Genomic DNA, 110,031 nt, shown 5'->3' on the forward strand with positions numbered 1-110,031 from the left:
GCTCTTTCCACAGTTTGGCTATTGTGGACATTGCTGCTATAAACATTGGGGTGCACGTGCCCCTTTGGATCACGATATTTGTATCTTTGGGGTAAATACCCAGTAGTATAATTGCTGGGTCGTAGGGTAGCTCTATTTGCAACTTTTTGAGGAACCTCCATACTGTTTTCCAGAGTGGCTGCACCAGCTTGCATTCACACCTTCCCATATGATTGAGAACAGGTAACCTTCCTGTCTGGTCTATAAACTGTGAAAAAAGGGGCGCCTGGGTGGCTCAGTCAGTTAAGCGTCTGCTTTGGGCTCAGGTCGTGATCCCAGGGTCCTGGGATCGAGTCCTGCATCAGGCTCCTTGCTCAGCAGAGCCTGCTTCTCCCTCTGCCTGCCGCTCCCCCTGCTTGTGCTCTCTCTCTCTCTGACAAATAAATAAAATCTTAAAAAAACAACTGTGAAAAGGGATATGCGGTATGAGCTAGTAAGCTACAGGTAGTGTTTTCTGTATATTTGTTTGCATATCAAATATGTACCAGAACTAGGTAATAACTTACTTGGCAACTTTCAAGATAAAGCTTTATTATTATTTTATCTGAACACGGTCACTTATTATTCCTTCTATCGTTTCTCACCTACTTTATATCAAAGGCCTACAAAACAGGAGGAACAATAAAGTAGGAAATCTTAGATAACTGGGGGGTGGAGAGAACATAAAGTTATCAGAAATCTTTGCTAGGCCACCAACAACTGGTTATAGAATTATAAAGATGAAGGAGAAAATTTTTTCATTCATTGCACAAGCAGTAGTGTAATGATCAAAAAAAAAAAAAATCCAAAGGACATCACGTGTCCCATTTGAATACATTACCTTTCCATTCTCCCAAGTTCTCTTCTAGGCATGGCTATCTAAACCACAGCAGAGACAGGTACATAGCCTTGCACCATTCCCCACGTATGTCACGAACGACTTTCCACACCGCAACTGGTTTATTACAGTGATCGTTTTAATAGTTCGAATTGTATTCCACTGATCTGTACTCTGTGGAGCTAATCACACTTCAATGGTTAGATGTTTAGCTCATGTTCAGCTTCTTCTTCTTAGAAGCAACCATGTTGTGGACGTCTTCCTGTAGATCACTTTTCCACTTTTGAACTATATTCTTGGTTCAGAGGCAGAGTGTTAGGACAGCAATGAACTTGTGCTTTCATTTCCTCGCTTGTAACACGGAGATAGTAATTGTGTCTCCCTCCCTTGCTGTGAGGCTTGCGGGAGGTTAAAATATGTAGTGTTTAGAATAGTACGTACCCATAGGGCTGACTTGGAACAAGACCTACTTGCAGCCGTAGTAAATTCAACTTTCAGGGCTTCTCCTGTTCAAGACTGTTCCTGTCCCCTGGTTCAGGTCGCACTAGAAAGGCAGGCTCCCGCTGCAGGCTTTGCTTCACCATCACCTCAAAATGGCTTGCAACCCACCCCGCCACGGAGTCACCCACATGTGCGTTTCCTTCTTCTCCCTTGGTTCTAGTTAGGCTGGCTAAGACTCGCTAGGAAATGGCCATGGAAGCTAAAAGTGATTCTTTTGTCTCTGGGCACCTTGGTTTCCTCATGAGAACTGTGAGGGTCCTGGAGGTGAACCTGGAATTCCTTCCTGGTCAGGTGTTTTATATTCCTACTTGCATTCTCTTGAGGGCTGCTACTGACCTACTGTGGAAAACAGCCCATTTTTCTCCCCCATATCTACCTACTGCGATAGTGAGGACAGAAAGCTGAAAAGTGGGGCGCCTGGGTGGCTCAGTTGTTGGGCGTCTGCCTTCAGCTCAGGTCATGATCCCAGGGTCCTGGGTTGGAGCCCCGCATCGGGCTCCCTGCTTGGCGGGAAGCCTGCTTCTCCCTCTCCCACTCCCCCTGCTTGTGTTCCTGCTCTCGCTGTCTCTCTGTCAAATAAATAAATAAAATCTTAAAAAAAAAAAAAAAGCTGAAAAGTGTACTATTAAAATGGCCTGAATCGTTGGATAATCTGAATAAACCACCAAGTCTCCCTGGCCTACCCCTCCTCCCCAGAGACCTTCATACAGACTTGGTTCCCCCCTTTCCCTCCCTTCCTAGTTGGCTTCTGTCAATTCACGCAGAGCGGCACTGTAGAAAGAAAACAGTAATCTCCAGCAACACTTCAGCCAAGAAGCAATGCGAGAAAAGAGAGCATGGGACAAAGATGGAATGAGCGGTCTCTAATTAAAGCTGCGGGATTCACGTCGGAGGGCACGGGTCAGCTGACCCAGATAACAGCTAGTTAAAGCCTAAGAAAACCCAGCGTAGGACTAAAACTATAAATAGCAAGGAAAACTGAGGAGGAAGTGTTTGTACTTTTGCTGTTGGTAAAGCTGTACATGCAGCCGTTTTTTGTCGCTAAGACAGAACAGGGTGGAAGGGGTTTACAAGCTGGCTCTGAGGCAGCCACAACGGGTCTGAGGGTGTGAGGGGTAAAAGAGGAAAGCCCCCAAAGAGCATGTTGCACCTGCTAAGTCTGTTAAAGTTGGCTACAATTTACAAAGAGCCAGGTGAAAGACTCACTTCTGGATACCAGTGTCCCGTGAGCAGTTGCAAGCAAGTCCGTTCAGCTGTGAGACGCAGATCTCAGCTTTGTGCTGGGAAAAGGAAGCTCACAGAATCACGGCGCTGAAAGATATTCCCAGCTGTATCAGAATGGAAGGATCAGAAGGCTGCGAAGTAGGGGTCTGGCGGCAGCTCTGCCACATTCTAGCTGTATGAGGGCGCTTGTTTTTAACGGCTATTGAACTTCAGTCTTTCCCCTCTGTAAAAACAAAGTCTCCTTGGATGGGAAGTGCAACCTTTGTTAAAACCATACGTAGGAAAAAAAAAAAAAAAAACCATACGTAGGATCCTAGAGATCTTAGTGGAGAAAAACAGGAAAAGGAGAGTCCGAAGGCAGGGAGGACTGGCCAAACTAGGGAGTCTCCAGGATACTGCCGCTCACCCTGATGCTGGACTAAGACTGCAAAAGAAGGTTCTCACCTGCGAAGTAGAGAGGGAGGCGTTGGCAGTTCTATTTGCCAGCAGATGATTTTTTTTAAATCTTTTTTTTTTTTTTAAGATTTTGTTTATTTATTTGACAGAGAGAGACACAGCGACAGAGGGAACACAAGCAGGGGGAGTGGGAGAGGGAGAAGCAGGCTTCCCGTGGAGCAGGGAGCCCAATGCAGGGCTCGATCCCAGGACCCTGGGATCACGACCCGAGCTTAAGGCAGCCGCTTAACCGACTGAGCCACCCAGGCGTCCCAATTATTGTCTTTCGAAGGATCTGCCAAAAGAAGAAAAATTGTATTTTCAAATAAAGAATCAAATCAGGAAAAGTGGGTTCCTAAAAAGGCCACACCAAAAGCTTTGATGGGAACAACTCACAAGAAAACGAGTAGCCTGGGGTTGAAGTGATGTCCTAGTGTGTGGACGAGAACAGCAGCTTTGGAAAGAAGATCATGAGCTCAATTCCATCTGTACCAGTCGGAGTTCTCCAGGGAAACAGAACCGGTGTGATATGTATAGATACATACAAAGAGATTTTTTGTGGGAATTGGCCCACACAATCATAGAGGCTGAGGAGCCCCATAATCTGTCCCATGCAAGCTGGAGGCCAAGGGAAGCTGGTGGTGCCATTCCAATCCAAGCCCGAAGGCCCAAGAACCAGGAGCTCCGAGGTCCAAGAATAGGAGAAGACAGATGTCATAGCTCAAGCAAAGAACACATTCACCCTTCCCTGTCTTTTGTTTTATTCAGGCCCTCAATGGATTGGATGATCCCCACTCGCACTGGTGAGGGTGATCTACTTTATTTCTTCACCGATTTGAAAGCTCATCTCTTCCTGAAACATCCTCATGGATACGTCCAGAAATAACATTTTACCGGCTATCTGGGCATCCCTCAGCCCACTGAAGCTGACATATAAACTTGAGCATCACCCTGTCTGAGAACACCCACTACTGTTTGAAAGTATACTCAGTCCAGCCTAGTAGTGTATTCACCAGAAACTCGGACAGGTAGCCTCAAGCCTCGGGTACATAGTTACATAGGCTGATGATAAGGTGGATGGCTTTACTTTTATGCAGCTCTCTAGATTGTAAGCATTTGAAACAATGACCCTCGACTTCAGGGTCCTCCTAAAGGATTCTCCTCTCCTGACCTCTAGAACATCATTTGTAGACAGATACTGAACTCAAAATGTTAAAAATACAACTATCGTGTTCCCTCCTCTCCTGGGTTCTTGATCTGGCATGGCTGGCCACAGACCTCGAGGTCGCCCTTGATTCCTTCCCCTTCCTCACGCCCAGACTGTTCACGCCGAAGTTGTCAATGACTTTTCTGTCAAGTCATCCATTGTCCCTGCCATCACACCTCCCTTAGAGCCTTCCTGTCTCCCCTAATGTGCTATCCACACACACCACAATGATCTTCCTGAGTACAAATGTCATTTCCCTGCTATTTCCCTGCTCAAAAACTCTTCAAGTTTCCCTTTTCCCGCAGAATCAAGACCACACTCCTCAGCAGAACAGAGACTCCAATCTGGCCCGACTTCTGTTCTCTTACCCTCTCTATTCTACTCCTCAGTGCACAGGCCACAGCAGAATACCTGCTCTTTCAGGAACATAGGAAATTCTGCTCATTTGCTCACAACATTCCTTCAGCCTCAAATGTCCTTATTTCATTGTCTACTGTGTGCCAGGCAATTTCAAGTGCTGTCTAAACAAGATAGACAATGTGGTGCCTGGCTGGCTCAGTAAGTAGAACATGTTACTCTTGACTTAGGGGTCATGAATTCGAGCCCCAAGTTGGGGGTAGAGTTTACTTAAAAAAAAAAGAAAAGATGGACAAGGTCCCAGTTCTCACAGAGCCTACATGTCCTACTCATCTCCAAGTCCAGCTCAAATCTATACCTTTCTGGAAGTTCTCTCCAATTCCATACATGAGAATTTGCTTTTTTTTTTTTTCCCCCAAACAAATTTTTTTAAATAAGCTTTACACCCTATATGGGACTTGCACTCACAACCCTGAGATCAAGAGTCACACGCTTGGGGCACCTGGGTGGCTTGGTTGGTTGAGCGTCTGACTTTGTTTCAGCTCAGGTCATGATCTCAGGGTTGTGAGATCCAGCCCCACATCGGGCTCCCCCGCTCAGCAGGGAGTGTGCTTGAGATTTTCTCTCTGCCCCTCCCACTCGTGCTATCTCTCTCTCTCTCAAATAAATAAATCTTAAAAAAAAAAAGCAAAAACAGCGTCACACACTCTACCAACTGAGCCAGCAAGGTGCCCCTCAATTCTTCTTTTATGCTTCTCCCAGAGTATTGAGCATTCTTGTGCAACATTTGTGTATAGATATGTCTTCCAGCCTGGATGATAAACTTCTGGAGGGCAGAAACAGGCAGTGATTATGTTTGCATTATACAAGGGCTTACACAGTGCCTCCCACATGGAAGAGACTGTTCCTTGAATTACACCGAGTCTATTGCAATCTGCTTCCATTTATACTTTAAACACAAACACACAAACACACGCACACAAAACAAGCTTGTGGAGCTTTGCCTATTTTAAAAGAAATGTGAATACTTTCCTTGGAGGGAAGTATACATTAAAAATTGCAGTAGACTTTAAAAAACTTACCCACATTATTATAACCTGGAATTAGGTTGTAGTCCTTTTGAGCACCTTGTGTTAATGGTTCTACACCATTCCTAAAGTGGTGACCTAGAGGATATGAGCTTCTAGACGGCGGACTCCAAACTCACTTAGTCACCAGTGAGCAAAAAGCTTCCACCCTGGGCCCAAAGTCTCATTTCTGTGAATGTCAGAGAGCTGCCCACCAGTCAACCTCTAAGGGGACCATGGAGACTGACAATGAACACTCATGCCAAAGGGAAAAGAGCACCCCTACAAAAATAACCTGGGAACAGCTCTACTGGCCTCATCCGATAGAGGATTGATTTAGGAGTGATATCAACATGATTTACCCTTTTAAAAATAAGGACTGAAAAATGACAAATTTAAAAATCTGACATGCATTAAAAAAAAAGGGACTGTCCTTCAGACTAAAGGGATTTATGCAACATATGATCTTGAATTGGACCTGGTTTGGATAAATCAAATGTAGAGAACATCTTGGAATACTTAGGAATTTTGTCTGTGGACCGGGTACTAGATGATGTTAAGGGATCATTCATTTTTGTTGGGTGAAGAATACAGAAAAAATGTATTTTGTTAAGAGATGGAAACTGAAGTTTGGCATGGGTAGAATATTATGATGTCTATTATTTTCTTTAAAATATTTCAGTATAGGGGGCGCCTGGGTGGCTCAGTTGGTTAAGCGACTGCCTTCGGCTCAGGTCATGATCCTGGAGTCCCGGGATCGAGTCCCGCATCGGGCTCCCTGCTCGGCGGGGAGCCTGCTTCTCCCTCTAACCCTCCCCCCTCTCATGTACTCTCTCTCTCTCTCTCATTCTCGCTCTCTCAAATAAATAAATAAATCTTAAAAAAAAAAAAATTATAAAATATTTCAGTATAAAAGAAGTGAATCAGAAACCCAACCAAACACAGTTACTAAAAGAAAATGACATTTCAGACAGTACTTTCTAGCCTTTCTGGCTCTATTATCTGTGGGCAGTCTTATTTAGATGGGACGGGTCAGGGTCCATCTTCTCTACCACAGACACTGATGCTCCCCACCAGCAGTCAAGGGGCCTTGGGGAGCCCCACTCAGGGGAGCCGTGTACAGAAGGCACATGGAGAGGGGTCTCTCCTCAAGGACCTTCCTCCCTTATTAGAGCCTCTCATTCTGTTACTGCCGAAGTGAACATTATCAGCCTGCCATTCATTACAACACACTGGGAGATCTCCTGGTGACATAACGAACACCCTCTCGTTCACAAATACCTCTTTGGGGGACGCCTGGGTGGCTCAGTCAGTTAAGCATCTGACTCTTGATTTCGGCTCAGGTCACGATCTTAGGGTCGTGAGATCGAGCCCCGCGTAGGACTCCGTGGTCAGCGTGTTGTCTGCTTGAGATTCTCTCTCCCCTTCCCCCACCTCCAAAAAAAGAAAAAAAAGAAATACCGCTTCGACTAGAATCACAAGTAAAAAATGTCAGGCTTTGCAGCCAATCTGCAAACTGAAATTTAGATTTTGTTTAGTGCTCTGCTCAAGTTTTCTCAGTGTCTGCCTTGTTTGTATCAGCCCAGGAGGCAAGAAGGAACACAGTTCTCCAGCAGTAAGAAATTTAACAAGTATTTTATTAATACACGCTATCATACTCCCGGGATGTAAGAGTCCTCAAAACACTGCCCCATACTGAAAGAGAGTAAAAGTGCTCAAGTCCTCGGTCTTCCATCTGTTTGAGTAACGCCACACTCCTTTAACAGAAGCAGGCTTGCTGTACTTCACCTGCCCACACCCCGCCTGGAGACAGGCTCCCCCTCAGTCCGACGCAGACAGTGACATTCATTGCCTTTTGGAAGGACAGGGGCTCCCTGTGATTAAACCAGAACGGAGAAAAACTTAGCATCCGCTGACCAAAAAGGAATTCAGACTTTATTTCTCAAAGTCCTTCATTCCGCTTCTCTCCAGGAAGGGCTGGAAAATCTTCAGGAGGAGCATAAAGATTCCCACTGCCGGAATATTCGGAATACCTTCCTTGATTTCTCAGACAGACTCTATAGGTAGAAAAGCTCATTATTAGAGATTCAATTCTTTTATAAAGACGAAGGGTGGGGTAACAGCTTTAAGGCTTGGTCTGTGGATTTCTCCCACAGTGATCTAGATAGGTCTAGGACTGAGAAAAACAAGCTAACTTTATATTATTACTTTCTATTGTATACATCATATACACCTAAAACCGGACTAAAAATCAAGACGCCCGCGTTCTACAGTTACACGCCCGCTAACGCACTCTGAGCCTGTTACCCGTGGCTCGTGTCCTCCCCCAAGTATCTGCGTCTGTCCTAATCTTTGTGTGTGAGGTGGACACTTGGGCCCCACCATTAGTGCAGCACACGTGTTGCACTGGTTTCCACTGGTGATGCTGAATTGGCCCCAGTGCATTATTTCTTGTGAACAAGGATTCACATTCACGTGATGCCTCGCCGGGGTTAACAGTATAACCCACGACCAAGGGGTGAAACAAAGTTAAATGATGACCCTGGCCTTCTCAGCTTCATTTATAGCCTGCAGAGCTAATAATAGGAAGACTCTCACTGCCACTTGGTCGTGCCTATGAAGTGATCTGAGATTCTGAGAAATGGTGTGACAGGGAGACAAAGCAATTCACTAAAAGATAAAAGTTCTCAGGGAATCAGAACACTTAGTTCTCTCTGTGAGAGTCACAGTGAAGAGCACAGGGTCTCAGTGAGAATATAAATAATCACCGAGCAAGATAATCCATAAAGTTACCTCCACTTTCAGACATCAGAAGACATTTTCACTGTCTTCTTACCCTCTTTGTGGATGAGTGTCTCAATAAAATAAAAGTCTGGGGGCGGGGGTGGGGAGACTCTGAGCTCTTACTAATGATGGAGGGGAATTCAGTGAATAGAGTGACAAAGTTAAAAGAAACTCTGGTTGAAAAAAATAACATAAACTTTTTTCTAACATCAAGATCCTTTATCCAGCCTCATTAAGCTCTGAACTTCCCAGTCATAGCAGCTGTGGGAAGGTTAAGACAAACCACCAAAAAGGACCTCAAAAGTCCTGGAACCCAGGGCCAATTAGGAGGCCAACTTCTCCCACTACAAAAACAAAAACAAAACAAAACAAAACAAAACAAAAAAACCACCAAAACAAAAAACCCCACAAGAACCCTGGTGGGATTTCTTGTTAGTAAGACAGTGACAGAGGGCAGTCAGTAAGACTCTATTTCAGGAAGATCTGGGCAGAGAATATAGGTGGAGACATTTGTCCTCAGATAGCTTTACATATTTTCAAAAGTTTTTAAATTGGAAAAATGAGGATTTTTTTTTTCCTGTGGAAAAACTTGAGAAGCCTTCCTTCATTTGCATTGCTTACTAAGGGTACAAATGTACATTCCTGGGCTTTTAGCAACGCTACGGTTCTCTCCAGCAGAATCCCACAAACCTGGGAGCGCTTCTTGTAAACATCAACTGGAGAGTATTATTTTACTTTGTCCTTGGAGGGCACGGGGGTCAGACATTACTCTATTCATGAAATGCTGTAAGGCAGATTTGGGAAGAACCCAGCAAAGGAAAGAGAACCCAGTTTCCATGATTCCTTATTGCCCACCCTCCTATCACTTCCCCCCTTTACACAGAGTAAACACTTGTTTTCTCAGCTGTCACGGTGGATTTGCATTTACCCACACTTTGCAAGCAGCGGAGATCATGACTGCAACGGCTAGCCGAGGCTCAGTGCCCAAGCCTGGGGCTGTAGAACAGAGCAAAGTAACGTGCCCACCGTGCGGAATGAAACTGTCATCCGGGGGTCAGAGTACAGGGCTCCAGACAGCTAAGTTAACTGGCCAGGCTCCAAATGCAAGTGACAGCAACTGACAGAAAAAGCAGCCGTTCTGCAACATGGGGCCGGAGCAGCTGCCTCCCCTCTATTTCTGTTTTGGTACTCCTTCTCTACTTTGAGTCATTTTAGTTAAGATGACAAAGAATTTACCAGAATTTGAGGGAAGGCCAAATGCTAAGCAACTGCAGGAAGACTGAATTAGTTCCATGCCGATTCTCTGGGACGAAACCTGACTCTGTCTAACTTGACTTCCGAGCGCTGAGGGCAGGCTGGGTGCTAATTATAGGACCCGCCCCTGCTCCTCATCCCATGAACAGCAAGGGCTGCACCCCGCAGGCAGCAGCTTATCTCACCGTGTGGTCTGTTTCGGCCGGCTGGCTGGACTGCTTGTGGGCCAAGAGGATGTTCAGCACGGCCTTCCAGCCTGGCTCTGCGGGGCCCCTGGTGTCTACCTCCGTTCCACCATGCTCCCCGGTTTCCTTGCCAAGTGGGACATTGACCCAAGGGCACCAGTCTCTATGCTGAGAGGCAGGGTCAAAGAAGCTTCGGGAAGATGTGTCCTGAGAGGGGGAAGAGAAATAGTGCTGATGAAGGGCGGGTGCCACGTCAATTCAGGGAGGCACCGCTAGGAGCTGTCCCAACCAGAATCTCACAAGTGCCCACATTTCCAGTCTGACGTTCTCCTTTAAACACTGTCTACGTCATGCCCACTCTCTTTATAAATACTTTCATTCCCTTCGTGTTAAACCAACAGTACCTGATCAGGTCGGTCCCCCTGATCTCACTGCCATCCCCATGGGCCTGAAATACTTACTAGCTCTCCAGAATCCATTGCAAAGATATGGCACCCAAGTGTCCCATCCTGAAACTTACTGACATTACCTACTTAGAGTCACAGGACCCGGGAAGGGCTCATGCCTGCTTCCCCGGGCTACACGGTGAGGGCCTGGCATGCTGTGCTGCCCGTGGCGCTCAGGGGCTTCTACACATAGGTGGACTCACCGAGCTGCTGGAAGAGCAGAGGCGAGCTCGTTTGGCTCTCCGGAGAGGGCTAGACGGCACCTCCAGGCCAGTGCCGTCTCCTGTCCCCATACTGCGGGTCACGGGCCGAGTTCTGGTCGTGGGGCTAGCAGCCTCTGGCTCAGAACGGTCAATGGGACTGGAAGAGTCCCAGCTCCGAGTTCGGGAGACAATGGGACCTGGGCTCCTTTCAGCCTGAAGGAAAGAAGAGGTAACAGAAGTACACCAATGACATAAAGGACAATGGTCAGAAGAAAGTTTTCTAGAAGCAGGTGAAAGCTAATGCTTTACAGTTTAAACTCGAAGAATTTACTTTCTGAACCATCGACAAAACTAAACTCTCGAAAAAAATAATAGATTTTTATACAAAATCACGAATATAGCTTCTGCATTGCAACTGGCGAATAAAAACAAGGCGGTATTCTGGTCAATGTGGTCAGAAGTGAAGCTTACCCACCTAAGGTCATCTCCAACTTTCCACCACAACACTTTTGGCAAGAATGCTGCTTTTTAAAAAGGCCACCCCAAGCAAGCCAATTAAGTCCATACCTGCTCTGAGCCAGGGGAACATGTAGCATCCTGGCTCCGGGTCATCATCCTCCGAGGAGACTCAGGCACAAGAGGGAAGCGCTCTGGCTTCCCCTCAGCGCCTGGGATGGGGGAGCTGGTCAGGCCAAAGGATGCATCCAGGTCCGTCAGGGATGACTCAATCTGCTGGAAGCCCCAGAGCCCCACTTTCCTCATACACTGTGAACAGGTTATCAGGGAGAGCTGCATGGGTTCCAAAGAAGAACTAGGCAGGAACAGAAAAGAAAGTTTCCTCAAAGGGTAACATTTCCAAGGGACTAAGTGTAATCATTCATGAGAACGCTTTATCTCATCAAACAAATCTTTGGAACAGTCCAGTGGACTGGGAATGTCATCTCAGGCCCCCAACTCCATCATCTCTCACAAAGTTCCTATAGAAAGATCTAAGGGTCTTGGTGTAACCTCTAAGGCAAGACTATCTTAAGGGTTATGTTTTATAAATTTCTCCTATTCCTTTTGAAACTTTTTCCTTTTCAATGAAAAATATTCCTTAATCTATCAAAGAAAGTATATTTAAAGTAAATCTAAATTGGTTCCAACAGTTTTCTTTCTTTTTTTTTAAGATTTTATTTTTAGGGGTGCCTGGGTGGCTCAGTCGTTGGGCGTCTGCCTTCGGCTCGGGTCATGGTCCCAGGGTCCTAGGATCGAGCCCCGCATCGGGCTCCCTGCTTGGTGGGAGGCCTGCTTCTCCCTCTTCCACTCCCCGTGCTTGTGTTCCCTCTCTTGCTGTGTCTGTCTCTGTCAAATAAATAAATAAACTCTAAAAAAAAAAAAAAAAAAGATTTTATTTTTAAGTATCTCTATATCCAGCGGGGGGCTTGAACTCACAACCCTGAGATAAGAGTCAGTGCTCCACCGACTGAACCAGCCAGATGCCCCCGTTCCAACAGTTTTTTATCTCAGAGGGAGTCTATGCCAAATTGAGCAGCTAGAATGGAAACACCAACATGGGGGCCTGAGGACTCCAGCTGGCGTTTCCTTTGGTAGTTTTTATGAATTCAACTGATTTTTCTTCCTTTCTATAAACAGAAAGGAGCTTCACTGTTTCCAAGAGCACAGATTCTCAGCTGGGAAGTGATAGTAAAAAAACAAAAAACAAAAAACAAAGTTCAGGTGTGTCCAAGAATTCCTGAGTTCGAATTCTGGTTTTGTTAGTGATTCTTACCATCCGCTTGCCACTCCCTCAGGTTTTGTCTGTTTTTCTGACAGGAAACACCATGGGATCTCCAATCCTATTAGTGACTGATGTATACCAGTGTATGATGTTGTCAGAGTTCACGTCCCCCTGCAAATTCACTGACTAACCTGCACGCCCAGCCGCACAGAGAGAGAACACAGGCAGTGACGTGGACTTGGATGTCTGAGCCTAATTTGCTTGCAGTTTTTCTCTCATCAGTTCGGTGATCAAGTTCATCTTCAAGTAGGTGCAGAAGAAGACTGATCTTGTCTTCTGTCAAGCACTACAAAGGAACCAAGGTCACAGACTGAAATTTCCAACCACAAAAATCACATATGAGGATGTATCTAGAGGGTACAAGGCAAAATCATGAAAGAAAATCCCAAACATGAAGACAATTCTCTTCATTATGGAAGGTTCACTTCTAGGACAGGGCTAAGGTTTTAGACAGAAGCTTTCTGAAATGCCCTGCATCTGCTGATTGAGAAAGGTAGCAGTTTCCCTAGAACTACCAAATCTTTTCTTAGTTCTACTTTGTTTTCAATTTACCAATGCAGATTTTCTCTGAAACCTGCAAACTTCAAAACCCAAGTGATGAAAACAGATTACTATTTATATCTTAACCTGACACTGAATTTACTTCTTGACAGAACAAGAGAGCTTGCCAAGGTCTTTATTTTTGTTCTAAGAATAATAAAGAGCTGACAAGGTGAACAAAAAAGCTGCCTTGGCTAGGGACAAGGGACATTTAAAATAGGCACAGAGTTGGGGTGCCTGGGTAGCACAGTTGGTTGAGTGTCTGACTCTTGGTTTTGGCTTGGGGCATGATCTTGGGGTCGTGAAATCAAGCCCTATGTTGGACTCTGTGCTTAGCATGGAGTCTGCTTGGGAATCTCTCTCTCCTTCTCCCTCTGCCCCTCCCCTCATGCTCTCTTTCTAAAATAAATAAATAATCTTAAATAAATAAATAAAAAATAATATAGGCACAGAAGTTAAACTTTGGTTAAAATCCAAACAGCCTCTCAACTTGAAGAAACAAAATAATAGCTCCTATTTCCTACAGTAAAGCTTGTCTTTGGAGTGTCTACAGGGTGATGAAATGGGACACTAGATATTCAGTTTCCAAGTACAGATATTCAGTTTCAAAGTACAAAGTACTAGATATTCAGTTTCAGAGCATTTCTAATATCTATTCACAGGGGAGAAGGGAGTTTCTAACTTCTCCTGTAGTATTTTCTTTGGGAAATGATATGCAATAAACCATATAAAGGCACATTTCAGTATCTTCTGTTAAATAGTTTAAGTAACAAATCAAGATAAAATTGAATGTGTGCCATTTAAAGATTTATTTATTTGAGAGAATGAGAGAGAGAGAGCACATGAGAGGGGGGAAGGTCAGAGGGAGAAGCAGACTCCCTGCTGAGCAGGGAGCCCGATGCGGGACTCGATCCCAGGACTCCAGGATCATGACCTGAGCCGAAGGCAGTCGCTCAGCCAACTGAGCCACCCAGGCACCCTGAATGTGTGCCATTTAAAGAATCCTATCTAGAAGTTTCAATGGAACCCATTTACTTAAACTCTCAATAGCTGCCCTTCTGGTGGAGATTAGAAAAGGTCAGTTGAGGGACAAACAACTAGTTCTCTTCATAGCAATCTGAATCCTCTGTCACTTAAAGAGATGCTTCACGTACAAATGGTAGTGACAACTGAAGGCCACTGTAGGCTAGCCAAGAAAAACTCACCATAGTTTTCAAGTCCTCTGGCCTCAGGGAAGGAAGCTGGAGGTCCAAGTGACAAAGGCTTTGAAAACGATCTAGGAATTCACTAACAAGAACAGCAGGTTCATCCAATGGCAACATTCCAAATCGATCTGTGGACAAAGTACACTGGAAGATCATGTGGTGCAAATTGTAAAAAATAAAAGATGTGTGTAAAACAATGGGGGATAGGTACTGATAAAATTGATAAAATATTTGAAGGTATTAAGAATTACTGACTTTTTTTGATGGGGCTGTAATGATATTTTTGTGATAATATTCAAAAAAAGAAGATTCTCAAGAAGGGTTTCTCAGAAGCAGTCAGTCTAAGCTGAATTAGAAGACCAACAACAGTGTGTAAAAGCAAAGGCCCAAAGGAATGGCACAGATGGGGAATTCTAAATAGCTTCACAGGACTGGAACAAAGTTTACCTATGGGGAAAGGAGTAGGAGGTGGGGTTAAAGTGTAGAGAGTAACTAGACCACGACTTTACTAATGTATGTGATGAGAAATTACTTAAAGATTTTTTTTTAATTTCATATAATTTTTTTTTTTTTAAGATTTTATTTATTTGTCAGACAGAGAGCACGCACAAGCAGGGGGGAGTGGCAGGCTGAGGGAGAAGTAGGCTCCCCACTGAGCAAGGAGACCGATGCGGGACTTGATCCCAGGATGCTGGGATCATGACCACTGAAAGAGTGATATTATAGATAACATGCATAGTTTAGAGTAGAGATTGTAAGGGGTCAGTTGGGATGCAAAAAAATAAGCTTAGCAGACATTAAAGTGATTTAAGGTAATAATCCCTGTAAGATACCAGTGACAGAAGAATGGAGAGAAGGAACATCAATGTTATAAAACTCTTAATGACTGGGGGTGGGGGGATGGGGTAATGAGTGACGGGCAGTAAGGAGGGCACATGATGTCATGAGCACTGGGTGTTACATGCAACTGATGATCACTGAACTCTACCTCTGAAACTAGTAATACGCTATACGTTAACTGAATTTACGATAGACATTATTATCATATAAATTTTACAGATGAGGAATCTGAGGAATATAAAAGTAACATACCCAGGTCTCATGATCAGTGAGTGACAAAAGCTCCTGCTTTTACAGAGTTTCTATTACAGCACTCGGAAGTTCTTCCTATTCTTCAATTCCTAGTTTCTTATAGATCCTTTACTTTTGTTTTGTTGTTACCCTTTTGTTACTAAATACCTCATGTATGTAGACTTTTCTTTCCCGACAATACCTAAGCTCCTAAGACAGGGATCAAGCTGTCTGGCCCTTTGTGTCCAGCAAAAACCTAACATCGTATTTTAGGCAATAGTTTTAAAACTACAGCTATGACCCCTTCTTAGGTTCTGAAATCAGTTTATCATTTACCTAATTTACAACCCAGTTATTTTAATGAAATAGAATGCAATAATATCAAACTGTGGCAATGAAAAAAATGAACTCTAGAAGACACTGAGGAACCTTAAATGTAGAGTGCTATGTGAGAGAAGCCAGTCTGAAAAGCTGCATGCTGTGGGATTCTAACTATATGACATTCCGGAAACAGTAAAACTATGGAGACAGTAAAATGATCAGTGGTTGCCAGGGATTCTGGGGGAGGGAAGGAGTGAGTGATGAATAGGGAGAGCACAGGGGATTTTCAGGGCAGTGAGGCACTTCTATATGATAATGTCATGGTGGATACGGGTCATTATATATTTGTCAAAATCCACAGAATGTACAACACAGAGTAAACCCTAATGTATACTATGGACTTTAGTTAATAAAGACGTTGTTTTTTTTTTTTTTAAGTTATTTATTTATTTATTTATTTAACAGAGAGAGACACAGCGAGAGAGGGAACACAAGCAGGGGGAGTGGGAGAGGGAGAAGCAGGCTTCCCGCGGAGCAGGGTGCCCGATGTGGGGCTGGATCCCAGGACCCTGGGATCGTGACCTGAGTCGAAGGCAGACGCTTAATGACTGAGCCACCCAGGCGCCCCTGGGCACACTTTTCTTAATGGTAGTCTTGGAGAGCGGAGGAGCAAGGGTTTACTTAGCATATCTAGGCAGCCCGAGGTGGGGCTTGATCCTGGGACTCCAGGATCATGACCTGAGCTGAAGGTAGACGCTTAACTGACTGAGCTACCCAGGCGCCCCTAAATAAAATCTTTTTTTAAATGTGCTTTTGGGGGCGCCTGGGTGGCTCAGTTGTTAAGTGTCTGCCTACCAAACTGTACACCTAAATACGTGCGGTTTATTTTATGTCAATTATCCCTCAATCATAAGGATGCTTAAAAAAAAAAAAAGAAAAGAAAAAATCTCTTTTCTAGTTTTGTTATTAAGAGGTACAAAAGTAAAAACAGCACTTTGTTCACCATTTATTGTATCATCAGCAACCAGATTTTGGTCTCTAATATTATTCAATATTCTCAAACTATTAAAAGTTGTTGCAAGTAACCAAATATGTCAAGACATATGCCATCAATTTAAAAAGATGTATCATTTTACTAGAAAAGTCCAATTATAAAAAAACTACAATCAACAAAAAAGGCATGGATTTTAAAAAATCAAGTGAAGGGGCGCCAGGGTGGCTTAGTGGGTTGAGTGTCCAAATCTTGGTTTCGGCTCAGGTCATGATCTCAGGGTCGTGAGATCAAGCCCCAGTTGGGCTCAGCGGGGAGTCCGCTTGAGATTCTTTCCCCCTTCTTCTCCCTCTCCCTCTGCTCCTCCCCCTGCTCTCTGCCCTCTCTCTAAAAATAAATAAATAAATAAAATCCTTTAAGAAATAAAAAATTAAAAATAAAACAAAAAATCAAGTGAGGTTTAACAATAAGAAGGAAACATGTTCTGATGACCAGTGGCTCAGGTTTGACAAAACTTAGGAGAAAAAACCAGGTCCCAACACCTTTCTGGTCACTTTCCAATTTCGGGTTTGGTCTGATTCCTACAATCCTAAGAAAATACTAGTAAAAATTGATGAAGGCAAAAGAGCAAACAGAAGAAATTAAACCCACCATGAAAATGTTTTAACATAAGTTAAAATTTGTTTTATAATTAACATATGTATTTTGTCTACTTCAGTGTTTGATATGTTCAAAATAATCAGTCTAGTAAATTAGTAATTATAAATTATAATTATAAATTAAAATGTTTAAGGGGATTTAATTTAGTTGGTAAATGTTAGAAAAAAATTACCTTCAAAATTGTATTTATTAGATATGCTTAATAAATGTAAGCATTAAAGCATAAATAGTTGTAGGTCTTCCTCTCTTCACACTAAAGTCTCTGGAATGTGAAAAAACCAAACCAAGGGTGGTATAATTGAAAGGTCACATTTGAGATCTATTTAGGAAGTAGAATGGACAGGACCAGGTGGTGATGATAGATAGGGAAGGGCATCTAAAGTGACATCCAGGTTTCTGGCTAGGACAACTAGGGGGGAGGTCAGTACCATTTAAGATGGAGAAAATATAAGAGAAGTAAAGTTTAGGTACAAAATGAAGACTTCAGTTTTGCACATATTGAATTCCAGATACCTACAATAAGACATTACATGAAAATGTTTAGAAGGTAGTTGAAAATAAGTCAAGCTCAAAAGAAAAGTCGGGATAGGAGTTAAGAGGTCTGCAAGTAGGTGGATCAAGAAAGCGGAGTGTATAATAAGAGTTGGGAACCACCAACAGGGTCCTGGGCAGATCCTAAAAACCTGGACTGGGTACACTGGGAGAAGGATTCACATCCTCGTGGGACTGAGTTCAGTTGTACTACACAGTGAAATAGCCAGGCCAAGAGCAGCAACTCCTTGTTACACATCATCTTCACTTTAAAAATGTTATTCCTCAATAGTCCCTTTCTATCTCCCCTTATCAGTAAATGCCACTCTATGGACATTTTCAGTCTCTCTCTCTCTTTTTTAAAGATTTTATTTATTTATTTGAGAGTGAGCAAGAGAGAGACCATGAGCAGGGGCAGAGGGAGAGGGAGAAGCAGACTCCCTGCTCAGGTGGTGTTCGATCCCAGGACCCTGAGATCATGACCTGAGCCAAAGGCAGATGCCCAACTGACTGAGCCACCCAGGCGCCCCCACTTTCAATCTCTTTTTTCCTCTTAGTGGTCATTCATGGAATATTTCCAGGCATCCGTGACCCTGGAGTTGGCCTGAGCTGTCCTACTGAAATAAAAGTTAGACCTACGTGGCATGAATGTCTGGTCAGGCATGAAGTTTTGCACCTGGTCTTGGTGAGCCTTCTGGAAGGCTCTGCTGTGGAGGCTGGTTACCCAGCAAGAATATGCCTATGTGACCAGTAAAATATCTCTTTATTTATTTATAAAAAGATTTATTTATTTAGAGAGAGGGAGAGAGAGAGCGGGGTGGGGATGGGCAGAGGGAGAGAGAATCTCAAGCATACTCTGTGCTGAGCGCTAAGCCTGATGCAGGGCTCAATCTCACAACCCTGAGATCACAACCTGAGCCAAAACCAAGAGTCCAACGCCCAACTGACTATGCCACCCAGGTGCCCCAACCAGTAAAATATTTAAAAATCCCACTTGCTGGGGTGCTGGGTGACTCAGTCAGTTAAGTGTCTGACTCTTGATTTCAGCTCAGGTCATGATCTTAGGGTCATGGGATCGAGCCCTGTATCACGCTCTGTACTCAGCGGGAGTCTGCTTGAAGATTCTCTCCCTCTGTCCCCCTCCCCACTCATGGACACGCGCTCTCTCTCTCTCTCTCTAAAATGGGTAAATAAATCTTTTTTTAAAAAAATCCCACTTGTTCCTACATTTTGGGCTTTTTGTGCATACAAACACTTAAAGGCCAAGAGCCTTTAAGGGTACAGATACGATTAAAAATAACTAAAATAACTTTAAAAGATAGGAGAATATTAGCAACTGCATCATCTTAATATTTTTCACAGAACAAGCTCTAAATCAAGATCCTAAGATCAATAACAAAGGCACTATCATGTATCTTATAAGGCAGTGCATTCTACAGTGTGAGGCTTCATAAAACTCCTGTGTCTCTTAGCCTAAGTATCTATTTTGGAACCATAAAGAAAACATACCCTGATGTTAGTTTCCTAGAATACACAGTCAGGTTCACTGTAAAGTAGCTTAGTTCTAAAAAAAAAAAGTAACGACTGAAGTTAATAATTAGAGTGAAGACAATCACAAAGTCACCTGATGCAAGAGAGGGCGCCCTGCCAAGGCCGTTATACAGGCAGTCTTTAGCTTCAGGGCTCTATTATATTGTGTCATTTCACTGTGATAAACTATATGTTTGTAATCACTCTCATCTGGCTTCCTGTGAGTCTGCTTTAGCAACCGAACCCCATTTAACTGCCACCATTAGTGCACCAAAGGAAACCTGGGGAGAACATGGGACTGTTTGCTATGGTGGGAAAAGCAGAGAGTTTGAAATCAGATAAAACCATAGTTTTGCCTCCTCACCAGTTGGTTTTAAGATCTCTGACTCTGTTTCCTCACCCCCAAAAATGGGTTGAGAATCTAGCTCCCAGGGCCCCTGTGAGAATTAAGTGGGATAATGTATACATGGCTAAGCTGTTGGCATGTTGAATGCCTGTAATAAAGTTAAGTAATAACCTAACAAGTGGATGAATGTAAGTTCTTCTTGAAAAGCACAAATAGAAAGGAAGAAAAGAAACCTCCAAGGCTATGGGCGCCTGGGTGGCTCAGTTGGTTAAGCGACTGCCTTCGGCTCAGGTCATGATCCTGGAGTCCCTGGATCGAGTCCCGCATCGGGCTCCCTGCTCGGCAGGGAGTCTGCTTCTCCCTCTGACCCTCCCCCCCTCTCATGTGCTTTCTCTCATTCTTTCTCTCAAATAAATAAATAAAATCTTTAAAAAAATAAAAAATAAAAAAAAAAAAAAAAGAAACCTCCAAGGCTAGATTTTCACAAAGAAATAGACAATACTAAAAGAAGAGATGGTAAATGGGATATCTTGGAAATGAGTACCTGGGGAGGGGCTGTCTGGCCAGAAACAGAACTTCTCGTGGGCGGTGCACAAGGCTTTCTTCAGCTCAGCACATCGGTCCTTATCTGAAACCCACATAGGGAGTAATGCCTTAGAGAACACTAGATAGATTAAAATGGAATGGCCAAGAACCTTTAAGAGTATAGACAGAATTAAAAATAAAAATGACTAAGATAATTTTAAAGGCCATAAAAATATTAGCAACTATATCATCTTAATATTTTTCAGAAAACAAGTTCTAAATCAAGATCCTAAGATCAATAACAAAGGAGATAATATGTCTTACAAGGCAGGGCATTCCGAAGCACCAGGCTTCATCAAAGTGCCTTGTCTCTTTGTCTAAGTATACATTTTGGAACCATAAAGTAAACATACCCTGCTGTTAGTTTCCCAGAATGCATAAAGTCAGGTTCACTCTAAAATAGCTTAGTTTTTTAAAAAAGTAGTAACTGAAGCTAATAATTAAGATGAAGACGATCACAAATTCACCTTGCTCCATGTAACAGTACACATTCTTTGATCAAACACAGGTGACTGGTCTTTTTAGAAAAACTGGTCTAATATATCTGTGAACGTGGAGGAAAATGTAATTTGTACTTTATACTTACATCGGTCAAAATCAAAAGCTGGTTGTAAACTGGCACAGAGAAAAGCCTGGCAGCTGGAGCACTTGAGCATATCACATTCAACTGTGACCCAGCCGTATTTTGCACAGACAAGTGGAGACAGCTCGGAGGGCTTACCTGCCCATTTCAGAGAGTATTCACATTAAGAAAAACAATGCTGCAATTATATTAAAATGAGTAAGTCCGAAATTAAAACTTTAACTCATTCTTTTATATATACAGGAATAAACAGATTAAGAGGAAAAGAAATAAGAAAAGTTTGAAAAAACTATTTTTAAAGCACACATACTTCACAGAATAATGAAAGTCATTTGAATAATAACCAGAGGGGCAAAAATTATTAACTTTTTCTCTACAAAGCCCTGTGTATTTTATGTTTAAAATATGGGAATTTGAAAATATTCCAAATCAGCAAAAGAGGGCCTAAAGGCTAGAAAACAGAATTTATTTATTTTTTTAAAAGCCGTTCTTTTTTTATTTATTTGAGAGAGAGAGAGCACAAGAGGGGGTAGGGTCAGAGGGAGAAGCAGACTCTCCGCCAAGCAGGGAGCCCAATGCGGGACTCGATCCCGGAACTCCGGGATCATGACCTGAGCCGAAGGCAGTCGCTTAACCAACTGAGCCACCCAGGCGCCCCAGAAAACAGAATTTAGATATAAATGTTAAAGGGCTCCAAGGTGGGCATGGAGTCTACTTAAAAAAATAGTAAGTAAATAAGTAAATAAAATAAAAATAAAAGTAATAGAATTACTTAACTAGCTGTGTTAAATAAACGATTGTCATATCCAAAGTGGTGATCAGTTCATATCCATGAAAACAAAAAGACCCAAAGAAAACGGTTCTAAATACTGCAGCAAAATCAGGAATTAGTCCAAGGAGCAGCAGAAGGATTAAAATACCTTCCTCTTCCTGAGCAATTTATTCCTAAAGCTATCAGATGGTGAGCAAGGAGGACAGCCAGGAGGGTGAGGGGAGCCAGCTCAGTGCCAGGTGTCAGAACCCAAAGTGGGTAAAAAGGGGCTGCTCACCTTGAGGTGTTGAAGCCAAGTAGGGTGTAAAGAAATCTCCATGGGGTCCCCACTCACCAAATCAGGGATAACCGGAGTATCAAAATATATCATGATAGTAATGGATTATAACCCACTGAATAAAAAAAGCAGCCCAGGCTGCTATGAATAAATTACTACTTAATAAAGTTTGATGAGGAATGGGATATTTGCATAGTTTCAAAGCACCTCTGCACAAAACACTTCAATTACAAAGAAAGAAGAGAGTTACTTTACAATGGAAGAGATGGACAGACACTCCCTGAATCAAGTGATCAAAGGAATCGCCAGGAAAGGGATAAATCAAAATCATTGTGCCACCTGACAAGATGCAGTGAGGACACAGCACCATTCTGGGAGGCTCCTACACTACCTGAATCTAACTATAAGGAAACATCAGACAGATGTGAATTGAGGTACACTCTGAAAAACAACTGGCCTGTCATCTTCGAAAGTATCACGATCATGAAATTCAAGGAAAAACACGAATCTCAACTGGCTCCTTTTGTTATAAAGAATATTATTAGGACAACTGTTGAAATGATTAGGGTCTGAGCGTTAGATGGTAGTAATTTATTAGGTGAAATTTCCTGATTTTGATGGCCACATTGCAGTTATGCAGGAAAAAATCTTTGTTTGTAGGAAATATTTGGGGGTAGTGAGTATCATCACTTTGGCAACTTATAAGTAGCTCAGAAAGGAAGTTCTTTATAACCTGTGTAACAAAGTCTGCAAGTCTATAATTGTTTTATATATATATATATATGTATTTTTTTTAAAGATTTTATTTATTTATTTGACAGAGACACAGCGAGCGAGGGAACACAAGCAGGGGGAGTGGGAGAGGGAGAGGCAGGCTTCCCACGGAGCAGGGAGCCCGAAGTGGGGCTCGATCCCAGGGCCCTGGGATCATGACCTGAGCTGAAGGCAGACGCTTAACGACTGAGCCACCCAGGCGCCCCTGTTTTATATTTTTAAAAAAATCACTCTAGTGAATAGAAAAGGGCAAAAGTGATAGGATGTCACCTCTGAGATTAGGTCACAAAAAGAGTCTAGCTTCTTTCTTGCTCTCTTTCACTTGCTCACTCTGACGGAAGCCAGCTGCCATGCTGTGAACTGTCCGTGTGGAGAGGCCCATGTTGCAAGGAACGTAGGGAGGGCTCAAGCCAATAGCCAGTACAGACTTGAAGCCCTCAATCCAATAGCCATGTGAGTGAGCTTGGAAGTGCATCTTTTCCTAGGGGAGCCTGGAGATGACTTGGAGGTCAGCTGCCACCTTGACTGTAGCCTATGAGAGACCCTAAGCTAGAGGACCCAACCAAGCTGGGCCCACATTCCTGACCCACAGAAATTGTGACCTAAGTGGTTGGTTGTTTTAATCCACTAAGTCGTAGTGTAGTTCGTTATGTAATAATAGGTAATATACAGAGGAAAGTCTAGAAAGAGACAGGAAGGGTAGTAGGCAGTCTCAAAAAACATTAGGTTTGGGTACCAATAGCCTTACGCTGTAATCCTGACTCTGCCATTTGCTAGCAGGTTGACCAGAGGCAAGTCACATAACCTACCTGAAACTGTTTCCTCTTCTGTAAATGAGTATAATAATAATACCTATTTTCATAGGTTTAAGGTGAAGATCAAATGTGATAATATATGTGAAAATACGCTACATACAAGTGTTAGTTATTATTTCTTCTCCTCTCAAGCTCTTAGTGTTTTCTTCTGTGAAAAGGAAAGGTCAGGAAAAAAAAAAAAGGTCAGGTCATCTCACCACTTGATCTTAGCCAAAAGGTCAAGAAGTGATGTCAGGTCATCTCAAACATCCCTTTGAGGAACAACATTCTTTTTTTTTTTTTTTTAAAGATTTTATTTATTTGACAGAGAGAAAGACAGCCAGAGAGGGAACACAAGCAGGGGGAGTGGGAGAGGGAGAAGCAGGCTTCCCGCAGAGCAGGGAGCCCGATGCGGGGCTCGATCCCAGGACCCTGGGACCATGACCTGAGCCGAAGGCAGACGCTTAACGACTGAGCCACCCAGGCGCCCCTGAGGAACAACATTCTTTGATGCTAATTTTCCTATAAAATTTCTTACCAAATCTACTTATTAAAAAAATTTTAACTAGGCTCCATGCCCAACATGGGACTTGAACTCACGACCCTAAGATTAAGAGTCACGTGCTCTACCAACTGGGCCAGCCAGTCGCCCCTTACCAAGTTTAATTCTTAAATTTAAAACATCAGAGTAAGTGGAGGAGTAACAGTTGCAGAAGCAGGGAGAAAGTGCAGCTCACATGACCTAATAAAAAAGGATATAGAAAATGTTTCCACTCTGCTAAAGAAGGCTTCTTTGCTTGTAGATTCCAATGGCGGCTGTTCTGCTTGGGGCGACCCATTAACTGACTGGAATGTGGCAGATGTGTCCTTCCTAAAAGAAAGTGGCAGAACTCTTGATAATCCTTCCACAGCATCACTTTGCCCAAACATTTTGCATCTCACTTCTCAGCACATCATAGCATCAATCACGCCACGCTGGATTTTAACCTTTCTAAAAATAATTTGTTATGTCATTCCTCTGCTTAAAATTATCAATGGTTTCACAATACTTACTAAATAGAATCCAAATTCTTCAGTCTGGCATTCAAATCTCTTTACAGTTTGGCCATACCTACTAATCCTATACTGGCACACTGTTCTAGCTCACGCACTGTTCTCCAATAGTATTCCACACAACTTAAGTAAACACAAAATTAGACTCAAGGCTTCTATGCACTAGACAATTTGAACCACCTTAGAAATTTAACTCTTTTTAACACAGGGAAAATAATTTTGATATTTCTACCTGGGTCGACTCTTGATATCCACTCTCCCAAAAAAGAACTAATTTGAAAATTCAAATCAAAGTAAAGATCTCCAGGGGTGCCTGGGTGGCTCAGTTGGTTAAGAGTCATGGGATCCCCCCGGATTGGGCTCTCTGCTCTGAGGGGAGCCTGCTTCTCCCTCTCCCTGCCACGCCCCCTGCTTGTGCTCTCTCTGTCACATAACTAAATAAAATCTTAAAAAAAAAAAAAAATTAAAGATCTTCAGGCAATTTCATGAAAAAAATTCAGGGAGAAAAAACCCAACAAAACAATTATCTTATTTTCAGCAAAAGGCATTTCAGCAGCGTGTGGGAGGGGTAGAGGGAGGAACTGCTGAGGAAAAAAGTCATTTTAATAAAAATAGGGTCACACCAACTATTATAACTCGAAAGAAATAAACTCAAAGACTCTTTCTCAGAGAATCAGAGAGCCTCAGGGGAAGTGTGGTTCTTGAAAGAAATTGAGGATCCATAAACTTGGATGAGAAAAAAGTAACATTTTACTAACCTCTAACTGAAATTTAGCATTTCCTTCAATTATGAATGAAGGTAATAAAAAAAAAAAACCCCACAAAATATAGTAGCATCAGCAGTACCTGTGAATTTGTCACCAATGGAAATCAGCTATTTTGTCACCACATTATTTTGACACGTTTTGAAATATCACTTATGTTTATGATTACTTCAGAATTATGGTAGATAGCAGACATTACCAGATGTTAATTAACTCTTTAATAATGAACCATGTTACTGCATCACTTTTTTTAAAAAAGATTTTATTTGAGAGAGAGGGAGAGAGCGCACAACCAGGGGGAGGGGCAGAGGAAGAGGGAGAAGCAGGCTCCCCTCCGAACAAGGAGCCCCATACGGGGCTTGATCCCAAGACCCTGGGACCACCACCCCAGCGGAAGGCAGACGCTTAACCGACTAAGCCACCCAGGCACCCCACTGCATCACTTTTTAAATTTTACTCTCTTGATAACTGCATTCCAACGTAATTTTTTTTTTTATAATCCTATGTAATTTACTTCATGCACTTAAAAATATTCTGAGAAGGGGTTCATAAGCTTTACCCGGCTGCCAAAGGTGTCTAAGGCTCAAAAAAAGGTTAAGAAACCCAACTAAGATGTCAGGTGCATATTCAGTTAGCGGTCCTTTTTTTTTTCCTTCCCTCTAAAACCTGTCTCGTGGCAAAAATCCGCCCGTGGTACGGAATGCAGTACATCCCGATAAGATTAAAGCCGAGTAAACGTAGTAAACCCATTCTCTTTCACAACCCCTGACGTAGCCAACCCCACCAACCGAGTTGCCAACCCAGGGGATCCCCCTCCCCCCCCAGGCCTGCGTTCCCCAAATCCTCTCCAATCCGCCGGCGCCGGACCCAGGGTGGACTCGCGAACTCACGCTTCCGCGCCTCCCTCCTCCGGGGCAATCCCCTCATCTATCAGCTGCCGGACTTTTTGGGGAGTCCCCTCTGGGGAGCGAACAACCGCACCCCAATTCTTTTCAACGCCCGCGGCAAACGCTTGCCCCTCACTGGGCGCCGCCATCTTGGTCCATTGCCGAGTTGCTTCCCCGCGGGTTTGAAGGCTCCGGAACTTCCGTTCTGCGCGGTTAAGATCCTCCTCTGAGTCGCGGTCCCGCGCGTTTGCCCACGCGACTCAGAGAAGCTGACCGCGGGGCCCACCCTTCGTGGCCATCTTAGAACGAGGTAAAACCTCATTTTAGAACGAGGCGAACCACCACGGGAGGCCCTGGTGTTTAAACCTAGGTTAATCGTTTTCTTTATGTACTATCGTATTTGGGCTGATAAGGGATTTTTAGAGCGCAGTTTCTCCAAATTCGACAGGGATGAGGGGCCAAATTTAGTCTTAATTAACTGATCTGGCCCTCCTAAGTTATATCCTTTTACAAGTGAAGAAATGGCGACCGTCACTTAAGAATAAATAATTTAGAAGCTTTCTTAGAGACCGTGTTACAGGTGGGTTTAGAAGTCTGGCATTTGGCATTATTGAACACCCTCCCTCCTTTGTCCCAACAAGAATTTATGGAATGTGCCCTACTGACGCTGTGCTAGGCGTTGGCAGTGACCGCAGTGAACAAAGGAGACAGGTCTTAATGGAGTTAGACCTCAAACAAATACGTGTTCCTATAGTTTTGAGATTATGATTAGAAGTGCTCCGAAGAAGTACCAAGTGTATACAAGGAGGACCTAATTTAGTCTGCAGAGTCTCCCGAGATTATCAGGTGCTGGCGATAAAATAGATGAGATTGTGGGAAAGAGATCAGATTGGAAGGAGTTTGTCTCATCTAATCAACTGGAAAAGAAGACTGTTGTGATTGAGCCATAGACCCAAATGAAAGTGGGACTACCCCCAATTCCTCCAGTTCACTCCCTGTGGGCTTCTAACTCCAATAATGTGCCCACCCGCCAGGACCTTCAATCTATTGATCTAGCCACATTTTCATGGTCCCTAACTCCAGAGCCTCTCTTATTCTTTCTCTCCCTAGCCAGCTTAAGTTCATTGGCAATCATTATCATCATTTCTTTGCAAAATTTGAATATAGACTGAGAATTAGTTAAGATTGAAGCATTATTGTTAGTCATATGTGAGAAAGGCATTGTGATTATGGTTTTTAAAAGTCCTTTAAAAAAAAGGACTTAGAGATACATCGCAAAGTATTTATGGGTGAACTGGTATGATGTCTGGGATTTGCTTTAAAATTCTTAAAGAGAAGGGTGCCTGGCTGGCTCAGTCCGTGGAGCATATGACTCTGGATCTCAAGGTTGTGAGTTTGAGCCCCATGTTGGGTGTAGAAATTACTTAAAAATAAAATCTTTAAAAAAAATTCTTGAAGAGAAAGTGTGTGGAGGAATAGATGAAAGAAGATTGTAAAATGTTTTTTATTGTTGGATTTGGGTGATGGACTCATGGGGGTTCATTATATTATTCTTTCTACTATTGAATATAGTTGACAGCAAAGTAAATAAGCTAAAAATAATACATTTTCATGAATATTCTCTCAATTTCCTTGAACCTCTCTTGCCTTATAGTACTCATCTGGCAAAACTTCAATCCCAGTTGAGTTCAACTCTCCACCACTCTGCTCCTGCACCCAGTCAGCTGAAGATGGTTAAAGAAAAATGAAGGACATGCTGATTTCTTTATTTTTTATTCTAAAAGTAATAAAATCATATTCTAGAACATTCTGAAAATACAGAGAAGAAAAAATCCGTAATTTCACACAAAAACAATAGCATTTTTCATCATTTCTCTCTTTTAGTACAGATTCCATTAAACCAGGAGTCTGTGAACTTAGATAGTATATTGGGTTGAATACTGTCTCCCCCCACCAAAATTCATGTCTACCTAGAACCTATGAATTTGGAAATGAGGTCTTTGCAGATGTTATTCAGTTGAGGTCATACTGGATTTGAGTGCGCCCTAAATCCAATATGACTGGTGTCCTTATATATAGAGGGAAATTTGGGCACAGAGATGCACAGGGAAAGCATCATGTGATAAGATTGGGCTGATGCAGCTGGAAGCCAAGGATTGGGAGCAACCACCAGAAACTAGGAAAGGGACATGGAACAGATTCTCACCCAGAATCTCCAGAAGGAACCAGTCCTGCTGACATCTTGATCTCTGACTTCTAGCCTCCAGAACTGTAAGAAAATAAATTTCTTTTCTTTTTTTTTAAAGATTTTATTTATTTGACAGAGAGAGAGCACAAGCAGAGGGAGCAACAGAGGGAGAGGGAGAAACAGGCTTCCCGCTCAGCATGGAGCCCAACGCAGGACTTGATCCCAGGACCCTGGGATCATGACCCGAGCTGAAGATAGACGCTTCACCGACTGAGCCACCCAGGCGCCCCAGAAAATAAATTTCTATCGTTTAAGCTACCCAGTATGTGGTATTTTGGCAACCCTAGAAAACTAATACACCAAGGAAACTAATATAGATAGGGAAAAAATACCATTATTTTCACAATCCCCTAACTGAAATTTAGCATTTCCATCAATATTTTTGTTTGTTTTTTGGCTATTTATAAACTTACATCCTAAAAGATAAGGTACTGCTTTGGGACTAAGAGATCTTCACTCTTACTGTTGCCACCAAAGGACAGAGGCATGGCTGCAGGTTAAAAAAAAAATAACAAAATCCTGTTAAAAAAATAGTAACAGTGGGGTGCCTGGGTGGCTCAGTTGGTTAAGCATCTGCCATCGGCTCAGGTCATCTGCCATCGGCTCAGGTCATGATCCCAGGGCCCTGGGATAGAGCCCTGCATCTAAATACATAAAAAAAGATCTGGAAGAATAGACATCAAACCATTAACAGTCTTTTGGGTTGGGGAGTAGGATTGGGAGGCGAGTGAAGGGGAGAGTTTCGCTTTTTCTATATATTCTTCTATTTACAGAAGATTATACAATAAGGATGTATTCATCATTTTAAAAATTAGAATTTGATTTAAAGACTCAAAATCATTACTTATATGGCTATTGGGCCAATCTTGGGACTATTACAATGTTATGTATTATTATCTTATTTCGTGTCTCCTAGCTATTTAGAAAGCTCTTAAGCATCTATTTTGTGTAGGCAATATCTCACATTTGTATTGAGACCATAACTGTATGGTTTGCATCTGTTTCTTACAACTCTAGAGGTAGTATATTGATTAGGATTTTCCTGGATTTGGGTGACAAACCCAATTTAATCTATTTTCAATTAGCAATAATCGTGCCTCGGATAAACCTTATTGGCTACGATACTGCCACTGCGCAAAGCTCCAATTTAATCTATTTTAAGCAAGAAGGAGCATTTAGTAGAACAGTATTTCTTAAAATGATTAATGTTCGTTCCACCTTTTGATTTTGTTCATTCTGTTTTACACAAAAAAGAGCCTCCTCCTCAATGTTGACATGTTATTTTTATCAAAAGTTACTTCAATGCATAAATTATTTATAACCTTCTTATGCTTATAGTGCTTATAAGACAAAATCAGAATAAACTTATAAATTAAATAACTATAAACTCAAAACAGTTCACATTAATGAATGATGTTTGCTGAGCTACAATCACCAATGTTGGAGAAAAGTAGAAAAATATGGCCCAGTTTAGGTTCTTTAATTAATCTCCTAGTGTAATTTATTTTCAATAGTGTTAACACATGCAGACAGTGCCATTCATATAAGCTTACCACACCAAAAATACAAAATGATATTAATAGTTTCAATGTTTGTTTACTTGTTTGGGATAATCAGACTTAATACTTTACAAATCTTTGCCAGAGAGTGTTCTCCTAAAGTCAATTTAATGAGATGTCACTTAATATTTTCATAAAACTGTCTTGTTCCCTTATAGTTAACTTAGTGTCACTTTAATCTGAATCAAATGTAAATATATGACAATTATTGCTAGAATTGGTAACAGGAAATCATATCTGGACTTCAAGTTCAATATCGCGGATGTTGGGGAAAAATGTCTAATTTTAGCCCAGAACTTTCTATTAGATTATTAAAGGAAATAAGTAAACATTCAAATGACTCATTCACATAACTTTAAAAATGAATGACCATAAAAAAGGTGGGGGGCAATGTCTGGGTGGCTCAGTTGGTTAGGCATCCGACTCTTGATTTCAGTTCAGGTCATGATCTCAGGGTCCTGAGATTGAGCCCCTTTGGAGCCTGCTTAAGATTCTCTCTCTCCAAAAAAAAAAAAAAAAAAAGATTTTCTCTCTCTCCCTCTCCCTCTGCCCCTTCCCCTGCCAAAATAAAAAAAATGATTGACCATTATTCAATTTTCTTTAGAAACTTCCATTTTTTATTGGACTTGGAACATGTGGACCACTGTGAAACTTGCTTTTGCATTGTCTGCTGTGACGTCACGCAGTCTTCATTTGACACAAATCCATATTCACATGTCAGCCCTTGTCCTGTTCTCATTAGCCTGCAGAAACTACGTAATATATCACTGCATCTCATTATGGCATTTTCCTGATGTCAAGTGTAAAATTAAACTTATTAAATAACAATAAATTTTATTTTATTTTATTTTATTTTTTTTTTTTTTAAAGATTTTATTTATTTATTTGAGACAGAGAGAATGAGAGAGAGAGAGAGAGCACATGAGATGGGGGAGGGTCAGAGGGAGAAGCAGGCTCCCTGCCGAGCAGGGAGCCCGATGCGGGACTCGATCCAGGGACTCCAGGATCATGACCTGAGCCGAAGGCAGTCGCTTAACCAACTGAGCCACCCAGGCGCCCAATAACAATAAATTTTAATTCTGTTTCAGTCTTTCAGTTATAAAACACTGCTACAAGAGCATTGTCTTTTTTTTTTTTAAGGTTTATTTATTTATTTATTTGTACTTTTTAACATAAGTGCTATACCCAACGTGGGGCTTGAACTCACGACCCCAAGATCAAGAGTTGACTGAGCTAGCCAGGTGCCCCAAGAGCATTGTCTTTATTTTTATTTATTTATTTATTTATTTATTTTTTAAAGGTTTTATTTATTTATCTGAGAGAGAGAATGGGAGACAGAGAGCATGAGAGGGGGAGGGTCAGAGGGAGAAGCAGACTCCCCGCTGAGCAGGGAGCCCGATGTGGGACTCGATCCCGGGACTCCAGAATCATGACCTGAGCCGAAGGCAGTCGCTTAACCAACTGAGCCACCCAGGCGCCCCGAGCATTGTCTTTATAATTGATGATTTTTTTTTTTTTTTAAAGATTTTATTTATTTGACAGAGAGAGACACGGCGAGAGAGGGAACACAAGCAGGGGGAGCGGGAGAGGGAGAAGCAGGCTTCCCGCCGAGCAGGGAGCCCGCCGAGCAGGGAGCCCAACGCGGGGCTCAATCCCAGGACCCCGGGATCACGACCCGAGCTGAAGGCAGATGCTCAACAACTGAGCCACCCAGATGCCCCTATAATTGATGATTCTAAGACTACATGGTTTAGTGCTAGAACAATATTACTAAACAATTATTATTAAATCATAGCCTAAATGAGAATTCCAATCTTTTGTGATACTGCTCTCAAATATGCATAATGTGACATGATAGCTCTTTAGTGTGGCAGGTAGAAGATACCTGGGAGCAGAGGTCTTTTTCCTGAGGCTGCTGCCTATAGGCACGTTCACCCATGGCAATGGATAGCCTCCCATAGAAATCCTCAACCTGGGGTGCCTGGGTGGCTCAGTCAGTTAAGCATCTGCCTTTGGCTCAGGTCATGATCCCAGGGTCTTGGGATCAGGCTTCCTGCTCATTGGGGAGTCTGGTTCTCCCTCTGCTCCTCCCTACTGCTTGTGTGTGTGTGTGTGTGTGTGTGTGTGTGTGTGCACGCGCTCTCTCTCTCTCAAATAAATAAATCTTAAAAAAAAGAAATCCTCAACTCAGTTCACTGGAGTGATCTTTGAAAACATTAATCTGATCATGTCACCTCTTAAAGACTTCAATGGCTCCTCACTCCATTAGGATTCAGTCTAAGCTCCTTAATGAGGTTTGCCTTTCCAGTGTCATCTCAAGCAGAATTGTTTCACTCCTTCCCTATTCCAGAATGAAATCTTGGTTTTACATTTGTAAAGCCCAAGGTCTTTTTTCCAAATATCAAAGGCAAATTCAGCCTTTTATATTTAGAGCTACACAAAGAAACATGGAAGCTTTGAAATTAGTGGGGTGTGTGTGTGTGTTTAAATGGGGGTGGGGTAGGGCAAAGAGTTGCCTTCAGAATTTCCATATCAATTTCTTAGACAAGGCTGAAGTTACTGGGCTTCTGAGAACCTAAAACTTTGGTAAACACTTTGGTCACCTACCCTTATGTGGATCGAATGCCTGCGTAAACACTGTGAGAGAGGGACTTAAGGTTTGTATAACCCTTCAGAGCAGGCCCTTCCAACTTGAATACCTAGAGACAAGGTGTTTCAAGACCTTCCTGGATCCCTTTGTCCCCCCACCCCTTTTTCCCTTGCACTCTTATACTTTTATTCTTCTTCCAGGAAATACTGGTCATGTCCCATTGAACTGATTTCATGACTTAATGTTTCAAAATACTATGGTAGGTTAATCTTTCCATGAATAAAGATGATATACATAGAAGTGCTTAGTTCACAAAAGGTTATCAATAAATGTGAGCCTTCTTCCTTCTTTTCCTTGGGCAGCCAAACTTAACCTTAGCTACAATTTGTACCATGTGGTTCTATGACAGCTATATGTGTAACGCTTATGTGTGTAATGCTTATATGTATAGACACTTGTAATTTTTGTAATTAAGTAAACTAAAGACTCATTAGTTTGGGCTTCTCAATATCAATGCTGATTTGATCTGGGCTAATGACAAGCAGTTAGTCACCTTTGACTATTCACCAAGGAATTTATATGATTCTGGGTCATAGTTAGTCTGCAACAAATTAATGAACAGTCCAAGAAGTAAACATTTTTAAAGGATTGCTATACATTGATACATCGATTGATTGCTAATGTGAGAATATGATCTTACATTTACATAAAACATTATACTTTTCCATGTACTTTTTTTTTTTTAAGATTTTATTTATTTGACAGAGAGAGACACAGCGAGAGAAGGAACACAAGCAGGGGGAGAGGGAGAGGGAGAAGTAGGCTTCCCGCGGAGCAGGGAGCCCGATGCGGGGCTCGATCCCAGGACCCTGGGATCATGACCTGAGCCGAAGGCAGACGCTCAACGACTGAGCCACCCAGGCACACCCTCCATGTACTTTCTTTTTATTTTTTTTTAAGTAGGCTCCACACCCAACATGGGGCTTGAACTCAGGGCTCCGAGATCAAGAGTCATATGCTCCACTGACTGAGCCAGCCAGGCGCCCCTCCATGTACTTTCACATATACTATTTTATTGGTCTCTCACAGTAACTCACATGCTGTTAAGAAGGAAGATATTACTGTCATTTTGCATGTGATAAAACTGGGTGGGGTACAGAGGACTATACTTGTGTTCTCCACCCTGGCTGTAAATTAGAATTACTCAGGGAACGTTAAAAATATGGCCAGTGCCTGTGCTCCGTAGATTCTGATCCAAATGGTCTGTATGGAAACTGAACATCAGTGTTTTCCATAACAGCCTCAGGCGAGTCCAGTGTGGTGTCGGGGTTCAGAGGCTCTGGCTTCCCCAGTGCTGAGTTTAAGATGTCAATATGATAAATACAACTAGATTTCCCAGTGTAGTATGTACTTTTTACCCCTCTCCAATCCTCTGGTCTCTAACTACATCAAATGTTGTAATTATAGAAGCTCTGCTGGAAAACAATCCTGGAAATTTGTTTGAATCATTGTTTGTGTTCAACATTTATAAAACAGTTTCCTGGAAAATATTGTCAATGCAGACTTCTTGCTAATTCCAACTGACTTGTTCTCCAAGTTAGTGTGAACTGCAAGCTCTAACTGCTTGTGAGGCTATTTTCATGAGTAAGCCTCAAGGAGGGTAGAGATGGTCCTGCCATCTCGAGGTGTTGTTATAGTCCATCCTTAAATATTTAATTATGCGTAATTTAAAAAATAAAGATATTTTAAAAAGTAACCTTGATATCATTGTCATACGTAACAAATATAGTGTTATTTCCCCAATATCCTCTAGTAACCTTTCCAAATTTCGAAAATTTCCCATTAGCCCCCAAATTGTCTTTTAAGGTTGATTTGTTCAGGAGGATCCCATATATTTTGCTATAAGTTCCCTTTAATTTAGCACTGTTCTTTTGAGAACCATTTTGAAAAACCTTGTTATGAGGGAAAAATTAAAATATACACAAAAGAAGAGAGAATAGTGCTGTGAACTCCAATTACCCATCACCCAGCTACATGAAGCATTAACTCCAGGCCATCCTTGCTCCATCTACATTCTCATCCTGTCTCCCATGCCCCTCTGCCTGGATGATTTTGAAGCAAATCCGAGAATCATAGCCTTTTAGCTATCAATATTTCAGTATCTTTTCTCTAAAAGATGGCTTTAAAAAATATATATCCATAATACCTTAAAAATTTAATGATTCCCAAATATAATCCAATATCCAAATTTTCCCATTAAAAAAATAGTTGGCTTATTCTAACCAAAATGCAAACAAGGTCCACACCCTGCTTTTGGTTGATATATTTCTTAAAATTCTATTAATCTGTGGGTTCTTTTTCCTTCTTCTTAAAGTATCAAGTTGAAGAAAATAGGCTGTTCTTTTTTTTTTTTAGATTTTTATTTTATTTTATTTATTTGAGACAGAATGAGAGAGAGAGAGCAGATGAGGGGGGGAGGGTCAGAGGGAGAAGCAGGCTCTCTGCCGAGCAGGGAGTCCGATGCGGGACTTGATCCAGGGACTCCAGGATCATGACCTGAACCGAAGGCAGTCACCCAACCAACTAAGCCACCCAGGCGCCCTAGGCTGTTTGTTCTATAGAGTTATCCACATTCTATACTTTGCAGATTACATCCCCAAGATATTATTTAACATATTCTCTGTCCCTTTTATTTCCTGTAAACTGATAGAGCTACAGGTTTGATTTTATTCGGATTCATTTTTTTGGCAAGAATATTTCACCGATGATTGTACTTGTCAGCACACACACACTGCCTGCTTGTTCTTTTTTGTTATGTGAGCAGCTGTTGATTATCGTTGCCTACCTCTATTATTTTGTTAGGGGTCACCACCTGCCCGCTGTGTTTTTGTGTTATTTCATTTTGTTTTTCATGACATTGACTTATTGATGAAACCAGGCTAGGCATGGCAAAGATTGTCTCCCTGGATTTGTTTGATTGTTTTACATGTCATTTAACTGTTCCTTTGTGCCCTGAAAGTTCCTGTAAACTGGAAGTTAGAGCTTAAATCTTGATTAGATTCCAGTGAATGTTTTTGGTATGATGACTTGATAGGCGGTATCGGGTACTTCATATTATGTTAGCAGGTACATATTGTCTGCGTACACTCATTTTGTTAAATTTTTTTTTAAGTAATCACTACATCCAATGTGGGGCTCCAACTCATGGCCCAAGATCAAGAGTCACATGCTCTATGACTGAGCCAGCCAGGTGTGCCTGCACGCATTTATTTACTTATTTTTAAAGATTTATTTATTTATTTGAGAGAAAGAGCAGGGGTGGGAGGGGAGGGAGGCTCAGAGAGACATGGAGAGAGAGACTTTCAAGCAGACTCCTGGCTGAGTGTGGAGCCCAATGTGGGGCTGGATCTCATGACCCTGAGATCATGACCTGAGCTGAAATCAAGAGCCAGAGGCTCAACGGATTGAGTCACCTAGGTGCCCCTGCATGCACTTATTTTGAAGACCCCTCTGCAAATCCTGTCAATACCCATCAAAGTGTACTTATATTCCACATTAAAAAGTTTTGGTGGCAACCTGTTTAGAAGGTTTTTAAAATAATTTAATAATTTTAAATTTAGTTAGGAACAAAAGTTTCATTTTGTTTCTGGAGTTAAAAGTGATTATTACATACATATTATATGTGTATTATATATTCTATATAACTACATGAGATGGTTTTCAGTTGATTGGTTAATTTAATCTTATTTTTGTAGACTTTTTAAAAAGATTTTATTTGCTTATTTATTTATTTATTTATTTGAGAGACAGTATGAGCAGGGGGAGGAGCAGAGGGAGAGGGACAAGCAGATTCCATGCTGAGCTCAGAGCCTGAATCAGGGCTCGACCCTGAGATCATGACCTGAGCCCAAATCAAGAGTCCGACGCTCAACGGACTATGCCACCCAGGTGCCCCTTTTCCTTTTTATTATGAAGAATTTCTAATATATATGAAGGTAGCAGAACAGTATAATGAACAGTTCTTATGTCCTCATCACCCAGCTTCAGCTTATGGTTAAATGTGTTTCATCTAGCTCCCCATCCATTCCTCCTTTCCTATATTAAGTTTTTTAATTGAGATATAATCCACATAAAATCCACCATAAAATTCACCCTTTTCAAGTGTACAATGCAGTGGTTTTTAATATGATAACAAAGTTATGCAACCATTACTATTCAATGATTTTTAGTATATTCACGGAGTTATACCACCATCACAAGTCTTTTATCCTATAGATTTTTTCTTCCAAGTATCTTTTTCCTTTGTAATTTATTTGTTGAAGAAATTTGTGTATCCTGTAGAATTTCCACAGTCTGGATTTTGCTGTTTGCATCGCTGTAGTATTTTTTTATATTCCTCTATCCTCTGTATTTCTTATAAATTGGTAGTTAAATATAGATACCTGATGAGATTCAGGTTCAATTTTTTTTGATAAGACTGCTTCATAGTTATGTTTATTCTAGAGGCACATATATGTCATCTTTCGTTTTGTGATGCTAGCGGTGGCTGTTCAATAGGTTGATAAATTTATCAGGGGTTGCAAAATGGTCATATTGTATCATTCTTTATTCCTTGGAATACTCCTGTAAAAAGAAAATTTCCTTCATCTACTATTTGGTTTACTCAATGGTACAGTTTCTTTAGAAAAATTAGCACTTATTGACTTTGAGTTTTCATATTTTAGAGCCATCACCTTTTTTTTTTCCAGGTCTCAAACATTTTCATAAGCAGTGTGTGATAGTGTTTACTGGGTAAAACACCTGCCCCGAGGGACTAAAAGTAGGAAAATGAGGCGGGGCCAGTGGTGACATGAAATTTGACCAAAAGCCTATGCATCCTCAGCTACAGCAGATTTTCTCTTTTTTCCTTGCATCACATAAGGTTCTCCTATATAAAGGTTTACACTAAAAAAAAAAAAAAAAAAAAAAAGCCACCATATCTAAGAACCTTGAAAAGTTTTGTTTTTCTTGAAGAATACATACGCTTTTCCCTTATCATTGATAAACATCAGTAAACTATCTGTATTTTCCTGCTTAGCACTGCGCCCAGTAAGTTCAAAGCCAAGTTTTCTGTTTAATTTTGGAACAATAGGAATTTCTGATCTGTATATCTGCATTTTTCTTCGATCTTGATCTTCCATATCTGGTGATTCAAATTTTCTACGAGCAAAAAAAGGTTTGATTGAACAAAAACATTTTCATATAGCCATCAGTCATTTTTGGGAAGTACCTTTTTCTTGGCACTCTTCTCACTGCTAGGTGTTATTTTAAAAATCTTTACTCACGTAATAAGCCAGAAATGGTTTCTTATTGGGGTCTTCATTTGTATTTCTCTGATTACTGGTGAGCTTGAACATTTTTCATGTTTATTAACCAGGTTTAAAATTATTTGTTTGCTTAGGAGGTGGCTTGTATTTAATTAAGGGAGGAGCTCAGCCAGTCAACTCAAAGACAGATAAATGAAACCCAGGAATACCTCGCTCTTAGATTTAAGCTTCGACTCCGCCTCTGGTTTTTTCCTCTTCCAACAGAGCCCTTTGTGTATGTCAACCGTCAGGGAAAGGGATCTCAGTCTGCAAAGCCGGCGGAACACTGTATTGCCCCCAAATATGTGTATTATGTGCTTATCCTACTTCCTATTTCTGATTTCGGTGTTTATGAAAAGAGTTCCTGAATCCTAACCGTGCCTGGAGGACCGGCTGTCGCGGGAACTCTTTCTGCAGGAGTGGTTTCTCTCACTCGGCCTTCGATTGGCCCTCCTGATCCCGCAGGAGTCGCCGCGACGCGGGCTTGCTTAGCGCGGTTGATGCGTGTGTTGAGTGGCTGCTTCTGCCTTTCTCTCCCCCCACTTTTTTTTTTTTAGCCATAGCTATGGTTACCACGTCTCTCCCCGCCTCTCTCCACCTACCAAGAAGGCGGCTGGCTATTGGCTGCCTGTCACCAAGTAAGCCAGTCATTGGTCACTGATGAGAACAGGGCGCTCCCCCTACCCCTGTCTCCCGGGTCTCTTGAGGAGCCCAGGAAGGAGGCTCGGGTAGTGCCGCCGGGCCAGGGGCTGCCGGGACCCAGCTACGGCAATCGTTAGCGGGTCATGTCGGCCGCCCAGGGCTGGGACAGGAACCGCCGGCGGGGAGGAGGCGCCGCAGGCAGTGGCGGCGGCGGCGGAGGTAGCGGGGCCGGCGGGGGCAGTGGGGGCAGCGGGGGTCGGGGGACTGGCCAGCTCAACCGCTTCGTGCAACTCTCCGGGCGGCCGCACCTGCCAGGTGAGTCGTGGGACAGGGTCCTGACAGGTTGCGGGCGCGGTAGGAAGGCGACTGCTACCTTTTCTTTTCTCCCTGGCTTTCTTTTCCTTGGGAGGAGGAAAGGCAGGCCCCACGCATAGCAGAGGGACTGGGGCATAGAGAAAAGGAAAGGTGTCTTTGAGGTCAGGGAAGGAGCAGGAACACAGCGAAAGGAAGTATTTTTGCTTTGTTGAAAGCTCTGTGCTGAGAGTTGTCTTTTCTTTTCAAAGGAGAGGCCGCTGTTTCATTGACATTCCTAAATATTTCGCCTATTCTGTTCCCAGTCTCGTCCTCTTCCGCAGTTTTATCTTGTCAAAGAAAGACATTGGCGCCTAGCTGTTGAGAAATTATTTTTATTTATTTTATTTATTTATTTATTTATTTATTTATTTATTTTGAGAAATTATTTTTAAAAGGGTGCTAGATTGAGGAGAGAAGAGGGAAGAGCATTCCAAAGAGTGATTTTGTAAAAAACACCTCGAGTGTGTAAGAGTTAGGCATTCTGAGACAAGAAAGCAGGAGGAAAGGCGCGGGGGTGGGGTAAGGGGGACGGGAGGGGGTGTTGGGGTGTGGGTGGGAAACAGAACCAAGAGAATTAGCAAGAACTAGTTAAATTATTAATATTTTGGAATGTCCAGAGCAGAATGGCGAGCGTGATCGGGATTTTAAGGGGAGAAAATGAAGATCAAGAATCTACTTAGTGACAAAATTATGCTGCCTTTACTATATAAAAACAGTTGATTGAGAATTGGAAAAATGCACCTAATGTGATTATTTTACGTTTTGACCTACAATTTCCTATCCTTGAGTTCAGATGCCTAAAAAACAAAGACAAATCAAATCGATGTGTGTGTGCAGACGATTTTAAAAAGAAACATTTGTAAGTGAAGTATCGTAGGGGGAAGATAGGGAAGCAAATACTACACAGAATGTCAAATATTATATTGGGCAAGCTTATTTCTACTTTGAAGAGAACTATCAGGAATGATGTGTTAATCATTCACCATATTGTTTGTGAATAATGTTGAAGTTGATTTTATCAGTGATGTATTTGTTTAACCGATGAGTTTTGAGAACATGATGGTTTTTGAATTCGTTTTACTAGCATGCTTGTACTTCCAAGTAGTCAAAAATTATTTGATTAATTTGAAGATAACAAAGGGAATTTTGCACATTGAATGAAGACAGTCACTTGTTTGTGATGAGGTTATTGATGTGTGTTAGAAATGCACATTAACATTTCTGTGTGCCATTAAAATTAACATTGAAGCAGTTTTAAATAGTCAAATATGTAATCTACCAGGAGTTGGGTTTGAGGTGATAGTATCAAACTGGGTATTCTGGATTGCCAAGTATGTGATCTTTAAAAAAAGGAAAAAAAGGAGAAATCCTTTCTCTTACCCCAAATTAATAGTGAAAACTTGTATTTTTGTGTGTTGGCTGATTTGAAGATAAATCTTACCAAAGACTATTACCAGTTTGCCCTCTACTACTACTTATATTTAGGTCTTTGATCTCAGATTAATTATACCATGGGCTTGGTATAGGCATTCCCAGGCCCAAAGAACCTGGTTGGTGCTCTTCCTCACTGCCACCACCTGATGGCAGTGGAAGCCACGATTTCTGATATGGGGCTTAGGTGTGGGGCTATTTCTGCATTTCCTTAGCAGACAAGGCCAAGAACAGCCATTTGTCCAGAGGTAAAGATAAAAATGTGTTTAAGCTGTGAAAATTCATGCGATGAATGAATTTCAGCCTTTTCTTTCTACTTTCTTTTCCCCTTGATTGGTGCTTCATTCTTCCTTCCCAAGTAGGCGGCCTCTGTCATTTATTCACTATCAGAATCGGGAACATCTGATATCTCAATATATTTGGAATTCTTGTACACCAATTCATTATTTTCCCCAGCATGACATTTTAAGTCTCTTCCCCCTTCCCCCCCTCCCCCGGATTGAAAGGTTGTATATTGAGCTGTTTAAAAAGATTTTAGGTGATGGTGAGGGATAGAAATGTCTAGGGCAATTTTATGGCTGACCCTGGAGGTTAAACATTTTTTTCTTTTTTAAGTTTTTGTAGCCAACTTTCTCCATTGAATTCTAATCCCATTTTCCTTTTTTTTTCATCATTCTCTACCAAGACTTCCAGATACTAAGCATCCAGAACACTTTCTTACTTTTTGCACACCCACTATCCAGTCCCTGGTGAAACAAAATAGAACAACCTGGTCTTCCTGGAGTGTTCTCTCTCTCCTTCAGTGATAGCATCTTTATCCATGCAGTCAGGCAAACCTGAAATTTGGGCATCTTCCTTAAATTTTCTTCTCGCTTGCATTTCAGGTGTAATTAATCACCCAGTTCTGTTTATTTTATTTCTACTATAACTCCAGTCCATGCTGCCATCATATCTCACTTAGGTTTCCTGCAGTAGCTTGCTTTCTTTCTTTCTTTCTTTCTTTCTTTCTTTTTTCCCCTGCAGTAGCTTTCTAAGCAGTCTTCCTGCTTCTACTCTTGCTCTCCAGTGCATACAGTACACTCATCTTTTGCAAGCACAAAACTGTTCTGGTCTCTGCTTACAACCCTTTACTAGCTCTTCATTGCTTTTAGGGTAAGGCAAAAATCTTAACCACCACCTAAAAGGCACTGCATTGTCTGTCTAATTCTCGAGTTAATTCTACATCACGTTGGATGCTCTTTGATCGTCTTCTATTTCGTTAGACATATCATGCTCTCTTCTGCCACAGGGCCATTTCACATGCTATCCCATCATACAAGAACTCTCTTACTCCTCATTCTGTTCCTTTTTTTTTTTTTTTTAGCTTCTCTTCCATTGGAACTTAGCTCAATCACACTGTGTTTTCAGGAAAGCCTTCTTTGACCTTCTCTGATTTATTCTCTTCCCTATACACACTCATGTGGTTTTCCTTGGGCATACTTATCATTTATGTATGATTCCTTGATATGCTGGATTTCATACTCTTGATATACACACACACTAATTATATATGTATATATACATGTGTACATATACACACATATACTCAAATTCTAAGTACATTGGCATTATATGTAAGCAATTAGTTTCTTGTGAATTTGATTAGTGGGTTCAATTCTCAGCAGCCCCATTGACTCTGGACAAATGGATAAAATCAAATTCTTACACATAAAAATAGATTAGACTCTGCATTCATGGTGAGAGCACAAATGGTATTTTGTGAAACCTTGTTTGAGCAGCCTCTTGTCTTTTTGCTGTCTCCTAAAATGCAATAGTGATTATGTGTTTGCCCCATAGGCCAAGAAATTCATAGCTTTTTGGTCGTGGATTTCTAACTCATAATCTCTATACACTCAGTAAAGAACAGGGAACATTTTTATAGAATAAGTATGCAGAGGTAGAGCTCAGGGGCAAGATAATAGGTAATAGAACCCAAGTTACTATTGTAATTTCCCTGTGTGAATTTGATTAAATATAGTGTATTACTTGGGATAACAGTTAACATTGCTGCTAATGAAAACTGAAAAACTGACAAAGAGAAGGAAAAATATAACAACTGGTAAAGCTGGGCAAAGATAGCATTGAAATCTTAATATAAAAATGTGAAATGTGTTATATGTTCATGACATGAAATCCAAATGGTACAAAAGAGCATATGATAAAAGGCAAGTTTTCCTTCTACCTTTGACCCCAGCTAATTGGCTTCTTTCCCTAGAGGCAACCAATGATAAATTTCCTGTGTGTGTGTGTGTGTGTAGAGAAACAGTAACATTTGTTTATTTGGATGGGCATTTAAAATGGTTACAGTTTTGCTAATGTAAATGATGATACAATGAATATCCCTCTATACATTTTTGCACATGAGTGAGTCTGTCTAGAATAAATTCCTAGAAGTGCAATTGCTGGGTCAAAGGCTATGTACTATTTAAATTTTGATGGATATTGTCAAATTGCCTTCCATAGAGGTTGTACCAGTTTATGTTTTACTGTTAGTGTTGGGCTGCTGGCCTCCCATACCCTTGGTGATAAAGTGGGTTATCAAACTTTTTTAAAATTGTCAATTTAATAGGTATATTTTTCTTCATCTTTTCAATAGATGTAAGAACTGTATTTGTTAACTTTATAACATTTGCTTATATTTTTTATTCACCTGGTTATATTTTTTTGTTCATTTTTCTGGTGGGATGTTGAATATTTTTTATAGGAGCTCTGTGTTTTAAGGAAATTAGTTGTCTTTGATATGTGTTGCACATATTTTTCACAGTTTGTCATTTGGCTTTTGACTTTGTTTCCGGTATATTCTTTCAGCAGAAATTAAAATTTTTTGTAGTTGTAATTACTAATCTTTTTTTGGATTTTAGCTTTTTGCATCATAAGAAAGACCTCCCCTATTTAACTATTATTTCTGATTAAAATGAAAATTCTTATGTTTTTTTCTTGGTACTTTTATAATTTTAAGTTAAATGCACTTATCTATACAAAATATAAATTATGGGGCACCTGGGTGGCTCAGTTGGTTAAGCGGCTGCCTTCAGCTCAGGTCATGATCCCAGGGTCCTGGGATTGAGTCCCACATCGGACTCCCTGCTCAGTGGAGAGCGTGCTTCTCCCTCTCCCTCTGCCTGCCTCTCTGCCTACTTGTGCTCTCTCACTCTATCTCTGTCAAATAAATAAATAAAATCTTTAAAATATATATATATATATATATATATATATATATATATATAAATTATGTAAAGTATTAAGGTAAGAATCCAACATTTTTCTAGGTGGCTACCGAGTTATCACAGTACTGAAATATTGTCTGTAGGTGTATTTAATTCCTACATATAATTTGGGGTTCTTACTGGGACTTTATTCTGTTTTATTGATTATTTCACCTATTTGTACCTTAATGACCTCATTCTTTGAGTATAGTCCTCTCTTCCTCTAGTTCCCAGAGTTTTCCTGGATATTCTTGCTTGTTTAGCTCCTCTCCCCCATTCTGTTGATATTCTCATTGGTAGAACATTATATTTACAGATTGATTTAGAGATATTTGATGTCTTTTTGAGGTTCAAACTTCTGTTCAAGAGCAGGGAATATATTCATTTCTTGTTGTTAAAGTCTTCTTTCTCATCTCTCAGTAACATTTTAAAGTTTTTTCATAAAGACCTTCCACATTTCTTGTTATGTTTAGCCCTTGGCGTTTTATCTTTTTTTGTTGCTATTGTAAATGGAGTTTCTACTTTTATTATATCTTTTATCTTGTTGTACCTAGCCACCTTTAGAATTCTAATGCTATCTATAATAGTTTCCCAGTTGTTTTGGGGGGGCTTCGCAGTTAAATGATCACATTATTACAAAATAAAAATAATTTTATCTCCTCCTTTCCAATTTTTGTTCTTACTTCTTTTTTTTGTCAAATTAATTTGGCTAGTACTTTCCCAAAATATTAAACAGTAAGACAGTAGTGGATCTTTCCCTTATTGCTGACTTCAGTGGGATGTTTTTTGTGTTTTCCTGTTAAGATTAGACCTGACTTTAGATTGAAGTGTACATATGTTATCATGTTAAAGTAGTCCACTATTGCCATTTTATTAAGATTTCCTAATATGGAAGTAAATTTTTGGATGCCTGGATGGCGTGGTTGGTTGAGCGTCCAACTTTTGGTTTCAGCTAAGGTCCCAATCTCAGGGTCATGAGATGGAGCCCTGTATCCCGCTCCACTTACAGCGGGGAGTCTGCTTGAGATCCTCTCTCTCCCTTTCCCCCTCCTGCTTATGCTGACTCTGAAGTAAATCTTTAAAAAAATATGGAAGTAAATTTTGTCAAAAGCTTTTCAGCTTCTTTGGAAATTATGTAATTTTAATCCTTTGATCTACTATTGTGATGAATTGTACTAATAGATTTACTATTACTACACCGTCCTTGCATTCTTGAATCAGTTCTCTTTGTCACCATGTATTATTTTAAATGTGCTGCTGGGTTCTATTTGCTAAACTTCATTTAGAAATTTTGTATCATTCCTCATAAGCTAAATTGCTTTGTAGTTTTCTGTGTTTTATCTTTGTTGGGTTATGCCACTTTCATAAAAATTATTTCAAAATTTTCTTTGTTTTTGTTTGTTTTCTTTCTGTCTCTGGCTAAATGGCATTAAAGTTAAAGGTTTGGTTAAATTGACTGTGAAATCTTTGGACCTTGAGTGTTTGGGAGAAGAGGATCTCTTTGACAGTTATGTCTACTTTTATGATAATTTGGCTGCTTACAATGTATATCTTTGGGGGGAAGCTTTGATAACTTATATCATCTTAGAAAATAATCCATTTCATCCAAGTTTTCAAAATTATTTTGTGTGCAGTTGAGCAAGATATTCTTTTATGTTTAAAAACATTTCCTGGGTTTTTTTCTTGGTTCTTGGATTTTAGAACCAGCTCTTGGATTTTTTTTAATTAGTTCTACTGTTTCTTCTGTTTTCTTATTTATTACTTTTTTCTTTCATTGTTTTAAATCCTTTGTTTAGCTTTTCTTAGATTTATTTTGTGGTTGTTTTTCTATCTTCTCATGTTGGATGCTAAATGTTCTTTTCATTCTTTCTAAGTGTTATAAGATTTCTTTTGGGGCGCCTGGGTGGCTCAGCTGGTTAAGCATCTGCCTTCAGCTTGGGTCATGATCCCAGAGTCCCCTGCTTTGCTCTCTCACTCTCTCTCAAACAAATAAATAAAAATCTTTAAAAAGAAAAAAGATTTCTTCTGAATACTGCTTTACTTGGTTCTGTAGGTTATAGGCTTCCGGTTGCATTTGTTTTCTTAATATCTTGCAATTCCATTTTTTATTTATTTTCTTTAGTACAAGAGTAGTTAATTCTTTTAAACTTTTTCTTAACATTTCCATTTATGTTTTTAATAGCTTGAGATATAATTCAAATGCTATACAATTCACCATTTAAATTCACCATTCACCATTTAAAACCAGTGGTTTTTAGTATAATCAGTTATGTGCAGTTATTACCACAGTCAATTTTAGAACATTTTTGTCACCTCAGGAAGAAGCCTCATGTCTTTTAGGTATTATTCCCTTATCCTCCTGCTTCCATTCCCCACTCCACCCCCATCTCACCCCTAAGTAACCACTAATTTACCTTTTGTCTCTGTAGATTTCCCTATTATGGACTTTCTCGTATGAATGGAATTATGTAGTATATGGTCTTTTGTGGCTGCCTTTTTTTACTTTGCGTAATGTTTTCAAAGTTCACCCATGTTAAAGTGGTGGCTATCAATACTTCATTCCTTTTTATGGCTAAATAATATTCCATTGTATGGATAAACTACGTTTTGTTTATCCATTTATCCATTGATGAACATTTAGACTGTTTCTACTTTTTGGCTATTAAGAATAATGCTGCTATAAATTGCATAGAGGTTTCTGTGTGGACATAGGTTTTCATTTCTCTTGGGTATATACCTAGGAGTGAAATTGTTAGGTCATATGGTAACTCTGTGCTCTATGTATATTCATTTGAGGAACTGTCAAACTTTTCCAAAGTGGCTGGAATTTTACATTCTTACCAGCAGTGTGTGAGGCTTCCAATTTCATCATGCTCTCTTCAACACTTGTTATTATCTATTGACTTTTTAATTCTAACCATCCTAGTGTATATGAAGTGGCATCTCATTGTGATTTTTGATTTGCATTTCCCTGATGACTTATGATGTCAAACATTTTTTCTTTCTTGTTTGCTTGCTTTCTTTGTTTCTCTTCCAACTTTTTTGAGGTGTAATTGACATTGAGTATCTTTTCATGTGCTAGTTGACTAATTATATGTCTTCTTCAGAGAAATGTCTTTTAACTACTTTGCCCCATTTTATTTATTTATTCATTTATTTATTTATATTTTTAAGAGGGAACTCTCCACCCAGTGTGGGGCTCTAACTCATGACCCTGAGATCAAAAATTGCATGCTCTACTGATTGAGCTAGCCAGATGCCCCTGCTCCATTTTTAATTGAGTTGTCGTTTTACTATTGAATTTAAGAGCTCTTTACATATCCTAGATACAATTTCCTTATAAGATACATGATTTGTAGATATTTTTCATGTTCTGTGTTGTCTTTTCACTTTCTTAATTATGTTGTTTGAAGCACAAAAGTTTTAAATTTTGGTGAAGTCCAGTGTATCATATCTAAAACTCTTGCTAATCCAAGGTCATAAAAACTTACCCTGTGTTTTTTTCTAAGAGTTTTATAATTTCACTTTTACATTTATGTGTTTGATTCTTTTTGAGTAAGTTTTTATGTTTGGTGTGGGGTAAGGGTTATCTCAACTGGCTGCCCTATTTTCCCAGCTCTATTTGTTGGAAAGACTGTTCTTTCTCCGTGGAATAGTCTTGGCATTCTTGTCAAAAATCAGTTGACCATAAATATTCAGGTTTACTTCTGGACTCTCGATTCTATTCTATTCATTTGTATGTCTATCCATGTGCCAGTACCATACTGCCTCCCATACTGTTACTTCATAGCAAGTTTTGAAATCAGAAAGTGTGAGTCCTCCTACTTTATTCTTTTCCAGGATTGTTTTGGCTATTCTAGGTCCCTTGCAATTCCATATAAATTTCAGAACCAGCCTGTCAATTTGTATGAACTCAGAGGTTCTTATAGGGATTTGTGTTGAATCTGTACATCAGTTTGGGGAGTATTACAATCTTAATAATGTTGTCTTCCAATTCCTGAACATGGGATGTTTTTCATTTATTTAGATCTTCTTTAATTCTTCATGTAAATTTTTTTTAAGTTTTTGTAATTTATTTATTTATTTATTTTTTTTTTTTTAAGATTTTATTTATTTATATGACAGAGAGAGAGAGAGCACACAAGCAGGGGGAACAGCAGAGGGAGAGGGAGAAGCAGGCTCCCCGCTGAGCAGGGAGCCCGATGCAGGGCTCAATCCCAGGACCCTGGGACCATGACCTGAGCCGAAGGCAGACGCTTAACTGACTGAGCCACCCAGGCACCCCTGTCATTTAAAATCAATTAATTAACATATAATGTATTATTTGCTTCAGGGGTACAGGTCTGTGATTCGTCAGTCTTATAACACGCAGTGCTCATCACAACACATACCCTCCCCAATGTCCATCACCCAGTTACTCCATCCCCCCAACCCCGTACCCTCTAGCAATCCTCAGTTTGTTTCCTAAGATTAAGAGTCTCTTATGGTTTGTCTCCCTCTCTGGTTTTGTCTTGTTTTATTTTTTTTCTCTCTTCCCCTATGATCCTCTGCCTTGTTTCTTAAATTTCACATATCAGTGAGATCACATGATAATTATCTTTCTCTGATTGACTTATTTCACTTAGCATAATACCCTCTAGTTCCATCCACGTCATTGCAAATGGCAAGATTTCATTTTTTGATGGCTGCATAATATTCCATTGTATATACACACCACACATCTTCTTTATCCATCCATCTGTCGATGGACATCTAGGCTTTCTCCATAGTTTGGCTACTGTGGACGTTGCTGCTATAAACATTGGGGTGCAGATGCCCCTTTGGATCACTACATTTATATCTTTGGGGTAAATACCTAGTAGTGCAACTGCTGGGTCGTAGGGTAGCTCTATTTTCAACTTTCTGAGGAACCTCCATACTGTTTTCCAGAGTGACTGCGCCAGCTTGCATTCCCACCAACAGTGTAGGAGGGTTCCCCTTTCTCCGCATCCTTGACAACATCTGTCGTTTCCTGACTTGTTAATTTTAGCCATTCTGACTGGTGTGAGGTGGTATCTCATTGTGGGTTTGATTTGTATTTCCCTGATGCCAAGTGATGTGGAACACTTTTTCATGTGTCTGTTGGCCATTTGAATGTCTTCTTTGCAGAAATGTCTGTTCATGTCTTCTGCCCATTTCTTGATTGGATTATTTGTTCTTTGGGGGTTGAGCTTGATAAGTTCTTTATAGATCTCAAATAGCCCTTTATCTGATACGTCATTTGCAAATATCTTCTCCCATTCTGTGGGTTGTCTTTTGGTTTTGTTGACTGTTTCCTTTGCTGTGCAAAAGCTTTTTATCTTGATGAAGTCCCAATAGTTCATTTTTGCCTTTGTTGCCCTTGCCTTTGGAGACGATCTTCTTTAATTCTTTTGACAATGTTTTATGGTTTTCAGAGTTCATTTATGTCTTGTTTGCCTTTCTCAGTCCTGTTGCTTATGTCCTTTACTATGTTTTCAGCAGTGTTTGTACTGCTGTGTGCAATGAAGATTTCATATCTGTGTCAGTTTTATTTTTTCTTACTGTTTCTTTCCTGCTTCCAGCCTGCTTATATTTCATCTCTTCTATGGTTTATCTTCTTTGAGTTAGAATCTCTTAAATCTTTTCTGCCTTTGAAATAGCATTAATTTTGGTACAGTTTATTGTCTTCTACTTCCTACCACAACCACTGTACAAGAAATACAAGCTTATTATTAAAATTTGGAAAATATTGAGTGAGAACTTGAAAATCATCCATATTAATTCCACTTAAAGACCACTATATCAACATTTTGATATTTTGCTTTCCTTTTAGTTCTTTATCAGTGAATTATGTTTTATTTAATACTATGTAAATAATTATGTATGACTAGCGGCAACCTGGGATTCTGTTAAAACTGTTGTATTTTTAAATGTTTTTCTCATAAACACTCATTTATATTTTCTCTTATTTTATCAGGAAGAATCTGTTTCTCCTCAATGTATTATATGAATAACCTTTGGGTTTTCTTCTAGCTGATGTATCCTATTTTATTTCTCTCATTCATAGCCAAGCTTTCAGAAAGAATAGACTCTTACTTAATTTCTTTTTTTTTTTCTCTTCAATCTATTGCAGTCTTACTTCTGCCTCCTTCATTCCACTCAAGTGCTCTTGTTAAGGTAATAACTTCCTAATTGCTAAATCCATTAGATATCTCTTAGTCTTCAACCTACCCAACTTCTCTAGATTTTTATTTTGACTACCTCCTGTACTAGAGCCTAGGAATGCATAATAATTAGACAGAGTCTCTATTCCTGAAGAGCTCTTAGTTATTCTTTTAGCTCTTGAACTTCTCATTAGTTTTCCTTTATCTGCCCCTTAATTTTAGTATCTGAGAATATATGCTTGTTTATTTGTTTTCCCTTCCTACTCTTAGATTTTCCCTGGGTGATACTAATCTCTCAACAATGCCTAAATCTGTCTCCAACCCAGACCTATTTTCCTGGTCTGTTTGCCAATGGCTACTAGACTACCACGCAAGTTACTGAAGAGTATCTTAAATTCAACACTCAAAAAATAATTTCATCATCTTTCCTGCCAAACCTTTTCTTCCTTTTTGCTCCTTATCCTAACTAGTTTCATGACTAACTCATCAATTTAGTGATTCAAGCTAGAAACCTGGGAATCACAGTAGATTTCTTCCATTTGCTCATTCCTTATCCAGTTGGTCACAAATTTCTCCTCTTTACCCTAATTCTTCTGTTTGTCCCTTTTTACCTCTCCAACTTCACCACTGATGTCTTTCATTTTATATTTCAGCTACATAGAAGTATTTGTAGTTAGTAACTTAAATTCTAAGAATAGGGTGGAGAGAGAGATTAAAAAGAAAATTGTAATTTACTATAGTGCTACACTGTGTCATGATTCCATACATACTGTTTCTTCTAGCATTCCATTCTCCTAATTGTCTTATAAGACCCACTCAAGTATACTTTATACAGCTTTTTATTTTTTATTATTTATTTTTAAAGATTTTATTTATTTATTTATTTGACAGAGAGAGAGACACAGAGAGAGAGCGAACACAAGCAGGGGGAGTGGGAGAGGGAGAAGCAGGCTTCCCGCGGAGCAGGGAGCCCGATGCGGGGCTCGACCCCAGGACCCTGGGATCATGACCTGAGCCGAAGGCAGATGCTTAACGACTGAGCCACCCAGGCACCCCTATACAGCTTTTTAAAATTCTGTTTTTTAATACATATAGGGTACTTGTACAGAGTAGTTACAGTGTATTTGGCCTGTTCAAGGTGTTTTACAACCATTAACTTATTTCTCCTCATAACCTTGTGAGGTAAGTAACTTTTGCATCCTCTTCTCTGATGGGGAACTGAGGCTTAGTGAGAAACTACATAACTTGTGCAAAGTTATATAGCTAATAAATGTCAGAGTTCGGATTCAGACCAGTCTGTTGGACTTCAAAGCCTATGCTCTTGTGCCTCTTCTTTGTGCCACCACCTTCCTTTGTATATATATACACAAAGGATCACAGTACTTATGTATGCTGAATTGCAATTGTTTGTTTCTCAACTTATCTACTTACTAAGTTTGGGTTCCTTAAAGACAAAAATAATGTCTTATTCTTTATCATATTCTACAGAGACTTAGAACACTGTCCAGCTTTTAGTAGGCTTTTAGTAAATGTTTATTGAATGAGTAATTATCAACGTCTGTGGTTATTCATGCAAGAGAGTTATTTTACATTACATAGTCTAAAATACTTTTTTTTTTTTACTAAGGAATTTAGCACATACATTTTTTAAAAAGATTTTATTTATTAGAGAGAGAGCACACATGTGCACAAGTTTGGGGGGGAGGGGCAGAGGGAGAGTGAGAAGCAGATTCCCCACTGAGCAGGGAGCCCAATGCGGGGCTTGATCCCGGGACCCTGGGATCATGACCTGACCTGAAGGCAGATGCTTAACCGACGGAGCCACCCAGGCGCCCCTAGCACATAGAATTTTTGTATGGCTTTTCTAAATATTCTTTTTTTCCAAGTACAGTTTTATGTTGAATATTATCAGAAATAGTTGTAGCATTCTTCCATCTATGCCTTTATTCTATCCCCTTCTGCCTATTCAGAAAATCTGTGTTATTATCACTTCTCTGTCCTGTGTCTTCAACCTTTTTCTCTCCATCAAATCATTCCTATAGCATTTGAGCTTTAAGTTTTATCTCTTCTAATCTCTCCTTTTCCTTTTATAGCCAAGTTTGTGAAAGCATTGACTAGAGTTGCTGTCTTCATCACCATACCTCCCCATCACATCTTTGAAGTTGGTTTTGCTAATGTCACCAATGACATATGTGTTGTCAAATCAAGTGGATGTTTTTCAATCTCCATCTTATACTCTCTCTTCATTTTATTTTTTTAAGATTTATTTATTTATTTTAGAGAGAGCAAGTACTCAAGCAGGGGGAGGGGCAGAGAGAGAGAGAGGGAGAGAAGCAGACTCCTCACTGAGCAGGGAGCCCTACACGGGGCTCAATCCCGCGACCCTGAGATCATAACCTGAGCCAAAACCAAGAGTCGGCCGCTTAACTGGCTGAGCCACCCAGGTGCCCCTCTCTTCATTTTAAAACATCCTTTTCCCTCAGCTTCTCAGGTATTAGGTCTGGTTTTCTTTTTATGAGTCTGGCCTCTCATACTTAATCTTCTTTGTCAACTCTTCCTTTTCTACCAGGCCTTAATGTGAATTCTCAAGTCTTGACCCTATACCTCCACCCTTCTTTATTTCCACTTAAATTTCAAGTATTCTCGCCCAAATCCTTGGTTTTCAATTTCTATCCATATGCCAGTAAGTAGGGTCACTTTGTAACTTCTGCCCAAATCTTTCTTGAGAGCCATATACTTGCTTTCTTCATGTCTCCACTTACACGCCTTATACCCCTCAGGTTTAGGAGGTCTAAAACTGAATTTGTGACCTTTCTTTATTCTAAAGGTGAAGGGGAGCTATTGGACAATTTTAAGCAGGGGAGTGATATGATGTAATTTACATTTTTAAGATGTTTTTATTTAAATTCTAGTTAGTTAACATACAGTGTAATATTAGTTTCAGGTGATTCAGCACTTCCATACATCACCCAGTGCTCATCACAAGTGCCTTCCTTAATCCCCACCCCCTATTTCACCCATCCCCCCACCCACCTCCCTTCTGGTAACCATCAGTTTGTTCTCTATAGTTAAGAGTCTGTTCTTGGTTTGCCTTTCTCTTTCTCTCTTTTTTCCCTTTGCTCATTTGTTTCTTAAATTCCACATATGGGTGAAATCATATGGTATTTGTCTTTCTCTGACTGACTTAACAGCCCAGTGTCCATCAACTGAAGAATGGATAAAGAAAATGTGTGTGTATGTGCACGCGCGTGTGCTCACGTGTACACACATACACTAGAATATTACTCAGCCATAAAAAAGAATGAAATCTTGGTATTTGCAACAACATGGGAGAAGGAAAGGGAGAATCCTAAGCATGCTCCACACTTAGCACAGAGCCCAACACGGGGTTTGATGTCAGAACCCTGAGGTCATGACTGGAGCTGAAATCAAGAGTCAGACATCCAACTGACTGAGCCTCCCAGGCGCCCCTAAAAACAGTTTTAAATTAGATAGCAGACATTAAAAATTTGTTATTTGGTGAATATTTTGTTGTTTTTTGTCAGATTTGGTCCAACACAAGCTTTTATTGCCTTTGGTCAAGTCTAGGTATTTTCTTTGAACACACTGCATTTGCCAACAGAAAATGGTGACCCAAGAGAAGCGAAAGTGAGTTCATAAAGAACAATTGTGACTTCACTTCAAAATTGATTACTTTTCTAATTTTAATCGGGGAACAGAATCAGTAGCAAAGTAATAAATGACATTTCTGGATAGAGTCATTTAACTATAGAATTTGCGAATTTCCTTCTGCTTGGCTCCTCAGTTTCACTTGCAGAAATAGGGAGGGTTCTGTGTTTCTAAAGAGCTACCTATTTTGGTGGTCCTTCAGGGAGATAGGTTGCAAAATTTTAGTTCATCAGGCATTGTCACAATGTATTGATTAAAAACAAATCTGTTTTTCGTATTTAGTCTCTTATATCTACACTCACCCAACACAGAGTCTTTCTCTCTCCCTCAAGGATGTTTTTGGGGGACAGCGATCATTCTCTGGGTACTTGTTAGAGTGCAGGAGATCCAGAAACAGGAAAAGACCAAGTCATGTACTCTGACTCCTAAGTGGGTTATTACTATACATTTTTATTTTAGTATATTAGGATTCAAATATTTAGTTGTTAGTAAAGAAACTGATTAAGTTATTTTCTAGGGTTGTAGGATGTATGTCATCCTCATTATTTTTATTTTTTAATTAAGTGTTTAATTTACATTCTAGTTAGTTGACATACAGTTCAGTATTGGTTTCAGCTCATTTTTCTTTTAAACAAAGTTTTTCTGGACATAAAAAAAAAGTGATATTCAATTAAGAAAAACAGACCCTCTGGCTATGGTTTACACATTTCAAGACAGGCACATTGACACAGATACACAGAGTATAAATGCAGGCAGGTTTTTTTTTAATCTTAAACACACAAAACATAAGCAGTAAAAAAAAAAAGTTTTAAAATTAACTTTTTTTTCCTTTTTTCCCCTCTTCTGAAACTTTTTAGAACCATAAAATGTTAAAATTGAAAAAGACCTTAGAAATTATTTTACCCTATCTTCTATCCAGTGTGGGAATCCTTCCCACAATAGCACTAATCTTTTTAAAAAATCTCTATTTTAATGTTTTGGGTTTTTTTAAAAAAGTAAACTCTATGTACAACATGGAGCTTGAACTCACGACCCCAAGATCAAGAGTTGCATGCTCTATCAACTGAGCCAGCCAGGTGCCCCTAAATATCTATTTTAAAGAGGTCTACTTATTTTGACCTCTTAGATTAATGGGCTGCCCATTATGTTGTGGAGAAAGCTGTCAGATTATTTGTTGACTCTATTACAAAGACTTGCTTTAAATTCAGCTGCAAATTCTATGACTTTCTCCCAGTTGTGTCGTCTTCTAGAATGTGGAATAAATCTATTCCTTCTTCCATTTAACCACCCTTTGGAAAACATTTATAACATTCTGGGTCTGAATTCTTTTTGCTTTTTAGCCTGGGGTTTACAATTTAACCTGGAGTCTGTGGCTGGTCTTCAGGGAATTGTATCATTATGTAAAATTGTGAGTGTATATGTTCATTTTTCTGGGAAGAGAGCCAACAATTTTTATTATTCTCAATAGATTGTGATTTCCCACCAAAATTAATATGCCAGACCTACCTGGATGGACCTGGTAATCTGCTTTTTGGTTTTGTTTTTATTTTTATTGTTTTTAATAAGTTTGCAATGAGCCAGCAAATCCAGCACCTCAAGAACTATTGCTCTAGGTAGTTTCTGAGATTCTTGGAGCATTTCTGATTCCATTGAGAATTGTAGAATTTTTAGAGCCTTAGAGACCATCTAGTATGCATACAGTTTATGGAATATTTATAGTGAATTCTTTCTATCAAAAGATTAATCTGATCCAAAAGGGTGAGGTTTTTATTTAAAAATGTATTTCAAAGTCTTGGCAGCCATTCATAAACATTAAGAATGTGGTGGTGCTATTTTAAATCAGAAGTGTTCCCAAGATTTTTTTTGTTAGATTTAATATTTTAATCTAACACAAGTTTATGAATTATGCTTTTTTATTAACTTTTAATCTGTAAAAGTTTTAGCCTATTTGGTTTTTATAAATCCTAAGGAAGGACAGTATGGCTTAGCATTCAGTCATTTATGAACACTGGTTTCAATATCCCATCTAGCTTTTGGAACAGTTTGAGCCAAAAACAATTCCTCCTGTGCCTACCCCCCTTCCCCAAAGACAAAACTCCTCAACCAACAAAGCTTTTTTTCTTCTTCAGTAAAGTAATAGTTGAATAACTAATAACATAAACCAAATGACAAAGAGCCTCTTAAGATTTGAAGATGTCTCTCAATGTGCTATGATTACTTCACTTTTATAGAAGTCTATGTATTATAGGCATACATTTTGCTACAAATGTCAGAAGAGTGAAGTCGGAAGAGACAAGAGACTAATGTGAAAGAGAACAGAAAAATGAAGTGCGGCAGGGGAAATGAACATTTTTAATAAACAACAGAAATGGTGAGCAACAGAGATAGCAAGAACCAGCATTTTCATTCACTTACCATTTATTCCTCTCTTAGTGTCGGCTTATAAACAGAGATATATATGAAAATAGAATGTTTTAAATAAAAAGGGGCACCTGGCTGGCTCAGTTGGTAGAACATGTGACTCTTGATCTTGGGGTACAGAGTTCAAGCCCCACGTTGGGTGTAGAGATTACTTAAATAAATAAAACTTTAAAAAAATCTTAGAAAAAAAGAATGTTTTAAATAGATAAATAGTAAATGGTGTCGTTAAAGAGAGGCAATATAACATATCTGATATCTGGGGGATGTATAACTGCTTTTGCCTCAATATTGCAACTCCCCTTGGGTGCCTGGGTGGCACAGTCCGTTAAGGGTCTGACTCTTGGTTTTATTTTATTTTATTTTATTTTATTTTTATTTTTTTAAAGATTTTTTATTTATTTATCTGAGAGAGAATGGGAGACAGAGAGCATGAGAGGGGGAGGATCAGAGGGAGAAGCAGACTCCCCGCTGAGCAGGGAGTCCGATGCGGGACTCGATCCCGGGACTCCAGGATCATGACCTGAGCCGAAGGCAGTCGCTTAACCAACTGAGCCACCCAGGCGCCCCTGACTCTTGGTTTTAAAGCTCAGGTCATGATCTCAGGGTCCTGGGATCGAGCCCCACATCAGTTCCGTGCTTAGCGGGGAGTCTGCTTGAGATTCTCTCTCCCTCTGCCCCTCCCACTCATGCTTGCTCTCTCTCCCTCTCAAATAAATAAATAAATCTTCAAAAAAATATATTGTAACTCCCTAAAGATACATTTCTTGTGTAAGCCGTTAAGTAATCAATAGCTGCTCACACCCTTAAAACAGACTGCATGTTTCATACAGTTTCATACATAACCATTTTGACTCCTAAAAACCCAAGGGATGGGAAATACTAGTTATTTCATTCATTAAAGTGACTTATTGTGGTTTTTATTTTAATAAGGTAGCAATATGATGGTATAATGGGAGAGAATACCAGAGTTTTGGGAGAGAAGAGCAATTTCTTTGGGGGGTTGGGAGAATGTAACTTTAGTTGAGAATCATTGCCTTAATATTCATTCATTTATTCAACAAGTATTTATCAAGTACCTCTATTAGACACATTTCTCAGGTGCTGAATTGAATTATGACTAAGAGTAATAATATAGAGTAGTTAAGAATGATTTCGATCTAGGGGCACTTGACTGGCTCAGTTGGAAGCCACGTGACGCTTCATCTTAGGGTCATGAGTTCAGGCCCCACATTAGGTGTAGAGATTACTTAAATAAATAAAACTTAAAAAAAATAAAACTTAAAAAAAGAGTGATTTGGATCAAAAAAAATAAAACTTAAAAAAAGAGTGATTTGGATCTAAACTGTATGGGTTTGAATCCCAGATTTTTTATTTGCTTAGCTAAGTGACCTTGGGAAAATTACTTAAATCTCTCTGGGTCTTGGTTTCTTCATCTGGAAGTTGGGAATCATAATATTATCTATATCATAGAGTTGTGGTGAGGATTAAATGAGTTCTTGGAATAGTATTTTATTAAGGGAATGCAGTTCTTTTTATACACACACAAATATCATTATATATATATCATGCTATGATTAAGCCATAACACAGTACAGTATAGCACTCTAATTTATATTTTGGTTTATATTGATTTATATACCACTTTGTTTCAAAAAGGATTTGAGACAGAATGGAAGCCTCCTAAAGAATACTCTATATTCAACCAACACAACAGAACTAAGATATGGGTTCAGATCTTCTTGCTTTGAAAGGCAAAAGGCAAAAACTTAAAGATGAGTGTATTTAAGTGCTAGGAATAGACTCAGTAATTCTCCCAAAGTGTATAAGAAAGTGATTTACTTAACAAGTGGGTCACCGCTAGCCCAAAGTGTGCCATTGTGCAAATTATTTAAAAATGCCTCTTCCAGGCATTCCTGGCTGGCATAGTCAGTGGAGCAGGTGACTCTTGAACTTGGGGTTGTGAGTTCGAGCCTCACATTGGGTGTAGAGATTACTTAAAAATAAAAATTAAAAAAAATCTTAAAAATAAATAAATAAAAATGCCTCTTCTGGGTAAATATAGTCCTTTGGGTGCATTGGGGAGTAGAGTGCAGGCTGGATTTTAACCCCACTTAGCCACTTGGCCTGGAGCTTTTGTGAGGTAAGCAATCTACACAGCTATGATTCTAAATACAGTATTAATTTGCTTCTCTTTTGAAATGACACTGAATTGTATAAAGCATTAAGACCATACTGTGTGGCATAGCCACCTAAATCAGAATTTTAGATCATGTTAAATAGTTCTTTTTGTGAGAATATTTATAATTGTTTCAGACATATCATTTTGAATGCAATCTGTCCCATATCAACACAGTTTTTTTCATATTTTAAAATTTTTTTATACTTTTTACTTCGAGATATTGTAGACTCACATGCAGGCATAAGAAATAATGCAGAATGCTCCATCCTTTCATCTAGTTTCCCCAAATGATAGCATCTTGTTATTGTTGTATAATAACACAACCAGGAAGTTGACATTGATACCACCCACTCACCTTACTTTGATTTCATTAGTTTTACATGCATTCATTTGTGTGTATGTTTGTATTGAGTTCTAGGCAGTTTTATCACGTGTGCAGATTTGTGTGACCACCTAGTCAAGATATAGAACAGATCGTTGCAATGACTCCTCATGTTATCCTTTTATAGCCACAGCCACTTCCCCTGGTAAACCCCTGGCAACCACTAATCTGTTTTCCATCTCTATAATTTTGTCACTTCAAGAATGTTATGTAAATGGAATCCTACAATATGTAACCTTTTGGCATTGACTTTTTTCATTCAGCACAGTTCCCTTGGGAGCCATCCAAGTTGTTACACAGATCAGTAGTTCATTAATATTGAGCATTATGCCATAGTATGGATATACCACAGTTAAACCACTCATTCATTGGAAGGTTGTTTCCAGATTTTGGCTATTATTGATGAAGCTACTGCGAACATTTGTGTACAGGTTTTTGTGTGAGCCTAAGTTTCTTTTTTTCCAGTTTGCTGGGTGTTGAATTTTATCAAATGCTTTTTCTACATTGATTGAGATGATCATATGGTTTTTCTCCTTATTCTGTTAATGTGGTGAATTATACTGATTTTTTAATGTTAAATCACTCTTATATTCTTGGAATAAATTTCACTTGATCATGATGTATTATCCTTTTTGTATAACTTTGACTTTATTTGGTAACATTTTGTTTGGAATTTTTGTGCCTGTTTTTAAGGGATGTTGACCTGTAGTTATTTTTAATGTCTTCATCAGATTTTGATATCAAGGTTCTATTTGTCTCGTAAATGAGTTTCTCTATTCGCTGCAAGCATTTGTGTAAGATAAGTATTATATCTTCCTTCAGTGTTTGGAGTGAAGCCATCTAGTACTCTTAAATTTTTGCACAATGACTAAATTTGTATTTTTCTATCAATATCTGTATTAATCACTTTCTATGTCTTTCTTCTGAACAGGCAAAGACTTTATCATTCTTCTGCTTTCCCTTCTCTCAACCCCCTTCTTATCCTCACAGTTATTCTTGTCAATATCATCTGAGATTGTAGTTTTGAATATTAGTAAACTTGTGTTTTGTTCTTTTCCCAATCAGCACTTAACTTCAAGGCCTTACTGGTTTCTCTCCTTATCCTTTTCTTGTACTTTGTTTATTTGTTTCTGGATTATTTTTTTTTTTAGCTCCAGATATATATCTTTGAGTAATTCTTTCACCAGAAGTCTGAGGGAAGCAAAATTTTTGTGTCCTTATACATTAAAAAATGTAATCTCACAATTGAGAGTTTGAGTAGATAAAGAATCTGGACCATCTGTTGAAAAGACTGTTCTTCCCCATTGAGCCATTGAATAGTCTTGTCTCCTTTGTCAAAAGTCAATTGACCATAGATGTTTGGGTTTACTTGTGGACTCTTAATTCTATTCCATTGATCTATATGTCCATCCTTATGCCAGTACTAAACTGTTTTGAATACTGTATCTTTGTAGTAAGTTTTGAAGTCAGAAAGTGTGAGTCTTCCAGTTTAGTTCTTTTTCAAGATTGCTTTGGTTTTCTGGGTTCCTTGAATTTCCATATGAAGTATACGATTAGCTTGTCCACTTCTGGAAAAAAGGCAGTTGGAATTTTGGTTGAGATTGCTTAATTCTTTTATATCTTAACTTTGTGAAGTACTTTCTACTTCTTTTTCCTTCTCTACTGTATTCTGGTGAGTTTCTTGGCTCCATCTTTTATTGTATTAATTAAGTTTGTTCATTAACTCTATCTTTTCAGTTCTTAGGTTTTTTAGTTCAATGATCAAAACTTAATTTCTGAGGGCTCCAATTGATTTCTTTTTTAAATAAATGCATTATTATCTTGCATATCTCTGAGGATATTAATTGTATTTGATCTAAGGTCTTACCCTATTTAACCTGTCAACTTTCTTTGGGTGTGAGTTCTTCTGTTAGTCACACTCATGCCTCTTTTTCATGTTTGAGTCTTGGTTTTGTGCTCATTTATCTTTATTTGAGAGTCCTTGTTAGCCTTCCTGTAAATGTTACATCTATTACTGCAGCATGTCTCCACTGATTGTGGGTAGAGATGGAATGGGATGGAGTGTACCATTGCCAATCTTCTTTGTATGAGTGTCCCCTCTTCTACCTGGGAGTTAATATCCATCTAGGGTTCTGTCTTACTCTCTGATCCAGTGTTTATACTCATTGTTCCTACCTGGGGAGTGACACCTGTCTTGTTTAATGCCACTATTCCCATCTGGGAATACCTCTGTTCCATAATGCTTGACCCAAAGAGGTAAATGGGGGAGAGGCTGATCTGCTTTGTAACTTCTGTGCCACTCCCCAATCTGTAAATTCTGTTAAGTTGTTTCAGTTCTTCCTGCTGTTTTCCGCTTCTGGGCTTATTTTACTGTAAGGACTGCTCTGACCACTTGCAGTAGCCCTTTACTCTGGGTGTATAGGACCATGTTTTTCATATTTCAGTGATTCCTCATAGTATTAGTCCACTAAAAACATTTCTTGCTTTCTTTTGATTTTGGATTTTTAAAAAAATGGCTTCTGTGTTATTTGCTGGGCTTTGGGGAAAGGGGAGTGTGCTCAGCCTACCACTCTGTTTCAGTCAATGCCTTTGTCATATTTATATTGAAATAAATTTAATAGAAAGGAAAACAAAATAAAAGCAAAAAATAGGGGTGCCTGTCTGGCTCAGTTGGCAGAGCATGTGACTCTTGATCTCTGGGTCCTGAGTTTGAGCTCCACGTCGGGTGTAGAGATTTCTTTAAAAAAAATTATAAACATTAGCAAAAAACAAAATATTGAAGAAATTATGCTTTTTGTTTTTGTTTTGAAGAGTAGAAGCAATCACAAATGAAGATTGGCAGTTTGAATATATAAAAATCAAAGCTTCAATGAACAAAACTTCAGACCAGGAATATATCTATATGAAATTGGAAAGGCATATATTTGCTATGTTGCTGGTTTTTCTCTGTTTCTGATCTTTGGGTAAAGGAAGAAAATGTGGGTTCTGAAGTCAGCGCCTACTTTGCATGAATAACCTCTGTAGAGTCAACATTAGCTTGTGCCTATGACAGACTTATGTTGGTGGCTGAGAAACAGGCCAAAGATGTTTGACAGAGCTCTGAGAAAACGTCAAAAGGATTTTTTATTATAAGTGTGGTTCAGTAATTTTCAGTATTATTCCCTTAGTGTTATTCTAAATTTGTTTGTATTTTTCCATGATAAAATATATCATGGAATTTTTGGATACTATAAAAGAGGTGATAATCCTCAGTCCTAATCATAACCACGTTAACACTTTGGTATGTTTCTTTACAGTATTTTTTTTAACATAGTTAAAAAAATAAAGTAATATGATATTATTTTTCTTCCAGTCCAAAAGTAATGCCTACTCAATGGGAAAGCTTGGAAAATAAAGACCAGCATTAAGGAGAAAAATCCCAAAATCACTCATAGTAACCACCCAAAGATAACCACAATTAAAATTTGATGTATATCCTTCCTGTATTTTTCATGAATCTATACAAGCACTTTTTTCTTTACTAATATGGTATCATACTCTGGTACTATTTTGTACTTGCATTTTTTGTTTACAATATATTGTGAATATTTTCTCATGTGAATAAATATTCGTGTATATACTTTTTAGTGTGTGGAATATGAACATATTTAAGTATGTTTATTTAGCATACTTACTTAACCATCTCCCTATCGTTGGACATTGAAAGTGTTTCTAATTTTTTACCATTATAAATAATATAATAGTGAGTATCTTTGTCCATACATCTTTCCATGCATCTGTGATTGTTTCTTTAGGAATAAATTCCTAGAAGTGGAATAGCTGGGTCAAAGGGTATGTACATTTTAACACTTTTGATACATAAAAATGTCAAATTTTAAGCTAATCACTTGTTATATTCTGTCTTGTATTGCTATCTAATTGTTTTATGTGTCTGTCTTGTCTCCCTAATTAGAATATAAGCTTCTTGAGGTCAGGGGAAGTTTCTTATAAATCTTTTGTATCCTTTGACAGTATGGTTTACAATGTTGGACTTAGGAGTTATCAACAAAAATTGTATTGATTTAAAGCTGTGGTTCTCCAGACTTTTGGATATCATTAACTTGTAATTTAAAAAATATGTGTATTTTGGGGCTACACATAGGCTTGTAAATTTTCTGTTTTTCCAAGAAAGAATAATAAAATCAAAACCAACTACCCATTTCCTATCACCTCTATTTCATAAAATAAAGCATATTTAATAACAAAAAATTCCTAATCCCTGAAAAAAGGACAGGCCTTTAAATGGAACACTTTACCTTTAAAAAAAAAAATCACTGCCTTGTTCATTTGTTTTTGTTTTTGTTTTTGTTTTGGGCTGGTCAGTCTTTACCTTAGCCTAGCAGTGGTCTGTAGATCAACATTTGGGCATTGCTGATTTAAAAGACTTAGTTAAAAGATAACCCTTTTGCAAAAATGAATATTTCCTCCCCTTGCCAAGGAGTCTGCCTTCTCCACATAATAAGTATGTATGCACCAGTAATGCCATTTCATTACACACTATTTGTGTATCTCTATGTACAAGTACTACAGTAAACAAACCAGACCTTGCTGATAAACATCTAAATTTATTTTCAATTGCCAAACCCCAAAACTGTACACTTTCTAAGGAATTTGAGACAAGATAAGTGTGGTATGGTATAGTGGAAAGAAGGCAGGTTTTAAAGTCAGACAGGCTGAGCTTGGATGCTGGGTCAGGCATTAAGTCACTTAATTTTCCTTTGGCTTCCTGACTTATAAAATTAAAATGATAATATCTTCCTCAAAGTGTTTTTATGGCTACCGTTATGGCAATTACTTCACTGTAATATAATTATTTGTTTAGACATCTGCCTTCCTCACAAGACCAAGAGCTGTTGAGGGTAGGAGTCATCTCCTTGCACGACCCTAGGGCCTAGTCTAGGGTTCAAGGCATAGCCAATGCTTAATGAAATGACTGTTGAATCCATACAGGATTGTTGTGAGGATCAAATGAGATAATATGTGTGGAAGCTCTTTGTAAACTTTAAACTCTATATAAATTTAATTGTATTGCCAGTAAAAGCTATCTTTGGGAGCTATCAAACTTTGGGAAGAGACAAAATTATCCCATTTACCAGTTCAATAATGCTTTGTATTTTTCTACTATATTATAAGAAAACAAGTTTTAATTGGGATTAATATGGAGCTGATTTGCTTCCTGGGAAGGCAGATGAATTTCCTTTTTTCTCTCCCACAGTGGAAGTGCCAAGATATTAAATGTTTGCTTTATTTGGTTGTCACCATAACATTTTAATTATAGCATTTTAATCAGCTTATTTCATATTCAAAGAATGGTGCCCATTGCTTTATCCTCTTACCCATTTAACTGATAAAAGAATACCAAACCTGGGAGAAAACAGAAGCCTACATTCTGCCAAATTAATTTTAGCCAGAGCTCCTTTTTTGACATTCACTGATTTTTAAAAATGTCATAATTTCTAATCTGTTTGTAAAGCTCCTGGTGAATTTTTGCCACAAGATGGCATTGGTGATTATTGAATGCATGTTCTGTTGAACCAGAATTCTGAAAAATGGTGTACATGTTGTTCGTATTCTTTGGGGATGAGTTGAATACCTTCATCACTGCTTATATATTAATTTAATTTTGTTTTGACTTCCAAAACAGGGTTAAATGCTACTTTACATCACTTCTTTCTGTATTCAAGTATTGTTTTGTTTCCTGTTTTTCTGTCTTTATAACTACAGTAACTATGTATTATTTGCCATGTGTTGTATGTGTCTGACTTATTGCTGATAATTGTGGTAACAGGTAAGAAGAAAATACGATGGGACCCAGTTAGGAGGCGCTTCATTCAGTCCTGTCCCATCATAAGGATCCCTAACAGGTTTTTGAGAGGTGGGTGATAACTAGCAAGAGATCTGTGCTTCATATGGATGGGTTAAAGGGAACTTTGAATTTTCTAAACTCAAATCTCTCTGGTTTTTAAAAATTGTCTAAACAGCTAAAATTGGAGTAAGAAAAGTCTAGAACTTAATTTTAAACCTGTGTTTCATATTGACCACTGTTGGAATTGTAATTATAAGTTTTAGGGAGTTAGAATCACTTAATGTGTATCAGATGGTAGATGGTAGAAATAAATCATCTAACTGATTATCAGTATTATTCTACTACAACCATATGAGAAAGAACGTGGAGTGAATAATCTATAAAACATGGGTGTGGGAAGGAATTTTCTAAATATCATTCTGAGGAAGAAATAAAGCTTAATTTATTTGATTGTATAAAATTAAAAACCTCTTATGTCAAAAACTATAAATAATGGCAGACAGTCACTCCTTTGCTGTCCTGCCCACCTTTCCCTTGCAGTGTATTCAATAAACTTAAGAAAAAGAAAACATAAATAACAAGATAAATTAAAGGGGGTAATATTTGTAACAAATGGTTACTATCATGAATATATAAGGAGCTCTTATAAACCAGTAGTTTAAAAAGCAAATGCCCACTAGAAAAATAGTTAAAAGGACATGAATAATCAATTCAATTCAAAGGTCAATAAATATGAACAAATATTTATTTTTACTATTATATAAATATGATAATTAAAATAATAAGATATCATTTTCACCTATGAGGTTGCTAAAGACTAAAAATAAGAATACCCAGTGTTGGCAAGGGTATGGGGACATGAAGCTCATACACTGAGGGAAGTGAAAATTTCACACAGCCTATCTGGATTCAATTTGGCAATATAATGTAAAAAAAAAACCCTAAAAATGGTGACATCCTTTGACCTAGTAATTCTTTCTTTTAGAAATGTTGCATTCCTTCTGTTTCTTATTTTTTCCACCAAAAGATACTCTATACTGAAAAAAAAATCTCAAAAGACGGTTGAAAACTGGTTCACACTGTTTTTTCGAGATATAACAAATTGTCAGACAAGCATGCCTAATGTGGTGATTTCGACTTCAATAAATTACTTATAAGCCACTATATCTAATTTTGACTGAAGATTATTAAAAAGAAAAAAAAAGTCTTGCAGCTGCTATAGATGTTCTGTATCTGGTACCTAACCTATTTGTAGCAGCCCTGTTCCACAGCATGGAAAGAAGAAAATCTAGACTAAATGGGTCAAGATAAGATACTTAGGGTGGGATGCTGTCTTTTAGAATAAATAATAATTTTATTGATACAAATTAAGAAGATATAATTTTAATATTATGTGACATGAACCATTGTGCATACATGGCCAAGCAGGCACATCAAATTCTATAACTTTTTTTTTCTATTTATAAACTAGAATGCTAATTTATTGTTTTACAATGAGAAAGCTAACTTGGGCTGACTAAATTTAAGTACAATTAAGAAATTGTTTAATTAGCACATAGAATTTAATATAATACCAATTTTGTACAATTATAAATGTAAAACAAAGGAAGCAATGAAATAACATCATATCTGGATGGTGAGATTTTATTTTCTTTGAATATTCTGTTTTTCAATTTTTTAATGATGGAAAAAAGAGATTAGCACAGGTAAGTTGCACACCTTTGATTATTTTGTAAGCCCTAACTTGCCTCCAACCATGGCTGAGCAAGATGTCTCTGTCAGTGCTGAGGGAGGCGGGAGGAAACCCAGCATCACCATCATCAGTCACCAGTGACTGCCTCTAAGTCAGTGGTCTTGTCTTAGTTCTCGCCTTCTTTGACCTGTTTGTAGTGTTTGATGCTGTTGACCACCTGCACCCTCTTAAATTTTCCTCTTCTTTTGGGTTACTTTACTGTACAATCCTAGATGTTTTCTTCTTCTCTTTGATTGTTCATTCTGTTTCCCTCACTAGCTTCTTTCTTCGTACCCACTAGAGGTGGGTATTGCTCCAATGTTCTGTCCTTCTCTCCATTATCTCCTTTGGTTCTCTCATCAGCTTTCACAGACTTAATTCTCTTCGTTCGTTCGTTCATTCTTTCATTCTTTTAGTATTTCTTGATTGCCTCCTGTGTAACAGGCAGTGTACTAGCTCATTATCTAGATAATAGAGAGTCAGATAAAGAAACAATTACAGAAAATAATTTGAGTGTAATTCTTTGTGATAAGTGCTGATGAGGTAGGATGGCATGGGATTACACAGAAGAGGTACCTGACTCCGCTTGTGGGGAGCAAGGAGAAGAGTGGCCATCAGGATAACTTCAGAAGAGATGTACTTAAAGGCTGAGTAGGTGTTAATGAGCAAGGGAGAGTTAGAACATCTCAAATCATGAGGACCACACAGCTTAAGTAAAGGCAGTGAGGCAAAACAGAGCATAGACTCTCAGAGAACTGTAGGGAGTTTAGCATAGTGGGAAAGAGTATGGAGAGAAGAAGCTGGAGAAGGCCCAGATCAAGTGGGGGTACCACCCAAGGGGAGTTTTCAAAATCACTTTGTTTTTTTAACCAGTGAAGAGATTTAACTGAAAGACCAGTTATGAGGTTATTATAGTTATCAAGGTGAGAAGTGATAGAGCCCGCAGTGAAGGTAGTTGTAATAAGAGCAGAGAGTAGGGAATTGATTTGAAATATAAGGAAGAAGAATTTGATGGGACTTGATTGATTTGACGAATACTGAAGAGGAGCTTTCTGTGTGGACCATTGTGCTCTTTATATGTGTTATATAGGTCGATAGTGGGGCAGATTTGAGAGAAAAGATGATACGTTCAGTTTATAATCTCCCCAAACCAATAATAGTGTAACCTTGCACCCTCAGCATAAGAGTTATTTCCAGGGAAAGCTCCTTGGAAGGCCTGTCTCTGTTCTGATGCCACCCTCCGTGTACCTGCCTGTATCACAGCACTTATCACACTGAATTCTAGTCCTTGCTTTCCGTGCCTGTGCCTGCCGTTAGACTGTAAGCTCTGTAAGGGCAGGAGTAGTGGGACAGTGCCTCTCATTTCTCTGTCTCCAGTCTGTAGCACAGAGCATGTGGTAGATACATCATGTGCATTTCAGTCCAACTGAATTATTAAAAAGGCCACTGTCAGGGAATAAGATGGGACTCAAATTTTCATACGTTCTCAACTTCCCTCTGGTGGTATGACAGTAAACTAATGAGTTGTTGAGAACACAAACATGCTGTTGTTTATTGTTTTCTTAGATTAAAAAAAACCTGTGCTTTTGAAATTGCCACTTTCAAGCCTCTCATTTTGGGAATCCTATACATTACCTCTGTTGATTCTGGTTTAAACAGTTTCAAAGGGCTCATTTTCTGTCACTGGATTCCTTTACTAGATCCTGCATTTTTTCATAAAGGTATCTCTACCAATTAAAAGTGTGGTGTGAAACAATACTGGTATAATAAAAACAATGGGTTTCCATTACAAAATGATGGCCTAAATGTACCCATTTACATTTCCATGCTTCTTAATATCATTGCAAAAGACAAAACAGACCTAAGAAAAAGAACAAATCCCAGTTGTAGAAAAGGAAGGCTTTGAAGCCAGATTATCTATGTCTGAATCCAGGCTCTACCATTTACCAACTGTGTGACTTTGGGCAAGTTCCTTACTCTTTTTTTTTTTTTTTTGGTCTTCAATTTCCTCCTCTGTAAAATGAAGATGATGATAGTAGTACCTACCTCCTAGGGTTATTGTGAGATCAAGAGAGATATTATGTGCAGAGCACTTTGAGTTTTTACGTTTAGCCAATGTTGAATTAATCTTAGCTGCTTTCATTATTATTTTATAATACCAGAAAGTCTAAGGAATTTCAGGGTAATAGAAAGCAGTTGGAATTATATTGATTGAGAAACCAGAACAGAATAAAACGGAACCCAAAATAGGTGCTTGTGCTGCACGCTGCAAGTCCGAGAATTCTTAGTAAGGCATCTTTCCTGAAACTCCAAGCCCAGCGTCAGCAAGTATGGGAGTAGGGAGCAGGTGTAGGAAAAATGGAACATCAAAGCAAATAATTAAGGGACTTCCTCCAAAACAGTTATTTCCCTTACTTCTCTCTCTTCATATTAAGAGCTCTGGCAACAGCATTAGTTCTAGGATAAAGCTATGAGGACAGCTCCTCAGGTGGAGTTAGGGATTTGCTTTGGGGAAGGTTGAGCAGGGTATGTTCATATGGACTGGGATTGGAGAGAGAGTGGGGGCACAAAGCAAAGCTTTGGATGAGGGAGGTGGAACAGGGACAGGAAAAGAAAGGGAGCTCCATCAAGGTGTGATGTACATTAAAGGACCATACCATCAAAATATGGCCTTTCTCATTCTGGCAATACCAAGGCAAAGCTACTTACCTTTTCTCTACTTCTAAAGGGCAACCTGTCTGTCAGTGTACCACTTACCTGCAGAGTCCCACAGTGAGTGAGACCTCCCATTTGGAGGTTTGGAGACAAAGTACTACAACCAGCAAGGAAACCCATGTCTCTCACAATCACTGACCAATGTAGTCCTTCATTTATTAATATAAATAGGTGATCAAGGCCCATCAGACATTTGAGGGAGATTAGACCTGAAAGAGGATGACTAAGATGAACAAATGAAACACCTGACCGTGGTGGAAACAGAGATAATGAGGAGGCAGAATGGAACTTTGGGAAGATCTGATCATAGATTTCCTCAGAGTCAAGAGTGAATTGGGTCTATAAATAAAAGACTAGCTGCTGAGGAGAAAAATGAATGATTAAAGAATTAGTTCTGTGTTGAAGTCTTGATTGCTGACATAAAAATGCAGTTGGAGTGTTAAAAGACAAGCTTAAGACCAATTTTTATGAAAATAAAAAAGCAATATAGAGACCATAATGCAAGAAGACCAAAAGAGAAAATACATGAGAGAAATTCATACTTTGAGGATAAATCTAAGTGATCCAGTATCCATTTCATAGAGTTACAGAAGGAAATATCAGACAGTGGAAGAGAGAAAATAAAGAAATACAGAATATTTCCCTATACTTAAGAAAGACTCTGACTTTTCAAGTGTAAAGGGCCCACCAAGGAACAGGCAGGAAGAACACAAAAACAAAAGCATGTATCTATACATTGCTGAACTCCTTATGATTCCAGAGACAGAAAATAGTGTACATTTTCTTAGTCTTAGGGCAAGACTAAGAATCAGACTGGTGTTGGATTTCTTACCTGCAACATGATTGGCTACGATAAGTACCTTCAGTGTTCTGAGAGAAAATTATTTTGAACAGAACTCTGTACCGAGCCTCACTAATGTTTAAGTGGGGGTAAAAATAAATGAGAAGTCTGAAACTTTACAACACATACCCTTTTTGACAAAATTACTTTGAAGAGATAATTCCCAGTAAAATGAAAACAAATCCAAGAAAGAGGGAGATTGGGATATAGGAAGCAACAGTGTGCAAAGAAACCAGTAAAACTTAAGAACTACGTCCAAATAAAGGGACTGTGAAGCCAAGTTTAATTGTTAAGAAAAGATTTATAAAAATACAGAATAAGATAAATGTGTGTATATGTGTATATATGTTTTATACATATAACATTCTGTAACTAAAAATACAGAATAATATAAATACATATGTGTATGTATGTGTTTGTATATGTGTATATATATAGATATAAGTAACATTCTATAACATTTCAGATGATTTAAACAAATTGGGGGTAGGGAGAAAGTAAAACTGCTTAACATCATCTAATTTTTTGTTCCAGAATTTACAGGTGTAATATGGGCTTATTAAAATTCAAATAATACGGAAATACATAGGATGAAAAATGAATATCCTTATCTCAAGCATATATAACAAATTTGAACAGATTAGTAAGAAAAAAACAGACATCTCAATAGAAGAACGTATTAAAGGCTTGAGCAGACATTTCTCAAAAGAAAAAACTCTAGTTGGCCAATAAACAGGAAAAGGTGCCCAATCTCATTAGTAATGAGACAAATGCCTATTAAAACCACAATGAAATAGGTCTACAAACTGATAAGAATTGCTAAATTTAGGGGCACCTGGGTGGCTCAGTTGGTTAAGTGACTGCCTTCGGCTCAGGTCATGAACCTGGAGTCCCAGGATCGAGTCCCGCATCGGGCTCCCTGCTCAGCAGGGAGTCTGCCTCTCCCTCTGACCCTCCCCCCTCTCATGCTCTCTCCCTATCTCATTCTCTCTCAAATAAACAAATAAAATCTTTAAAAATAAATAAAGTGGAGAATTGCTAAATTTAAAAGACTGACAATACCAATAATAAGTATTTTGTAAACAGTTTGACCTTACCTAGCAAAGGTAAAGATTTCCATAAATTGGGGCCCAGAAATTACATTTCTAGATTTATAACCAACAAATGGGGGTCCCCATGCACCTGAAAACATGTACAAAAATGTTTATAGCAGCATTAAGAGCCACTAATTTGAAACAACCCAAATGTCTATTCACTCAATGTAGAGTGGATAAATCGTGGTATATATTCGTACAAAGAAATACTATTTGTTTTTTTTTAAAGGTTTTATTTATTTGTCAGAGAGAAGAGCACAAGCAGGGGGAGTGGCAGACAGAGGGAGAAGCAGGCTCCCAGCTGAGCAAGGAGCCCGATGCGGGACTCAATCCCAGGACCCTGGGATCATGACCTGAGCCAAAGGCAGATGCTTAACCGACTGAGCCACCCAGGAATCCCAAGAAATACTATTTGACAATGGAAATGAACAGACTACTTCACCCCAAACAACGTGAATGAATCTCAGAAACATAATTATGAATGAAAGAGCCCAGAAAGAATACCATACTATATCATTCTACTAAAATACACTTCAAAACTAGGCCAAAATAGGGGCGTCTGGGTGGCTCAGTCGTTAAGTGTCTGCCTTCGGCTCAGGTCGTGATCTCGGTGTCCTGGGATCGAGCTCCGCATCATTGGGCTCCCTGCTCGGTGGGAAGCCTGCTTCTCCCTCTCCCACTCCCCCTGCTTGTGTTCCCTCTCTTGCTGTCTCTGTCAAATAAATTAAAACAAAACAAAACAAAACTAGGCCAAAATAAACAGTACTGTTTAGGGATGCATATTAGGTATAATAAAGCTATTAAAAGAAAGCAAGTTTTATGATTGCCATAAAAATAGGAAATACGTTTCCTCTAGAAGTGAAGGAGGTGGACGGAGGGAGTTGTGACCAAAAGGAGCAGGTAAGGGGGCATCTGGGTGCTGACAATATTCAGTATTTTGACCTGAGTGATGATTACCTTTTTGATAATTTGTTAAGCTGTACATTTATAGTTATATGTGTTCCTATACATGTGTTATATTTCACAATAATGTTAAATTAAAAAAGCAAAGGTCCTGCTTCACATCTTTATTCTTCACCTTATTTCCCTCTCCAGAAGTAATCACTGTTAATAGCCAAGTTTTTTTCCGTGTGTGGTTTGTTTACTGAGAGAGAGAGAGAGAGCGCGCGCGAGTGTGCTCCGGAGCCTGGGGGGAGGGTGGGGAGGGGTGGAGGGAGAGAGAGAATCTTAACCAGGCTCCACAGCCGAGCACGGAGCCCCACGCGGAGATCGATTTCAGCACCGTGAAATCATGACCTAAGCGGAAATCACAAGTCAGTCGCTTAACGGACTGAGTCACCCAGTTGCCCCTGTATGTGGTTTATTCTTTTTTTTTTTTTTTAAAGATTTTATTTATTTATTTGACAGAGAGAGACAGAGCGAGAGAGGGAGCACAAGCAGGGGGAGTGGGAGAGGGAGAAGCAGGCTTCCCGCCGAGCAGGGAGGCCGATGCGGGGCTCGATCCCAGGACTCTGGGATCATGACCTGAGCCGAAGGCAGACGCTTAACGACTGAGCCACCCAGGCGCCCCGGTTTATTCTTAATATTGTTAGGAAAACAAAAATTCATGGTTTTTAAAAATTTATTAGAAAGAGGGAAGGCACGTGTGCATGCCAACAGCAGAGGGGCAGAGGGAGAGAGAGAATCCTCAGGCGGACCCCATGGCTGAGTGAGGAGCTGGGAAGCCAGGCTTGATCCCAGGGCCTTGAGATCATGACCTGAGTTGAAATGAAGAGTCGGCCGTTTAAATGACTGAGCCACCCAGGCGCCCCGAGTTTATGGGTTTTAAAAAAATATTAGAGGTAATGGGATGTGGATCTTCTAGGAGAAAAGGAAAGAAAAATAAGAAAGCTTAATTATTTTAATAAAATCAGAAAAGTGGAAAAATCAAGATTTTCTTGCTATCAAAAAAAGTGTCTAATAAAATTTGATACTCAATGTGTTCGTTTTGTTAAAATGCATCAAGCTGTACTCTTATATGCAATTTTCTGTATGTTACAGTTCAATAAAAATTTTATTTAAAAAAAAACCATACCCATTCCTGGTAAGGAAAAAATTTGCAGGCATCCAAGAATAAAGGAAAATTTATTTTATTGATAGGCTATCTATAAGAAACCAATTGCAAATATTATATATAATGGCGAAACATTACCAATATCCTCATTAAAGTAAAAATAAGACAAAAATGCTCAGTATCCTCTCCACTCTTCCACCTTGTTCTGGAGGTTTCAGCCAGTACTGTAGAAGACAAGGAAAAAAATAAAAGGTACATATATTGGAAAGAAAGAGCTGACAGTTGTCATTAATAACATGTACATGATTGTCTAGTATAAAATTCGAGATAATTAATGATAACTAATACCAGAATTCAGACAGTTGGCTGGATAAAATTTGAACTTGCAAAGATAAATTACTTCTCTATATATTAACAACAACCAATTAGAAAATAAAATAAAGAGATATCCATTCACCATTACATGGAAAATTATAAAGTACCTAGAAATAAAAAGCAAGAAGAAAACAATGAAACTATGCTAATGGCTATCAAAAAAAGATGAGGATAAATGGCTAGAGATTGTTCCTTCATGACATAATTTCAGACTCAACAGAGAAGCTACAAGAATGGTAAAAAATTCTATACCATTCGCCCAGATTCCCCAAATGTTAACATTTGATCACATTTGCTTGATCCTGGTCCCTCTCTTCTCTTGCCTCTCCTCTTCCCTCTCACCCCCTCTTTCTCTCTATATATAACACATGTATACATATGCACATGCATATTGTTTTTGTTTGAACTGTTTGAGGTTAAGCTCCAGACATGATGCCACATTACCCCTAAATACTTTAGTGTCTGTTCTTGAAAAACAAATACTCTTTTTGACTGCAGAACTAGTACCCAAAATAAGAAATTAACACTATTAACGCCGTAAGTAATGGATAAAATTAACACTAGTATCTAATTTACAGACCTTTCAGATTTTGCCAATTATTCTAATGATGTCCTTTGTAGTAAAAGAAAATCCCAAATCGTGTGTTGCATTCAGTTTTCATATATCTTTAGCTTTGACACTGATATTTTTGAACATTATAGACTAGTTATATTGTGGAATGTCCCTTAGTTTGTGTTTGCCTCATGTTTTTTCATGATTACATTCAGCTTATGCATTTTTGCTCTATCAGCTTATGCAATATGGTTCTATCACATTGCATCTATAACAGTTTAAAGCATATATTCCTTTGACCCAGAAGTACTCAGACATTTGCATATGAACATATGTAAAGGAAGCTTTGTTACAATATTGTAATGGTGAAAACATTGGCTAATCACCTGATCATATGTTACCTTATGTTGGACAGCCAGCTTCTTTCTTCCTTTGGGCTAGAAACTAAAGCCCATTTCCCTGGTTACCATGAGCTCTGGCTTCTGCCCTGGGGTAAAGAGCAAGTGTTTGTGACAAGGTGAGCACATAGGAGAAGATGGCTCAGACATCATAGGTACACACTCCCTTAGCTGGATGTTGTCTTCTGGATATTGGGAGTTCACCTCTGCATGCAAGTTCAGTTTTAATTTTTGACTTTTTTTATGTTTGAATTGTTTACATTTTCTAGTGGAAGTTCCTGAATCAGGTAACCTAATTCAATGGGTGATTTTATTAGTAGCAAGCCATTTTTAGGAAAGTGAGATCTGCACATGGAGAATTTGGGGGAGGATTCAGAGAACTATTTAACAATCTAAAATCCAATTTTATTTTGGTCAAGGCTGATGAGCCTGTGCTATATCCCACATAATGAAAATCAGTGCTTAGTCTCCATGGCATTGGCCCTGACAAATTCCCATGATTTATTCAAAGTAAAATTTGACTTTCTGATATGTTAGTTACTCTTGGGCTGTAAGTATGTACAAAGAAGTCTCTAGTTACTGACTAAAGAGAAAGAAGAGTTACCCCTTTACTCCCAGCTATCAGACTTCTTGACAGCATGTTTAATATTTATCAAACATTGATCAGATGCTCTTTACCCAACAGTTTAATTTGCATAGATAATTAAATTACTTACAAAAGCCAGCAATTGAGTTAGACCAGCCCTGTTCAATAGAAATGTAAGCCACAAGTTTAAAAATTTCTAGTAGTCACAATAAAAAAGTAAAAGGTGGCATTAATTTTAATACTTTTATTTAACTCAGGACATCAAAAATATCATTTCAACATACATTCAGTACAAAAGTTAGTAATTTTACATTCATTTTTGGATACTAAGTCTTTGAAATCCAGTGGGTATTTTACATTGAAATCATATCTCAGTTTGGACCATCCTCATTTCAAGTGCTCAGCATTAATATGTGGCTAGTGGCTACTGCATTGGACAGTGCAGGACTAGACCAGAAGCTCTAGAGGACAGAAATGGTAGTGGTCCTATCACCGTATCCCCAGCACCTTTTGCAGTACCTGGTACATAGCAAGTATCCAGTGATATTTTTGACTTAATGAGTGAATGAGTGGATAAATATAAAACCATCTTTTCACTAACTCCTCAACCTTTAATCCGTTTGAATCACATTTGTCACAAAAATAGTTGTCAGTTAACTCATAATGGAATATCTGCTCTATAGCCATTGAGAGAAAATCCTGGAATATACTGTATGTCTTTTCATATTTGTCCAAAAGCAGTTTTAAAAAATTATCTGTTGACTCCAGGGAGTAAAGCAAATGACATTATAGAGATTCTTAGAGTTCCCATCTATTGCCACAGCAACTCTGTTATGTTTTTTCTTTAAATTTGTCTAATTTTTAGAACCATTTCTGTTTTGAGAAGACCATTGCATAATCCAACCCCTGCCCCTGAAATCGTATATCTCTTAAGTATAATGATATCAAAGTCCATTGAGAGCTGTACACTATTTTGATCATGCCTGTCACTGTTTACTTTGACCTGAAGTTAAAATCAATGAAACTCCTAGTGTCTTTTATATAGCTCCAACTGTTTTAGGTGTTATGGGTAATACAGGATAATTGTTATACATGATCTTTGCCCTCGAGGAGCTCATAACCTATTTGGAAAAGAAAAACAAATGTTAACAAAATGAGTAGAGAAAAATTAAGTTAATAAACTTTTGTGTAGTGTTTTTTGTGTGCCTTAGGCTTGGTGCTAGAAAGGTGAATGCAGGTACATTCCTCTTTCTTCAAATAGTTCACAGATACTTGGAAAGATTCATATATAAACCAATAAACATTTTAATAAAGTATGAAAAATCTGTGAGGTACAGGAATAATATCCCCTTATACAGACGAGGAAGCTGAGATACAGTGAGGGTCAGTGACTTGCTCAAGGTAGCAGTTAGAAAAAACCTGGATTCAAATCTAGATATTTGTAGGAGCCTTTGCTTTTTCTTCCACACCACACTTTCTGTGTTTCAAGATTCCTAGAAAGAGAAATTGAGTTCTTCAGTTGAGGTAAATCACAGCTCATGAGTAAATTTTCTGATTATAGTTTGCCTAATTTTATATTCACGTATTTACACAGTTACGGTGTAATAATCTTATTGTGTGTATATATCCTATTTGAATTACAGGGTACTGAACTTTAAGGGCCCTAGGGTCTTATTGAGGAGAAAACTGTAAGGGCTGGACTTGGAGGCATTTCCACAAGTAGGCATTGAAGGGTAGGAGACCAGGCCAAGGGCTAAGGGAAGGAGTTGGCTTTATAAGCAGAGAGAGAAACTTAGGCAGGAGTGTGAGAGATCAGGCCAAAGTTATGTTGTGAAGGGCTCTAAATTGCGGGTTGAAGACTCTGTACTTGAACAGGAAGGAGCCATCAAAGATTCTCAGACAGGACTGACAGGTCAGAGTTGAGGGATTCAGTGATTGATTCATGGTTTATTTGTTTTTTTAGTTTCTCTAGATAGATGCAACTTCTTTTCTGTTCTTATTTGAAATTATACCCTAGGAAGTGGGATTTTGATTAAGAAAATATATAAAGCCTATGTTAGGTTGGTAATAAGCGTTTATATTTAGGTGTCCAGCATCGTCCTAAATATTAATTAACATACTAGTATCTGTTCCTAATGGAAGAAAGTAGATAACTCTTTAGGGTAACAGAGAACTATAGTAGCTTCTTATTCCACCCAGTATGGATTTAAGCATCTTTGGTTCTGTAGCTATATAAGGGTTTGTGTAGACGGGTATAAAAAATTATAAGGATAATAGAAATAATCTCAAATTTTAGGGTTTTTTACTCTAAAATAATCTTGAAGTAATTTTTAGTGAACTGGTTGTTGGACTTTAAACTTCAGAAAGCTTTCAAATATAAATTGTAGAAATAGCTTTTCTTAGTAAAGCTCTTAGTAGGATGAAAGATGCTCTTTGAGATAACTGTAAGGATATTTTTTAACTGCCATAATGTCTGGAGTGGTATTTAATTCTAAATTTTGCTATAACTCTTTGAAAGCCAGTTTTCTTTTTAAGTGTATAATTATATATTGTGAACAAATCATAGGTTTTATGTGTATGTATTTTTATTTATACATGACTCATTCACATTTGTGATTATATTTATGTAGTTCTCTAATATTTTCAGTTTAATTTAGTTGGCCTGTGTTTTTGTTCTCCTCTAAGGAAATAAGAAAATTTGTCCTGTTAGCTTTTGGCTTATTAAACCCCTCCTCCTTCTTTTCCTGAAAATTTCAAGTTGTCAGCCATTTTTTTGAGTTTATAATGCTATTTTACCTCCCTCGGAAAAAATTTTTTTACAGTTACCAAAATCTGAAAGTAGTTGTGTGAAATAGAAATGGAGACTAGCTCCTTAAAATCTTAAGTAGTATGTGTGAATGTAAAAATAACCTAAGCAAATAAAAAGTAAATCCATGTGATAAATTTTCCCTGATTCCCTTTTAAAGCTAAAATGATTGAGACCGAATTTTGTTTGTGCTTTTAATCTGCTTGGCCATCTGTGGAAAACTGTCTTCTTCTCTCCTAGGCCACAGACCTCCACCAGCACGAAGTGGACATCGTTGCGTGGCAGATAATACCAACCTCTATGTGTTTGGAGGTTATAACCCAGATTATGATGAATCTGGAGGGCCAGATAATGAAGACTATCCTCTCTTCAGGGAGCTTTGGAGGTATCATTTTGCTACAGGAGTATGGCACCAGATGGGCACGGATGGCTACATGCCCCGGGAATTGGCATCTATGTCACGTGAGTGCAGGCAGTTCTGAACTTTTGACTTTATGAAATGTTTGTGAGGATAGGTCAGTGTCACATGCTTCTTGTTAATAATTTGTAATAATACTGTAATATGATTAAACCCTGTTAAGGGATAGACTTTTTACTGTGGTAATAATGTAGCATGCTGATTCAGAATCACTTGGGAGTTGGCTAGTCCTGAGTTTGAATCTAGCTATGTACCATTTACTTGCTTGATGATTTTTAGGTTCAAGTTCCTTACCTGTAAAATGGGATTAGTAATATCTCAGCGGGTTCAATATAAAGTATCATATATATATACTAGGTATAATGTGGTAGAGGATCAAGAGAGGGGGTTTATAATGACGATAATAGCTTTTGAACAAAGTACTTCACGCATAGTATCCGTTTACCTCACAACATCTCTATGATGCACATACTAGAATTATTGCCGTTGTACAAATGAGAAACTGAGACTATTAGAGAGGCCTTAAGGGAATAGCTAAGAGTGCAGGCTCTGGAGCCAGACTGCCTGGGATTAAATCCTAGCTTGGCAAGGTTCTTTTTGGGAAACCTTCAACAAGTATTTAAACCACTCTCCACTTCTGTTTCATCTTCTGTAAAAATGGAGAAGATAGTATTAGTTTTTACCTCATAGCGTTGTTGTGAAGATTAATTTGGAGAGATTGGATAACTTTACTGAGGTCACATGAGAATTGAAACTTAGCTCTTGCTGGCTCCAGAGCCCATGTTGACTCTCAGACTATATCAACTGAAGAATTGATTTTTATTTTTTTATTTTTTTTTAAAGATTTTATTTTTTATCTGAGAGAAAGAGAGAGAACGAGAGGGGGAGAAGGGCAGAGAGAGAAGCAAACTTTCCGCTGAGCAGGGAGCCCGATGCAGGGCTCGATCCCAGGGCCCTGAGATCATGATCTGAGCCGAAGGCAGACACTTAACCGACTGAGCCACCCAGGCGCCCCCCCCCGAATCAATTTTTAAAAATGCCATTGAGGAGCACCTGGGTGCTTAGTCGTTAGGCGCTTCCCTTAGGCTCAGGTCATGATCCCAGGGTCCTGGGATAGAGCCCTGCATCGGGCTCCCTGCTCTGCGGGAAGCCTGCTTCTCCCTCTCCCACTCCCCCTGCTTGTGTTCCCTCTCTCGCTGTGTCTCTCTCTCTGTCAAATAAATAAATAAAATCTTTTTAAAAAATACCACTGAAATAATATAGTAGCACGATTTGAGGAGTATTTGTCACTAGAGAAAGAATATATGTGCATGTGTGCATGCCTGTGCATGCGTGTGTGTGTGTGTGTGTGTGTGTGTGTGTGTGGTGGCAGGAACAGAAGAAATATGGAGAACACCAAAGTTACCAGCAGGATATTGGTGTTTCTTTTTATCTGGTAGAGGATCAAGGTGACAGAAACATAATTTAAAATGTAGAGATCATTCATTCCCCCGGCAAAAACAGAATGATCCTTTTATCCCTTCATCCGGAGTCGTGCTGGGTCTTTGCTGAGGCTAAGATGGTACTTCATTTTCCTCTTCTTTACTGCCTACTTGAACTGTCTTCAGCGGCAGTGGTGTACCGTAGTTCATGTCATTTAGTATTGTTAGAGCACAGTACTTCATGACCTCCACAGATATGTACTGAATACATGTCACATACCTAACAATGAGCTAGAGCTAACTATATGGTATAGTCCACATAGTGTGAATTAAACCTTTTTCTACAGAACTTTGTAGTAGTTGGATGTCAGTGGTTTGAGTTATCTTCTGAGAGCGTTAAAGCAGACACTCTTCTAGTTTCTCAGTTATTTTGGGTTTATGTGGGAACATACTGCAGGTGGCCCAGTACATAATGGAAATGTGCGTCTCCTTCCCCAGTTGTGCTACATGGAAACAACCTGTTGGTGTTTGGAGGTACAGGCATCCCGTTTGGCGAGAGCAACGGCAATGACGTCCACGTGTGTAACGTGAAGTATAAGAGATGGGCTTTACTCAGCTGTCGGGGCAAGAAACCCAGTCGTATATATGGACAGGTACCAATCTGTGGGCAATCATGGTGGATGTATTAGTGCCGATTTTTCTAGTTCTGGGGACAGTGTCAGAATATTTGTTACCACTTTTTTAAACAGAGAGTGAATTCACTGTTTAATATTTGATTTTTCAGTTCATATTTCAAAAAAGATTTTATTTATTGAGAGAAGAGAGAGAGCATGAGTCAGGGGGCGGGGCAGAGGCAGAGGGAGGAGCAGGCTCCCCGCTGAGTGGGGAGCCCGAAAGGGGGCTCGATCCCAGGATCCCATGACCTGAGCCAAAGGCAGATGCTTAACCACCTGAGCCACCCAAGTGCCCAGGGTTCTTTTTTTTTTTTTTTAAAGATTTATTTATTTGAAAGAGAGCACACACATGAGTGGGGGGAGGGCAGAGGGAGAGAGAGAATCCTCCAGCAGACTCCCCACTGAATGTGGAGCCCCACACAGGGCTTGATCTCAAGACCCTGAGACCATGACCTGAGTCAAAACCAAGAGCCAGGCACTCAACTGACTGAGCCACCCAGGCGCCCTCTGATTTTTCAGTTTTTTTTTTTTTTTAAAGATTTTATTTATTTATTTGACGAGAGAGATAGCGAGAGCAGGAACACAAGCAGGGGGAGTGGGAGAGGGAGAAGCAAGCTTCCTGCGGAGCAGAGAGCCCGATGCGGACCTCGATCCCAGGATGCTGGGACCATGACCCGAGCCGAAGGCAGATGCTTAACGACTGAGCCACCCAGGCACCCCTGATTTTTCAGTTCTGATGTGAAATCGTAATTTGCAAATCTGGTTATTTATGTCCTTTCCTTTTTTTCTCATTCTTTATTTCTAATCCAATTTGGGATCATGACCTAGATCTATACAGAAGGGTTTTTTTTGTTTTGTTTTGTTTTTTAAGATTTTATTTATTTATGAGAGAGAAGGTGAGCATGAGCAGGGGGAGGGGCAGAGGGAGAAGCAGACTCTCCGCTGAGCAGGGAGCCTGATGCAGGGCTCGATCCCAGGACCCCGAGATCATGACCTGAGCTGAAGGCAGACGCTTAACCGACTGAGCCACCCGGGCACCCCTATACAGAAGTATTTTTAAATGTCAGGACCCACCCCATCTCCACTCCCATTCCCAGTAGAGTTTGGACTCAACATATGGTCAGGGTGCTGTCATCTCTAAAATGATATGATTCTTTGGAGAGCTTACTGACCTAAGTAGTAGAGTAGATGATCTCTGCACTTGGAAGGGACTTTTATACAGACTAATCTGAGCTAAAACACAGATTATGTGGAGATTAGTTTCTAGTTAGGTTCCAGTGCTTCAAACCTTAGGTTTGAAAAGATCCAAAAAGATAGGGAGCAACCCGCCAACATCAGAGACCCTTTGAGAGTAATGGGCTAAGGTTAAAACAACTTTAGCTTCTTTTTCAACTGGCCAGCATTATTACTGATAAATACCTCCTGAGCTATGTGTAGAGGTACATACTGGATAACTCTGTATTCCACCAGAGGAGGCATTAAAACTCTGAGAAATGACCATTAACAAAAGCGGAACTTATGCTGAAGGGAGTCTGGTGGAAAATGTGAAGTTTTTAGGACTGCCAACTTTAGACATGTTACTTAAGGGGTTCTGGTGGCTTATTTTCACATCTGCTTCTTCTTCCTGAGAGTGTTTTTCTTCACACTGCTTAGAAAGAGAAGCAGCTTTGTATGGAAATGCTCATGTCCATGATGTATGCATTCTTTGGTTGGCTGGGACCCCTAAGCAATATCCAGGCTTCTTGCCTATTTAGGGAGAACTGCTTTCCAGTTGAGCAAAGCTTTACCTTTCTTTCTTTCTTTCTTTCTTTTTTTTAAAAATTTATTTATTTATTTTTTAGATTGAGAGAGCGCACGTGGTGGGGAAGGGGCAGAGGGAGAGGGAGAGAGTCTTAAGCAGACTCCATGCTGAGCAGCCCAACGCAGGGCTCAATCTGACAACCCTGAGATCACGACCTCAGCCAAAACCAAGAGTGGGACGCTTAACCGACTGCACCACCCAGGCACCTCAAAGCTTTACCTTTCGTTTTTTTTTTTATTATTATTATGTTAATCACCATACATTACAGCATTAGTTTTTGATGTAGTGTTCCATGATTCATTGTTTGCGTGTAACATTCTAAAGACAGTCTCTGTGTTCTCTAAAATCTTTTATCTTTTATTTATTTATTTATTTTTAAGTATATTTTTTAAAGATTTTATTTATTATTCATTTATTTGAGAGAGAGAGAGAGAGAAAGAGTGCGAGTGGGGGGAGGAGCAGAGGGAGAGGGACAAGCAGACTCCCCGCTGAGCGGGGAGCACAATGACGTGGAGCTTGATCCCATGACTATGACAGGAATGAGCCGAAATCAAGAGTCAGAAGCTCAACCGACTGAGCCACCCAGGTGCCCCTAAAATCTTTAATCTTTTAAAGGTCTGATATTTTAGAAGGTTAAAAAGTACAAGAGAATTTCATGAAGTCTGATTCTGGGGTATTTAATAAGTTTATATTCTTTAATCAGGTGTTAATGAGTCAATGGTGTTCACCTTTCCTTGCTATCCAGGCCATGGCGATCATCAATGGCTCCCTTTATGTTTTTGGAGGGACAACTGGCTATATTTACAGCACAGACCTGCACAAATTAGATCTCAATACCAGAGAGTGGACACAACTGAAACCAAACAACCTATCCTGTGATCTGCCAGAAGAGAGGTGAGGTTCTAGGATCAAAGCATATTTATTCTTTCTTGCTAAGATTTGACTTTTTTCAGAATATTGGTAATACGGTTTGAAGAAAACTCTTATAGCCTGGTTAGAATAGCCAACTGGCTGGTAGATCCTAGTTCAGCGTTAAAGAAAGGTCTTCTGGTTAAGGAATGGTATTTCCCCCCTTAACTATAGATTTTTTCTCATGTTATTTCCTTTTATATCTCTTTTTTTCTGCATTAGGAAGATAGTAACACTTTGAAGAAGAAACCAATGGTAGCAAATGTAATTAAATATCATACTATAGACAAAACAGTTACTTTCTAGTTACTTTTTGATTTCCCTTCTTAACTTGCATATTGGGATTCTTTGGCTCATTTGCTTGCAGCTGTTTACCCCAGAGTGCCTGTGGCACTCAATTCCCACAGTGGTACTCAGTGAATATTGATCGGATGGGTGGATGGATGGGTGGATGGGAGGGAGGGAGGACATTCATTTTAAGTGCCCTGTTAAGCACGCAAACATCACATGGTGCTGCCAGCGGCCTTCTGGGAGTAGTCCTAGGCCTTTCACTTTTCTTTCCTGCTAGGAGTTGCCTCTTAGAATTAAACTCTGTGAAATACTTACTTTTTTCCCGCTCCAGTTTAAAAGCAAAGATACTAAATACTTTTTTATTCACTTTGTTTAGATGAATCCAGTTATCTCTTTGTTTCCTTTAAACAAAATGGCATAGAGGTTAGCTAAGGAAGACTTAGTCTTTATTGTAGTATGTCAGTAGGCTGATGATTGCAGAGCTACCATGTGAGGACTTGGGAGGTGGGCTGCTGCTGGAATAATTTTGATGTAATGTATTTTATCAGCACCAGGGCCTTCAGGGAAAGGAGGAACTAGATTAAGTTTTCAAAGCATTTTCACATGGTTGCCTTCTTGAATCATTTTATGGACATATTATAAATTGTTTCAGCTTCTAGCTAGACTGCTTGGATAAAAGTTCTGGTAGGTGTTTCACATTATATTCACAGTTCTATGTAGCAGAATTTTTCTGATATCTTTGTGTCTATTAAATAAGTATCTTTTTTTTTAAAAGATTTTATTTATTTGAGAGAGAGCATGAGGGGGGGAGGGTCAGAGGGAGAAGCAGACTCCCTGCCGAGCAGGGAGCCCAATGCAGGACTGGAGCCCAATGCAGGACTTGATCCCAGGACTCCAGGATCATGACCTGAGCCGAAGGCAGTCGCTTAACCAACTGAGTCACCTGGGCACTCCTAAATAAGTATCTTAATTTGAAAGCCAGTAGTGTAGGGTTTCTGATAAAATGTAGACAGATTACTTTTTAAAAACTCTGTAATAATGTCCCCCCTTATACAGAGTTATCACAAAAAGATTATAGAAAATCTGGAAAAGACAAATAAGCAAAATGAAGAAAATAAAAAAATAAAACCTAAATCTAGAGATAACCAGGGTTAACATTTTAGATGTATCTCTGTAGTCATTTTCTGTGCATATTTGTGTATCTATAAATTTTTCATGGGATTAGAGCCTATCTGCTCTTACATAACTTTTTTTTTTTCAGTTAATGACATGAAAAGAAGTTCTCAGTATATTAACTGTCTTCTCTGCCTACATTCTTATTGGTTGCACACTAATCCATTTTATGTATATTCTGTAATTCGTTTAACCAATTCACTATTGTTAAACACTTAGGTTATCTCTAGTAATTTATTACTATAAATAATTATCCAATAAAAAGCCTTGCAGCTAAATCTTAGGTAGATCATTTTTCACTTCATTATAAATGGATTTTATGTATGTTTTCAGGTACAGACATGAAATTGCACATGATGGGCAGAGGATTTACATCTTGGGAGGTGGTACTTCCTGGACAGCTTATTCCTTAAACAAGGTATATTTAAAAATAATAATAATAATAATAAGGAGAGAGAAAAGGATAGAGAGAGGCATGTTTCATACTAAGACAATTCTGTTACTATAGATATTTGAATTTTTTTTTTTTTAAGATTTTATTTATTTACTTGACAGAGAGAGACAGCGAGAGAGGGAACACAAGCAGGGGGAGTGGGAGAGGGAGAAGCGGGCTTCCCGCGGAGCAGGGAGCCCGATGTGGGGCTCTATCCCAGGACCCTGGGATCATGACCCTGAGCCGAAGGCAGATGCTTAACGACTGAGCCACCCAGGCGCCCCCCCTAGATACTTGAATTTTTGAACAGGTTCTTCATTAACACCTATTTTGTGTTATATGCTTTTTATAACATATGGCCAAACTCTGTGCCCTGATGCACTTTCCAGTTGACCATTATATTGATCACACATTGAAAATACATGAAAATTATCCCCGGCATAAGCTGGATGAGGAAAGTGACTAAAAGGAAGGTATAGTAGCTCGAATGGAGAAACTGATGAGAACTGGAACCATGATGCTAGGGATGTCACATCTCTGTCATCGTCAGTGCTGTATATCTAAAAAGAATAGTCACGTTTAGGGCTATGCATCTTTAGGAAGCTGTGCTCTGAAGGGTTTTTATTCATCCATTCCTGTGGCATTGCTAAATCCACATCTCCCGGGAGAAATCTAGATTAGGCTACAGAGCTCCTGGGCTGCTTTGGAACCTTATTGGTCTTTTTCAAGTTTTGTCAAAACTGTGTTCTTATATTTTCTTATCAACACTTACTTTTTTCTGGTATAAAAATGATAAATGTTCATTGTTAAAAATGTGGCAGTTGCAGAATTTCAAGTTTTTTCTTTTTTTTCCTGTGGTAGGGGGTGATCCACATTTAAATGATCCACATTTAAAAAAAATTGGAATCCTGTATCTGTTTATCTTTCAACTGCTTCATTTAATGTTTTGCCTTCTAATTTTAGAATTAGGGAAGATTGGAGAAAGGCAAAAGAAACGAAGACTTTTTAACCAAGAGTACATGTTTGTATAGGCCGTTGTTAAAAAATTGTTTTCAGGCTAGCTAAAATTATTTACATGTGTGTATCTTCTTTTTTTTTTTCTCCCCAAGATCCATGCATACAACCTTGAAACAAATGCATGGGAGGAAATTGCCACAAAACCCCATGAAAAAATAGGTAAATTTAAAATATCGATTCATTTATCTTTAATAAATATATTTTAATTTATACTTGTTTTGGAGGGGAAAAAGTACTTTTATTGAGTTATATGACAAGTGAAATATCTGTTGTGCTGGTGTTATAAATTATTTTTATTCCTTAGTCCAATTATTATTCTTCCTCTATAATTGTGCAGAGACTTTTAATGGGGATTGTTGAGTTCTGTGGAAGCTGGGAAATGTGGCATCAGACAGAGCCACATAGCCAGGTGGGTTAGGAAGCAGACACTTGAATCAAGATCCACCTGTCTTTTGTGGGTAAAAGGGCTTGGGAAAGCTACTAGTAACCCCTGCCCCTCGCACCCCCTTTTGTTCCCCTGGCACCTGAACACTGTACAGTTACAGTGAGACTCAGATGGCTTCATTTTAGTGTGAAATAAGGAAGGATTGGAAGGACTAGTCAATGTTTGCTTAATGCAACAATGGGATTGTTTTAAGTGAGTTATTCATAGTATGTCTCTCACCGTGGCACATCAGCGTTAGTCTTAGTCTTTCTGTAAATAATGGAATTTCTGTGTTTATTATGTATTTGACAGGTTTCCCTGCAGCCCGAAGATGTCACAGTTGTGTCCAAATAAAAAATGGTAAGGTTTCTAAAGAACATTCTAGTTCCATTTTTGTAATTGTATATGCTGAGAATGTCTTTATATATACGTAAAGGGCATAATTTTGAGAAGAATCTGTTTCTTGTAGTTTAAACTTAAAGGGAAGTCCATGAAGTTATGCTTCTTTTAGTGGTTTTCATCAAGTACACGGGTGGGGTGTTGGGGTTCCCTCAGTTACCAGAGAACTGAGTTTGGTGATAAATAAACTTTTATTATACAGCCTGACCTTTCAACGCCCCACCCCAACAGCTATCTGTGGTTACGGTGGGCAATACTGAGAGTCTTGACATATAATCGAGACCTCGGTGGACATAGTTTTAAAATTACAATAACTCCGTCAGAGTGATATTTCATAAAGTTTATTCTGTGCTCTGTCTGATGCCAAATAGGACTCTTTGCTCATTCTTTGGCTATATTACAACAGAGCCATTGTATGGCTTCCAAAAGCAGCTGCGACTACTTCATCCGAGTGTGATAAATGACTCTTCTTTGGACAGCCCTCCTGTCTTTTAATTTACAGCTTATTTATAGTTTGGTACACCACCTTCCATTTTTCCTGGGAGGAAGTTGTGTATAAATGAGTTTCATAGCCCATATCCTGTCAGCAGTTTAGCTGGGATTTAACTAGGGTTATGCTGCCATCTCCAGTACGGGAGTGCTTTTTATCACGCTTCTGCTTCCTGCCTAAGATGGATAGATAGTGGCATTGTTCAGCTTGCCTCTCGAAGAAGCAAAGCTGTCCTTTGCTTCGGAGCTGAACTTTTCTTGAATCTTAGCCAAAAACGTTTCCAGTGTATTTTATAGTTTTAATTAAGTATGGCTTAAGCTTGATCTAGACCTGAATGAAGACATCTACTCATTTGATTCACTGAGGCCAGGCACTGTACCAGTGGAATTCAGCCTTAGTTTGGGGCATTTCGTTTGAATGTTACCAGCTGACCAGTTACCACTATCTAACTTTACAAAAACAAAACAACAACCGTGATGAAAAACTTTTGATTTGGGGGAAGGTTGAAAGAACTTAAAGAACTGTATAGATCAAATGGGGCTTCACACTGTCCTCCTTTGGCTGAAGAAAGCTTGGAAGAACCACTTTTGTGCCCCCCAAGCTGAACATTGCAGTGAATGTTTCTCCTCAGGTTACACGTCTGCATAGAGGATATTTGTCTGTGTGGGCAGACAAATATCGTCCTTTCTAGAACATTATTTGAAAGAAGAATTTGCAAACTGGTGGCCTGCAGTTACGTTTTGTTTGGCTCATATATGTATTAAAAATTTTTGGATTAGCGGATAACACTTAAAAATCAAAATGTCTCCCTTAGGAAAAAAAAAAAATCCAGATTTCCAGCTCCTCTGGAAAAATCAGAAGATCTGGCAATTGTGGACCTTAAGTTCTGCATATTATCGATCAGCTGGAGCTGCATCACCATCTCCTTTAGAGCATGTGCACTCCTGTTTGTTTATTTTCCCTGGACCTTCTTGTTCACTCACTTCCTGTGCCTGGCACCTGTAGGTATTTGAATTTGAGGACCCAGACATGAAGCCTCCTTAGAGACTTGCATCCCAAGTCCTAGCAAAGATCCCAAAATAGTGTCTGTACTTTACTGAGGGATAGGACAGCAGCAGGAGAGGACTGCCCAGCTACAGCCGTCTGTGGTAGGGGGTGATCCACAGAACCGGTCCCACGTCAGCTAGCCAGGGGATCTACTACAAAACATGCTATAGCCGTGGCTCTTTTCTTTTGTGTGACCTGGGGTCTCTCTTTTCTCGACAGATGTGTTTATTTGTGGGGGCTATAACGGAGAAGTGATCCTGGGAGATATCTGGAAGTTGAACCTGCAGACTTTTCAGTGGGTGAAGCTCCCAGCTACCATGCCCGAGCCAGTTTACTTTCACTGTGCAGCTGTTACACCGGTAAGTTTTTGTTTTCATATCTTCCTTACATAGTTGCAGGTGATAAGGAAATACTTTTAGCAATATTAGCAAGAGAAAAAAGATTCTGAAATTACCAACCTTGGATTAAGAATGTGTTTCTAAAACTTTCTTCAAAACAAAGCTAGCCCTTCCTCTGAGAAAAGGGGAAAGAAGCCATCATACCCAGTTTAAAAGAGCAGCGTAATTGTAAAAGGAAGGCTGCGCGCGGCCATTCAGGCTCTGGCAGGGACAGAGAAGTTGTGTTCTGGGAGGGCGGAATAGCTCTAGCTCCACGATGCCTTGTGGTTAAAGATCCCACTAGTTTCTCGAAGGCAAGGGCCTTTATTTTCATCTTTGTATTCCCAGTATTTGGCACTGTGAATACTTAATATACGGTTAGTTTAATGTTTGTTGAAGTTAAAAAAAAAAAAAAAAGAACAAAGCTACAGTTTTCTCCTAGTAACTCATTCATTATTTAAACCCTTCTTGATCTCTGCAGTGTGTTGGGATCGGTGAGAAATTCTTTTTTGCTTCACCTCATCTCAATTTGGCCTACTGTGTGTTTTTTTACTGACTCTTCAGCCTAAGTATCTGTTTCTTTCCCATTTGAATTTATCCTCTTTTGACTGCCATTTGTTCATAGGCTGGTTGCATGTACATTCATGGAGGAGTGGTGAACATCCATGAAAACAAACGGACTGGGTCATTGTTTAAGATCTGGCTGGTGGTACCTAGCCTGCTGGAACTGGCATGGGAGAAGCTGCTTGCGGCCTTCCCTAACCTAGCAAACCTCTCCCGAACACAGCTTCTGCACCTTGGACTCACACAGGGACTCATCGAGCGCTTGAAATGAGGATTTCTGGACTGTTCATTGATACTGGAAATGTTAATTTAAAGAGACTCCTTTATTTATGGGCAGTGTAGAATATGCTACAAAGAGGATTGGTTACCCTGATCAAGGCCTTATTCAGAAAATACATCAGATGCCTTTCTGTAAATTGGTTTTAAGTTTATGGAAATCTCACTTTCCCTTGTGCTTCTTTCTTTGCTTCTCTCCCTCCTGCCCCAACACACACGCACACACATACTCACATACTCCCTCTTCCTTGATGGAGTTGAGGGGAAGTCTGAAGGTACCTTAATAATGTTGTGAATCACGATAAGATAAAGAATTTTTTAAAGGAACTCTGAAACTATGACCATGTCAGCCAGTGCTCTACAAATTAAAGCAGCATCATTGACAAAAAAAATAAAAATAAAATAAAAATTTTAAACATTTAAATCCAGCAACAACAATAAGAAGTTTCAGGATAGAACAAGAAGGCTAACCTTGAGAATCGTGCAGGTTATATGCAAACCTAGATGTTTAACTAGCTGTTTTCCAAGATGCTTCTAATTGAGTAGCTGAATCTGGTGGCAGCACTGGTTGACATCTTGCTGCATAGATACCCAAACCCATCCTTTGACTTTGGAGGAAAGTCAAGCAGCTCAGCAACTCTTGATCAGTGATTTCTTTTCTCATCCTTATGGTGCCAGCAATGGTTAGATTTGGCTCGTCACAAGGCTTATGTGTGTGTTGTAGTCGTGCTGTTTATTGTTGCTCTTAGAAATGATGGCACCAAGAACGTTTCAAATCAAGGAATTTATGGTGGTCAGAGTTCTTCGTTCTGGGCGGTTTCGAAATTCTCCTGTGCTTATTCCTGGTTTCAAGTATCTCTTTGACTTCTTCATGGGGGGGACTTGTAGACCCTAAATATGGGCATAAATGCCTTGGGACATAAAGTAAGCTTGTGAGAGGCCAGAGAAGAGCAGGGCAGGGAGGGCCTCGGCACCAGGCTGTGAGCCCCAACGGTCATATTGGCCACTTCCTCTTCACAACTTGTTTCTTTTCTGACACCGGGCCACGCACCTGCCATTCTTTCAGGCAGCGGGTTTTATCTCTGGAAAGCCAACTGGCCCTTGATTTTTCCCTTAGCTTATTGTCTCCCTTTTTTGTCTGCTTTTAATGTGCATGGTGCTGTGAGTAATTGTCTAGTTATTGGATAAAAGGTCTTGGGGGGGGAAGGCCACAGGTCATCCTTCCCGATGAACTAAGTATCATTTTAAAAACTAGCATGAGGAAAGAATGAAACTGAGGATGGTTAGTTTTTTGGTGTGAAGTTTTAGTTCTGTTTTGTTTGTTTGTTTTGTATTTTAACTCTAAAAAAGGAGTGACCTGAATTTTCACTTCTTTGCCATCAGGCTGCTAGGGAGTTGAGCAAGTCCCTGAGATGTGAGCAGTTGCAGTGCTCAGGTGTACGCGAGGTGCGGCAGGCGTACGGGAAGGCGCAGTGCGGGGCATCGCACCGGTCACTCACAGCAGGAGGCTCAGGGGGGAGATGTGGGACACACTTTTTCCTTTAAGTGCCTCTTTTCCATTTAGCTTTTAAAGTTACTCTTCTTTTTTCCTTCTTCCCAGAAGGGATCTCTTTAGCTCATGGGTGGATTTAAAATCACCTTTGAGTTGTGGCTAAAAAGTTACCATCCACTGTTGAGTTCTGGGGAAGAGAAAACTGTGGTCTCTAGACTTGGAGTCTTAACTTCCATGCCTTATTAGAACATCCCATCCATGTTGGGTTGAGTTCATGGTGCCCATAGTCTGCAAGGTCTTAGAGTAGCACTCACCTGTGAGTTTGGGTCCTTTTGGGGGACTGAGGGGTATGGGGCAGAGGCAGGAAAAGGAGCAACTCCTCTGGAGGTCCTTCCCCCATCTTGCCATGACCAAGTCTGTTTGACATTCAGCCTCTTACCACCCACTGCTAAGCTTACTCCAGTGAGGAGCTCTCTCCAGAGCAAGTCAGTTGAGCAACCCCGTGAGTTCAAGACAAAGCTTTGCTGCATGACTTCGGCCTGGTCTCTGGATATTTGGTGGAATATATCCAGTTAAATAAGCTGTGCTGTCTAGGGTGATAAAAGGATTTTTGTCATGGATTTATATAGGGACCAAATCCTGAGTGTTCAGCCTCTGTGCTTATCTTTCCATGCTCCTTGAGAAATAAGCAGGTCTCTAGCTTTGCTACACTGGAGAGCTAGAAAGAGAGTCCAGTTCAATCCACACTTGCTAGCAAAAAAGGATTTAAGCCTTCTGAGGGCAGTCTTTGAGGTAGACGTTGGAGGCCTGACATCCAAGACCTTGTGTGTGACGTTTTTATAAAAAACACATATCCTTGGTCTAAAGTGTCTTCTTTTAATATAACACTAGTGAAAAGGATGTAGTGTGACCAGCTGTGAGTGCTGTAGAACCACACATATGCACATGTTCTGTATGCCAAATGAGACTGTGTGTATGATGACTTAAATGTAGATGACTAGAATTTTATATAGGGGGTCCCCAGCCATTTAGTAGACCTATAACCAGCGCCCTAAATTCCTGACACTGTTACTTGGTTTAAGAAAGTTTATGCCTGTTGCATTTCTGCCTCTTTGAGGGTACTCCCTGCCATCTGCCTGCAGTCCTGTAAATTGAAGTGCAATATATAGAAACACATATGAATATATACAGATTATATATAGGGTGTAACTATAAAGCAGGTAGACTACTTTTTTTTTTTTTTTCTGCCTTGGGGAAGCCAGCTCATTCCTTTAGAGTCAACTTATACCAAGAATTTGAGATGTGATCAGCTGGCATAAACCAACTCTTGGTCAGTCTGGATCTTCAAGTCTGTTTTCTTACTCCAGTTCTTAAAGACTTTTTATTCCTTGGGTTTGTTAGAGTTGAGACTTTTCCCCAGTCATCTTTGTACTATCTCACGTGTACATATCTTCCTACATTTCTTTGCCCACAAAAAAAGGAGGTCTACCTGTAAGGAATTTCCTAAATGGAGAATTAAAATCTAATATTTAATACTATCAGTTCTCCCATGTACATACTAATTTATCTGTGAACATAATACTTTATTAAATGAAGACAATGATGCTTTCTTCATTTAATAAAATATTTTCCACATTCTGGAAAATCTATAAACCAATATAGAATAGATGGAAATTTTAACTGTTCTTCAGGGGCCAAACTGAAATCCTTTCCACTGGCAGAATTTTTTTTCAGGGCCCTAGTGACTTGGTGTAAAAATTTGCTCTAAATTATTCATTTCCATTACATAGCTAGATTTAAACATATAATAATAAACATTAACATTTCTAAGCAAAAGGTTTATTAACAGTGACCTTTGGTTACCCAGAGTAGCAAGGGTAAAGCACAGATAATTGAAATTCATAATTAATCAGTGTTTCAACTTTTCTATCAAACAATTGATTCATTTATATTCTGCCTCCCTAGCCCTTTCCCACAAGCACCTCCTTTTCAGTGGAGTGGGGCTAATAAGTAGTTAGAAATGAAAAAGAAGAATCACGGAGGGCTAGAAACCAGCAAGCATATAAGCAGCCCTATTAGCTGTAATTGTCAATTTGATGACAGCTGTTGAATGCTGAAATTAGGACCCACGGGTGGTAATCCTGAGTTGAGATGTTAACTCTTCACGCCTCTGCTTCGGCGTAGTGTTCCTGCCCTGAGTTCTAGGCTGTCTCTCCTCCAACCACCAAAGAGCTCTTAGCGCCTATGGGAAGAAGCAGCTACTGTGTGTGAAGCAGAGGAAATCCCACCATTTGAACACATTTCTTTGGCTCTTGACAAATACTTGCTTTTCCTCTGTTCTTGCAGGAGCCTTATTTTTCCTTTGGAAATACCTTTTCCAGCCATACAGCTTGGCATGTAGGAAAGGCTGAATTCTCCTCTAAGTCTGTGTTGGTCTTCATTCTGTAAAAGTGGCTTGTTTTTATGTGGTCTTACAGGTGTTTAGGAAGTGGCACCGTTACTAAGTCGTCTAGCTGCCAGCACTCTGATGTAGCACAAAATGCCATTTTCCTTCTCTTCATTGTTCTGCCATTGAGCTCCAGGACGGAGGAGGGTTTATGGGCCCGTGATCATGAGCTCCCTAGACTGGTCCCTGTTAGCTTCAAGTGCTTTGGTTCCCCAGATTCCTCCGGACCCCCGGAGCGTTGGCAGGGCCTGAGGCGGGCTCCGCAGGGCCCCCCGTTCCCTCCGTGTGTGTTGCGCAGATCGTGCCAGCGACGGCGTTTCCCTTCTGAGGTCACTGGATTTGCTGGAAAGCGACCTCTTCTCTTACCTGGTGTTACAAAAAGAAGTTCTGAGGTGTGCTTCAAAAGTGGTACCATCTTTTTAGTCTAATTTTCATGGTTTTATTTTATTTTTTTTTACTATTGATAGTTTTTTAAAGGCCCTGCTTAGTCAGTGTCCAGGGTGAGTCAAAGGCAGTTTCACCAAGGTGCAGTAATTGCTGTTTTACTAGTCGCACATTTAGAATACAAAGGAGGCGTCAGAAACACACTGACTTTCTTCAGAGCCACTTCCTTGTACACAGAGTCTGAGCAGGGACAGCACCAGGCATCTCCCTGTAAAGGCACCTGCTGATGAGGATTGGACTGGAAGAAGCAGGCAAGAAAGGGAAACCCCTCGCGTAGTCTCTGAGGGCAGGCCTGGGCTTGGCTCTGCGTACAGGGTATGCTTAGGCCACACACGATGCTTGCCTTACTTTCAAGCTATTTGCCACAGTCCTGTTCAATAGTGTGGAAGTCCTTTTGCAGTCTGGTGTGCATGCCATATGATCAGGACAGCTTCTCCACCTTACCTGGTTTCCTACAGCAAGTAGGAAAAATAGTGAATTTACCCTAAAATGTCCAATCTGTATTTATGTACCTTGTCAGTGTTTTGCTGTTGGTTTTCTAAAAACAATCTGATCAATAAATCTTATCCAAATCTATTTGGTGCAAGGCTACCTTGATTGTCTGACAATAATTTGTGTGTATGTGAGCTCACCTCTGGGACGGAAGCATCAGCCCGCCCACCTCCACCGCCCCTCTCCCAACCCACCAGCGTCCACTTCTCTCTATAATATCTGTGAGTCACCTGCCTTCCACCACGGCGTGCTGTGGCTCCCTCCCTCTGCTTACCATCTGGAACTCTTGGACACGTAACAGTCCTCGCCACAGAACGCTGTTCCCCTCAGGACATCAGCAAAAGAGTGAGTGACCACGGGGGCAGGTCACACTCCCTTTTCCTGTCCCCTCCTGTTTATTCCCCAGACTACCACCAGCCAGGTCTGTATGGATGTACCAAGACTTTTCTGAAGAGCTGGAGGAGCGACAAGGGAATTCAAAGGGAAAATGTGAATCTTTACTATGGAGTCACAACTATTACGAGTCAGGGGAAAAGCCCCAGGAGGAGCTGAGCCCTTCGCAGGGGTCCCTTGGGGATGAAACCACAGTTCCTAGCTCTGACCTTGGTCTTCCAGATGCTTCTTTCTCCAAAACCTCTGCTTTGTGTCGCTTCACCGTCTACTAGGATCCCTCTCCCAGCAGTGCTTTTCTGCGAGCTGAAGTCCGGCATTGGTGTGGACACTCCAAGTCTGGTCACTTTTAAGGTCTCCCATCCAGAACTACACACACGCCTCTTAGTTTTCAGTGTTTCCATCGACACACTATTGGATCAAATATACCCTCCTGGGACTAATAATCTTATTACAATATAAACCAACAAGAGGAAAACATACAATTTCTACCCCTTCATGGATAAGGCTCCCCAGCCCACCTTACAGTTAATACACTTATTATGTAGAGCAGTCTTGTTTCCCTTGCTTTCTTTCTCCTACCTCTTCTGAGATATACTCCCCTGAGACCTACCAGGACTAAGAAATGGGCCCTGTACCTTTTAGACTTTAGACCAGCCAGAGCTTTGAAATGAACTCTTGTTTGTATCTGATTCAGTTCTTAGTTAAGCCCCAGCTTGGCTTGGGTGGGAAGAGGTTTCAGTGGCTTAGTTGGTTTGGGTGGTTTTGTTCTTCCAGGTACATTTATAAAATTCTAGTTTGTCAAAATGCCGTCACGAAGCTATTATAACTGAACAGTTCTCTTGCAGCTAATCTTCTGCGGTAATTGCTTGAGGTCAGAGGACATTGATAAAACCATCCGGTTTCCACACTACCTTCAAACGAAAGGCCCAGCTTCCAGACCAGCACAAAACCAGCAGTTTTCTGTGATGAGGGAAGCGTTTAGTACTTGCACCGTCCAGTATGTGGTAGCCACTAGCTGTTAGGCGCTTCAAGTGTGGTTAGTGTGACTGAAGACCTAAGTTTTTCATTCTGTTTAATTTTGACTTATTTAAATGTAAACAGTCACACACTGCTAGAGGCTACCACAGTGCTGCTCTAGAAGGAGATGATCTGGAGAGTTGGGGCACCAAAGCTTGGCTCTTGGCTCTTAGCTCAGTCAGTGTTATTGTGTGGCTTAAATGATGTGTAAAGTGCTTTGAAGCATGCCTGGCACATGGTAAGCGCGATTAGGCATTTACTGCTTGGCTCTCTAGTTGCTGTTACAAGAAATGAAGATGAAGTATTTACTGAAAGTTAAAAAGTTCACCAGTAAAGAAACTAAGAGGATGAGACAGGGGAGTTTGGGTGGTGATATAAGTGAGCTAAATCCTCATCTTCCAATAGCAGGAAGGTAATATATAGAATGTCTCAGATTAAGCAATAACCAGAAAAGCATATTAATTAGAGGCATAAAGGAAGGTATCAAAAACAAAACAAAAGGGGCGCCTGGGTGGCTCAGTTGTTAAGCGTTTGCCTTCGGCTCAGGTCATGATCCCAGGGCCCTGGGATCAAGCCCCGCATTGGGCTCCCTGCTCTGCGGGAAGCCTGCTTCTCCCTCTCTCGCTCCCCCTGCTTGTGTTCCCTCTCTCGCTCTGTCTCTCTCTGTCAAATAAATAAAATCTTTTAAAAAAAACACACAAAAAAAACAGCCCAAAGAGCTAACAGTAGCAAGATGGACTGGGAGGTGTGAAGGGCCACAGCAGGGACTGCTGGATTTTTTAGATATGTTCATGGTTTTTTGTTCATTTTTTTCCCCCCTTTTTTCTCCTTTATAAAGCCCAACCCTTCACAGCTCTTTCGATTGAGCCCTTCTTCAGGATACTGTGATTCTGGGTCCCTTCCGACCAAATCAGGCTGTAAAAAACTGGGTGATTCAAAGGGTAGGGCTGGAGTATTAGTATTTTTTTTATTAATTTTTTTTAGAGAGGGAGTGTGCCTGTGCATGAGGGGGAGGGTGGGGCAAAGGGGCAAAGGGAGAGAGAGAATCTCAAGCAGCCTCCACAGGACTTGATCTCACAACCCTGAGATCATGACCTGAGCCAAAATCAAGAGTAAGGTGCTTAATGGACTGAGCCACCCAGGTGCCTCAGGAGTATTAGTATTTTTAAGTTCTTCATTGATTAAGATGTAGCTTGACCGGTATTTGGGAATCTTTGATTTAAATGCCAATCTTGGGAGCTAGTAGGAGGAAAAAATGCAGGGGAGGGAGAGAATTAAAAAAACACAATCTCTCAAGGTTTAGATATGGTTTTATCCTGTTGCCCAAAGTCCATTCCTCACCATGCTGTCCATTCATAAAATCAAGCAAGAACATTACTTTAGAGGCTTTTTCTTTCCTATATTCCACAGCAAGGTGAGAGGAGATGGAGGGCTTCTGAGTGATATACAAAGCAGACCCGGCAAACCTGCCCATCCTGCACAGGCCTTGGGGTCTGGCCCTAAAGTCTCAAATGGAACAGTAAGACACTTTTCTCAGATTCTCAAATAAAGTCAGCCTAGCAGCAGGGCCTCGGCAGCTCTGGTAGGAAGGAAGGCGCCAGCACGGCTCAGGCAGGCAGGGCAGGACCCAGAGCTATGGAGGAGAGAAGGACAGAGACAGGTGGGAGCTCTGGCCACTTACTATCCCAGGAGCCCACCCCAGGCCGGGAGCTGGAGAGCAGTGGTGCAAGTGGCAACTGTGAAAGGAAGAGAAAGCAGCTGATGTTCCATCTGTGTCACCTCAGAGAAGACACACTGGTCAGTTCATCCCTCTTGAACCTTCCACCAAAAGCTGCCTGGCCGTGGGAGCTGAGGTGGCTCTCCCCGTCACTGCCAGCAATGTCTACAACATCCCTGCTTGACATGAGCGCCCACAAAGGAGTACGTGCAGGATCCGGGGCCTTACTTCCTCCGTAAGCCCCACGCTGGAGGACAAGGCAGAGTGAGCACTGGAACAGCCAAGATCCCATCGTGGCTCAGGATACCGGCCTCTGCCCGGAGCTCCCCCTGCATTGCAGACTCCCCGGGACGTGGGAGGCCCACTTCCCGCCCACAAAGATGGGATCCCTAACAACGGTAACTTGGAGGTCGCTCAGAGTGGCGTGTACCTGAGGGGCGCCCCGCTTTCCCCCCACAACCTCAGAGCCCAGCGTCTGCCCCCCCTGCAGTGCCAACCGAGCGTCTTCACGGCCCTCCCTCCCCAGCACACCGGGACTGCAATGTAAGCCTGGCGGGCTGACCCCCGGGTCACAGCTTGGCGGGCCAAGCCAAGTGAAGTGATGCAACAAGGGAGTCAGCCACAGCCGCGAAGCGCACGAGACGGCGGTCTGCCTGCAGTCCCCTCGCTCAGCACCGCCACCCTGCGGCCGGCGGGGACAGCGGTGCGGGAGCGCCTTCCCGCGGCCCGACGCCCCCCCTCCCCCGGCGCCTCCGCTCCGCGAGCCAGGCCCGCACTGGGCCGGGGCGGGACGGCCTCGTGCCTGCGACCCAGCGTCGCGGACAGCCGGACCGACCGCCGGCTCCGCGGCCCTCGACCTCCCCGTGGCGGGCGGCGGCAGCCGGAGGGGCCCGGCCGGGAGGGGGCGCCCGGCCCCAGGCCCGAAGGCGGGAGCGCGCGGGGCGAAGGCCGGGCTCGGGGCCGGCGCGCGCCCGCTCGGACCCCTGACTGACTGAGCACCTAGTAGGCGCCGGGCAGCGGCGTGCGGGAGCCGGCGCGGCGGCGGGGAGCGCGCCTGCCTTCAGGGAGCTTCCGAGGGAGGCGGGGGGCGGGGAGACGGTCCTAGGGAAGGCCGCCAGAGAGGCTGCTGGGAATGACTGCGAGCTGCTGGACGCAGAAGTTAGGGAGAGCCTCTCGGAGGCCGCAGTGACTATGCACCAGGAGCCAGAAAGCGCGGGAGGGAGAGTGTCACTACACCGGGGCACGGCGTTCCGGACAAAGCCAAAGCCCAGTTCTTGGTGTCTTCTGGAAGGGGGAGAAGCCGGGTAGCGGGAGAACGGGGACCCAGGAGAAGAGGCATGGGAGGCAAGGAAAGAGAGGCAGGCCGGGCAGATGATAAAGAGCTGGGCAGATCGTTTGGTTTTTATTCTAAGAACAACTGGAAGCTGGAAGCCAGAGGACGAAGCGATCCGTCGGGCTGCCGCAGGGAAGGTGCAAGGGGAAGCAGGGCCCTCTGTTAGGAGGACCTGGCGGGGGTCCGGGCAGGTGAGGGGGCTTTGGGCCAGGACACAGCAGGGCTGGGTCTCCGCTCGCGTCCCTCCCGACCCTCGGCCGGCGCCCTTGCGTAGTGAGCGGAGACCCAGCAAGGCCGGGCGGGCGGTAGGACAAAGGCTTTGCTAACAGCCCGCAGCGGCAGGGAGGCTGCGGCAGGAGTGGAACCTGGGCCTGGGGGGCAGTTGCACAGTAGCCCCCAGACCCTCTCCACTCTTCCGAGGGCCCAGAGCCTCCGTCGGCAGCCCACGCCTAGTTCGAGAGCCTCTCGGGAGCGGAGCGGGGAACCGCTCCGAACCGGCATGAGCTGGTTTAGAGCGGCTGCCTTTCCCCCCCTCCCTCTCCCCCACCCGCGCCCTCGCCTCCGTCAGCTACTGGCTGGTTTTTGCCGCAGTCCCTGACCAAGGTAAACAGAAGAGGAAAGAGGGAAGAATGCTCTGTTTCCATGGCAACCCAGAGGGCAGTCGCTATGGCACTCTTGGATGCGCTTCAGGGGAAGAAAAGGCTCACTAGCAAAGCAACGGGGAGACAGGCCCCTTCAGCATGCACACGGTGGGGGATTGTTCTGGAACATGGGGAAGGCCTGGATGGAAGGAGGAGGGGACGAGAGGAGGCAGGCGCCATCAGTGCAGTGGCAGAGGAGCAGGGGGGCTAGGGGACACACCACAAGAGCAGCCACGCTCGGTGTTGCGACAACTGTCCATCAGTGGCTCAATCCTCACACCCAGGGAGCACAAAACAGAGATGGCAGAGGTCTCAGAACCTCCCCAAATGCACACCTGGCTGCCCCTTTCCAGAAAACCCTTCCGTGGGTCAGCTCAGCGAAAGGACAGCCACGGAGGTTGGATCCAGAGCCTCAAGGCCAAAGACAGGTGTTGTCTGAAACAGAGAAGCCCACTGTTCTCCAACTGAAGAGTGAGCTGGGGGGGGGCGGGGCACTGCTGCCCCTTCTGTGCTCCCCGCAGGGACCTCCTGGGCTCTCCCTGAACCTCCTTCAGACTCCTGGAAGGCTGGCACCTCAATATGGCAACATGACTGTGGAAAAGTCATCCTTTTGGTGAAGGGGTGAGTGTGAGGGAATAACAGAACAGCTTCTGCACAGGATTATGGGCATGGGGGTTCCGCGGGGGTGCCCCCCTCACCCCTCCAGAGGACAGGGGCTGTCCATTTTCACCACGTCACAGTCCTGCTGCTGACCACAACTCTCCCACACACTGAGGACTTCTCTCAGGAGCAACCTGTGGGCATCAGAAACCTCTTCTGGTTTCCAGGCTTCATATTCGATTCATCAGAAACTTGCTCCACCTCAGGAATCGGCCTAGAGGCTTGTGGAGGGCCCCCCACCTGTCTAGGCAGGGGTGGGAGAAAAGCCGGGACAGAGGGAGGTGGGAAGTGGTAAGCTTCCTGCTCCCACAAAGGGCACAGAACCTGGATGGCTTCAGCCCAGAGAAGCAGCAGCAGCAGCAGCAATGATTTGTGGGAAACTGGAGGGAGGTGCCTCAGTTTCCCCCAGCCGACATATAGAGAATCCTGGCAGTGGGGCCTACAGGCCCAGTAAGTGCTCACCCACACATTGGGCAGCCCACACCCTTCTCTTAGCACAAGCCCTCAGATGCTGTGGCCTACCTGGGAGACGCCTCCAGGACAGGACCCAGGGGTGGGAGGGAACCCCAGTGGAAGACAGGATTGACAGACCTGCTTTTCGCTTGCAAAACACCCAGAAGTGCCGGGTTTACTCAGCTCCTTCCATGGCCTATGGATTCCAAACTTCTGTGACCTTAACTCCTGCCCCTGCCCCTTTGCTCATTCTATTCCAGCTCCCCTTTGCTGTTCCTTGACCAGGCAGGCTCCCACGTCAGGTCCGTGCCACTGGCTGTGCCCTGGAAAGCTCTTTCTCCAGTATCCACACGGCCAGTCTCTCACCTGCAGTTCTTTACTCAAATGTCATCCTCTCAACAAGGCAGAGCCAGGGCTGGGGTGAGTGAGGTGAGAGAGGCAACAGGGCCTTCCCTGACCCCTTGGTTTAAAATTGTATATTGCCACCCCCACTCGTTCTCCCTTATCCTCTTCCCACAGAATGTGACACCCTCTCACTTGTCATTTCTCTTGTTTATTGTCCGACTTCCTGTATTAGAATGGAAGTGCCAGGAGGGCAGGCATTGTCTCCGTCCTGTGCTGGGAGGTCTCCACCACTGCTGAGATACGCAGGAGCTGCACTGGGAGGAGACATGTAGAGATGGTGGTGGGGACAAGGTAGGAAGGGACCCACCTCTTAGAACCACACAGGCTCTTCTGTCAAAGAGCCTTGACACCTGCAACCAAGAACTTCTGTCCTTCTGCCTCATGAGACTCCCACTGTTCAAAGTCTCCTACAGCGAACCGGCAACAGCAGGTCCTAACAATCCGTCAGACAAACCCCCCACTTGTGGCGTGTCACCTTCAATTTCCTGCCTGCCTGCCTCTTTCCTGATTGACCTGATAAATTCAGGACAGCTTTTATTGCTTTTGGCAAAAAACTGCCATTAAGATTTACAGAGCCAAAAGCTGGTACAATGTAATCTTCAGAGTAATTTACACAGTGAGTTTCAAAAGATGAAAAGTTAGCATTTCAGAAGTAATTTCATAAAAAGGATTATCAGATTAATCACTGTGTCAATTTAATAGTGGTGTCTCAAATAATTAATTAGCATTCTTGGAGTCAGCAATGCCAAAAGGGACTCTAAGAGGAATAAAAATGGCTGTGACAGACAGTAAGTGTGTTTTGGGCAATAGATCTCGAGAGAATTCTCATCGGAATTACCCCGTGCAATGTCTGGCGTGGGTTCTGTGGCTCAGAGACATAACAAGAGGAGAAAAGCTCGGGGAGCGCCCGAGTCTCCCTGAGACCCATTGGTGGAACGGCTTGTCTACACCTGCTGTGTGAAGCTGCCCCGCCACGCACGTGTTGAATTGTCCTGTGTCACCTGGAAAATGTGTCTAACCACGCCGTGCCTGCCAGGCTGTTCTGAAGGGAGAGCCAGGTGTGAGCTGCAGCCTGCCTGTGAAATTACCTGTGAGAACTCGGAGATGGAACACGATCAACTCGGCCCGGCGGGTTGTAAACGCGGTCTGAACAGTTGCATTGCGACGTAGCACGCAATCAGCCTCCACGTGTCGGGTCAAGGCTGTGTCTTCAGTGGGTGTTACGGGTTGCATTATGTCCCCCCCCCAAAAAAATATATTGCGGTCCCCTTGTACCTCAGAATGTGATCTTATTCAGAGACGGGGCCTTTACAGAGGTCATCAAGTGAAAATGAGGTCACTGGGACGGGTCCCAATCCAGTATGAGTGATAGCCTTATAAAAAGAGCATATCTGGGGCACCTGGGTAGCTCAGTTGGTTGAGCGTCTGCCTTCGGCTCAGGTCATGATCCTGGGGTCCTGGGATCGAGTCCCGCATCAGGCTTCCTGCTCGGCGGAGAGTCTGCTTCTCCCTCTCCACCCTGCTCATGCTCTCTCTCTCTCAAATAAATAAAATCTTTAAAAAAAAAAAAAGCTCATCTGAAAACACGCACACGCAGGGAGAATGGTACGTGAACATGAAGGCAGAAAATGGGGCAATGCATCTAGAACACCAGAGATGGCCAGCCCACCACCGGAGCTGGGGGAGAAGCAAGGAACAGATTCCCCCTCACAGCCTCAGAAGGAACTGCTGACACCTTGATCTCAGACTTCTAGCCTCCTGAACTGCGTGATAATAAATTTCTGTTGTTTAAGCCACCCTGTTTGTGGTACTTTGTTATGGCTGAATTAGGAAATAATTCAGCGGGGCATCATGGAGACTTGGGTGTCATTGTTCTTAATAAGGTTCCTGTATTTTTGTGTGTTTTTAAAAGACTTTGCTTTTTTAGAACGGTTTAAGTTCACAGCAAAATTGAGAAGGTACAGAGATTTTCCATATGCCCCCCTCCCCCAGCCTTTTCCACTATCAACATCCCGCACCAGACTTGTACCTTTGTTACGACTGATGAACCTACATGGACACATGGTTACCACCCAGAGTCCATGGTTTACCTTCGGGCGCGTGCTCAGGGGTGTGCATTCTGTGGGTTTGGACAGATGTACAGAGACAACATATCCACCATTGTGGTATGATCTCCTACACAGTCTCTTCACTCAGAATGCTGTGCTCCACATATTCATCCTCCCCTCCTTCCAACCCCTGCAACCACAGGTCTTTTAACTGTCTCTGTAGTTTTGCTTTTTCCAGAGTACCATATAGTTGGAATTACTACAGTCGGTAGCCTTTTCAGACTGGCTTCTTTCACTTAAATAATATGTGTTCAGGTTTCTTCCATGTCCTTTCATGGTTTGATAGCTCATTTCTTTTTAGTGCTGAATAATAGTCCATTGTCTGGATATACCACCATTTATCCATTTCCTCTCTGTTTTTCTTTAAAAAAACATTTTTTTCAACACGAGCTCAGGACAGAATATAAAGATATGACAAATCTGGGTAGTAGGTACAAGAATATTCTCAATACTTTCTTTTAAAGAATTAAAAAGACTCAGGTCCTTTCTCCTGGGCTTGCTGGCCCGATGGGCTCCGAGCCTGGAGCTGCGGGGGCCAGTGGCCTCTGCTTGAGGAGAGCCTGCGCCGAAGAGAACAGCTGGCAGCCCCCGCGGAGCTGGCCAGGGCACCTTAGTCACATGAGCTTTGAACAATACGTGGCTTTGGAGCTCAGTGGTTCTACTTAGAATGTGATCTGCTGGGCCTTGCCTTCCTCCTCTCTAAAATGAGAAAATCCAAGTTAATTAATTAATTAAATAAAATGAGAAAAAATCCGCCCCCAAAAGTTGTGAAGATGAGACACAAGAAGAAACTTGGGGTTACCTGGAAAGTGCCAGAACATTGATAGCTATATGGTTAGAAACTTCCTGGGCAATCGACACCACATTTAACAGCGTGGAAGAAGTTCTGGTCCCAGACTCAGGAGCTGCACTGCCCGCCCAGGTGCCCCTCTCTCTATTCACCCCGAAAGCCTCTTACTGACCTTCCGAAGGTGTCTCTCTGGGGTCTGCTTCTCGCACTTCAGGGAGGATGCTCTTCCTTACTATCTCACCACAGTCTGGCCACCCTAACCCCTGTAGCCTGGGATGCTTCTGGGAGGATGATGGCCAGCTCTTTCAGAAAGGGCACCATGGCCAAGATGCCAATGACAGCCCCCCCCCCCCAGTCTGCTTAAGGTGCCCAGCCATTAGAAGGGGACAGAGCTTCCAAGACTATGAAAGAAGATTCTACAGGCTTCCACAGGCTGTGGAAAAGGAGTCTGAGGAGGGGAGGGAGGTGAGAGGGGCAGCCAGCCAAGTGGCTCGAGGCTGCAAATGTAACCTTCAATGGGGAGATTTACCTCAGACTGCTTCTTCCTCCATGTCCCTCTTGGGGAGGAAGAGCCTGAACCCCTTCCGCACAGCACTTCAGAGTGCAGAGCCCAAGCCCCAGGCTCCAGCTTCTATCCTGCCTCCTGCAGCGTCCTTCCCGCTCCCCTTTGCCTCTGTTTCCCAGGGACACACCTGGTGGGGTAGGGCTAGTCGGCCATTGCCAGAAGAGGGTGTGTGGGAATTTAGGGGCTGCCTCCCAGGTCTACACACTTAAGCTCCTTCTCAGTGGCTCCTTGAAAAAAGGACGTCCAGCCCGCGCCACCAGTGCTCTTTTCTCCCCTCTCCTCACCCGTCACCTGCTGGGCACCTTGCCTGCTCTCTGTCTTTCCTTCGAAGATTTAGGTTTAGAGTCTCCTCATGAGAGCAAGATGGCTCCAGGAAGAGGACCGATAAGTCCTAGACTTGGACCTGGAGGAGGAACTCAACCATTTTTCTTGTCTTTTCAACCAGGGTAATTTATTTCCTGCTCTTAGACTTTTCCACGTTTCTTCACTGGGACCCTTCTGTGGTGCCTTGAACTGTCAGCCCTTCCCAAAAACACCATGTTGGAATTCTGGGCCTGGAATAGGGAAGAAAGGAGGGCTGGTTTGGGGTGGGGGCAGTGGGATGCAGGAAGCAGATGATATATTAGATACAAGCTGTTTCGGGGGCACAAATTTTCTTATTTGGGGAAGTGATTTTTTTGTAAACTTGGATCCTAAAATGGCGTAATTGCTCACTCTTCCCCAGGAGGGAAGTCAAGCCCAGATGGTGTGATCTGTTTCCCAGGCACTCTGGCAAGGTCACTGGAAGGGCCAGCTGGCGGCTTTCTTGTTATTGTAGAGTTATTTTATTCTTTAACATTTTACTGATTAAAGTCCTCAAATCTCAAGAGGCCAGATGGAGGCCAAATAATATAGCTCTTTCGGTTTCCTTTTAATGAGATCAGGGTTGGGTGAGGACTCGGGTAGGACAGAGATGGAGAAGCCGTCTGCTGGGTGCCCTGGGACTGGGTGCCCAGAGGGCCTGCTGAGCTGTCATTTCTTTCATCCTCTTCCCTGTTGTCAGTCCCTGTTTTCCAGAAGACTCTTGTAATGGTTTCTGTAGGACTTTGTGCTTCACAGGCTTCAGTAAAAATTTGACTCAGCTTGCGGGGAGCGGGGTGGGGGAGGGGTGGAGAGACTAAGAAGCCTGCCAAGACATTTGACCCTTAAAGCCCCCAAATCCTTCCGCTCCACCTGGAGGCTGTTTGGCATAGGAGTGCGGAGGGGGCGCCGAAGATGTGCTGCACCCTCCCCTAGATCCTGCTGCCCGGGGACCAACGACGAGGTGCAGCGTCAGGTCCCGCTCCCTTCAGAAGAGCTTTGAGCGGCCCAACAGCAGCAGGGCGCTCCCCGTTCTGCTGGGACGGAAGAGCCTAAGCCCACCCGACCTAGCTCTCAACCCCAGGAGGCAAGATGGCCCCCGGCTGCGCTGCCTCAGGGCACCTGCCTCTGCGCGGGGCCTGCTGGGAGCTGCCCCGTCCTCACATTCATCCAATGAAGGGCGTGAGGGAGGGTGGGCCCGCCGGCTGAGCGTGCTGAGGAGGCAGGGCCTTGCAGAGCGCATCTCCGGGAACCCTTCAGCACGGGCTTTAGCACCGGCTGTGTCCAGGGCCCCACGTGAGCCCCTGGGGCGCCAAAAGGACACAAAAGGAACAGGAAATGTGTCTGTTCTCAAGGATAGTCTAAAAAAGCTCAGGGAACACAAATCTCCTCACAAAATGGCCTGAGGACCAAAGCACCCCAGCCGGCAGCGCATATTCATGGTATGTAAACCAAGGCGGCTTCAAAAGCTGGGGCAGAGGGGGCTAATCAGAGGTGACGTGAAAAGTTCAAAACCACTAGCACGCAGGGGACGAGCGTGCCCCGGGGAGATGTTCGCTAGCGAGCGTAAGGACGGGCCACAGCTTGGCACACGCGCGTGCGCACACCTCAGCAGGTAGGACGCGGCCGGAGCGCACGGTGCTCCCTACGGGTGGGGTTTCCCTGGGCGTCACCTGGCTGGATCGACGGCTCTCAGACTTTAGGGGGCAGGAGAATTTTCTGACGGCCTTGTTTAAAAGTGCAGAGTATGAGGCCCCAACCGCCCTAGAGGTTCTGCTTCAGTAAACTGGTGTGGGACCAAATCTGCATTTTGAAAAAGGTCCACAGATGGTTCTGTTGTTAGAGCCGCTGGGAACCACACTTTGGAAATCAGTCCTCACACCAAGACCTCAAACCAAGACCGTTCCCTGGAACGGCCGTAAGAAGGGAACGTTAGGGAGGAGATTTCCCACTGTGCCAGGACCCCTACGGGGCAGCGCCCTCCGCTCCCAAAGCCTCCCCACGCACACAGGCCACGCGCCCCAGACGTGCAGGGGCCTGTGCGCTCCCGGCCTGAGCCGAGTCCGTGGCAGGGGCCGGTCGTCTGGGAGGCGAGGCGGGGCGAGCTGGCCACCCACGCCAGGTGAGGCCGCGCGCGGGCGAGGCTTTGGACGACGGCTCCCACTGCGCGTTTTGTCATCAGAGACAAACCGCGTCACGGCCTCACGCAGGTCATGGCTGCGCAGAAAGGCGAGGGCCTCGGGCTTCTGTTCCTTTACCAGCTCTGCTGTGAAAGAACCTCCCTCCCCTCAGCTGAGACGTATTGATCCCATTTTGCAGACAGAGCAAACGGATGCAGGGAAGCGTCAGCCGAAGGTGAAAGCAGCTAGGCACCGGGCGCGTTAGGTGTTCGCCGAGTTTGCTGACCAATGCTGCGGGCAGGGAAACGACACTGAGGCGGTGTCCCCGGATCCCTTCTTCTGAGGCCTCGTGTGCTGGTCAGGCCCGGGGCCGGGGCCCTCTCCGAGGTCTGGCCAAGCAGAGGAGTGGCCTTCAGCTTTCAGGACACATGCCAGTGTCCCCCTCCCTCCCCAACTAGGGCAGAGAAGCTTCTCGGGAAAGGGGCAAACACAAGTGACCACAAGGGTGTGAGGAACTCCCTCCTCCTCGGAGCCGTGGGTACAGCTGGGGAGAGGCTAACATCCAGCATGTGACACGGCGAGTAACCTCCTGGGGGCGGAGAGAAGCTCGAAAAGTCCGTGGAGCTGCTGCTTGAGTGGCCACAGGGACCACGCTGAGCAGAGGCCGTTGCCCACCTTCGTCCCTCGCGCGGTCAGCCGCAGCGGGGGGCGGGGGGACCGGAAGTTGGGACCAGACTCTCCCGGGCAGCCCCTGGGACTCCTGGCGCTCCGAGCAGGGCCGCCGTCCTGTGCCTCTTCCAACGGCCGGCTCCCTCGCACCCCCAGCCGCCTCAGGGCCCACGTCGGGGAGGGAGACGCAGTCGACTCTGAGAAGAGCCTTCTAGAAACTCGGGCCACGGAGCGTGCCTGTCCCGGCGGCCGTGGCGACCCAGGTGCCCGCGGGATGAGGGGCCCGGCGGCTGGGTGAGCTACTCGCAGCCCCGCGGCCTACGGTGGGGGCGAGAACCACTTGCATTTCTTTTGCCCACGACTCCGCAGGGCCCGGGAGAGCCAGTGGTCCCCGGCCTAGGCGACGCGGCGAGGCCGGGACAGCAGCCGTCTGGGCCGGGAGGGCCTCCGGGGGCGCGGGCAGGGCGCCCTTCCCTCCTGCGGTGTGCGTGCGACGGGAGGGCGCGGCCCGGAGCCCGCGCTGGGGGGCCGCGGAGTCGGGGCCGGCTGGGGGATCGCCGAGGCGCACATACCGGCCGGCCCGGATTCACGCCAGGAGCAGGTGGCCGTGAGATCCCCGGCTCCGGCCCCCGCAGGAAACCGGGCACCTTTGCCCGCGCCAGCTGCGCTGCCGGGCACCAAGTCTGCGCCCAGGGGAGCCCGCGGCGCACGCTGCCCTCTCGTGCGCCTCGCGTCTCGCACAGCCCGCCTTCCCCGGGACAAAAGCGTGCCCATCCGACACGTCGCCCGCCCGCTCCCCGTGGCACATTCGTGCGCCCCTGCGGCTGCCCCCCGCTCCACGCAACTCCCACGCCGCCCTCCGCAGCCGGCCGCCTCCTGCTCCGACTTCCGCCGCGACGGCATGGCTGCCCCCTGCCCGCTCCAGCGCCGTCGCGGTGAGCCCTGCGCACCGGGCCGGTGGGCGGCGTGTCCAGCTGTCCGTCCTTCAGAGCCTCTCTGCCCACCTGCACACGGAAGGGCTCAGCTCCCCAGCCTGGAAGCATCTGTGGAGAGGAAGTATCAGAGCGCAGTGGGCAAGCTTTTCAAGCCACCATTCCGCTTTCTGTGACCCGTGGCACGTCCCCTAAAAGGAGCCAAGAACAGAGGAGTCCTGGGTTGGTCTCTGCCTTGACGGCGCAGGCTGGAAGAAGAACGTAGCCCAAGTTGTGGTGGCACGTCCCGGGAGTGTCAACGGTGCCCAGAGCCAGCCCGCTGGGGACAAATGACGCCGTCCTGCCGCGCGGCAGTCAGGGCCGGGCCTCTAGCGTGGGCCCTGACACCAGCACCAAGCAGGACCCTGGGCAGTGGCAGGCCCTCTTTGGGCTTCCAGGTCTTCTGTAAAATTAGACAGTCCAGCTGCTTCATCCCCCACTTCTAAGTTTTCTAAGTCATGACAAGGAAAAAAAAAACAACTTACCTAAAAACTGAAGCAGCCCAAAGCCAACACAGTGGGCATGTGGTGTTCACAGTATAAAGAGCTCCCTCCTTTTGTTCGGCTGAATACAGAACTGGCTTCCCAGGCCTGTCACCTGGACAGTCACACAGGACCCTACACTTAGAAGGGCTTGTGAGTGGCTTAATACTGTTGTGGCTGTCTTGAAATTCTTGGTAATTTTTAACAAGGGACCCCACCACATTTCCATGTGCCCTGGGTCCCACAAATTATGTAGCTGGTGCTCGCCAAAAACACTTAGAATGTTGGTCAAGGAGAACCTTTTGTGGATGTCCCTGCCATGTTTTGCTCTACAGATCTTGGCATCTGGAATACAGAAATGTGGAACATGTCCTTATTTCAGTGCCCGGGGACCAGGGAGAGGGTGAGCCAGTTAGGGAGCAGTTGGTGAGAGTTAAATTGTTCGAGGGGATGATGAGTTCTATATCCAGTTACTGTCCTTGGAGTCAGACACAGGCAGGGCTCTGGGGGTTTGTGTGGACATCTCCTGCAGTGACAGACTGCTGTTGTCCAATATCCGACCCCTCCTTATTCTGTAGGGCTGGGATTATTAGCTGGCCAAGGCCAGGGTCGTGGTGAACAAAAACTACTTTTCCCAGATTTCTCTGCAGCTTCATGTATCCATGTGATTAAGTAGCTGGCCAATGGGATGGATGTACCTGGAAGTGTCTGCCGCCTTCCAGGAGGCTTTCTTAAGAAATAGTTGGTGTGTGTCCTTTCTTCTAAGTTGTATTTTTTTTTTTTAAGATTTTATTTATTTGACAGAGAGAGAGAGCACACAAGCAGGGGAAGCGGCAGGCAGAGGGAGAGGGAGAAGCAGGCTCCCCACTGAGCAAGGAGCCCGATGTGGGACTCCATCCCAGGACCCTGAGATAACAACCTGAGCCGAAGGCAGATGCTTAACCGACTGAGCCACCCAGGCGCCCCCCTAAGTTGTATTTTTGATGTATAACACAGCAGAGGAGTTTTAAATCTTTAGACTAAGATCTGGAGTCAGAAAAAATACATGCTATTTGTTGTTATCATTTCACAATAGAAATTGACGTAAGTGAATTGGCACATAGTTGCCCATCATGTTCAGTTCTTCAGATAGGAAGATGACACTAGTGTCCCATCTCTAAAGAGGATGCTGGTGGGGTAAGTAAAATCTCATGTATGTGCATTGAAGAGCTGAGCAGGGGAAGGGAGATGGTGAGTGACAAGGCTGCCATTCTCGGGTGGCAGAAAAGGGCCCCAGGAGGTGGTATTTGAGCAGAGACCTTACGGAAGCCAGGAAGCAGCTGTTACAAATAGCTGGGGGAAGAGCATTCTAGGAAGAGGTGTAGGTTCAAACTGTTTTGCCAAAAATGGGGATCTCTTCCTTCAGATTCAGACTTCTGTTTCCAGCTATCTGTTGTCATCTCCATCTGGAGGCCCAACAGCAGCTCCCAACTCAACGTGTCTAGAATTTCTCTTCTGCTGCAAACGGGTTCTTCTTCCTCCTGTTTCTGTTATTAGTGCCACCATCTTCCTGATCACCTCCACTGAAATC

The 110,031-nt window shown here is 41.7% G+C and overlaps 2 protein-coding genes, 1 long non-coding RNA gene and 1 pseudogene across 5 annotated transcripts; 2 read left to right on the plus strand and 2 right to left on the minus strand.

Annotated features, from left to right (window-relative positions):
• Window positions 1–7,266: 7,266 nt before the first annotated feature.
• Window positions 7,267–26,132, minus strand: ZC3HC1 (zinc finger C3HC-type containing 1). Its single transcript, XM_036101273.2, has 10 exons — window positions 25,987–26,132; window positions 24,039–24,150; window positions 20,666–20,816; window positions 20,039–20,122; window positions 14,045–14,172; window positions 12,431–12,585; window positions 11,087–11,330; window positions 10,520–10,732; window positions 9,871–10,077; window positions 7,267–7,704 (listed from the first exon to the last, which is right to left on the minus strand). Exons 1-10 carry the CDS (start codon window positions 26,130–26,132, stop codon window positions 7,636–7,638), a joined length of 1,509 nt encoding a protein of 502 aa, XP_035957166.1. The 3' UTR covers window positions 7,267–7,635.
• Window positions 26,133–26,153: 21 nt separating this feature from the next.
• LOC144379597 (uncharacterized) lies at window positions 26,154–30,840 on the plus strand. Its single transcript, XR_013442873.1, has 3 exons — window positions 26,154–26,293; window positions 27,638–28,254; window positions 30,395–30,840. It is a non-coding gene; the product is annotated as an uncharacterized LOC144379597 (long non-coding RNA).
• On the minus strand, window positions 29,241–29,373 carry LOC118541588 (U4 spliceosomal RNA; annotated as a pseudogene).
• A 7,552-nt stretch (window positions 30,841–38,392) lies between the features above and the next one.
• On the plus strand, window positions 38,393–93,882 carry KLHDC10 (kelch domain containing 10). 3 transcript variants are annotated; one of them, XM_078059560.1, is made up of 10 exons: window positions 38,393–38,682; window positions 64,040–64,126; window positions 77,451–77,672; window positions 79,548–79,702; window positions 82,270–82,418; window positions 84,231–84,315; window positions 85,440–85,506; window positions 86,084–86,131; window positions 87,927–88,066; window positions 88,710–93,882. In XM_078059560.1, exons 1-10 carry the CDS (start codon window positions 38,511–38,513, stop codon window positions 88,917–88,919), a joined length of 1,335 nt encoding a protein of 444 aa, XP_077915686.1. In that variant the 5' UTR covers window positions 38,393–38,510; the 3' UTR covers window positions 88,920–93,882. The 3 variants fall into 3 exon arrangements, with proteins under 3 accessions (XP_077915686.1, XP_077915687.1, XP_077915688.1); XM_078059561.1 differs by lacking the exon at window positions 64,040–64,126; XM_078059562.1 differs by lacking the exon at window positions 64,040–64,126 and having other exon boundaries at window positions 38,394–38,586.
• The last annotated feature ends 16,149 nt before the right edge of the window (window positions 93,883–110,031 follow it).

The sequence above is a fragment of the Halichoerus grypus genome, chromosome 12 (assembly GCF_964656455.1).
Source record: "Halichoerus grypus chromosome 12, mHalGry1.hap1.1, whole genome shotgun sequence".
Lineage (NCBI taxonomy): Eukaryota > Metazoa > Chordata > Mammalia > Carnivora > Phocidae > Halichoerus > Halichoerus grypus.

Bases quoted from the DNA above. Each gene is read 5' to 3' on its own strand.
- ZC3HC1 (XM_036101273.2), bottom strand. From the start codon at position 26,132: ATGGCGGCGCCCAGTGAGGGGCAAGCGTTTGCCGCGGGCGTTGAAAAG. The intron at 11,331-12,430 runs GTTAGTCAGTGA...GTTCCTGCCTAG, and splicing joins CTGTGCGGCTGGGCGTGCAG to TTCTTCTTTGGAACCCATGC. The intron at 10,078-10,519 runs GTGAGTCCACCT...TCCCCCTCTCAG, and splicing joins TCTGCTCTTCCAGCAGCTCG to GACACATCTTCCCGAAGCTT.
- KLHDC10 (XM_078059560.1), top strand. From the start codon at position 38,511: ATGTCGGCCGCCCAGGGCTGGGACAGGAACCGCCGGCGGGGAGGAGGC. The intron at 38,683-64,039 runs GTGAGTCGTGGG...TTGTGGTAACAG, and splicing joins CGGGCGGCCGCACCTGCCAG to GTAAGAAGAAAATACGATGG. The intron at 88,067-88,709 runs GTAAGTTTTTGT...ATTTGTTCATAG, and splicing joins ACTGTGCAGCTGTTACACCG to GCTGGTTGCATGTACATTCA.